A 144,179-nucleotide genomic window follows, 5' to 3' on the forward strand; every position below is an offset into this window, starting at 1 on the left:
GCCAAGGATGGCTATGAATGTTGCCCAACACAAAATCGTAAACTTACTTAAAACATTATGAGATTTTTTTGTTTTTGTTAGTGTTTGCATACTTAACGTGTGACCCAAAACAACTCTTCTTTCTGTGTGGCTCAGAGACGCCAAAAGGTTGGACACTCCTGAAAAGGATACAGAAAGTCCATTAATTAGTTTCCTGTTTCTGGAGGAAAAGGTTAATGACTTTGTAGGATTATGTTTATCCTAAGTGACCATCCAATTTTAAAATATATATATATTTGAAAATAAAATATAAAAAATGAATCCTTTTCAAGATTTAACCAATAAAATTTTTTTGTGTGATCAAGTCTAGCACAGTGTCTGGAATATAGTTTGTGTCTATTAAATGATGTTTAAGTGAATTAATAAAATAGCAATACAGAATAAAGTAGTGAGATTTTAATGTGAACAGCTCCACTTTGCCTCCAATGTAGATCAATGACAAACATTTACTTTTGGTTTACATATTGTTATTTGGGTAAAACAGAAACCTTTACCTTAGACAAATATAACCCAGTGAGATGTAAAGTTGCAATGTAAAGAAAAGCCTTGAAGTTCCTTCTTATTTTTGTCATCTAAACCCTTTTGAGAAAAGGAGAGACTAATTTACTTCAACAGACCCATTAATTTTCATACTTGGACAAGATTAATCTCTTCTAATATCCCAAGTTAAGTTTCTTTCTCCTGAACTCATCAGCTTCCCAGAAAGTTACTGGATATCTAGAATTATTAAGAGTTGTAGGTGTGTGAATAAAAAATCGGAATGATCTCAGCCTCTATTCATGTTAGCTATCTCACTTGTACGGCCTGCTGAAGCTGCTTCGCATTTCACTGATGTCCCTCCGCTGCTGTGGCCTGAGGGGCAGTCACCGAAGCCACTCCATTAGTCTCCATTTGCTCCCTCCAGTTTGAATTTCCTGCGCTGGAAATAACTGAGTGGTCTCACTGTCGGCGCAAGGGAATGGTCTCTGTCCCTTTCTAACCATTCTCAGCTAGGATCTTCGTTTATCAATGAATCTCTTAAACTTCAACTACTCTCTCTATGGGCTCCTTTCTCTCAAAAGGTATGTTGAAGGCTGTTTTATATTAGAAAAAAATACGAAACAAAATTCTCCCAGACTTTTTCTTCCAATTACCCTTCTTTATTCCCTTTCAACAAGCTTCTAAAAAGAATAAGTTTTATTTATATCTATTTGCTCCCCTACATTTCAGTTTTGAACAGACTGGTTTTCGCTACCATTTTATTTACATTTCCCCCTCTATGATCACTAGTCCTTCCCCAAACAAAAACTAAAGGAGGCTTTCAGACCTACACTTACTTGATTTCCCTGATGCAATTGGAATTGTTGATCGCTCTCTTCAGAGGTACCCCTTACCTAGTTGTTTTTCGTGTGTTTGTTTTTAAATCTCTCTCCTCAGTCATCATTCAAGCAGTTATATTTCCTGCTCCAAACTTAGATGTTGATGTTCCTCAGGGATCCCATTTTTGACCCTATGTTCTATTTGTTGACATTAACTTTTGCTTCAATCAACATGTTTTTGTTCATAAAGAACTATCTTTCAACAGGTTTTCCTTCATAAAGACCTCTTCCTGCTCTGGTTAGTTTATTTAATTTTGTTTAGACTATTCTTGTAGAATTTTTACTTTTTAAACAGAGGATTTCTAAGTTCAGAGTTGGTTTATTCCATGGTTACTATTGTTGTTTGCCCACTCTTGATATATGCAATGGCTTGAATATTATCCCAATATGCCTTGACCAGCTCACTAACCATTACTGTTCCCTGCATTTTGGGGAAATTCTTTCTACTGTTCTTGCATATAGAGGTTCAGTATAAGTTCATTAATTTTACAGACATTTTGATAATTATAATTTCTAAGAACTCAGACAGGTATGTATGATGTGATTCATTTACTGCTTCCTGGATCTTTTCTCACATATGTATGACTGTAAACTAACTTAGAAAAGATTCAAGAGTTTTCCAGAGTCCTAATAGAGCTAGTCCATTCATCATCTTGTGATATATTCAAACTCCTCATTATAGGTGATAGAGTCATTCCTTCAGTCCAGTCCTGCTGAGTGCACCCTTTTATCCATTATAAAAGACTACCCTTTCTTATGCTGATACAGCAAAGAGCTAGGGCACATAGTTCGGAGAGGAGGGCATGAGCTGGATGCCAGCCTCCATTGTTCCCTCACCAAAACACCTTTGTGAGGGTTCATAAGGGCCCTACCAGCAATAAAACTACCTAAAGCCACCGTTCCGGCCCTCCAGGGTTCCTATGATCTAGCTAAGTTGAACTAACACTGATTTCCTATTCTTTTTTTTTTTTTTTCGACTCTATACCTGTGTTCATTGTGTTTCCTCAGCTTGGCGTGACCTTCCTTCCATCTTCATCCTAATGTGACACAACAATTTAACCTATTTTTTTTTTCTTAGAGTCTCTACTGATTTCTTATATAAAGCTTGCTGTTCTTCTTCCCCAAAATAATATTTTTTATATTTATTATCATAAATCAAACCCTTTTTGAGTTTGTCAAGTATCTTATGTCAACTACAAAACTTGAAGCACCTCAAGAGTAGAGATGATGTCATACTCCTTTTTTGTACCTTCAGTGGAGAAGTAAACACAATAAAATTTTGTTGAATGAGTATCTTAGACTTACAGGAAATGAGTGAATATTTGTAAGATGCTTAGGATAATGACTTCCACAGAGTGCTATGCAAGTGTTTGTTAAATAAAATGATAGGTTGATAGAACATGAGTTTGGGTTAGAGGGGACTACTGTTATTATAATGAATGATAATTGAGTTCATAATTTATTAATACACTCAGAAATACTTTCCTCTTTTATCACTAGACTTTTAGTAATGTGGAACCATGGATAGAAACATTGCCTTCTTTTTATATTCTATTCGTTTTTCTAATTATATAACATTTCTCTCACAGTGATAGTTAAATCTCATTATATTTAATGATTTATCCATTTTCTGCTATAACAGTTCTATCAGTGACTCCTTGTGCTATAATCTCATTATTTCACAAAATTATATCCTATTTGTTAAGAATAGTAACTATTACCATGATTTCATCTTCTTCAATGCTCTTTTTAGTCTGTGTCATAGCCTTTTTTGTGAAAAGATTAAATATTTCTTCTCATCACTTAGTTTAATTCTATTTAATGTTGCTTATGTTATATAGTATCTTCTCCTGTAAGTTGCTATTTTATATAAAAATTTAATTCTGTGTCTGAACTGTTGGTTTTGTTTCTACAACTCTTTCTTTGAATAAGATAGAAAACATGCACTGAAGAAATCTAAATCACCAATTTTTTTCTTCCAATGTACAATATACCTGTAATAAAATATTGAGTCTTCATTCCTTAATTTATATTGAATATATTTCTACATGGGATTGATTTTTTTCCTTCTTGATTGAAATATAGTTTATATAAAAAATGTATAAAGTGTTCAATTAAGTCTCCTAAGTGCATGTTGAAAATATATATAGCACTATACAGATTCTCACTATATATGACCTAGCAAATGAATTTTAACTAAAACAAATAAACAACAACAAAAAAATGGAGTAAGCAAATGGTAGGAGGCAAGTATAATCTGCTGCTTGTTATGCTGCTGTATGCACAACAATGTCAGTGGAGACAATTTTACCCTATTGAGTTAATGCCAAAAATACTAAAAAGCCAAGGGATAAACTGTGTTTCTGAATAACTCCTTCCTTATATAAGACCTAATAGCTTTTTTCTTTCAATTTTTAATATAGAAATTTCCAAATACTTGTGTGCATTACAGAAAAATAATATTATGATCCCAATGTACCTACCACCAGTGTCAACAATGACTGATCTTATGTCATTTTTTAACCTCACTCTGCCACCCATTATGATATTTTTTTTTAATGTTTACAAATTTCCAATTGAGTAATGACAAAAACTAATTAATAAAAAATTCTGAGTCTAAAGTGCCACTTCTCTGCTTGGCATAATACTGATCTCTGGTGAAAAATGACCACATAGCTTTTCTTTGATTGAAAAGCATTTAAATTCATTATTTGGGGGGAAGAAAATTTGTCAGTGTAGTGCAGTGGTTAAGCATCCAGGCACAAGCTAGACTTCTGACATTAAACCTTGGCTCCATCAAGATTTGGCTGTGATGCTTGAAAAAACTACTTGTCTTTTTGCATCCCAATGTCCTCCTCTGATGATACTAGTACTCATCTCATGGGAATGCTGGAAAGATTAAATGAATATGTATGACAAAGTAAGAAAAGTTTCTGGAACATGGTTAGGCACACCTGTATTTCCCATTATCATCCTCTTTCTTGAATTAAAAACCTCTTCTAAGTTTGAAAGAGTTGTGCATCCTTAAGACAGGTGTTGGTCTTTAAGGATGATGATGTAAAATTAAAACACCCCTTTTAAAATAATAGATAGGATATAATGTATTAATTATAAAGAATAATACATTGTCTCTTTTGCTCCTAAAAATGGTCTTACATGACTGCTTTTCCATATTAAATTAAAAGTTTTAATGTGATGTTTTAATTTTTAGAATCTCAGAGAAAAATTGTAGTTGGGACAGATAATGTTTAGAATACAAAAATTAAAGCATATGTTAGAGCAATTTGTTACTTTAACTTTTGTGGGATTCTTCTAAAATCCAAGGAAATAGCACGAGAACCCAAATAAACAAACAAACAAAAAACATTAAAATATGGTCAGAAGAAGTGTCCCCAGCCATGGCTAGGTAGCTCAGTTGGTTAGAGCATCATCTCAACATGCCAAGGTTGTGGGTTCAATACTCCCAATCAGGGCACATATAAGAATCAACCAGTGAATGCACAGATAAGTGGAACAACAAATTGATCTCTCTCTCTCCCCTCCCCACCCTCCCCCACCCTGACCCTTTCTCTCTATTTTTTTTTAAAGAAGAAATGTCCCCGTGCATTACATTCTATTCTTAGCAGATGCCCAACATACTCACTATGTGAAAGGTGTTTTTATTTTTTTTTTAAATAGAAGGTGCTTCCTTGGCTGCTCTTAAAAATCTTAAAAAGGAAAAACAGAAGGAAAGAAAGGAAGAGAAAAACAAAGGAAGAAAAAAAGAAGAGAAAAAAAGAAAAGCTATTAAAATAATTTTGGAAGAAGAGGGTCACAAAGCAGGCTGGCATGTAGTGCATTTAAGCTGTAGAAACCTTAACATCCTGGCCCAGGAGTCAGCCAATCAGGATCCTGAGAACCACATTTCCATAATGATGATTGGCTGGTGGGCTGGAGCCTCAGCTGAGCTGAGAGGATGGGGAGAAAATGCTAGGCTGAGAAAATAGCAAAACAACTTTCTGGCTTTCTGATGTTTATTGCATATTTTCCAAATGATTGTGATGATTCATCCTTTAGGGAAGTTTGTTTTGAAAACAAAAGAAGCACAGTTTTTCACAACAAAAGTGATATTCAGCGGCCAAAGGAGCTGAATATACTGGTACTCCTTTATTATTCTTTAAAATAAACTTTAGTCTCCTGATTTTTTCCAACCCAATATGTTAAGACTTCCTAGGAGATTTATAAGGGTTTGATTTAAGTTACAAATTAGACAGGGATTACTGTTTCTGATAAGCCACTTTACTTTATTAATCTGTTGGCTTTGTGAAATATGCATAAATAGAATGCAGTTTGTAGAGTGTAGGGAAATCCTTATATTCTAGCACCAGACGTATATCAGGTACTTCCACAATTGAGGGGGTCTGGCTGCTCTTCCACTTTTCCAAAAGAAGCTATATTAGGAATTTTTTTTCTTACAGCCATATATATATATGTGAAATCTAGAGATACATTTATCCATGCATTTGGTATTACTCTCGTAATTTAAACATATATAAATCCATTGTCATTAAGTCAGAGAGATTTCAAAAAATGACAAAAGAGGGAGCAGAGAAAGCGAGGCCAGGAAGGAAGAGTAAAGCAGGACGTTTGTGTCCTGCTGCCTTTTGGCTCACTCCTGCTTGGTGGTTGTATTGTGTTGTAGTTGTTTTAAAGCCACCCAGAGCAGTGACAACATTTCACCTACAAGTTTTAAAATTTATTTTACAATCATTCTTTCCACAGACCATTTTTCTGGAAATGAGAATAATTCTGTAATGCAGATTATGCAGAAGTATTTTTCAGTCTCTCCCAGTGACCATTCCTTGGCTAGCTAACAGACCAGCCATTCAGAAGCAATTTTCTTCAGGCTGAAATTATGTGCTGACCGTAGCAGATCACTTCCCATAATAACCCTTCCCCCACCCAATGCTAAATACAATCTGTCTCCTACTCACTGTAATAACGTGCAAATGACTGTAATTTTGCAGACAAGAAACAGCCCAAAGTGAAACATGTCTAAACAGAGGTCGATTTGAAAAATCAGGGCTATTACCTAAATCTGTAAAATACATATTGTAATAAAACCAGCAATAGCAATCTCCAATAAGTAGTTTCAAAAAAAAAAAAATGTAGTGTGTGTTTTGATCTTCTTTATGCACCCAGTCTCCACTGACATAAAAGAAAAATCCTTTTCCTGAAATGCTTTCATTAGAGGCGATGTAAATTGCCTTATTTTGCTAACCAATTTGCAGACCTTGCTTGGGCACCCGTTCAGATATAGTAGCCCACACCACACCACAAGGGCCTGGGCCAAGTGGAGGTAAGATTTCAGACACTTAACACTGACCTACATTGCAGTTCTCTCAATGTGAGCAGTATACAAATGTTTTCCTATAAAAGAATGTGCTGGTTTGCAATATTTTGCTAGGTTTTCTAGAACTGCAGGGCATAAAAGGGACAAGATATACTGCTTTTCCTTCTTGGTTATTTTAATGTTGAGTATTGGGACAGGAGAAGTACCTCCTTTCTTTTGCAATTCTTTACTATTAAAATTCATTGTAGTCTTAAATCAGAACATAGGAAAGTTGCTTTATGTCATTTCAATTTGTTTAGGTAAAACCATGTTATAACGATTTGGGAAGACATTCATTATTTTCCTTCTCTTGGCTGTATGGTCCCTTTGTTATACTCTATGGAATTTAAATTGAAGGTGAGCTAATAGGACATAGAAATGACTTGAAAAGTTAACACAACTGTGTTATTCAGTGAATGTAAATGTTAATATTCACAAAATGTATATCCAAGGGCCTGTGAGTCTTTCATGGCGGGGTGAACGCTCGGGGTGTCTTTCTCCTCTAACTTCCCCAACCTGAAATGTTTCCATGTGCAGGGTCCTCTCTCTTCACTGGACACCTTCTTCTTGGCACTTTATTTTGGCCCAGTGATATTTCAGGATACTGCAAAAATATTGAATGTTTGACCAAGAACACTTTGGTGACACTTGTCTAGAGATGGATATTGTTACAAATACTTCACAGAAACTTGGATTTAGTAAGCAATTGCGGGAAGGCAGAGAGTTTTCTCTGAAGGACTTTTCTGAGGCAGGAAGTTAGGATGGTACCTTTAGCTAAAAGGAATGAAGATCTTCTAGTGTTTGTGTGAGTGTTTAATAAATCACCAACTCTGTATTCCTGAGACACTAGGGCAGGTCACTTGCCCCCTGCTGTGAGGCAGGTCTGTTCATAAGCAACCCTAGATAGATAAGAAGTTTTTCTCCACAATCTTTCTTGCGCGGTCAGAAAGTTTCTCATGTCTAAATTAAGTTCCTCTCCCCATAAATTAGGCCCATATCCAGGTAGGTTTTATTTATTTATTTTTTAACTTTGCTTTTCACTTTCCCCCCTTGACCTTGAGTTAATCTCATGTCGATGTTGGTGTAGATTTAGAAAAGCTAGGCCCAGGTATAGACAAAGACAAAAATCCGAGAAATTATTTCTTATCCTTAATATTATACCAAGAATCAGAGGAAATAGACACACACCAAAAAAAAAAAAAAAAAAAAAAGGAAAGAAAAAAGCAACAGAGTTTCCCTGTGTTATTACTTGAAGCAAAGCTTTCTCAGCATTGTGCAATTCTGCCCTTGAAAAGGAGGTAAAAATCTTGTGCTGGGACTTTCTGATCACCTGGTAATCAAGGTAGTTAAGTGCAGGGGCGAAGTGGTGGTTATTGGAGGTGAAATAACACTCTGTACCTGCTTACACTCCTCCTGACCCCTCCTAATTTCCAGATAGGTCCTCCCCTTGACCACATCTCTGAATTGACACACAAAAATGTAAAATTACAAAGATTACGAAGTGCACATGTTATATAACAGTGCAGTAGGTATTATCAAATATATGCCTCTGGATATTAATAGGGAGATGGGTGTGTTCTGTTATCTTGATAAGAAATAAACATAAAATTGTCTTTTTAAAAATGTAGTCAAGCTTCCCAAATTTGTGAAGGGGGTAGCTTTGATTTTCTAAACTGGTAATTATCTTAGTGTCAGTCATCAATTAGCTGATAGCCCTCTGATGCCTCTTGATTGGCCCTTTTGTCAGACAACACAAAACAAACACATGCAAAGCTAGTGTAACAACCGTGGTTTATTCAAATCTCTTGGAAGCACTTGGAGGGCAGGAGATGGGGGTGGGCGCAAATGGAGTTTGGAGATGTACTGGAAGCAAAATGCTTTAAGTTATTGAAATGGTTTGGTTAAATATATGATTGAGCTCCATGCAAGCATTAATCTTTGACGAGTGGGGTTTATCTAAAAGGGTTAGATCAAGATTATTTGAGTATTAGGAAGCCTACACTTTGTTTTTCCCAAGGGAACGTTGTAGGAGTGCTTCTACCCTTTCCCAACTTTACCAGGTCTTATTTTCTATGCCTTTTGAAGCTCAGTTGTTTTAACAGCTAACTATCGATTTTTCCAAACTGATATAACATATAGGGTAGCCATGGACTTCCAAAGGCTGAAATGTAGATGATACTCCAGGGACGCAGAAAGTGCCGAAGAGTGATTTGGTCTTTTGAGGAACCACTCTTCCAAAAGGAAGAAGAGTTAGAAACCACCATATGGGTCTGTGTTACTGATAACAGGACCTACACAAATTGTAAAAGTTGTGCATTAAAAAATATAAAACAAACATCAAAGCTAAAATGGAGGGTAAGTGGATATCAGATATCTAATTTGCCCAATTTTATTTGTTAATGTACAGCTTTGATTTGAATGTAAATCTATTTAGGGAGATCTAGGGACTGTTACAGATTGCATTCCTCTAGTTAATATACCATAGAAAATGGTGGAAACTGCTCTTTATTATTGTTTGCAGCATCAAATATAGTTCATGTTGGGTTATGAAACAACTAATTGGCATTTGTGTGTGTATATGAACTACATATAATGAAAGCTAAAACAGGAGTCAATAGGCATTACTTAAAACGTGACAAATATTTTTATTGATCCACAAAGTTATCACTGAATATTTACCTCATAAGCGATCTTCTTCTAGCAGTAATTCACTCTATGGGTCCATTTGACTCAGTTAAGACAACTCTCTTAAATTGCAATTGTCATGTGGAAATTTACAATCCCCACAGCTAGATATTCAAGGCTTGAGATCATGATGCTTTCAATTAAATCCAGAGCACCCTTTGACTTTAGAATTTCCATATTATAGTGCCTTAAGTACTGGGAAATAACAATAAAAATTAAAAATAAAAGTGTTCTAAAGGCTTAACACATATAAATACACTAGCTTAAGTATATTAGTTGTTACAATACAATACTGAACTTATTTCTTATTAATCTCTCTTATCCTGTGACCTCAGAGTCCTATTAACTTGGTTTCTGGCATTTGTCCCACAATACATTCTAAAATACTTCCCTCTTCTAGGTGGATCGCCCTCTGCAGCAGTCAGAGGATTCTGACATCCCCCATCTTCCCAAGGTATAGGGTTAGAGATTTGGGGGAAAGGAAACGCTGACAATCCGTGGGTTTAAAAATGCCGACTGGGACTGTTTAATGGGTTAAATTTTCCTAGCAAATTTTATCTCCCACAAATCGATTAAAAAAAAAAAAAAAAAAGGCTGGCGCGAGGTGCGAATATGGTTGGCTGGGACCTTATTTTATTTTGTGTTTTTTTGGAGCCGCCTAGGGCCAGGTGGGAAAGATTTGTTACTAATTCCAGGGAAGAACCATTCACTTAGTGGTGGTTAAATGGTTGCCAGCTTTCGCACTTCAGTGCGGATAGAGCAGAAGACTGGAAACAAAAGGGTTACTTGTTTCCCCACCACCGCCTTTACCCCCAGATCGATTTTTCTTATTTAATCAGCGAGTAAAAAGAGACAGAGGGAAAGAAAAAAAAAAAAAAAAAAAAAAAAGGAAGAAGGGCGAAGTGGTGGGGGAGGGTTAAAAGCCAGAAGCTGCTATACAGAAAAATAAGTCTTGGGAGTTCACGCTGCCGAGTCCTTGCAACAAGGAAGAGAAGCCAACAAAACGCTCGCAGTCATTTCCACACTCAGCCAGCCCCCCTTTTCTTCTCGCTACGCGCTAGTGGCTCATTTGGCTTCCCTCTGCCACCGAGAGATCACATACATTATTTCCCCCAAGATAACACAATCAAACTCGTATTTACCGACATCCTCTCCTCTCAGCCTGTTTGAGATTTGTTTTAATAAATAAGTGTTTTACGTGAATGATGTAGTAATTGAAACGGCCGCACCATTTTCCCCCCTTCTTACTGCAGGAGGCTCCTCTACCCCAATCTGGATGGAAAATAAAACGCTTTGTCTCCACAACCACCCCCCACCGCACCCCCACCCGCTCTCAGTGTGTGTTTTATACGTGTGTATTTCTCAACCCCCTACAGTAGCCAAGAGAAAGCAGCTAGCCAATGAGAGAGCCCAGTTTCATAAAAGCTGCTCTCTGATTGGCCCGATGCGAAAGGGCAATGGGAACAAAGAAAAGTCCCTTTCAGGTATAGAGGCTGAGAGCTCCTTTTGCTCCACTCCCCCTGTGTGTGTTGTGTTTCAGTCCTGATTTCAGTGTTGCAGAACAAGCTTATGTGTGTGTGCACCAGGGGGATTTTTGTTTTCTTTTTATTTTAATTTTTGCTTTTATAAAAAATACACAGGACAGTCTGTGACATTTGATGGTCCATCTTCTTTAATAATAAATTTGTTGAAGAGATTATAATTTCCAAAATAAAGCGGCTGCAACCAAACACATTCAATGCAGTTAGAAGGAAAAGGTCAACTCGATCCAATACAGACCGTAAGTACGGTTGCGTGGTGTGTCTCTATATAGCACTTAGCGGGGACTTCATGCAGGGGAATGTGCGAGTTTTATGCATTGAAATGAGGAACTAGTTACAGGGTTTGGCTTTTGCATTGAGAACAACAACCCAAGAAGGGTGAATTTTAGCCAGTGGAGGGTGAAGCATTTGTAACTTCACACAAATTAAGCTTGACTGGGCACTCGGGGTAACTTAGAGTAAATTACCTTTTGGGCTCTAACCCAAGGAGAATAAAAGTGACACAGTTACATATCCTGATCTGCAGTGTCCATTCTGGGGCTCACCTCACCTCCTCCCTCTCCTGTTCTAGCTGGGCAAGGAAGACCTTCTAAACCGAGCCAGGAAAATGGGGGCAAGGGCAAAACAAGACGATTTCAGTCTCCTGTCACATCCTAGTGTCCAATAATTTAATATTAAACAAGGGAATAGTCACCCATTACAAGTAATGGTTATAATTACCATTTTCCACCTCCTTTAAAAAAAAAAAGCAGCAAAAACACCATTAAGGAAAAAAGCCCCACCCAACCCAAACAAACCCACAAATAGTAACAATGGTGTGTTTATTACAGGACCTGGCTTGGGAGCTTGCAAAATATTTTTCTTTGTTTAAGACAGGAGGGGGTCCCCTAAAACCAAAGTAGCTTAGAGGTGCCCTCCTCCCTTGCCTAGACGTCCCTATCCCTGGCCCCTTGAGAAAGCCTACAAATTGGAGATAAGTTGAGGAAAGGTTTATAAGGTGTTTCTTTAAAACATCTGCTTTGCTCTTGTGCTCATTACATTTCAGTCCTTCCGAACTTCCGAGAGCCTAGATCTGCGAGAAATGTTTCACATTCATAACTTGTAGTTGCGCCCACTGCAGGGGGGTGGGTGGGTCGGCGGCGGTGGGGAGAGTGTGTGCAGGGGGAGGGGAGAGACCTTCAGCTTTTTTTTTTTTAAAGACCAGATCAGTATTTTCTTGATACGCTTGTCACCATTTTTGTTCTCACGACAACCAATTGAGCCCTTGATCCTCACGTGATGTGAAAGGCTAGCACTGTAACAAAATCGCTCCTTTTAGATGGTTGGTTGTTGCTAACTCGCCCATCCCCCTCTCCCAGCCCCGACATTTCCAGCAAAGCGACTCTCCACTTCCAATCCATCAACAATTCATTACTGCTTTTAGCTTCCAAAACGCCAGCTAATTAAAAATACTAAGCCAAGCTCTGGGGCCATCTGACTAAACACAGGAGGGGGTGGGTGAAAGAGGAGGAGAGAAAAATAAATAAAAGGGAGACGCACCGTTTGCTGCGACTGTAAACGCAGAAAACTGTCCTGGAAAAGGTCGCCTTAAAAAAAATCTTTTTTTGACTCTAATTATCGAATTACCGCCTGACTGATTGGCTTGAGCGACAGCGGATTTTTCCCCCTCGGGGACTATACTAGGAACTCAGTTCCTTTTTCTTAAAACAACATAACACAGGAAAACATCACATCCTTTAGGTTTCGAAGGCTGAACCAATTTTCAACGCCGTTATTTTCCCTTCCCCACCCCCCGCCCCCCGCCCGGAGCGAAAGCTGTTATAACTGGTTTATCAGCTCACTGAATCATCTGCGCCCCTCCCCCTCCACACCTTTCTTTTTCTCCTCTGGCTCCGCTTCTCATCCCATCCTTTCTTCCTCCTCCTCTTTCTCTCCTCTTCTTCCCCCCTCCTTTCCTCTTAAGTTAGTTCAAGAAATCAAATCTGTCAGGACGGGCGGAAAAATGCCACTTCCCGACTAACAGGCAGAATCCAGCCCAGATTTTCAGTCCTTTCTTCTTATTCTTTCTTCCCTTTCACTAATTTATCCCGATGTTAGCACATTCTGTCTTGTTACTAGCGGACGCCTGTAGGTTTGCTACATGGGATCATTACTTACTGATCACGGTGACTCTGAAGTCTGGAACTGAAGGCGGAATGAGAAGTTGGGAAAACTTTTTTCTCTAAACTCGCTCTTTTAAAAAAAAAAACTATTATTCTCGATGCTTGTTAAGAGGAAAAAAAAACCTTTGGTGCTTCTGTTGTGAATGTGAAACATTATCTTCCAGCTGTACAGTGACACATTTTTTTTTTTTTTTTTTAAGGAGAAAAGGACTCCTGATCCGTTTGCCAAAAGGGGGGTGGGGAGGTGGAATAATGTTATCGAGTGATTATTCTGGCTGAGATGTGTTGTTTGGTTTCTTCCTTCTTGATCATTTGGTGTTTAAGTAAAATGAGGCACAGGCTTGTTTGCCGAGTGGAGTGGGAAAGGCATTTTGATTTGCTGGCCTAATTAAAAAATGATAAAGGATTAAAGGTAAGCAATGTCTGTGTGTGTATGTATATTTATTTATTTTTCTTGACAATCAACTGTTAAAAAGGGGCTGATCCCTTTAAAAACCGTTTTAACTGATCTTTGTCAAACACACACTCATTTGCGGTCATTGAGGCCACCTTGGCGCAGATCACTTAAAGTGTATGTCTTAATCAGTTTCCCTGTACAGTCAGTAGCACCATATTTAACAGATTGAGCAAGTCTGTGACCTAGGACTATGGTAGAATTGTTTAGGTGTATTTTTTTTTTAATCGAAAGGCAGATACTTCACTTTTATTTAACACTGTCTTTTCTATAGAGGAATGCTCTTAAAGATGTGTGTGTATTTCAAAAATAAAATTGTCTAAACTGTTGGGGAAGAAAGGGTAGGAGGGGAGGGAATGTGTATGGGGAGGGGGAATTATTGGTTGTTTTTTCTGTTCCTTACTGGGAACAAAAACCAGATTGCCCAGACAAATTTGTAAAAAGAAGTAATAAAATTAGAAATAAGAAAAATTTAGCAACATTGTTTTTAAACTAACCTCAGAGAACTTCTAGGGTCTGGTTTTTTAAATTGTAAGATCTAGGACATGTTTAGGGATGTTGAAAGCCGTGTTCCTCCCTCTTGTCTGAGTGTTCAAGCTGTGTATCTGGGGTTGAGATATCACTTGTATGTGTTAGGAAAAAAAAATCTTAAGCTCTTTTCTTGCATCTTTTTTAAAAACCTTTCTGGAACTGACTCAGATCCTTAAGATATTTTAATGCCTTAAAAAAGTGATTATCTCTGTGTTGTCGCTAAAGGGACTTTCTTTTTTAGCTACTCTAAGATGCTTACTGTCATGGGTATGTTTTGGGGGTTTGGTTATTTTCCTTTTTACCTGATATTGGACTGTGGAGACAATACATGAGCCACCTTACTCTCCATCCTTCCCTGTAACCCTTACTGACTCCCCAATATTAATCGTTTTTTATTCTGGTAACACCCAGACAAGAAATATTCGACTTTTCCCCCTTCACAGGAAAAGGTGGACCTGGACTGAAGGGTGTAAAATCCCTGGACACATTCCTGGGGCAGGAAAAAGAAGAGGAAGATTAGAAGATTTTTTTTTTTTTCCTTAAAAGAAAGCCCAGCGGAGCTAAACGAATGTCCCCTCATCTCCAAAGGAAAGTTCATCGGATTTTTATTCTAGAGAGCTCATCTTCAGGATGTCAGTGAACATTTCTACTGCAGGAAAAGGTGTGGATCCAAATACAGTTGATACTTATGACAGTGGCGATGATTGGGAAATCGGGGTTGGAAATTTAATAATTGATTTGGACGCTGATTTGGAGAAGGACAGACAGAAATTTGAGATGAATAATTCCACCAGTACCACTAGCAGCAGCAACTCTAAGGATTGTGGAGGTCTGGCCTCCAGTGGGGCCGGTGCTACCACAGCCTTAGCTGATGGCCTAAAATTTGCTTCTGTTCAGCCTTCTGCTCCCCAGGGGAATTCACACAAAGAGACCAGCAAATCAAAAGTGAAAAGGAGTAAAACTTCTAAGGATGCTAATAAATCTCTGCCTTCTGCTGCCTTGTATGGGATTCCCGAGATCAGCAGCACTGGCAAGAGGCAGGAAGTCCAAGGGCGCCCTGGAGAGGCAACTGGCATGAATTCAGCGCTGGGTCAAAGTGTGAGCAGCGGCGGCGTCGGCGGCAACCCAAACAGCAATAGCACCAGCACCGGCACCTCTGCTGTCACCGCAGGGGCGGCCTCCTGTGGGAAAAGCAAAGAGGAGAAGCCAGGTAAAAGCCAGAGCAGCCGAGGCGCCAAGCGGGATAAGGATGCAGGGAAATCCAGGAAGGACAAGCACGACCTGCTTCCGGGCCACCCGAATGGCAGTGGCGGCCAGGCCCCTTCTGGGGGGCACCTCTATGGCTTTGGGGCCAAGAGCAATGGAGGTGGCGCGAGCCCCTTCCACTGCGGGGGCACTGGGAGTGGCAGCGGCGCGGCTGCAGGGGAAGTTAGCAAAAGTGCCCCGGATTCAGGGCTCATGGGAAACTGTATGTTGGTAAAGAAGGAAGAGGAGGAGGAGGAGAGCCACAGGCGAATCAAGAAACTGAAAACGGAGAAGGTAGGATAAAGTCGCCTTCCTAGATCTCCCACTTTTCTCTTTGTGTGCATTTGTGTTGGGTGTGTGTGAGGGGTTGTGCCTTTGTGTGCCTTACACTTAGTTGTGCCTTCTGGTTCCTTGAGAGATTTCTATTACATGCATCCTTCCCCTGAAAATTTGGTGAAGGGGAGCTTACTTGGGTGCAGGGTTGAGCTCTTGCTTCTCCTGCTGCTGGTACTGCTGCTGGTGCTGCTGCCTGTGGTGCTAGTGTTTGGGTTCCCAGGTGGGAGGGCCTGGGTGTTCTAAGTACCTTTTGCCCTGCAGAAGGGCTCCTGGCCAGGCAGCCAGTGGTGATGTACTTTTAATAGAAAACCTGAGCATGTACCCGCTTGACTCTTGTCCTGGTTTCTCCCCTAAGGAGAACTGTCTTCTGTTTTAATTTACATGTCCTAGTATTTCTGGTAATGTGTCCTTAGGTGCAGAGTTCATCGTTCCTCCCTGGTGAGGTATGTCAGGGATGCTAATGTACAATCCACCCTCAATCATTTATTTATTTATTTATTTATTTATTTATTTATTTGGTTATTTTTCCCAAAAAGTCAAAGGATCTCTTCCTTGGATGGGTTGCTTTTATTGGTCCTGAATTAAACACCAACCTTGGTGTCCTTAGGTCATTGGTTTCATAGCTGTAGAAAGACTGGAATGGTTTTTGGTGGCTGCTAGGTAGGACTTTTACTCTTGTTCTTCTCTTGCCCAGTTCTTAGCTGGAGATTTAAGAGTGCTGTCTTTTGGATTTTTAGCTTGACTAGAGAGCTGAAGGGCTGGTTTAAAAAAAAGTGAAAAAGACTTAGCAGATTGGTGTTCCCAAAATGTGCAAGCATAGCCAGGGAGTACTAGAATTATATGTTGTATTTAAGGAGTGGGGATTGTGGATTTAGGCGATTTGGACCCTTCCTCTCATCTTTGTCATTGTATTCAAGTCTAGTTAGACACCGCCTTTGAAAAATTACCCCCAGCGTTCTGCTGCTTGGTGCTGGAGGTCTGTGACTTACTGGTCTCGTGACTGTTGTATGTTAAGTAATGTCCTAGGACTGAAAAGTGTTCTGTCCATTGGGTAGGTTGGGAGTGAGCTGGGGGTGTGAGTGATGTTTCTATAAAATTAATCTTTCTATTAATTCTACAGGTTGTGTCTTGTAGAAGCAAAATTCATTATCATGTGGTTGTGGCATGGTTGTTTGGAAATACACTTATTAAGTAATTTGATTTTTGCTATTTCTAACTTAATCAGAATTGTAAGATGTCTTCTGATAAATTTTTCGTGTACAATTATCCACTCCCTTCTACTTAAACCTGTATGCTTCCGTGTTCGTGTGTATTTAAGATTTAAGTTGGAGCACAGGAATAAAGTTTTGATGATTTTAAAAGTTGATGCATGTACATTGAGGTATAGATAATGCCAAAATTGCAAAAACCCTCTGAACACCTCTTTTTATGCTTGTCCCCTTGGTCAGACAACATTTTCACATTGATGAATTTCAATGGAATTTTTAAAATTCCAGGTTTTAATTCTTATGTTTAAATGTGTAGTTTTGCTTAGTTTTTGCTAAAAGGCGTTCTGAAATCTTCTTATTACCTAGTACAGTAGGGCATTTACTTTTGTTGCCAATAGTCTTCAAATTGCAGTTCTAATCTGCTCTAACTATCTAGATGAATTGCCCTAATCCAGTGCTCACAATGGCTGTGGTTAAGGAGTCAGAGCCATTTGATTGGATTCACTGCTGCGTGGAATGTGGGAGGTACTGCCCTTTTGCATTCCCCTTAGCCTTTTAATCTTCCAGCCAAATGTTCACATTCAACAATTTTGTTTAGCTGGCAATCGGAACATTTCAGTATCTCAAAGCCTGCTGTCATGGCAACTGAGATTAGAGAGCGGTGTCGGTTCTCCAGTTTTTTTGTGTTCTTTTCACTTTCCAGTCACAGAGGAAACTGGATGAAGAATGGAAGAATTAAATTATTCATATCCATGTAACTCATCTTCAGTCAGAGCAGTATAAATGTGATAATATGAATTACATAAATGAAGAGCAAACAAGTCATGATGGGCCTGGGATGGAGGAGGGGAGAGAGCTCAGTGCATTTAGTTTCACTCCACCGCAACTGAAGGCACTGGTGTTGGCGCACAGGGGCACCTCAGGGATGGCTCCGAGGGGCTTGAGAGCTGCACTATTGGCCATTCTCTGTCAGGCTGGGGTGTTGCCTCAGGAACACCGGCCCATCAGGCTTTCCTCCCCGCCCCCACCCCACCCCACCCCACCCCACCCCACCCCAGAAAGGCTTCTCTTAAGAATGCTCTTATCCTTGGCACACAGAAGCGGCACTCCCCTGAGCAGATGCCACCCAGGGAACTAACTCTTAATTCCACTAACTGGTGGTTGTGCAAATTAGACTTCAATTTAGGAAAAAAGATACTAATGATAAGAGGATACCTATTTAGGAGGTTAGGATTTAGTAGGACAAGTGTCACCTGACAAAGATATTTCAACACTGAGGCATCTTTGAGACAGGTTTTTTGACATTTGGTACAATGTTTTAATTTCATTCTTGCTTAATTATCTGAGTTTGTGAAGGGTAAGCGCCTCTCAAAAGTGAACATGATTAATTTTCAACAATCAGATGTGGCTCATGATGGGCCAAATATGAAAACCAAAGGGTGTGTGTGTGCATGTGCACTCTTTTTTTCTTCCTGGTTCACAGGAGATTCATAAGACTGGCTGTCACCGGTTAATTTTCACAGCATGCTTAAATGTCTATTTTTGGTGTGTTTATTCTGTTTCTTCACTACACAAAGTCATGTAAAACATGATAAATTGGACCTCATGAAACCTAATTAAATCAATGAGTGTTCTACTCCTTTATGTGGAAACCACAAGTATGTTGTAAAAGTCGCCACTCCCTTAATACGTGAACAAAATCAAAACATGCCATAATTCTAAGATGTTTGAGCTCTATTTCTATAGCCCATTTTGTGGTTAAGCCACCAGTGACATGTCTGAATAAGTAGATTTGACGGGTTGGCTTTTGGTTGTTAAAACCTGCTTCTCCACCTTCCCCCTCCTTTCTTTTGAAGCATAATAGCCTGTGCTGAGGCTCTTCTGCATGTATCTTCCTTAACTGTCTTACCAGTTTTGACTTAGCAGACACAGGCACTCAGCTGGGCTAAATGGTTAGCGTTATATGGGTTTACTTGATTGTGGGGAAATGCAAAAATACGTAGGCGACTTCTTAAAAACAACAGATACTCAGACATGAAAGGCAAAAGCTATCTTATAGTTGTGTCTGAGGGTTCTGACTACTCAGTACATACTCAGAAAGGAGAATTGTTTCTCCAATATCATACTGCTTTCACTAAGCTGGTCCCTAACAGCCTAAAGGTGGTGTCTACAAATGGATCTGTCTATAAAGGATATCACTCATTGTATTTTATTCTCTTGTAGAGGCCTTTTAACACTTCACTAGGGAATTCTGGCACATTTTCTAAGTGAGTGTGAGCAGTTAAAGAACGTATTTTGATTAATGAGTTTTGTGGACGATATGCCGTTTCCCTCGAATGTAGGGCCTCCAACAAATTCTGCTTAAAGAGTGCAGTTTATCTACTGTGAAATAAAAGGGCAGAAAGGTCACTTGCTATAATTAAAGAACAAAGTCCATTGTTGTTGGACAACAAACTGTTTTGAAAGCTTCACAAGGGATTTGGCTGTTAAAAACCGCTGCTAACTAAGGGTGGCTCCCCATCAGCATTGATCCAGCTCCTTACTTTTCTATGGGCTTCCTCCGAGGTTGATGTGGCTTTTGAGGTGGGTGCAGAGGGGCTGCCCTTTCCCCAAGGAAGTTTTCTGTGAGAACCCATGCAGTTTGGAGAATTTTTATGATTAACTATATCACTGAATTCTGAGCATAGTACTTGAAACCTGCAGCGTTTGCTGGAGAGATTTAAAAAATCTTTCACAACTGATCAGGATTGAGCTAAAGGAAGATAAATAACATTTAGCAACTTTTAATAACTTTGCAAATAGTCTGTAAAAAAGGGGTGGGGAGGAATTGATTGTCCAGATGTCATGAGGTTAAGAATGCTCTTCAAGTGAAATTGCTTGGCTGCAAGATGGTTTTAATTAGAGTGTTATAAAGACTTATTTTTCCTAAGCAGCATTTTATAGTTAGTAAATGAAATGTATGCCGAAAGTGCTAAGCAGAAATCTCCCTAACCACAGAGGTGTTCAATAACCAGATTCAAACAACATGGAAAGTACCATCTGTTCTTCGTTTTCAGCATGAAAAACAAGGATTGAATGGCTGAGATTTGCTCCAATTTTGACTGTGTCTGTGTATGTTTTTTTTTTAATTTAAAAAAGTTCACCTGGTACTTCATAGAAACTTGAAATTGCTGTAATATGAGCAACACTGTGAAAACACATGTTTCTACATTTATTTTAACCAGTTCCACTTTTATTTAAAAAGATTTCCAGAAGCCCAGCCATTGAACACTTTCTAATGGTTCTTCAGTTCCTGCAGGCAATCACAATGAGGGGCCAGTTCTTCAAAGATCTCACCGTTTAGTCAGTACCTGAATTATTCTGTCAATTTCCCCCCTGGAGGCGGGGAGGGCAAAGGCTCTCGCGGGCGAACTCTGGTCAGCGTTTATCGGGTCATCTAATTGTCGGTGATAGGGCTGTGGACTGGTGTTTACTATACAGAGACGTTACTGTCCTTAAGAGCTGTAGTCTAGGACTGTTGATAAGGAGGAATATATTCTTTTAATGATGATAACTTTTTGAGTCCTTGACTTTTAGACGCTAAGCCTTTTGGTTCTGGTTTTAGTAAGAGCCCTGGGTAAAACATTATCCGGCCTTTGTTTGAGGTCCTTTATAGAGGCTAATGACTGGGCTTGTGCCTCCCTGAGATAAATGACATTATCTCTGAGAGGGCTGACAGGAAACAGACATGTTAATGGTGAAGCTGCGGGGAGGATCTGCTTGGGTTCTGACAAAAGAGTGGAGAAGGGACCCCTGGTTGTGGTCATTAACACGTAATGCTTTCTTGCTCTTCCTAAGAGGCCCTTGATAATTGGAAAGCTATTTTAGCCACAAGCACTTAAATCATAAATCTACTACTCCTAGTTCCTCTGCGTTCTGAAAAGTAGCAAAGTAATGTATTTTTTTGTTAACAAGGATGTGATCTATTTTTTATTTTTTAAATGGTGGCACTTCTGGGCTGGGCAGTAGTGCCGTTTGGGAAAGCTGTGCTTCTGTCTTTATCAGATGGGATCTCTCTTTAGTCCATCATTGCTCAGTCATCCCTCTGCTTTAATAAAGCAAAAAAAGTGGGCCCAAAAGCTTAAAAAAATCATTTTCATTCTTGACAATGTCTCATGGGAGAAGGATAAAATCTATTTTTTGTAAGTGGGGGAAAAAATTTTGCTCTGTGATTTGACTGTGATGAAACCTGCCTTTTGAAGTGTATGTTTAAAAAGTCATGGGTATAATTGAGTTTCTATGCAGTTTAAACTCTGCTTCTTGAATGGAGATAATTGCCATGTTGAACACACTCTAGAGGTGTAGAAGAGGTGGAAGGATCATATTCTATTCTTTAATATTGAACACTAGAAGTTTTTCATAGTAATTACTGTAGCACAGCGTAGTTTTGATTGCCAGCACTCTGAACTTGCCAGGGATCTGAACATTAAGGATTCTGCTTGAATACTAAACACTTTATTCCTAAATTACATATTTTTAGTGTACCATTTTTGTAGAACATGGAAGCCAAAACTAAGGAATACCTAGCTGTCCTTAGCAGCATTATGGCGGAAATAACCTTTCTTCGCTAGGATTGTTGTCAATAAATAATAATTTCCTCTTAATCTGTACATTTAAGGTTGTAGAAAAAGAGAACAGGAATGACTAAGTCATTATTATAGACTAACATAGGGATCATCCTGGTGCCGTTGTAACCCTGGTATTTCATAAGTGTGTGTATATAAATGTTATAATTGTGTATATAGATTGTTGGGTTGGGAGTGGATTGGCAGAATTGCATTATATGGGCTTTATTTTTTTAACATCCCTGTTGATGTTATGTTCCATTCTGCTGCATGGTAAATGAGACCATTGGTGTCAAATCCTCTCTCCCACCTGAAATTCCACTAGTGACTATGTGTTCTCTGTTGCAAGTTCTTTTTAATTTAAGATAAAGGTTTTTGGTGACTGTAACAAAGTTTTTGCAATTGAATGAGAGATTGTTAAGTTATGGAATCAATTGACCAGCAGTCGGGCAGTTGCAACATTATTTTGAGAGGTCTGTGAATGTTTGAGATGGTGAGATTGACACATCGCTCCTAAAGCTGAGATAGATGTATTTTCTAAATTTTGGTGCGAACTGCCTTTGGGTTTTACTTGAAAAACTGAAGTGACTAGAAAGCAAATGCTTCGTATATTTGGATAGGTCAATGGGCCTTCAACTACATGGGACTCATCTGGTGATCAGAATGCTTCTCTGCCAGCCTTCCCCACCTGCCTCAGTGAAGCTAAATGAAAATTTAAAAACATATATTATAGTTGTAAAAGAGAAAAGGGAAGGGTGTTTTGGTTAGAACAAATGGGTTTGAAGGGCTGAATAAATACTGCTGATTTTTCAAAGCTCCTCTCTTCTTTCTCATCCCCACCCCCACCCCCACTTGATTATTATTCACTGTGACATTCTAGCTCCACCACTGAGCAGTTTTTTTTTTTTTTTTTTTTTTTTTGCCTCCTGGGAATCCTCATTGTCAGCTAGCACCTTTAAAAAATGTGCCTACAGGGACATTTAGGCATATTCCAATAATGCCATATGAATGTAGCTTTTACAGTTAAAAATATATTGATTATATTGTGTGTTGTACATAATGATTTTAGAAAGCAGATATTTAGGTTGTGGAATTGGCTTATTATGTTAACTGGAGAGCAGATGGCATGGTGCCACAGACGTATAATTTTACTTAAAGGGACTTTTAAGGTTTTGATGTGTTTTCTTTTCCTCTTATTTCCCTGATGGCTTCTTTTTATTGAAGGGTAACTTAAGGAGACCTGGTAGCAATTTTACTGCCTTCCCCTGACAGTTTGAAATAATAGCTTGGTCTTTGGTTGCACTGATCTTCTACCAGTCAACTTGATTCTGGTTTTTGTCATGTGGCAGTGAATTAAAAAAAAAAAAGTGTTTGTAGTATGTTTTAAGAAATGGACTCTTTTATATGCTTCAATTAGCAACAGACGACAAAGTCACAATTGGTCACACTTTCATAAACTCCTAGAAGTCACTGTTTGTGCGTCCTTTTGATTAAAGAAAACTCCTGGTTTGTTTCTTGGGAAAGCACATCTGGCCCTCTGACTGCTTTAGGTACACCTTTTTGTCTTTCACATTAGTCACTGAAGGTGCAAAGGTCATGTCTAAGTTGTTCCTAGTTAGGTTAGCAAGCCTTCCCCATTCTGAATGGCTCTACTCTTTTTGGTTGCTACACCCACCATGTGTTTGAATTCACCTGGTGTAAAAGTATCACTTGTTTCTATGCTTCGATTTTACAGTTTTACCCATTCCTCCCTTAGAACATCATCAGGATGAGTTGGAAAGCATCTCCTAATTTTTTTTTGCAAAGTGTGCATAAGCCAGACCAGATTACTTTTGGATTTCCTGTCACCTCCTTGGCTGATTTTATGGATGGCTCATGTTAAAAGCAACAATAATGTTTGAATTGGAAGGGCTGAAGCCTCGGGTTTTCATTCTCATGGAGAACTGTTTATTTGTGTGTGGTTCACCACAGTACACGGATAATGCTATCAAATCTGTGCTTTATTATAGGCTTATGACTAGCACAGCAGCACTTGAGTTATGTGTTTCTGCGTTTTAGGGTTTTTTTTTTTGCCAATTCTTTTGTGATGGAAATGAAATTAGAAATGAGTCTTTGCAGCCAAGGGGAAAATAGGCACAACAAATAGAAATTGTCCCTCGAGCCAGTTCAGAAGTAAGCAGTGGTGATTTAAAGAAACATTTTTTTTTTCAAAGTAAGTGAAACATACAGAAAAGTGCTTCATTTGACTTTTCTGTGAAGATCGCTGGAAGATGAGCCCACTCCAACAACTAGGCTTTATCCCTTTATATTGTTTCACATCTTAAGTAACTGATTGAAAAAAAGCAATTCACATTCCCAAACCCAGCAACTGCTTTGAAGGTGGAATCTGAGTAAGTAATATTGTTTGCTTCTGCGCCCCAAAGGGAACAACATGATTTTAAAACAGAGCAATGGAGCTTTTCCGCATCAAACTCCATTTGGCCAATTGTCTGCATTTACATTCCTTGCCCAAATCCTTCACCAGCCTTTCCAGTGATGCCGCAGCAGATGCCAGACACTGAAGTAGAAAGCGAGCAGCTGTTTCCATTACTCCATTGCTGTATTATCCTCCACAATCTGCTTTCTCTTGCCCTCCCCTCCTCCACTGTTGAAATAAAGAAAGCTCTCCTTCTGACTTTTGTGTACTCCAGTTTATCAGTCTGGAAGTTTATCTTATCAGGACCCCTGGTTTCTTCTGAGGGCCCAGTTTATTGTTTCCCAGCGGGAGCCTAAGGAGACCCCAGCCCCCGGGGCGCGGCCCCCCTCCTGCGCGCTCCTGGTGGGGGGCTGTGGGGGGTTGGGGAGGGGCGCAGCCCTCAGCTGGGGACGCGCCCTCCTTCCCTCCCTGGACCCGTTTATAGCCGTGAGCGCTGTAAATCTGTCAGCTTTTCGCGAAGCCCTCACCTCTTTCTTCATTTGCTCCAGCTTCTAGTTTGACAACGTTCCCCTGAGGCGGAATTCTAATCTGCTTCCAATTAGTTGCAAAATGTGACTGAAATTTCCACATTATGACTGCTGTTTTACTTGCACGCACACATCGAGAAACAAATTAATGCTCTTGAATATTTATTTTTTGAGCCCTTGGATTTACTTTAAGAGGAAGAGTTTCCAACTGTGTGGAATGACTTCCAGGACTTGTATTTCCCCCCTCAAACCCCTATATACTGGAAATACAAATGAGGTCTGTCCAGAAAGTATCCAGCCATGTACTATGAAAAAGACACTTATTCAAGAAGACGTAAGGTACAAGAAACATAGTACATAGGACAGGACAGTGATGCCTCAGTCCCCTTCAAAGTAGGCACCATGGGACCTCATGCAATTCTCCCAATTGCCGTCAGCTGCCTCATTCTATTTTCCTGAATCTCATTGATGGTCTGAAATCTCTTCTTTTTCAAAGGTGATTTCAGTTTTGGGAAAAGCCAGAAGTCAAAGGGTGCCAAATCTGGGCTGTAGGGGGGCTGAGTTGAAATTTTGCCAAAAAACTCTGCAGGAGACATGATGCATGAGCGGGCACATTGCTGTGATGAAGCTGCCAATCACCAGCTGCCCATAGCTGCAGCCTTCTGAATCATCCGAATAGTTTTCACAGAGGGATGTTCAAGCTTAACAAAAAATTTGATGCAAATTCGTTGCTGTACTCTCTCGGTCATTTTGAATGCCGTGGCCCCACAGTACACATGGTCTCTCAGCAGTGTCTACTGCCTCCACTGACTAGTACAGTGAAGTTGTCATTGTTCACACACCCACATTCCAGTCTACTCTCCTTGGCTGTTGCACAAACTGTTCTTGTTATATTAACAATGGCTGGACTTTTCCCAATTTTATTTATTTATATATAACATTTATATAATACATAATATATAAATTTTTTATATATATATATCTCTCTCTCTCTCACAACAACTAGGGTGGAGTTCCCCCATCTCTCAGTACTCTTCCATCTTTTCAGGATTTCTCAAAATGTATCACATGCATTTTAGTTAAATAAATTTTGTAGTTTTTCTCAAATAAAACAAGGATATTTGCCTTGAACAGAGGGGTCCTGGTGCAGTGTTTTAATAGAACTCAAATGCACACAAATGAACTTCTAAATGTAGCTTAAGTATATTTGTCCAAAACAAAAAAAGTACTTGTTACCCACTTTTAAATTCTGTCATTGGTTATTCAAAAACTGTAAACCCAAACAAACAAATTAGGTGATTAACTGGCTTAACACACAATATTAAAGAATTAAAGATGTCCTGATGGGCTTTAGGTGTGCCTAGGCTAGACCACACCCTCTGAAGCACACCCTTGGAAGCTGTAGGAACATTTGGGCTGTAGTAGTTGATGATGGCTGGCTTCCTGTCACTTTACATAATCCACTGTTAGGAGAATGTGCTGGGCCCTGGGTTTTGGGGATGGTTCAACTTTGAGGGAAATCATTACCCAATTCTGTTTCCTCCTTTTCAGTGATTTTTTTTTTTTTTAAAGAAAAACAAAGATATTGAGCCTGGCTGGTGTGGTTCAGTGAACTGAGTGCCCACCTGCAAACCAAAAGGTCACTGGTTTGATTCTCAGTCAGGGCACAGGCCTGGGTTGCGGGCCAGGTCCCCATTTGGGGGTGTGCGAGAGGCAACTGATCTCTCTCACATTGATGTTTATCTCCCTCTCTTTCTCCCTTCTCTCTAAAAATAAATAAATAAAATCTTAAAAAAAATAAAACAAAGATATTGATCCTCCTGATTATATATAAATATTATTAGAGTTCTTTAAATCTTGGTTGCTGAGAAGGTCAAGTTTAGGTGAATTTATTACTTGCCTTAAAAACTATTTTCTCATGTACTGGCAAATTTTAGTACCAAGGCACTGGGTCTCTGACTCAGTATTTGCAGAAAGAAGGTACCCTTAAGTTAAAGAATGTAAACATCCAAATTTACTGGTGCACTTTATAGTAACATTCAGTCCTCAGCATCTTGGCAGATTGATATCAAGAGTAATAATGGGCTTTCAAGAGGTGTGAAGAATTTTATTGATGGTCAAGTGGTTATGTTGAATCACATTACTTTGTATTAGTTTCTTTTTTTTTTTTTATGCTAACATAAAATTGCAAGTTTTTTCCCCCAAGCATTTACTTACTTATTTATTTATTTATTTAAATACATTTGTCTCTGCCTCCCCCCCACCACTTTCCCTTGCCCCGTCCCTCCTTCCCTCCCTCAGCTCTTCCCCTTTGGTTTTGTCCATGAGTCCTTGCTGTATTAGTTTCTAAATAACACCTTCACATGTAAATAGATCAATTTTTTTCCAACATCATTGTCACATATAATCATTAAAGCTCTGTAATGATTTATATATATTTTTTAATGTGCTGTTTTCAATCTCTGTAACTCAGAAGTGGAGTATTTATTTCCTTTCATTTAAAACAAAACATTTTAAATTATTTATTATATATAGGATATAGGTTACTTAAATTATTTTATTTGAAAACTTTTAGCTATGCCAAATTCCACAAAAGATGTAGGAGTGCTCTTTGTACTGCTGCTTTTCTTACTCTATGGCTGGTGGTAGAAAAAATAGCCAGATTGAAATCCTTAAAAAATTAAAAATGTGGGCCTTTAAGATTGTCGAGACCTCCTAGGTTTAAAAAAAAAGAAAGAAAGAAATTGTTGCCCTGTAGTGAAAGGCTCACAATAGGCACAATTGTGCTAGCCCCTCAAGTCCAGGGGTTCACTAATTATCCTTTAATGAGGTCAGTCTGCCTCAGCTTTTTCCCTACCTTGGGAGGAAAATCGTACAAGACAGTTGGAGTTCAAGTGGATCTTGCTGCATTTGCAACTTAGCATAACTGCTTTGAAGGCCCCCGGGGTGCTTAATTGGGGCTGGGCATTTTTGTTTTGGGGGAGACTACACACAGCTACCCATTGTGCAAGTAGAAGCCACTGTGCATCTTGGAAGCATTACGTGCTTTTGTTGATGGTGCATAGCTTTATAAACTCCAAATGAGCTTATTGCCTTTTAACCATTGGGAGCACTAAATAATAGAAGAACCTAGAAGTCTCTGAGTTGGGTAGCTGCCAAGCAGTTAAAAAAGAAGGGGGGCAGAATGAATGGTTTGGTTGTAAGACGAACCATTTGTTTACAGATTAAGATTTATTCAGTCACCAAGTCCTATGGACCCGGAGGTGAAAGAATGAAACTGTAAGGTGTAGGAATTGAATGCGCAGTGTTAGGTTTTGTGATCATGCTCAGCTGTTTTACCCGTTTTTCACAAAAGAAGAAGGATGAATGGTTTAATGGTGAGAACTGCCTGACCGAGTGTACTTCTTAAGCTGTAATAAAAAAGGGGGGGGACGGTGGGGAGGTGGAGGCAGGTTGTCATTTCTTTGCTGCCTGGTCATGAAGCTAAAAATGGAAGGTTCTTCCAACTGAAAGAGGGACAAGAGCTGCTGTTGAATTTTCCTATTTGTTCAAATGACTGGGAGTGCTGGTGGTGGTGGTGGTGGTGGTGGTGATTGTGGTGGAGGTAGAGAGTAAAAAATAGAAAGAAGATGTGTGGCAAAGGGGGTGGTTGGTGGAGAGCCTTTGTTAACATGGCTCTAGACAGTGCACTTCTCTTGAATAATTGGCGCCCTTTACGGAAATTCCCCGCCATTTGTTAGCTAGGGGTCCTAAACAGAGAGGAACTCTCCAGCGGGGCCAGTGAAGTGGTGTAACAGTCGGGGAGCGGGGAGCACAGTTGCCTGGCAGCAAAATTTCAGGATGTCTTTTTTTTCCTTTTTTTAAGGACTGGATTGTATCTAACAGTAGAAGACCAAAAGTCATAGCATTTTTTCCCATTGTCATTGTAGTCTGCCCTGCCAAACCTTTTATAAATAACAGGTTTACAGAAATCACTAGTGTTTTCTGGAAGTACCATTTTTCAACACTCCCCAGTTTAGTTTTTATTTTTACATTAATGTTGGGAATGAAACCCTTTATCTCAAAGCGCTCTTTTGTGTATAAACTGTCACCCCACTGATAACTCAGGGTACTTACGAGTATTGTTTCTACATGTCTTTGTATTCTGTTTGGCCATACAAAAGCAAAGATTGTCCTTCTTTGTAAGTAACATTAAAATTACTTATTTGTTACTTGATGTATATTAGATAAATAGAATGTTTTAATATGTTAAATTGTCTTAACATGATCTCATTTTGTTTTTGTCCTTACTAAATTCTGGTCCTGTTATTTGGTATCATGGTCCTTTTGAAATGGCTTGATTTTTTTTTTAGTCTAAATCATGGCTGATATCTCCATTTTATAGATGTATTTCCTTTTTGGGGTGTGATGATGAGCAACACACACGGGTAAAGGGAATGGGGGAGCAAAGAGGGTGTAAAGATTTAGGTTTAAGTGGATTCAGCCTTTTAAAATTAGTGACTTTTTAATGTGCTGTTGTTCACTCCAATGTTCCTTTATTAATATTTTCTTTATTAGTGAAGAAAGAAACTGGATCTTATTTCTGTGAGCATCCAACCTAATTTTTATAATTTTAAAATTTTAAATCTCATAAAATTTAGCACTTCTATAGTTATTAAGTAGACTAAACTTGTGTAAATGCATTTTTATAAAATCATGCAAAAAAAAATAATTGTGTTTTACCAAAGAGGAAAATCCCTGCCAATGTTCACCAAAATTTGATTTCTTTGGGTGTTTTTCGACTGTTAATATGTACTCAACCTAGGTTTACTTAGCAAACCAAAAGAAAAATGCCTGGATAAAAAACATAGCTCATGTTAATATTTGTGACAGCCTTAGAGGCTTTGCAAGCTTGAAGGCTTTTTACAGTTTTAATCCCTCTGGGAAAGAAAGTTTTTATTTTGTTTTTATCAAATTGTCAGTGTTTCCACAATGTGAATGTTTCTGAGGGTTCAAAGAACCACCTAAACATAACCATGTTTGAGTGAGTTTAGTCCTTCCGTGTTCACATGTACATGAAGCCCAGGGGAATCGGTGCTGAGCTTCCTGCATATTAACAAGGGTTCCACTTGTGTCTGGTTCTTCCTCTCTAACCTCTCTATGGGTACTATTTAAGTGGATGCTTTTCATTGCTCACATAAAATGTGAAAGGAAAAATGCTCACCTTTTTAAGATGCTCTGAAAATCATTTTTATACACCTGCTTACACACAAGTCTAGTACTTTCTATCTTAGCTCATATTAAGGCTTAAAGTCTCCTTTGAAAGGCTAGCATATGAATCTATAAGCCTGCTATAAATTCATGTACATTATTTCCTTCTAAGAACCAGTGTTTCTCACTTACCTGGAGTTAGTACAGCTTTGGAGTTAACTTCCAGCAGATAATCCCATCCAGTTTTAGATTGATGGCGGTTCTGTAACATCTACTGCTCTTTACTGGTGATTAGATTAGGTGACAACATGAAATCACTTGCCCTTGTTGGATTTCAGTTCTTGAAGTATATTGAATCTTAAACACGTTGAATTTTCCTTTTCTGACACTTATGGTGAAATCTGAAGATGTTCAAAGACTTCTGTACTTAAAAAAACCTAGAAAATACCCAGTACATTCAAAAGACATTTTTACTGGTGTTCAACACATACATACAGATCTCTTCAAGTCACCTCTGGATTTGGTGAGCACACACTGGAAGTTAAATGGTGGTAGGAAAATAGGTTCTGTTTTATCTTTTGTCTGTAAAATAAAATCTGAAAGTTTTTAAAAGAATTTCATTTTTGATCTGTTGCAACTTTACCTTGGGATCTAAAGAGTGATATTAATTGTACAAATATTCTGTGCTATGAGGTATGGTTGCCTCCATGTTATTTGAGCCTGAATGTGCATGCATAATTGGAGAGATTATTGGAGAGAGTGTTTTGCTGTGGTAGATGTGGTTTAAATTCTAGCACTGAGCATAGCATTTACTTTCTCAGCTTACCCACAAAATCTGTGACTAATTTGGTGAATGTGAAGATTTTAGTCCAGATGGTTAGGTTTAATTGTAAAAACTGGAAAAATTTCAAAGAACCCTTTGGGGGAGTATGGGAAATAACAAGTAAACAACAAAAAAAGAATAGAAAGGAACTACAAGTTACTAAGTATAGCATATTTGTATGTTGTGTGTTTATAAACACACATAGACACTTAAATGTGTGTATATATACCAACGATTTTCAACCTTTTTCATCTCATAGCACACATAAACTAATTACTAAAATTCTGCAGCACACCAAAAAATATATTATCTTTTTTGCCAGTGTGACCAAAAAAATAGGTATAATTTTGATTCATTCACACTGGATGGTTATTGTGTTGGCTGTTGTCATTTTTTTATTTTTTAAATTTGACAGTCTAAGGGAAGAGAGGTCAGGGCCCTGACTAAAGTCAGGTATTGGGCCTTTTAAACATTTTCGGGACAGGCACAGCGCTGTGCCTCCTGCAGAACATGGGTGGGAGAGAGTGCCCATGTATACGGTAGTCAAGGGGAAGCTGGAAGAATCTGTTCCACCGGTTTGCATGAACAGAGAGGCTCAAGAAGAAAGTGATCTTTAATGTTTAATGATTTAATGTTTAAAATGGTACAAGGTACAAGTATGCCTGTTTAAAGTGATTTGGCCTTTCCTGGGCTCAAAATAGGTTTCCTCTCAAGTGTGTTAAGAACTTGCCACTTTGCTGTCACGTACTCTCTTCTTGGCTTGAGTGTTGGCAGTTGCCTCATCAGACCTTAGGGAATACCGCCCTTGCCCAGGCCTTGGCTGGTGTCCCCTACCTGTGATACTCTCTGAGGCCTGGGCCAGCCTGTTCTTGTGACACTGTAGTGGTGAAGCTCAAAGAGTGAGTAAGTTTACAGGAGGGGGCGGTTAGATGGTGATTAGTGCTTTTGAAAGACCAGCCTACTTTTTGGCACCCATTTATTCTTCACAATTCTTGCATTTGATGGCCATACTGGAATGAGTACAATGATCTGAGCTGATGCTTTTAAAGCTACCCCAGACCTTTGGCTGGTTGCTGATAGAAATAGGGCCCTCGCCCTGGCTGGGGTGGCTCATTGAACTCAGCGCCAGCCTATGAACTAGAAGATAGTGGATTTGATTCCCAGTTAGGGCACATGCCTGGGTTGTGGGTCAGGTCCCCAGTTCAGGGTGTGTGAGAGGCAACTGATCAACGCTCCTCTCGCACACATTCCTCTCCCCTTCTTCCTTCTTCCTTTCCCCCCTCTCTAAAAATAAATAAATAAAATCTTTTAAGAAAAGAGAGAAAGAAAAAGAAATTGGCCCCTCTTCTCTTTTACATGGGGGCATCAATGACCTGAATCTTGGGCCAATAAATTGGCTTTGAAGTTGGTGGGCTAATAGTGCTCTGTAGTGAACTTTATTTGTATTATCTAAAATTATAAGCTGAAAAGAGGAAAGAAGAATAATGTATCATGGACAGGAGAAGGGTAGACCATGGGGCTGTCAATAAGATCTGCTTTATTTGAGTAGAATGGCTGGGGTTTCTGGTGTAGTGATCTAAAAGGCAAGCAAATGTTTACATTTCTTTCAAAGGAATGGGATGAATATGCCCAAATATTTATACATAAACACACTTTGTAATGTTCAGAAAATGTAGAGAAATGGGTCAAATTTATATGTATTGTATTTATCTTATATCTATTGCTTTAATATTTGATTATTGAGTCCTCAGCATTTTAAAATGGTACAAGGAACGAGCTTGAATCTGTCTTTCACGGTAAGGAAGATAAGCAGCAGGCCGGCTCTACCATGCTCATGATTTTCAGGTGATGGAAAAGGGTGTAATCTCGGCCACGAGAAGGTGCTTCCTGAGGAGCTGTAAGTGTAGCTCTTTGAGGACACTATTGCCAGTAGCATGGGAGAGTGAGATAAACAAAAGATCAGCTGCCCCAAGGCAGAGGTGATCTTTGCTTCTATCCCCTTGGCTAAGTTCCTTTTTAAAAATATCTTTCTTTTACCTTCTGATATGTCCCTGTCTGCTTAGGGCCTAATTTTTCTCCATTTATCAAGATCTTTGCCCTCCATTAGCAACTTTCTGAATGATCCTCATGGTGATTTTAAGAAGGTGCCACTACCTTACTGGGAGTGGACTTTTGAAAGCTAAAGGAATGGAGCTCAAATGTGGGGACTATGTGGTGGGGAGAGGCAGGAGAGTTTTTATGGTGTCTTAAGTCACACCTTTTATGCACCAAAGTCTTGATTCTTTGTAAACCTGGTTTTGGAGAGAACCTTTTCTGTAGATGTTTCTTAAGATGTTTGAAAGTGGCAACGAGGTATAAGTGATAAGGTGGAATCAGGGTCTGACATGGCTTTTTTTTTTTCTTTCTGATTTTACAGTGGATATTTTAAGGGACTTTTTTAACTAATATAAAGAATGAGGTTCAAGTAGGGACCAAATAGGCAAATGAGATCCTGAGGATTGATTCTACCATTAAGTTATGGGGTAAGTTAGACTTGAGAGTGGTATTATTGCCATACATTGCTATTCTCCTTCTTTATTAATAAATGTTATATAATATATACATACACAATATATACATATACATTTATATGAGTTGTGTTTTCTTTCACCGCACATTTCTAATATACCTAAATAATTTGAGGAATAGAAATAATAGCAATAATATGCCTAACTGAGAAAGATTCTGTGAGTGCACCTGTACAAGGTCAAGGTGGAAGTTCAAGGACAAAAGTCAGAAAGATAATGGGCGTGATAAACTCACCAGTGTACCTCTTACCTCCTCTCAGTTCACAGCAGGCCAGAGATCCTCACAGCAAAGGAGAGGGTTGTAGTGCTGAGAGAGCGCATGGTTGTATATTCTTTCTTTTGGAAATCGTGGCACATCTTAGATAACAATGGAGGAGAGGCTCTTCGGAAAAACAGAGTGGAAGATTTTACCTTCTTGTGAATTTCTGTTGACTTTTATTTAAAAAGACCTTTGGCACTAGGACTGGGTGTAAGAGATAGGATTGAAGCAGGGTCTGATGTAGCTATGGTTTTGACGCCCAATTATATAGAGTGCTGAGTCTAGCATAAGCTTGAGATGAGAGAGGAAAAAAACAAATTGAGCAACTGATGCTGACTTGAGGGGAATCAATGGCCTGGGCTCCTGATTGATTGGATGTTTGCACTTGTTTCTGGACATGCTTCTTAGGCTACCTCTCGGCTGACTGCACCTGCTGTTAAATCCACCCAGGTAACACACATGGAATGTGTTCTGGACGGACAATGTGCACATGGGTTTGGGAGTTGGGCGTGGACCAGATCATGCTGGGTCTTTGTAGGCCATGGTAGAGTTTGTAGTTTGAATATGATGAAAAACCTTTACAGGATTTTGAGCAAGGGAGTGACATGCTTTGGTTTGTTTCTGAGCACTTGCTCTTGATTGCTTTGTGGAGAATTGATTATAGAGAGGCAAGAAGAGAAATGGAGAAGTCAGCTATAAGACTTTCTCAGCAGTTCCAGGGAGAGGTCGTCAGGAAGTTGGTGAGAAGTGCTTAGATTGTGGAAGGGCATGAGGATAGGACTTGGGTATGCAGTTGTGAGAGAATGAGAATTAAGGATAGCATCTCCAGTTTGGGGGTAGGGTGGGTCAAGAGTTGGAACACACTTCTCATGTACTCCATGGCTGCCAGGTGAGGGTGCCCAGTTGGATGGCTGGTGCTGGGGGCATAGACGGGGGGAAGTGGGCTTTACAGTGGAGGGGCTGGCAGAAGTTACCTGGAGAGTATTGTTGGAAAAGATGAGGACCCAGGGCTGAGCTGTGGGGCACTGGCGGAAGCCAGCATCGAGTCCTCTGTGGAGGAAGAAACCCAGCTCGTCTGGTGTCTCTGGTGAGCACGCAAAGAAATTCTAGCGAGAAGGGTGTGATCAGATGTGTCAGATGCTTCCAAAAATCGGGTTAAGACCAGACTCAGAAGACTGTTGACTTTGGAAGAATGACTATTGTTGTTGATCTTAACATAAGTGGTCTGGGGTGAGAGGTGGGGATGGAGGCAATAAAAGTCTGATTGGAGTACTTGGATTTTACATGAGAGGTGAGGAAAACGGAAAATGATGTATCACACTCATTTTCTATAAGAGACAACATGAGGTCAGGGAGTATCTATATCATTTTTTAAAGTAGGATACTCTAACAGTGGCCTGTTTGTATGCTGATATGAGCGGTACTGGAGAGGCAGAAAAGCTGCTCGTACCAGAAAGAGGGGCTCAGGCACCCTGAAGTAAGCATGAAGCGGGGTGGCTCCGTGGGCCTCTGCAGCTGGGACAGGTCCTCCACTGCAACTGGAGGAAAGTTAGAAAATATGTGCAGATGCAGGGCCTTTGGTAGGTTTTGTTGTGGAAAAATCAAGGAGTTTTCATTTTTATCATTTGTTTAGGATATTGTTGCTATGTTGATGGATGCTTTGTAATACAGATATTGTGGACAACAATGAAATATCCCTTTCTTTGTTTATTCCCTGCCTCCTCCTACAGTTTAGAGTGCTTTGACTATTTTGTGTTCTCACAATAGACATCATAAAGGGGTAGGTGTGTGTCGGTGCAGGTCTCAATTTCTTCTTTCATTCATCCCTTTATTCATTTGTTCACTCAGCAAATATTTTTTGAATGCTGATTATATGCCAGGCACAGTGTGGGTCCTGGAGATACAATAGTAAACAATGACTCTACTCCCATGGCACTTATATTCTGGTTTATTCTGGAGAAATAAATATATTTAGACTGCATTTAAGTGCTGAAAGGGAGAATTGAGCAAGTAGAGGAGGTAGAGAGAGATGGTGGGAAGGGAGAGTTTACATCTGTTTATGTTTGATTAAAACCTGATAATCAGTCACGTGCCCCTTAACAGCGGGGATGCTTTCTGAGAAATGCCTTTGTCAGGCAATTTCATTGTTGTGCCAGCATCATAGGGTGCACGTAAGCGAACCTAGATGGTATAGCCTACTATTGTAATTGTATGTGCCATACTTTCACAGGACGGGCAGCGCAGTAGATTTGTTGACACCAGCACCACCACAAACACATGAGTGATGCATTGTGCTATGATGTTAGGACAGCTACAATGATGTCAGTAGGCGACAGGAATTTTTCAGCTCCATTATAACCTTATGGGACCACTGTTGTCTATGTGGTCCGTCGTTGACGGGATTGTTGTTATGGTGTGCGTGACTGTACAGAAAGGAGGAAGCATTTCTAGACCCAAGGAACACCCTGTGTACAAGCCTGGAGGAGGGAATGTGTCTGGTGTGTTTGAGAAGACATCAGGGTGGCGGAACTGAAAGAGGGTGACAGAACAGGTCTCGGAGATGAAGTCCAAGAAGGAGCATGAGGCCAGGCTTCAGGGAACCCTGAAGAACCATGTAACACTGCGATGGGAGGGATTGGGGGTGTGGAACAGGGGGAGCACCAGGCTATGGCAGATGTTACAGAAGGGTCTCAGTGTGTGGGAACCTACCATAGGCTTTACTGCTGGCTCTGTTCCTCAGGTCTTTTGATTTCATTCTAGTTTCTAAGTGGTTAAGAGAGATGGAGGTGTTATCTTGTGTGAATTTTATTAACTGACTTCAGGTGCAAGATCATAAATAATTGCTTTTTTCAGGTACCTTCCTCAGAAGACATAAAAAAAAAAGGCTATTACTTTTCCAGAATGAATGTTTTCCAGGTGTCTCTAATTGTGTGTACAACACACGCACGCGCGCGCGCACATGTGTGAGGGAGCTATTGTATTAATATAGTTGATTAGCACTAAAGTTATGAACAGCAGAAATTTTAAATGGTGGGTTAGTAATATAAATAGAAACTCCCCCTTTTCTCTCACCTCACTGGAGCTCTTGCATAATCCCTAGGAATTTAACATGTCTCCTACTTTGGAAACCAGTCCAGAGTCCTGAGAAACCAGTTGTATTGATTAGAGTACTTTTTATTTGACTTAAAAGAAATTTTAAAAGCAGTACATACATCGATAAAAGTTTAAGTTGCACTAAAATATTATATAATGGAAAGTAGGTTTTACTTCCCCCTTGGAATTGCTCCCCAGAGCCAACTACTTTTAACAGGTTTGTAGATCTTTTTTGAAATAATCTCCATATGTTTAAGCATATATATTTATATTGTATTGTTACACAGATCAGAGCATGTTAAAGAAACATCTATACCTTGTTCTTTTCCTATTACTGCATGTCTTGGATATCATATGTTACCTTTCTACATTTGATTCCATAATTTACTTAACTGATCCTCTACTAATAACATTTAAGTGTTTTCCAGTCTTTTTCAGTAACTATTTTGGTGAATATCATTTTGAATGCATTTCAGAATTTAATTGTCCCTCAACTTGATTTCATCAGTTGCATTCTTACCAGACAATGGAACATGAATTGCCTGTATGTCTGCAGTCTAATACTGTGAATTAGAGTTTTTTGGCTTTAATTTAGGCTAATCTGAGAGTTGGCCATCATTTTAATTTGCCCTTTTCGTTTTAACAAGCCTGTATATTTCATTTTCCTACATGTTGACAGTTTCTAACCTCTAATTTTCTAGTGAGTTTTTGGCCATTTCTTACTGATTTTAAAGTATTTCGTGTATATAATACACTTTTTTCATGTTTTTCAAGTTTTTTTTTTCATGTGCTTGTAGATTTTTTCCTCTCTCCTTTTTACTTTGATTCAGTTTATGGTAGTTTTCCCCTATGTAAATATCTTAAATTGTGTACTCAGGCTTACAATTTATTTTTATGGCTTCTGGGTTTTGTATTGGTGTAGAAAGACTTTTCTCCAAGATTATTAAACATTTTTTTCTTGTATTATTGTTGTGGTAGTTGACTGTCTGTATAATTTTCAACTTGAAGGTGAGTATGATTTTTATCTTACTTGCTTTTGGGGTTATATTTCAATATAAATAATTTTTGACCCAATATCCAAAATCCTTGAACCCTTAATTAAAAGCATTGTTTCTTAATCAGAGCTGTGCATCTGCATCACTTGAAGAGTTCTTAATGTTTTTCCTTTCCCCAAATACCTAGTCCCAGGTTCCCTGCCCCATTATAATTCTCCACTCCACAGGGGAGCTTCTTTGTGGGCATTTAGAAAAGCTTCAGAGAGCTCATTTGAAGATGTCTTTTTTCTCTCTCCCTCAAAGGCAGATGTTAGAAATGGTTACTAGAATTTCCTGTTTTGTTTTTTTTAAGGTTCTTTATAGAACAGTCACCATCACATTGCTTTAAATATGACTTCATTAAGTGTTTTACGGGTGGTTAATTAGTGTACTCGGTCAAACGGGAGGTGGGGCAGGAAGGTCTAATGATTTGCAGCTCCAGCCCTAGGAATATTTACAGCCAGATAAATACCCTTACTAGTGTTTCCTAGAATCCTAGAGCAGAGCCATTCTGCACAGTGAACTGCTTAAGTATTAAAGATGAGCAATGGCTTTGCTTAGTTAGCCATTTGGTTTAGTAGCATGTAGATAATTGTCCTAGAGGCAGGCGGAAATGTTTGGGAGTGCACAAAGCATGAAGTTTTAAGTATTACTGCTGTGGGTCTGAACTGTGGAGGTCATCTCTTCTGGTCACCTGAACCTCAGAAAAATCGCCAGTCTGCAATGGTGCCCTCTCAGTCAGCAGACCAGAGCCAGTACGTCCTGCTGAGGTTGCTCACACGCGGCCTTCAGGTAGATTGATTGTTCCTGTAGTAGACCCCTGACTTGGATTCCTGCGTCGGTTGTGGTTCAGAGGAAGAAGCTTTGGAACTGGGAATTGGGGGGGATGTTTTGGCTTTAACTTCTTTTATGACCCTGGGCAGAAGCCACTGTCTCTGAATCTTACTTTCTTCTTGGACTATATTTTCTGAGAGTCCTTTCAGTTTCAAAAAGAGTTGTACTTTCCCCCACTCCTACTTATTGCATGGGAGACAAGTAGATTGTGTCTACATCTCTCTGGTTTTGTTGCTATTGTCTGTGAATGCACATTTCCTCTTCCAGACTGAGACCTTACAGGGCATAGATGCTGGCTTATTTATTTTTATCTCTCTAGCACTTCGCACTCTGCCTGATTGTAGGTAATGCTTGGTAATTAGGTGCTGTGTTGCAGGGAAGGGAGGGCCTCAAGGCTGGCTGCTCTGGGTCCATATCTTTTGTCTTTCTTCCCTGTAGAGATTATAGGCAAAAGCATTGCTGGGAATTATCTGGATTTCCACATATCTTACATTTATGTGGCATTTTAAATTCTTTAAAGCATCTGTATAATTGGTTATGTTGCACCTGCTTTCCTGGGTCTGGTAGAGCATGTCTGTTGAATTTTAAAGAATTAAGATAAAGATGCTTTACCCAGAAGGGTTCTGTTCTGTCAGAATAACAGATTGTAATGGCATCCTGTTTGCTGGCCCGATTTTTGTCTGATCATTTCTTTGTCACCCACAGAACCCTCAGGGCTAACGTGGAAGGCTACTCTTGAAAAGAAGTCATTATCCAAGTAAGAGAGAAGTGCCTATTATAACTTACAGCTTAGATGTGACCTTGGGAAAATTGTCTAACCCAAGTTAACAATCTAATTTGTAAAAAAAAAAAAAAAAAAAAAAAAAATACAGCTCAGGTGCTTGGAGTGCAATGCGATCTTAGGAACTCAGGGATGGAATTTGGCCCCTTCATCTTTGGTGAAATTTGTATAAGCATTTGGAGCGCGGCCCATTCTGACAGCTTTGGTCTATAATCATTGATTACAATCATATGTCATTAATAGTCATAACTGTTGTTAAACACAACAGTGGTTTGATTTTTACCTTGAAGTGGCCTATTAAACTCAACATGTTATTAAAATACGTTTTAAAAGAATACACTTGCCAATATACATTTAATAGATTGAAACTATACGTGTTTATTGTGAAAGTCTTTTTCACCTGAACTGGTGGTTGCTATGTTTGATAGTTGGGGCGTGATGGTGGTTCTTCTAGAGTCTCTAGTGAGTCGTGTGCTTTTCTGACATTAAGATAGTATTTGCTGGAAAAGAGATAGGGAGAAGAAGTCAAAAATCTGATGTATTATAAAAGATGATGATGATGATGGTCCCCATTAAGAGAACTTGAACATCTTTTTGGAGGGGGCTGCTAGGATACATCAACAAGGCCTGGGAATCATTTCCTTTTGAGGTGCCCCCTCCAAGTAACTTTCCTAGGTTATTTACTCTGAAGGCTATTTCCTTTCTAATATCAAACATGCAGTCAGTAATTACTAATCTAGCATTTCGCTGCCCAAGGAATGTTTGTGGAATTCATTAACACTGTAAATTATGTGCAAGTATTTCTAAAGCCATATCCTGTTGATTTTCACTTCAGCCTTGGAAGGTTGTCAGAGAACATGTTATTGTTATTGCTGTGGTTTTACAGTTGAAGAAACTGAGGTGTAGAACTAATGCAGTGCCTTTACTTAGCAAACATGTTTAGAGTATGCTATACAATGAAAGAGAAGCACCGCTCTGCCCTTGACTTTGCCACCAGGTCCATGCTTCCTAACTCTTTTTAGGTTAGCATTTTATGGTGCATCTATGCACTCTTTCTCTCAGAGGAAAAAAAAAAAAAAAAGAGTGTGCCTGTTACAAACACATAAACCTTTGCTTCTATAATTACATGGTTTCTCAGACTCCACAAAGACTTTGAACTCCTGGTAAAGAATCTTTGATTTAACAATTGCTTGTCAGCAAGCCCTTGAATTAAGTGACTTACTTAGGGGCCAAACAGCTTGACTACTGAGAAACAACAGGAACCCCATGCTTCTTTTTTCTCCCCTAATGTTTTTCTCACTACCCCATGCTGATTTTGAAATGATGAACAACAAATGAGATATTAGGAAAACACTCTGTATATAGTGTTCTACAAATAAAAATTCAAAGAGATCTCTAAGTGTTAGCAGGGGAAACCCAGGCCGTGCATTGTGTAGCATGGCTTATGTTCATATGCTAGGGAACCTGCTGGAACCCTGCTAAACCGATAGTGCCAGCTGTTTGGTTTAATCGGATCATTTACCAAAATATAGCAGCCCTCACTGGTATGTATGAAATAAATGCTGTGCCTGTGGCACACATTTTTGCAAATGCTTGCTATATGTGGGTTGTGAGAGCTGGTTTAATTCTCATTGCAGAGCTATCAGTGGGATTTGTATCTGTCTTCCTGAGACGGTTGGAAAGAAAGAATTTAAGTGCCTAAAGTTAGGGATCACACATTTTGATTTTTGTTCTACATTGGCAAGAGCCATATTGATTTGAAGAGACTCATTAATGTTGCAGGTTAGTACTCAGTTACTTTTAGCTAATCACAATTTTCTGGGTGGTGGAAATATAAGACCTATGTGAGATTTTACAGAATTTCTGATTTTGAGGGTAGAAAACAAGCCAATATATAGTAATTAAAAAAAATAATTCTATATATGACTCTACTTGTTTCATTCCAGCATTAAAAAGGGGGTATGAGGAAGGCTGGACTGCCTTTCTTCACCAAATAGCAGTTTTGCAGACCCTTACAAGTTCCCATATGTTAGTGAAAAACATTTTCCAAGAAATTGGCAGCATTGCACTTTGTAGCTGATGCCAGCGTCTTCCTTGGGCCAATTCAACAGAAAGGAGAGGAAAAAAATGCCTTGTTTTAGTGGCTGAATTACTCTGACAAGCTTCCACATCGCCCCTCCTCTTATTAATATTCTTTTTGATGTGAGCTTGTAAAACAGAGGATTGGCTGTTAATCTCCACGATCTCAAGGGCTTTTGGCAGTGGCCCATAATTGATGTGTTCACATGGCTGTTGTCTGACTACTAATGATTAGACAGCAGTGTTATCTACCAGCTACATCAGTGTTGCTTATAAATCACCCTTGATAAAGTGCAGCTTCATTTCTTCAAAGAGTCCGTACATGTCTACATACTTTGATAGAACTGCCAGAGGCATTTCATGATTCTGTGACAGCCTAGATTAGGTTTATTTTTCATTTCTGTTTGACAAAATATTAGACTTTCTAACGCTTGTGAAAGAAAATGTTTTTTTTGGTCCTCTAACAAGGCACTTGGAGAATGATAGAGAAAGATTACCTGCTCTCCACAGGCAGGTGTACAGCTTGAGGTGGAAGGCCATATTTTGGCCTTTCTATCTGTGCTGAGGTGAATGGAATAAGGCCAGGCCTTTGGGGGGCCATGACATTCTGGGAGAGGAGAGGAGCCCACCAGGGAGGAAGAAGTTCTCAGAATGTGTGTCAGTACTCACATTGTGACATGGCCGGGACAAGCCGTCTAGAACTGTGAAACTATACCAAATGTTCAGTTGCAGTACGTGCTGAACCCATGCATCAAGGTGTAGGACTCCACTTTATAGAAGGGCAAGGGAAAGCAAGAAGGTTTTACTAGAGGAGGAGGTAACAGCCTCAGAAATTGTATCGGTTGTTCTACTTCAGTGCCCATATGGGGACACATTGCTGGCTACAGACACATCCATCTGCCCAGAATTCTGGGCACTGCAGAGATGAAACCAGGTTGCACATTGCATTAACATGGTGGGCTTTGATTGGGAACTGCTGAGTCTTGGGCCTTTATTCTACTCTAAACTCCTGTGCCCTTGAGCTAATTTTCCTCATCTATAAAACAAACAAAGAGAAAATAATTTCTAAAGTCGTTCTGCTGGTCTTGTGTACTTTTGCATATCCTGGGGCTTTGTTATCCCAGAGACCCTTTGTCTTCTTGCTGACATTAATTAATCTTCAGTTATTTTTTTTCTAGGCCAAATAGTAGATGTCAAAGAAGTGGTTATATCATATTATTTGATTTTAAGAAACAGAATTTTTTGCCCTGGCCAAGTGTAGCTCAGTTGGTTGGAGTGTCATCCCATTAACTGAAAGGTTGTGGGTTTGATCCCTAGTCAGGGTGTTTGCAAGAGGCAGCCAATTGATGGTTCTCTCTCATATGGATGTTTTCCTCCCTCTTTCTCTCTAAAGTCAATAATAATAATAATAATAACAACAACAACAACAACAACAACAACAACCAATTCTCAGGTGAGGATAAAAAAAAGTGGGATTTCTTTTACTGGATTTAGAAAAATTACATTGCTTTTGTAAGACGTTCATATCGTTTTAAGGTGTGTCAGGTTAAATATTTTACCAAAATATACAACTTTTATTTAGAATAAAATTACATGGCAAAGATTGAGCATTGGGATTTTGTTAATAATTTGTTACAGTGATGAAGTTCCTAGAGTTCTAGAATATAAGAATGCGGGATAATGCACTTAATACCAGGGTCACCTAAACATATCTCCCCTGCCCCGCTCTGCCCCACCCAAACAAAACAGAAGTTACATGAGATCTCAGAGTGCTTCTCAGTTTTTATTGAAGACTTAAAATTGTTACTTTAAAAAAATGCTTGACTGATGTACCTTTTATATAATATTTGGTATTTTACATACATAAAACTTTTTTCCAGTTTAGCTTCTTGTATCTTCACTTCTTGCCACACTTAGTCCTTAACTGCCTAATAGTGGCTTTAACATGAGCATTCTTTTTCCCCTAGTAAATTTTAGGACTGTAATTAAAATAAGCACCCTAATCAAGTAATAAATATTTATTGATAAGTATTAGCATTGAAGACCAAAGGTACTTAACTAAGCTGCTTATCTTAAAATGATTTGTGGTTGAAGGAAATACTCCCCCCTTTTTTAATTAAACAAAACTATTTAAATATAAGTTATTTCGGTTACGGTTATTGGATTTTAATGCAGTGTGGAAAAATTGTCATGATTAACTTAGAGAAGGTAGTCTTTAAGTGATGTAAATGGAGTCTTCATTTAGTTTTGATACACAAAGCAACTATATTAGAGTTTATAATGTAGCTGAAATATATGAAAAAACCTATTAAAAGATTGAGTATGGTTCTGATTTTATAAAATATGTGTGCATATTTGAAGTCTTGATTGTACTATTAGAAATTAAAAAAATTGGAATACTTTAAAAGATGTTTTTGCCATCTTTAAATACTGTTTTCTTTTAAAAAAGCAGTATATGTATATATGAGTTTTATGAAGTGTATTACCATCATGGTAAAAATAAGTATGCATTCTTCAATTTTAAAAAGATACCAGTTCTTGCCTGATGACTTAAATCATGATACAAATTAAGTTAATTTAAATTTAGCTTAGTCTAATGCTAACACTGTTTGCAGTTGTTTATCGACTAACTAGAAATTACTGTAATATTAAGGGAGGCAGAGTAGAAATACACACATTGATATAAACGTATAAACTTTCACCCATAGGGTGTGTTTAGTTTGATGTTATTATATAGAATATTTCCTCCATCATCTGCTTTCTTTTTGTTTGACTACATCATACAAAATTCCTTATTTATTGGTTAAGAAATCTTGAACAGGTTATAGTGTCCACTTTAAAAGTTGTGGCCACCCATTTATTTTGGATCTGATCTCTTATGTTCTATGTGACCAAGCTTTAGAACAGGATTTATTTGATAAGTATGGGATTGGGTGAATTGCCCCTAATATCAGTCTTGATAATTTGTGATAGCTGTCTTAAAGTCTGTTCTGGAACAAGACAGTTAAATTAAGTATTCTGGAAATAGTGGTGCTGTGAAAGTGTGGCCTGTGTCTCTCCCCCCACTAAGCCATCATTCCTTTTCAACTCTAAAGAGTGAATAAATAAAATAGATTAATGACTGTATAGTAAAAATAGGGAATCATATTCATTTTTACTTACTTTTGTGCATTCTTTTGAGACCATTTTCACAGAATTTATCTGAAACTCTTGAAGTAACCCTTATGACATAGCTAAGGCTAGCGTTCCTTTTTTTTAAAAAATGAAACAATGCATTTTTTAAGGATATTTTATTGTTATTCTATTACAGTTGTCCTAATTTTTGCCCCTTTGCCCTCCTCTGCCCAGCCCACCCTCCACTCCCACAGTCCATCCCCACACTGTTGTCCATGTCTGTGGGTCATTCATACATGTTCTTTGATCTCTTCCCCTTCTTTCTACCATTATCCACTCCCCCATTCCCTCTGGCAGCTGTCAGTCTGTTCCATGTTTCCATGTCTCTGGTTCTATTTTGCTCATTAGTTTATTTTGTTCATTAGATTCCTCTTGTGAGATCATATGGTATTTGTCTTTCACTGATTGGCTTTTTTCAATTAACATAATATTCTCCAATTCCATCCATGCTGTTGCAGAAGGTGGGAGTTCCTAATTTCTTTCTGCTGTGTACTATTCCATTGTGTAAATGTACCACTGTTTTCTTTATCCATTTGTCTACTGATGGGCACTTTGGCTGTTTCCAGCACTTGGCTATTGTAAATAGCACTGCTATGAACATAGATGTGCATAAGTTCTTTTGAATTGGTGTTTTGGGATTCTTAGGGCATATTCCCAGCAGTGGAATTGCTGGGTCAAAAGGCAGTTCCATTTTTAATTTTTTGAAGAGATTACATACTGTATTCCACAGTGGCTGCACCAGTCTGCATTCCCACCAACAGTGCACTAGGGATCCCTTTTCTCCACATCCTCACCAGCACTTGTTTGTTGATTTATTAATGATAATCATTCTGACAGGGTGAGGTGATATCTCATTGTGGTTTTATTTGCACTTCTCTGATAGCTAGTCAATTTGAGCATATTTTTATATGTCTGTGGGCCATATGTATGTCGTCCTTAGAGAAGTGTCTATTCAAGTCCTTTGTCCATTTTTTAATTGGATTGTTTGATTTCCTGGTGTTGAGCCATATGAGTTCTTTATATATTCTAGAGATTAGACCTTTGTCCGGTGTATCATTGTCAAATATGCTCTCCCATACAGTTGGTTTTCTTTTCATTTTGATGATGGTTTCTTTAAGGCTAGCATTCTTAATACCATTTTACAGATACTGACACTAGAAGATCTTGATCTCATGCTTAGGGTAGGGTTCCTCCCAGAACACTGGCTTCTGGAGGAAGAAAAATCATTGTTTCCCCCAAATAAAATCTTGCTATATACCTGATTCTAAATAACTGTAAATGTTCAATTCTAGATCCAGATATTTTGAAGTGTTCCATTTCACTTGAAAACCATTCTTTGCTTTTCAGAGATCATAGTAGCATGTTTTAAATGTTTGTTTGTTTAGCCATGTGGCAAGTTAAACAAGGAAAATGTGCTGTTCAGGTTGGTGGACACAGTGCATGCTGGTGATAACAGTCATAGCTGACATTTGTTGAGCACCTATTATATGGTTGGGATAATAAGGGCTTTAGATGGATTATCTCGTTTGATGTGTCTATTACATTAAATCAGTAATCCCCAGTTTAGGTAAGGAAACTGAGGCTTAGAAAAGTAAAAATTTAAGATTATATAGCTAGTAAGCTCATGATCTGAGAGTCAAATACAGAGACTGTATTCTTATTTTTTACAATCTGTTACTCAATTCAAAAGCATTACTGGTACACTTGGTATGAGACCTTAACCTATGTGTCACTATTCTCTGTGAGAATGAGCTTTGGGACTGATGATCTTAGTTGTCCCACTCATGACTTAGACTTCTGAGTGAAAGAACTCCAGGTGTCAGGGATTGCTTTATTTATTTCTAGTCTCCAAAAATATGTATTTGAGAACATTAATTATTTCATCTAATGCATTCAAGATTAAAATGTTATCAAAAACACCTTGAAGTTACACAGGATGCTTAAGTTTCATCTATTCTTACAGGAGCAGAGAGAGGTGTAATTTGTTGAAAAAATTAAAAAAAATTGGGTTAGGTCTGGGAAGGAAGGGATCTTGTCTGCCTTGGTTATCACTATATTAGTGCCAAGCACAATGGCTGGCATTACAAAAATATATTCAATAAATATTTATTGAATGTTTTAAGTTAGAATTGAAATTTGCCTCCTTATGTTTCTTTTCCAAGTTATCACTCCTGGGTTTTATAGGGAAAGCTAAAAAGTCGTGTGGGTAATTAATGTTTTTCTCTTTCTTTCATTCAGAAATACGTGTGTATGCTTACTTCTTATTCCCTATACTTCTCCCCACTCGCTGCTTCCTTTTTCCACTTTCTTTCTGCTTTTATCCAATACCCCTCCCCCATCCTTTCTTCGCATCTCCAACCAACTTCCGCTAGAGCCGATGGGTGGACCTAAGTGAGCTACTGAAAATAGAGTTGACCCTTGAACAACATGGGGTTAGGGTTGCCAGCCCCCTCTGTGAAGTCAAAAATCTGCATATTACTTTTGACTGCCCTCAGACTTAACTACTAATAGCCTACTGTTGACCAGAAGCCTTACTGATAAAATGAGCAGTTAATATACATTTGGTATATGTATTATGTACTATATTCTTAAAAAGGTAAGCTAGAGAAAAGAAAAAGGAGAAAATCCTAAGAGAAAATACATTTACAGTAGTCATTTAAAAAGCAAACCAAAAACACCTTAAGTGGACCTACACAGTTCAAACTGATATTGTTCAAAGGTCAACTGTACAGGTACTTGCCATTAATTAGATCAGGGGTCAGCAAGCTTTTTCTGTGAAGATCCCATAATAAATATTTCAAGCTTTGTGGGCCCAGATACAACAAGGATAGTATGTAGGTACTTACATAATGAGGGAGAGAAAACAATTTCTACAGATTTAATTGATAAAAATTAAAACCTAATGATAGAAATTGAGTACAATTTGTAATATGTGTCTTCTAATGAGAAGAATGGAATTCTCTTTATGTGGGGTGGTGATATCATTTGACTTAATATGGGTTTGAAGTTAATGGTTGCTATTATTAAATTGATTGTAAAAATTCGTTTGTAAAAAAACATTCTTTGCTTCTGGGCTGTATAAAAAATTGGCAGTGGGCTGGATTTGGCCCAAGGGCCTCTGTTTGCCAACCCTTGGACTAAAGATATCCGAAGCAGGTTAAACTGCCCTTGATGTTCTTCCTCAGTGAAGGCTCATTTCTCCAAGTCTGGAAAGGGAAGGTGCTCACATGTGGAGGAAATGGAATATGTAGCCTGGGAACAGGAACATGGGGAACGAGGGAACATTTTTAAAGGCACAAGAGTAGCAAGAGTAAAAGGGAAGGAAAGAGAGTATCCGCGCCTGCCCGGCCCGGCCCCCGCCCCGCCCCGCCCCGCCCCGCCCTCCGGCCCTCGCGCAGGCAGTGATTCTCCAGGGGAGGTGTTTTGGACAGGACCGGCTGGGGTCATTTTGGAAAAGCACACTCGGGATACCCGTTGGTTTTGCAATACAGCCTCCTGAAGCGAAGGCCTCATTTTCTTCTTGGTTGCCTATGACATCAAAAGGTGGATGGAGCTGGCATGTGGGGGTGGAGTCCGGGTTCTCGAAGATCAAGTCAGCTAATGAAGAAGAGGTGGCTGTAGCCATCGCGGTGAATCATTATTTCCTCACCTAAATGGAGGCAGAAGATTCCACAAAGGTGTAGGGGCCATACTACAGGGTTGCCATTGGCTGTTAGGGGGAAATTAAGGGTTGCATTAGGAATTATTAGCCTTTAAAGAAACCTCCTTTTCTAGAGAGTAGATGGTAGGCTGGAGCTCTTCACGGCACTGTTTTCTCTTGACTTCTCTGTGGCGTCAGACACCAGACCCCTCAGACCACCCTGGTCTTAGAGCCTCTGTCCTCTGGTGTCGGTAACTCAGCTCTCCCCTGGTTTGCTGTGACCTCAGCAGCCACTCCAGAGCCACGAGTGCTGGGCCTGCAGGGTTCTGCGCCTTCTCTTCGTACTCTTTACAGTTCCCTGAGCCATCTCACCCAGCCGTTCGGCCTCACCACTTCTCTATGCCACGGATGCCTCTCTAGTCTAGATAATTTGAGTTCCACACAGTTCTTCCCACCTGCCCGGTGCACCTGCCCACAGGTGATCGCTCGCCCTCGCCCCCACCCCCCAGGAATTGGGGCTGCCCCCTCACCAACTGAAAGGAACCTGGGCCTCGGCTTTGAGTTCACCTCCTTCCCCTACCTAGCGGAGAGCCCCTCTGCCCCCACCCTGCTGCCCTGCCGCCCTGCCCTCGCTCCCATCTCTTCCTGGGACCACTGCAGGGCTTCCCCACTGCCCGCCGTCCTCCTCCGCTTTGAGCCCTCTCATCGCTCTGCCCGCAGCGGCCTGGGCTCCCAACCGCAGGAACCTGCCGATCGCCCCGCGCCCCCGCGTTCACACCCTCAGGGCTCTCTCCTAACTCCATAGTAGCCCCCCAGGAACCCAGGCTCTTTTGAGGGCCCCATTCACTAGCCTCGGCTGTCCCTCTCGTCCCTGGCCCCTCCGCCTTCAGCTCCGATCCCCCATGACTCCGCTCTGCCTGAACCCGCGTCCCTTCCCCGGCTGTGGCGTCTGCACATCCCGACTCCCGCCGGCCCGCTCCCGGCCCAGCCCACCGGGGCTCCCACAATGCCCTGGGCCCAACTGCCGGCCGCAGCCCTGAGCTCAGCTGCTCCGGGGCCACTGCTAGTCCCCTCGGTCTCCGCGGGGCCCCTCCGCTGCTCCGGAGGCAATGCTTGGCACCTCTTGGCATCTGGCAAAAATCTGTTGGATGATGAACCAACTTCCCGCGGTGAGGCGTCGTTAAGCTGCAGCCCTAAGAAAAAGGAGAGCAGGGGGTCAATACACTGTCCTCGCCGGCCCCGCCCCGCCCCACCCCAAAGAGGTCCTTACAGCTCCCTCGGCTTGTTCATTTCAGGGCCTCTGCAGTGGAGTTGGGATATCATAGTCTTAATCACGGGTCTTCTTTGTGCATTAGCATTTGTTGACTTTTATTCTAAAGTGGACTGGCTTAGCATCTTTTAATTAAATCAGTTTTTTTTTTTTAAATGATGAAAGTAGTACATGTGTTAAAACTCATGCGGCACAGAAGGCTGTAAAATGAAGCGATCCCCCTTGAGTGTTTTTTATGGATAAACTTTCTGGAAGGATGAGTAAGAAACTGTGAGAAGAGAGGTTCTCCCTGGAGAATGACCTATATCGGCTTTTACAGCCTGCTCTGTTTTCAGGAGGGAGAACAGAATTCTGGATCTGTGAACAGCTTTTTGGGGGTTGGGGAGGTCGGGGGACAGTCGGTGGGTTGGTAGGAAAAGAAACTTTCAGAAGTTCGAGTTATGGTATAGAGCTTGGTAGAGGTCATGATAGTCCCTGCTAGGATATCCTATGACCCTGGGAAGTGATTGATCTCTCAAGACCTTATTTTCTTCAGTTTACAAAACCAGATGAGAAAGCTCACTGTTGCCTTTCATAGAGCTGTGATAAAAATGAATGTGTCTCCAAGGTATCCTTGAAGATAGGTATGTAGATGGCTGTAGGTGCAGGACCTCTGTGATTTTAGCGCTCTCTGTAACCTTTTATCTTTGTGATAAACTATGGAGATCTTTACTGAGTTGATGTCATATGAAATTAAAATTTCAAAGCTTTCTGTAATTTATTGAGATTGACCAGCATTTAGAATCAGCATTTGGAAAGGTCTGCAGGGAAGAGGGACAAGACATTAATTAGCTAGGAGCCTCTTAGACATGCATTTATGTGAGTGATATTGAGATTTCACAGGGAAAATGAATGGTAGCAAGATAGTGTGCTGGGCAAGGGGTCAAAATTGCCACCTTCAGTGGCTGACCCACCGTGCTTTGGAAAGGCAGGTTTTTGCCCCTTTCCAACACCACCTTAGTTCCCACACAGTGCGACTCAGGTACTTCCTTGTTATTTGTTGTTGCTAATTCAAATGTCTAAAATACTCCTTTTAGTGGGCACTGCCTTTGGAGCCAGCTTTCTCTTTCCCCACTTCTCCCTTCCTCCAGGTGCCTTACCTTTGCCTTTCTCTCGCCTAAGCTCCAAGGGCCCTCCTTCTGCCTCTGTAACATGTTTCCTGAGCCTAAGCAGCCCAGCTGGCTCACTTCTACTACCTTTGTAACTTTCTAAATAAACATTCTCTTAGACTTTGAAAGTGAATGAATGAAATTCTCCTTTTAGGTAGTCACAAGATTTCCTAGTCTAAGGTAAAGAAGTGCTATTAGTAGAGAAGATCAGGAATAAGGTGATTCTATTGCCTCCACCCCCAGCCATCAAACAGGATTTTCTTTCCTTCCCTGCCTTCCTTTCTCCCTTCTTAAAATCATGCCTGTGTCCACAGGAGTGAGCATGAGAGCTTCCAGTCTTACCCTAATTTCAGGAGAAATTTAGGGTCGTGCAAAGACTGGCAATGTGTTGATGGCCAGAATCTGCAAAGATACTCAGTATTCAGAGGTTATGAAATTGATTTGTTAGTATCAGTGCACCCATATTAATAAGCAAAATCCAGAGTTAAAAATCCAGAGTTTTACCACTGAGCTTCTTTTCCAAAAGGTACATTCTTAGGGTTTGGGGACCAGATCTAATTGATAGAAATGGGATTTGTGTAAAACTTTTGAGGAATTCCCCTTTGTGCAAAGTAAAAGGACTCGTGAAAAGGATTCCTTCAAGAAGACAGGTGTTTTTTAGTACATTTATGATGGTCTCCTTTATTTGGGGCCTTTTTTTTTTTTTTTTTAAAGTTTCTGGAAGTAGGCAGGATGAGAGGAAATCAGACAACCCTTATGAACAAGATATGAAAACACCGATCATTTACTGCTACTATTTTAAGCACACGCAGCTCTCTGAGCCCTGGAGGGTGTCAGTGGCACTTTTGAAACAGATGAAGAGTCTGTGGTTCAGCAATAGGACAGGTTTTTTTTGAAGAACACAAATGAGGCTAAGTACGTGATAACTGATGTGGTGTGGTGGAAATGTCCCCTCCGCCTCCATTGGTGTCACTTTCCTGTGGAACTTTCTACACAGTTGAGGGCCTTCTGGGGAGACTTCGGTTTGGCTTCAAAACAAACAAATGAAAAATTAAGACATTGAATTGAGTAGATTCATCAAACTCTTATCTTTACGTACTCGGTACCTTTTCTTTTTCTTTGAAAATCTGTCGCTGTTAGAGGATGAAATTAAAAATAGTCACTGCTGTTTAAAGTATATTTTACATGTGTGGCTGGCCTGTCTGTGTTTCTGCTCGTGACCTGTATGTGGGTCATTTTTGGAGTGATGCACTCGCCGTCAGTGACTCCCCGTGGCTTCCTCCCCAAGCAGCACCACAGAGCCCCTGGATCGGCCCTTCTGCGATTTCGGGGTGGTAGGAGTCCCGGTTAGAAATGGAGGCATCAGCCCTGGGCCAGAGCCCTGGTCCATCCCCCAGCCAGGATCTAACAGGTCACAGGCTAAGCCTTTAAAAGCACTTGAGCAGCTACTTTTATTTAGGGCAGCCTCTGGTCTTCACACCTGGGAATCAGAAAACCAAAGTAATGGTATAATTCCCAGCCATTGTATATAGTTGTAACTTTTGGAATTGAATGATTTAAAACAATAGCAACAAAACAAATCTTAGCTTTGGTTTCAGTGAGGTTTTTAAGTGAGGCTTCTAAAGGGATTGCAGTATTTGCTTGGACACTTGTGATGCACGGTTCTGAGCTATGTGCATGAAAAGGTGTGTGTGGCTTCTAACATACAGAAAAGAGTCAAAATATTACCTTGGGAGGAAGGTTTCTTCCCAACCTGTGTTCTGTTTTACATTTAGAAGAGTTTGCTTTTGCTGTACATCAGTGTAAGGTCAAATTCTGGCGTGGTCACCTTTTAAAATTACTTTTGACCTTTTAAAGTTCCTTTTCCCAAGTTTCTTATTTCTTATCTGTAAAGTACTTTCCTCACAATCTTGTTGTGAAGATTGAATGAAAGAATGCAGAGTATAACTTAACTCCTCCCTGCTGTGTTACATGTGTTGAACAGTAGTTACTGATGTTGTTACTCTTCTTATAAGAAAGCTCATGCACTTTTAACTTAAAGGGGTTTGGCCTTGGATTTCAGCTCCTTAGATAAGTTGACCATTCTCTGAGGTCTTACAGCTTCTGCCTCTAGAAAATGGGGATGTTGTGAGAGTTAAAGGACATAGAAAATGTGTGGTACCTGGTACATAACCCTTACTAAGGATATGCCTATGTCATTTTTCAAAGCAAGCTTTAAAGCACAAATCACTTTGATTATGGTTCTAAAGGGAAAAGTCTCCCTTTAGGAAAGGCAGAATTAGGAACGACCGAATACAGTTTTTCCAGGTTTGTCTTTCAGGGATGGAGAAAAGATCAGTGCTTAAGAAAAGAGTTTTTAAAGCTTCCCTTGCTTTGCTAATGAGGCAGGGACCTTAGGCAGAAAGGGTGGTTACATGCAAAGTGAGAGACTGCGGCAGTGGTCACCTTTAAGAGCTGTGATTTCCCCTACATGAAGTGCAGCCTCTGTCTAATGCTTTTTAAATTAAAGAGGTGACTGTGGGCAATCCCATAAAATGTGATATAGATACCAGGATATAGAGAAAACGTGAGCATTAAGTAATCATGCCCCAGCGTGCTCACAGAATATAAACATATTGACTAGCAAAATAAAATTCCATTCCCATTCTGGTTCTTGGCGATCTGGAACCCCAGGATTGAGGGGTTAAAAGCAAGAAGAATGTGGAGATTTGTGGCCACAGATGGAAGAAACCTGGGGCAAGCCCCCATCAGGGTTCAGACCTGCCCTGGGGTGTGGGCGAGAAGCTTTCATTAGGCTTGCCTGTCTCCCTGGCCCGGAGCTCCCCTACGCCCTTGCCTGGCAGCACTAGCCGTCCTGAGCCACCTGACTGTCCCTTTGTTGGACCTGTGCAGAGCAGGAGGGCCCGCTGGCGCACCCCTGGCCTGGCCTTGGTGACTCTTCTTCCTTTGCCGTCCATGTCTGGGTACTGGAAACGATCACTGGCTGACACAGTCCCTGCTCAAGTGATGCAAAGCTGCCGCCACCAACTCTCCAGCTTTGGAGCCTCCCTGGCTCACCAGCACTTGGAAAGTCCTTGAAATAAGGTGAACAGAGAAAATATTGCCAGAATCTCTCTGCAGATTCCCCTCCTCAGCCCTCTGATTACACACACTAAGTGCTGCTATCTGTGTAAATAACCTTTTCTTCCCCGCCTGTCTCTACCCTCCCTGCTCCCCCACTCCCATGCTCTTGGGCTCTCTCTAGTGATAAATAGCCAGGCTACTGCTCAGCATGCACCAACACCTGGGAATAATCATGCAAAAATAACAGTGAGAGACTGCCTTGCGTCTGTTCTTGACATTAACTTTCCTCAGTTTGACAGGCTGCCACCACCAGCTGTTAGACTTATGGATCGGGTTTGGTTTTTTTTCCCCCCCTCCCCATTGGAGGTGGCTGCTTTCCTGCTTTCCTCTTTTGGGCTGTAATAGTTACATCAGTGTCCCATCAAGATGACAGAAAAGAGCTTTGACAAAGGAACCATTGCTAAAACTGGCCAGTTCTCTGTTCTGATCTTTTACTCCAGTCATTAGTGTTGATCGACTACTAATTCCCCACGGATTTTTTAATGGATTATCTGATTATTACTATTTTAGTGTACCCTCCCCTGAAAGCATTTATAGCTGCCTCTCTTTTTTTTCTTTTTTTAATTACCGTTATTCTGTTACAGTTGGCCCAGTTTTTCCCCCTTTGCCCTGCTCTGCCCAGCAGCCCCCACGCCTGCTCCCACAGTCAGTCCCCGCACTGCTGTCGTCCATGTCCATGGGTCATTGTCATTCATATATAACTGTCTCTCTTGAATTGCCTTTCAATGTAGCAAAGCTCAGCATTTGGCCTTGGAGAACCAAAACACTTATTGATTACCTTTTCGTTCAGGTCTCAAGTGTATGTATAATAATGGTAATATTGACAATGACAATAGCTTTATTTATTGAGTGGTATGAGTGCTACTCTGTGCCAGGCCCTGAGCTAATGTCTGTATGATCTCACGTAGCAGTCACGTTAGCCTGGCGTTACTGCCATTTTACAGATGAAGCCACGGAGTCCCACAGAGGTCAAGTGACTCCCCTAAGGTTATGAAACTAAAGGCAGAGCTGGATGCCAGCTCCAGAGACTGACCCTGCACCACTCCGCCTCCCACTGTGTGTTCCTATTTGTCCTCAGGCCGCCCTGGGCAGCACCTTGGATGCCTTTCTGCAGTAACCGTTGTAATTTTGCTGTATTTGTATGATTTTATTTGATTAGTGCCATAGTTTTGCCCATTCTTGGTTTGCTAGCAGGGTGCACAGTGCCTGGCACACAGCAGGTGTGTGGAAATTATTTACTGGGTGGACATGCGATCGCGTTCAGGTGAGTAAAAGGAGACTCTGGAGGGAGCAGTGCATGAAAGAGATGCAAGGAGAGATTAGTGGACAGGGATTTCGTAGAAGGGTAGGGCTCATCGGACCAGCTGCCAGATGCCAGTGTGTGAAAGGGGTGTTTCCCTAAGTTGAGCTTCTCAGGGTTAAGGCCTCTTTCTTTTACTTTTAACACACTTTAACTGCACTTAACTGTGCTTTCGGAGGGGATTACGGATTTATGTTAAACATACAAGGATATAAAAAGGAGCTTTGTAAGTCTGTGTGAAGGGTTAGGGAATTGTAATATCAGACCAGGGACATTTTTCTGGCCACTAAGCCATTGTTTACTGAGCTGAGCACTACCCTGAGCCTTTGCTTTGCGTGCATTCTCTCATGGAGTCTTCACCGTGACCCTGCATGGGTGACGTTACTCTTACTCCCACTTCTTAGACCTAGAGTAGCCAGGTACGTTGCTCAGGGTCCCACAAGTGCTGACAGGGTCAAGAGTTGAACTCAACACAAGCCAAGGTCCACCACTAACAAGTGCAAGTGTACACTGCCTCCTCACCCGAGGGAGTCCTTGTGAGAGCTCTTGCTACCCTCTGTCTTCACTTCTTTAGTTAGATAATGGTTCAGTGTAGGGGTATCAGTGACCTGAGAAGTCAGGGTACAGTGGAGCTGATCTTCTGTATAAGGCAAAAAGTCCTGCTTTACATATGGTACATGTGGTTTTGTGTTAGACACCATGAGATACACAGGAGAACTGAAACCTTTTGCGGGGAATATCTCCCACTGGGGGCATTCACAGGAGAAAGAGGTGGCTTGGCCACACTCTGAGTTCTTTCCCATCTCCCCCACCCCCCTTTTGTTTTTCTGTCTCTGAGTGTCTGTTGAAACCGTGCTGTCAGGTTTCTGCTTGTAGGAGGCTGCTCTTTCATTCTCGCCTGGGCTGCTGTAGCTTATTGCCCTCACACAAATAGGGGCCACAATTTTCCTCTAGATTCAGTAAATTGGGCTAAATGACCTGCTACCTAAAACATTCCGCAGCTGTCCCTGGGGGAGCCGGGAGCACAGGTTCAGTGGCCTGCGCCTGGCTGGGTCTCTCAGGCTGAAGGGAGGCCTGGTTGATGCCCCAAGGAATGTGGGCCCAGCATAGTGCATTATTCAAGTATTATATTAAGAAGTGGTAGAAGAAGTTCAGATATTTTCCTAATTTTTTGTGATGGCAAAAAAAAAAAAAAAAAAAAAAAAGGAAAAGGAATGTTTTCCAAAGTAGCGTACTAGCCCAGTGAAACACCTGCAGGCTGGCTGTGATTACTTAGCCCTTCCCACCAGTGGTGTCTGGGAAAGAGGAACCCCCAGGAGACTGCACGGTGGTTTTATTCTGTACCCCTAACTCCGGAAATCCCAGTGGAGAAAAGCTCCTTTTGTTCCTCTCACGGGTCGTGGTGATCCTCTGCCTATGAGAATGGGAATTTTGAGCTACTGCGAGGAAGCCAGTGCAGTGGAAAAACTAAGAAAAATTCCCTTGTGTAACAAAGAGTAGTCTTTAAAACTCTATTACATAGAGTTTTCCTATCAGGCTTAAAGGTTTGAGACTGTTATCACATTGGAGGACTGTTTGTGATTAAGCTCATATATGTAGTCAAACTCTCTGAACTGTAGCTTTCTCATTTTGAAACGTGTGCAGACGAGGCTCCAGTGTCCCTTCTATAAATGTCATCAACTAAACTTTTTTCATTGCATTTGGATTGTGTTAATGGAAATAAACACAATTAACTTGCTGGTAGACCCAGGATACCATAGCCTCTCTTCTCAAGCCATCTAGATTCTTTAGGGATTTAATCTTTGGAGTTAAACATACATATGTCCCAAATACTGGGTGAGTGTGCATGGGTATCTGTATGCAAATATGGTCATAAGCAGAGTTACATGGAAGTAAGGATTTAGTCTAGAAATTCCTTTTTGATAGGATTTGTCATCAATATTAGAAGGCTAAAGAATACATTTTTCAGTTGAGGAAAATGGGCTTCAGTGAAGTTAAATGATTCTCCAAAGCCATAAGCTTAATTAGTGTGTCAGAGTTGGGGGCCAAAATCCTAGTGTCACATGCCCTGTCCCTATAACTTCTGTCGCACAGATTGTCCTGTTGTGTCCCAATCAGAGAATTGATGTTAAGACTCCTCACCTCTCCTGTTTTATTTCATTTTCTTGTTTATCCAAATGAAGCTATACTTACTTCTTTTGGAGTTAATGTAGGCTGTTGATCCAGTAATATAAAGGACAGTTTGAGAATATTGTTGCACTTTGTCTTTTCAGCTTATATGTGTAGCATCAAGTTACAGTCAACTTACAACTACCTATACAAATTAAGGGGTTGTTGGGAAACATGCAAAAAAAAGTACTGTGGCTGGTTTATAACTTTCCTTAAAAAAAAAAGAAAATCTAGAAAGCAATTCCAATCACACACTGTCTTTTAGTTAATAATAAAGACTACAAAGTAGCATTGGTTCCCCTCACCCTTAAATTTTCTCCCTCAGAACCTCTTTCTTCATTTGTCAGCTCAGTTTTAAAAATAGGAACTATCAGTGTGAACTTTGATCCACATTAAGCTGCATTTACACGAAAGCATAAATCACCAGATCTGGGGTTTGGGGTTGTAAAATGCTTTACTTTCTTGGGCTCTGTGATCAAGAATGAAGAACAATAAAAAGCATGGAGCAAAAGAAGTTTTATGGCAGCTTTGAGAGCAGGAAATTAAGTTTCTTTAACATGCAGTTGGATGAAGGCTGTTCTATTGCATCTTGAATCACTCAGGCAAGTGAATGTCAGTTTATCATTTTAGTGAAATGCAAACTGTAGAAATAGTTCCTACAGTTATGCGAACAAGGAGCCCACACAGATGACTGCTTCAGCTGTTTAACCAGGGAGCACACTTCCTCATGTGACTTATCTTGAAACACACTCTTGCATTTTTTAAAAAACAACAAAGACTATTTAATATTACATCTGTAGCCAAGTGTTGATTTCTTACAAAGGTTAACTGAGGATATGTGTACAACAGACTGCTGGCATTTTACCAGAACAACCTTCTATTTGTCTTTTTATACATACAGTTTGCTAGCCCAGCTGATAAAACATGCAAGGTGTTATTCCTTACATGTAGATGTTGTCTGTGTGCAACATGAGGACATGGGGGATCTGGAGTCCTGATGCAGACGTGCTTTTGCATTTTACTCTTTCATATTTGATAACCTGTCAGCAGGGCTAGAGCTAGTGTGTAGCAGTCATAATAGTTGTTAAAATGGGTCCAGTGAGTGAATGAGTTGGCTGATGATCTTCCTATTTAGTATGTGCATAGCCTTTCGTTTCATTATGGCCAGACTCCTAAACTTTTCTGGGTGAAGGACTCCTTGGCTGCTCTTCTCAGTTACAAAGGAGTTATAGTACCACAAAAATCTTGTGTTGGCTGTCAATTTCATTTCCTGGATTTAGAGAGAGCTGCTGAGTCTTGGATGAACTCATGAGGCATCTTTACAAGTTCAACCACTAAAGTACTTGTGCAGTGCAGAAACTCAAATTCTGTTGATGTTGGGTACATTAATTTATTTCTCCATTTATATGAATTCGGTTAAACCTTGCTGTAGAACACTTAATTAGAAGTTGATAGTTAATAAATGCATGCTAATAATTTCTAGTTTATGTGTTTCAGTGTGTGTAATCAAGTTTATGTATTTTATGTGTTCAGCAAAGTTAATATATTTTAATAGTGATTTTAATTCACTATGGTTTATAAAGTACTTTGAAAACAACTTTAGTCCATCTCCTGTGCTTAGATGTCCAGTGATGCATATATGGTGTTTATTAGAGTTTCTCCTTTGGAAAATAATATAACCTTGAAAATAAGATTTTATTACAAGTGGTAAATAGTTTTAATTTTGCAAAGCATACTTTATTCACATCTTACTGAGGCTGAAGTTTGTCTGTTGGTGAATTTAGAAGGACATTAAAGCCCTGGTTATAATTTAAGAAGCTACTAGCGCTCCAATATTTGCTTTTTTTGGCATGAAAAAAATAAAATGCTTATTTCTATTCTGCTTTATATTTTGGCACCATTAAAACACTCCAAGCATATTTTAATTGCAAATGGATTTTGGGATGGTGATGTATTCTAGAAGTGATGTAAACAAATGCATTAAAAAGAACTCGCAGAATGCAGCACCACTGCAGTAAGCCTGTCTGTCTTTCAGGTTGACCCCCTGTTTACAGTGCCAGCACCGCCACCGCCGATTTCCAGCAGTCTCACGCCTCAGATTCTGCCCTCCTACTTTTCCCCATCTTCATCCAATATTGCAGCGCCGGTCGAACAGCTTTTGGTTCGGACTCGTTCTGTGGGTGTCAATACCTGTGAAGTTGGAGTAGTGACAGAGCCTGAGTGTCTTGGGCCCTGTGAACCTGGGACCAGTGTGAATTTGGAAGGGATCGTGTGGCATGAAACAGAAGAAGGTAAATACAATTTATTTTTTATATATTTCCTTGTGCCCCCTTTCCCCATGATATATTTATGTCCACCTGTAAGGGGAATTCGCTTTGCGGTACTCAGAGAGGAAAGAAAAGTGGTTTTTGTGCTCTTTGGATTTTTGTTGAAATACTGTTTGTCTTTTTGTTCATGGCTGTTTTTACTTTCAGAATGAATCGGGTGTCCCTAAAGGTGGTTTTCCACTTTAAGTGCTAACACGGAGGGCTGTGAGAAGCAGGGTGAGGCTTACCCTTTCTCCTCAGAGCTATCATGGAAATAAGAAAGGGGCATACATCTGAAGGTCATTTTCTCCTTGGTGTGCCAACAGATCTGTCTGTCTCAATGGGGTGATTTTTGTGTTGTTGAGACTTATATTTACCTTCTGAATTGAGCCAGGGCTTTTGTGTTTAGTGAGGGCCATTACCATGACGTGGCTCTGGCTGTTCGGTGTTGAGAGGTAATGAGGCCAAGGTCAAAGGCTTCAGCCCAAGGTCAGTTCTGTTTTGTGGCTGAGTGGAGACCCCTTAAGTCAGCAGGCCATCTGGCAAGTACAGTCCATTGTTCATAAGAGAAGCAAGGTACAAGAGAAATGGATCAAGGTTAATCTGTGATTGCTGTTGGAGATATAGATCAGGCTCTATGGCATACCGATAGTGTATCCAGACCATGACTGGCCACGTGTATAGAACATGACCATAAAGTACTGCATATTTCAGATGGCCAGTGTCTTTGAGGAAGACCAACAGATAATTGAAAACTAAATACAAAGGAGAGAGCTGCATTGCTCCTTTGGGAATGGTAGAATAGAAAAGATCAGGAAGAAACATGCCCCAAGTATAACAGGAGAGCAAAAGGAAATGAAGAACACCGGGGGAAACTTTTTTTCCTCTAAGCTAGACTGGTTAAGGATAAAGGAGATGACAGTTGTCAACATCATGGTCTTTTGGAAGAGGAGAAAGGACAAAGATGAGGGTAATAAGAAGGGTCTGAGACTCAAAGTCATTGTTTAGGTTCCTCTGTAACAAAGTGAAACTTAAAGGGAAAAAATAAAATATATACAAAGGAGGCTGAGTGGATGGGAAAGGGGACTCTATTGGGAGGAATTATTGGGAAAGAAGTCATTGAGAGCAAACAGTTAAGAGTAATGACAAACTCAAGAATGGAAGGAGAGAATAAAAATAAAGAATGAAAATCAGGTGACATAATTATCTCTAAATATAATTATCTAAAGGTGTAAACATAATTATCTGAAGGCAGAAAATAGCTTAAGCTGTGTTAAGATAGAAAAAAAATTCTTAGAAAATGTTTTGAGTTTTACGTATTATATTAAGTATACTTTTATAGGATATATTTCAGAATTAGATAAAAAAAGTTGTAGATAGTGTCAGTAAGGAAAAATAAAGATTTAATTCTAAGAGAAGGGACCAGAGAGAGGGAATGAAAGCAGTAGATGTGGGGAGTGCTCTAGTTTGCTCAAACGGAAGTGATAGTTAAAATTTACTTCTGGCTTCAGAAATTTTGGCAGTTTGGGGGACCTTCCCTCTTTGTGCTTTTAACTAAGAAGCCATTTAAACCAGTCGTATGAAACCATATTGGGAGGGATGGATATAAGAAGAACCAGAATTAAAATTCTCCCAACTCTCTTGCTTGGTCAGACCCACCCAGGGTGAGGGCTCCAGGTGGGGCACAGGCTCCTCTCTCCCTGCCTCTCTGTGGACTGGGCACAATTCGCCGTCCCTTAGGTCTTCCCTGGAGCAGAAGTGATGTCTAAGGGCTTCCAGCTGGTATCTTGGTGTGAAATGTATAGAGAAGGATTTAAGACATAATGAGGTCACAATTAATTAGTTTAGGTGTTGATTTTGCAGAAACAGAAAAAGATTTGGAAAGAGAAAGGATTAATTTTGTAAACTTGAAAGTAAGATTTCCTTGTACTTGGGTAATTTACTCATTAGGATGAAGCATTATCTTCCATTTCTTAGCCGTGACTTAGTGTTGGTCAGTTTATTGCTTGTCATTATTTTATTCATTCCAGTGTGGGCTAGGATGTCAGTTCCTGCAGTGTGACTTCCCTGGGTGGTAGATGTTGTATAATTAGACACAAACTTTCTGAAACAGCTATAAGGCTTGGGTTATTTTCTGCTTTGCTTAGAAGTCTACTGGGTTTTGACTGTTAACCCTATCCTCTAACACAAGACGAGATTATTTAGAAAAAATTCGGTGTTTAAAAACTTGATAAAGTTGACGTGGAATTCTGATACTCTGCACATATGCTTGAAGAGCGTTCCAGTATTGCTGTTGTTGTTGTCATTAGGTAGTGATATCTATAAAGCCTCTCTAAATTCACCCTCTTCTTGAAAATCAATCTCCTGAGTCCCAGGTACCTGCTTTTTTATGCTGTGCCCCAGCCCTCCCTGTGGATGTCTCTCATACCTTCACGCAGCACACCGAGAGCTGCAGAAAGCAGCTTTTCATGCTCAGTAATGGAGCTTTGGGCAGCTGCCACCTTATTTTAACTGCCTCCCATTTTCCAGGATTTGGAATGTGTGGATGTTTACTGTGGTGACAAGAGGTGCTGGAGCTGTTAAGAGTCATTCTTGCTGAATAAACTAAACTCCTGACCTCCATAGAAGAACTTGTCTCAGTAAAGGCCCAAGTCCTAAGATGTGTTTAATGTGCAACCATTTTCAAGAGCGTTCCGTTTGCATTTTTTTCCTCAGTACAGTGTGTTTTAAGGCTCTTGTACCAATTTAAAAAGTAAACCCACTTGATTGTTAATTTTTCCCTTTGGGAAAAGACAGAGAAAGAACCAGAACACATTTGGAGAGCTAAAAGAGTGGGATTTGGGGAACAGGGGAGGAGAAAGCAAGCCACAGTAGTTTTCTAGTATGAGCTTTCATGAACAAAGAGCAAGTCAAGCAGTTATAAAACTGTCAGTAGCCTTTGACTAATGTCCTGTAGATTGAGTTGAATAAAAATCTCTTTCCTGCTATTTTCATTTTGAGGGTATTCTATAACTGGTAGTGTTTTTCACAAACCTAATTTATGTGCATTCACGCGTGTGGAGGCTGTGTATGTCTGTATTTCAAGGTCCTAGAAATTTTAAGAGCTCATATCTTCCGTCTTTGGGGAATATTGAGTGTTCTTGTGAATTCTTTGGGTGGTGGTGGGGAACCGAAAAACTGGAATATGAAATCTCCACTGAATGCCTAATTGTGCTGAGACTTCCTCATTGGAGGAGGATGCTTTTAGTCACAGCCTTTCCCCGTAGTGGTGCTGCCCGTCCATAAAGTCGGGTTGCCTGAGAGGCACATTGTGCTCAGGAATAAAGTGTTCCAGAGAAGTTTCCTCTGGAAATAATTAGTGGGTTTCAGATCATACTTAATAGGAGAGAAAAACTATTACTGCATTTGGATGTTTAGTTATTCTACTCTGATCTTTCTACTTTAAGGTGCATGCATAGGAGCAATGATGTATTGTATAAAATTACTCACAGATGTTGGAAAGAATTTCCTTAGCATTTCATTCCTGACATTTGGGACACACATGCCTATGTATAGTTATTTGTTTGAAAATTTGCTCTCTTGGGGGGGGTGGGGATAAAACAAAACAGACAAAACATGGTGTGTACAGCAATGTGTGTAAATACACATGCATTGAACTTGGCTTTTTAGCTCTTGTGAACGTATTTTCCTTTTGGTTTTTATGACTCATGTTTCTCATTGGGCTTTTTTGTTTTTTGCCTACCAAGAACATACTTGGTTTGGCGGTATCCATGGTTCATTGTTAAGGCTGTCATTTACCACTGCTCTGCCACTCTGTCATCCCTGTCCCCTCCAGTCTCCTATTGTTTCAGCAAAGCCACTGAAGAAAACAAAGAGAAAGAAACTAGTATTTGCCAATGACAACTTTTAAAACATGTCATGGTGACAGGGCAGCGGGTCTCAGCTCTGCGCCTTTGAATCACCCAGAGAGCTTTTAAAACGTGCTGATGCCCAGCACCACTTCTGGGCATTTGCTGGGTCTGGGTGGGCAGTGTGGTCTGGTTTGGAGACCTGATGCTGGTCTAGTTTTTCAAAGCTCCCTGGGGGATTCTGATGTGCACACAAAGTTGAGCACCTCTGTCTCAGGGGAAGGAGGGGATGTCCTGGTCCTTTGCAAGCTGCTTGACCTCTTCCCTTTAAGGAAGTTACTGCCTGTGTTATTGCCTCATTTTCTTGGATATGCAGTGGACAGGGACACCTGTCCTCCTTACCTCACAGTGTAGATAGAGCCTGTCAAGATGTAGCGTGGCAAGAGAGCATAGTTGTTTGATCACGGTGCTAATGAGAAAGAGGGTCCTGCTTTGATCCTGAACATGAACTCCACCGAGGTTTGGGGGGAACTTAGGGAACAAAGTGGTTCCATACCTCCTAATTTATCACTGTGGTCAGACGGACCTTACTGTTTGCCTCTCCAACGAGCCAAACACGGTAGCTTTGTTTCTGTGTGGTCTCTGCTGAATTATTTTTGAAATAGTTCAAAAACCCAGAGTATTAAAGAAGTTAATGAGGTAGCAAATAAAGGATTATATTTAGAGAATCACTGGGGTTTTTCAGAGGAGACAATGGGAATACAAATGGCAACTTGTGATACAGTAGTAAGGATGGTTTTCTTGAGAAGACTTAACACCTGTGTCAGAGGAGGAATGATTGTTTCTGAGGCCCTTCACCTGAAATTCCATGTGTTTTCCAAGGAAAGAAAAGCACTCTTGGGAATTAATGTGTTAAAAGTAATTAATTGGAGAAGTAAGCAATGCTCTTTAAACCACCAGAGATGTTCTTACGATCTTTTGCTTCTCCTGTATCTCCAAAGTCATATAGAGGATAAGTGTTTAAATGTGCAGTATAGGGGGTTTCAGACTAATTCATTAACTGACAAACGCTTTTATGTAATTAATGATGGAACTAACATAAGGTATTGTTATTACTATTTTGCAGCATTTACGTACCAATCTTATTACTGAGAATAGAACTTTTCCTTCTTAAATTTTGATTGGAGGAGAGATTAAATATCAATCCAGGCTCACTTGGTATTTTTAGTAACTGAGCATAGACTTGGCACAAGACTTCCTAAGTGAATTACTATTCATTGAAGTATTTCCCAGTGATTTTATAAATTCAGCTTTGACTCACAAAAGGGGAGTAAGATGCCCACTTTTGCTTCTGCATTTCATTACCTGTCACACCAGTGATGACTATATCTGGGCAGTAATGGTGAACATTAAGATGGTAATGGAAACGTACTCCCTATAAGTACTTTGCTAAATGGAGATCTAGCAGCCCCAGTGTGGCAGGTGAGCATGTTGTTTAATCACCGTGCTAATGAGAAGAAAGGGTCCCGCCTTGATCCTCAACGTGAACTCCATGGAGGTTTTGAGGGGCTGAAAGAACCAGTAGCTAGTGCCATTCCATGTATTGGCCATGAACTTTGTGCTAAGCTTTCTGGGCCATCTTGCAGCGGTGGTTGCCAATGAAAGTGTGGATGGCTTTTTAAGATTCATCACCATTGGTGGTTCCTTGAGGTTTATCACCATCGGTGGCAGAGCAGCTTAAAGGATGCACCTTCCAAGCTGCACAAGTGCTGCCCATTTTCACATGCAAAAGGCAGCGCACACAGAAAACCAAATCCGTGTATTTGCTGACCACATACAACCTTTGTTACTTCTGATTATTCTGTGTACAATGGCCAAAATTTCTTTAATAAAGATAAACTTGGTTTAGGGTATATTATAAATAACTATAAAGTTACTGAGACTAATGTTACTAGCTTCACAAAAAAATCAGAAAGTAAAACTGGAGGATGGGTATTCACATAGTTGACACTCAAAAAAGATTTGTTGGACGAAGGAGAGTGAGGAAGGGAGAAGAAGAAGGCTTGTCTGTGTTATTGTCCAGGGTTTTACTTTACTTTTAGACCTACCAGTTTAATTCTTTCCTGCTGAGGTAATAATAGCCAATATTTGGATATGATGAGTGACTGTGTGTTTTGCTGAAAAACAAGAACATGGACAGTCACTTCACCTCATGTCAGTTTGAAAAATAAGCTGCTATTAGGTAGAATTCAGCTTGTTTTTAGACCAAACATTTGTTCTTTTATGCATTTGTGTGTATATTTTGGTGGTGGCATTAAGTGTTAAGTAATGAAGCAGTAAGTTTTAAACTGTTTTGTTACCCTGTTTGATTGATTGATATTGTAGCTAACTTATTCTTATATGTGAATACAGAATATGACACATTTAGCCCTGACCCGTGTGGTTCAGTTGGTTGGGCGTCGTCCTGCAAAGCGAAAGGTTAGCAGTTCGAATCTTTGTCCAGGCACATGCCTGGGTTGTGGGTTCAGCCTGGACAGGGCGCGTATGAGAGGCAACCAATCAATGTTTCTCACCCTCTTTTTCTCTCCCTCCCTTCCCACCCTCTGAAAATAAATAAGTAAAATCTTAAAAAAAAAAAAAAAAAAAAAGAATGTAACACATTTAAAACCAAACTTTTCCTCAGACTTAGATATACTAAAACATTTAAGAAGTTTTCTTACAAGATTTGTATGTGTGGTATTGTCATATCTCCTTGTTTTTCTTTTCCCTGGAAAGGAATTGGTAAGAAAATCTTGGAAGAGTTTTAATATATTTTGTACTAAGAATATATTTTCTAATTATGAAATGTTGATGGTCTTAAGGTTGCAAAGAATAGCTCTTGGTTCACTTGGGCATATTGATTAAAGTATTTCATTGACTTTTTTTAAATACAATTTTTATAGCAATTGTATTAAGATATAATTCACATAACATACAGCCCAGCCATTTAAAGTATACAATTCATTGGTTTCTTAATGTATCCAGAGCTAAGCAGCCATCACCACAATTAATTTTAAAACATTTCATTACCCCAAAAGAAACCCTATACCCATTTAGCAGTCACTAGCAAAAACCCCACCCCACATTTCATGGATTTTACATCTTTATTCTTATTCGATTCTTCAGTGTTTTTATGTGTAAACATGTATATTTCAAGAGAAAGGAATGATTTGTTGAGCACTTGCTCTGTTCCTGGCACTGTGCTGGGCTCGCTTGCCAACCAATGATTTCTGTAATCCTCAGAACAAAATCCAACATAAGCTATTATCATCTATATTTTAATAAGGAAGACTCAGAAAAGGATTCACCTGCGGGAGGCAGGGAGCACACCTGGTGAGTGAATTGAAACCGGTATTCTGGATTTCTGTCTACCACCTCTCCAAAGTTCTTGTATATTTCACAAAATGCTCTTTGGAAAGAGGGAGTAAGATGTGCATAATAACTGGAGTTTTTATTTTTAAGTACAGAATGATAGGAAATTCTTTCCAGTTCTAGGATCTGATTTTGGCAGGAGTAATTGAATCAGCTTCAGCTGGGTTGATGTATACATACAAACCCTCCCTTTCAGCCCACTCTGCTATAAGCTTCCTAAGTGCACAAATCCCATCTGCTTTATTCACTTTGGGATCCCTAGCGCCTGGCACACAGAGTTAAGGGTGCCATACATATTTGCTGAATGTTGAAGAAATTCACGGAACAAAGTGATATGGTTTTATACCTGTTCAAGTTTGAGTAGCATAGCTTTCTAGTCAGGAATATGTTACTTTTAAATTAAGTTTGGCTGAGACAATCTGGAAATTATAGTTCAAGAAATCTACTTTTTCATTGACTTTAAAAACCATTATAAAATCTAATTTATTATATTTCAGCTTCCAACCTTGCTATTATTAGCCTCAAAACCACAAAAAGAGAAACAAAGTATTTGGTATGCTTTTTTTCTTGTCATTCATATCTTCAGTATGGTTTTTATTTGCTGATCATAAAGAATGTATGAGCATTTTAGGACATTTTACATTAGGGGGGCAAGTAGAAGGAAAAAAAAGATCATCTATAGTTTCACTGAATAGGCAGCCACTTTAATTTGTTAGTTTACTTCCTTCTCTGCTTTTTCAATATGTATCATTTGGTAGGTATACTTTTGAATATTGTTTTCTCATTTAATCTTAACATTAAAACATAAACATTCCTGATGTTCAGGGCACACGCCTGGGTTGCGGCTTTGGTCCCCGCTTGGGGCATTTACAAGAGGTAACCAATTGATGTTTCTCTCTGACATCGATGTTCCTTTCCCCTCTTTCTCTCTCCCTTCCCCCCTTAAAAAAATTAAATTCCTTTAATGATGAATATATACATTGCCTTCAACTTAGATACACATAAGCACTACACAGTGTATCTTTTTGCATGAAGTTTGCGTAGTGTTTTGTGAATTTGCTATTATTATCCTAGGATCAGTTTTCAAGAAATAGAATTGCTGACTCAAAGGACACATACATTTTTATGCACCAGAGCACATACCACTTAACTGCTTTCCCAAATGGTTGTGCCAGTTTCTACTGCCCTGGGTGAGAAGGCCCTTCTCACTTACCCTCCCTGACATGGGACTCTCTGACATATTAATGACAAAAGGGATGAGATACTAAGTCAAATGCATGGCTTGAAGTGCCCATAGCCAGGGTGCTACCTTAGATAAAGAGGGAATGAGACTTCCCCTGGGTAGTAAAAATCACAGTGGTTCAGCCAGAGGAAGCAAGTGTGCACGCGATGCTCCCGAGAGAGCGTGTGGCTGGGGCTCTGCCCTGCTGGGGGACTTTGCTCTGGATGAGAGCAAGGTTTAGATTTCACTTCTGCTTGTGTCTAGAATGACATTTTATAGCTTTCCTCCAAGTATAAGAAGTTAAAAGAGACTTTTAGATATGAGGAATTCAAACACTCACGGGAGGAAATTTGTCTGTCAAGCATCCATTCTGAACTGGGAGGAATCAAAGCCACTCATGTTTCTGTCTCTGCAAACATCTTTCTTTTGGGCTCTGCTCCTTCAGAATAAGGACGGACAAAGACAGGATCTTTCCAGAAAACCTTTGCGCCTCATGATGTGTTGATACGTATAATTTGTCACTTGATATACTCAGGCAGTTTGCAGCCTCTTCCCTGGCATCTCCCACCTCCCAGCCCTGCATTGACCCCACCCCAACATTCATTTCATCCCCTGGCCTCTTCTCTGGGCTGCTTCTGTGTGTAGCTGCAGCAAGAGGAACTATTCAGGTAGTTTTTAAAAGTAATATCTACCAAAGCATTCCCATATGTACCCTTCCCAGCCCTTATGTTCTCAAATAAGATCGGCTAAGATTTCCCTGGCAAAAGGAAAATAAGCTATAAAGTGGGAGAAAGCATATCATAGGTTGCAAAAAACCATTTTCAGCAAAGAAAGTTGGGGGAATTAGGCTCATGGGCACAATTGCAGAGTATCTAGCAAAGTCTGATATAACGCTGTCAGGAGACCTGGAGAGGTTGGAGAAAAAGCGATAGGTGAGGTAGGCAAGACCCTTATTGCTCATTTGATCATTAATTGCTTATAACTGAATAGCAAATTGAGCAATTACACACACACACACACACACACACCCCCACACCCATATATATTAATTTCATAATTAAGTCTTCTGGCCCATATATGTATTTCAGACACCTTCTCAGTACTTCAGTCCTTGGGCATTAGAAATGTGGCTGTTTCCTTTACATGACACATGACATAATTTGGTGTGTCTGCACAATTAAACGTTTTGCCTGGGAAACCTTACATTGTTCTGCCAGCACCATCTAATTAGCTTTTGCTCACTTATGTGGGAGATTCCTATAACTAGCTCTGTTGCACTGATGGAGAAACTGAGGTACAGTCTAAATAAAATCACTGTGAGTACTTTCTGGATTTCTGGTTTCTACCTAAAATGATCAACCTTTCCTATTTTTAAGTCTGTGTTTCTTTGTGTGTGTGTGTGTGTGTGTGTGTGTATGAATATAACCAGTTATTTAGAAACATGATAAAAGGCAAACATTGGCTGGTCAATTTGAAGTTCTGACTGAAATGTGGGAACTTAATTCAGCTTACAGAGTAAAATGTTTATTAAATTTAATATTCATCAAATATTTTTGCAAAAATGCCCAAAATATTGTTCTCGACTACGTATTTCGTAACAAGAAACCATGTGGCCAGCTGCTCACTTCCCATGCGCCCCAGGCAGTGCCCCATGTCCTTCTGGCTCAGTGGGCAGCCTGCGTCCCGCCAGCTCTTCAGGGACTCCTGTGTACATCTGCACAGTTTGTATGTTGTCATGTAGACGTCTTCTTGATATCCACATTGACAGACAACTTTTGAAGTAAGTCAAGTTGAAAGAGCTGACTGAGAACATTTAATGTGTCTTATTTTGCCTGAGTATAGCGCAGGCAAACTTGTTTATAGAGAACCAACAAAGACGGCTTTCCATTGCCTCGCTCAGCTTCGTGAGAAGACCTGGTAGCTTTTCAGAATATGAGAAACCAGCCAGTTCCAGACAGCACTCACAGTGAGCTGCTTCTTTCCAGCACCTTGAGCATACACACATAAAATTATTTCTTGTCTAAACAAACATAGAGGGTGGATACTGGAAACACAGAAAAACTGTAATTGGGCTTGGGGCATTGGCTTGGCACTCTCTGAACCTGGAGCTGTGCTGGCCATGGAAAGCAAGCATGTGAGAGGCTCTTTGAGTTTAGTAAGCTTTTGAATAGTCACTTCAGGGCAGACAAATTAGGAGGCCATAGACTGGAACTGTGACAGTCTTCTTTGCAAAGCATTAGCACCATATTGAACTTGTCTCTTCCATAACACCTCTCTCTCTGCTTGGTAAGATGACTGAAAGGCATTTTCATATTCACAGGGAGTTCTAAAAAAAAAATGTTAAGTTCTAACTTGATAGTGGGACAAATGACCCAGTGGGATTAGGGGAACAGCAGGTCACTTTTCAAAGAACCAGAATATAGTGAGCTACTTAAAATCATATTGACTGTACATTAATCTTCAGTGATTCAGGAGGAGATCATTAACCACAAAATCCTCAGTCAGTTACTAGAGAATCTCTGAAGTGTACACCCTCTAGGACATCTCACTTTATATCTGGCTTTTGAATTAAGTATCTTCTTAAAATAAACATCATCATTCATACCGGTCCTCCTGAGCTTACAATTTCTTGAAGTAGCACATTTCCAAGGATGGAATTTCAACAAAGCATGACATATGTTGAGTGTGACTGTTAAGTATTGGAGACTGTGGTTTACATCACCCTCCTTATTTTCTCAAAGCAAGGAAAATGAACTATGGGGAATTTATGACTTGGGTAGAATTCAAGGCAGAATCTAAAGGAAAATCAAATGCCACAAAATTTGTGCAGCTTTAGGAAGGGATCCAGTTGTCTTGTCCATATTTGTTCACCTCAGGGTTTCAGAAGAGGGTGGGCTGGCCCATACTGGGCTCCTCCTCTGAGCAGTCACTCAGGCGAGGCAGCGAACCCAAATCCCCTGAGGTCTGGGTTCTGGCGTGTTGATAAGTGCCCCCACCCCCTCGCCCAGACTGAACTCCCACCCTGTCATTCTGATACGTAGAGTCAGAGTTTACACTGCACTCTACCGAAGGGAGGCAGGTATACTTAGCCAAGGGGTATGCACCCTTGTGTGCATTTACTTACTGTAAATTGTTTGCCTATATTGGACATTTTAGAAATAGCAGTCTGGTGTTTACAGAGGGCTGTTAGAGAACTGTCAGGGAGCCTAAATTTGTGGTGTTCTTTCATTCCACAAATTCTGGCAGCTTCAACTTTTATGGTTCAGTGTTTGGTGTCATTGGCCCATTTATTTCACTCTGGTCATTAATGAAAAGTGAAAATGGATAGCAGGAGTGCCAGGCCAGTTGGTAAGCATGATATGATTGATTAGAACCCAAAATGAAAACATTAAAATCGTTTGAAGGCAGCCAGAAGCTCTCTCCAACTGCACATGAACTTTTTCGATTACTCGAGGAGTAAAAAGTATCTTGAATGACAGTACCTGACAAAAAAGCTTGTGAGAAGCTATGCACCTTTGTAATCCCCTATGATAACTAAGCAAAGGAAACATTTTATATTTCATACAAAATACTATGTTTGTTAAGTTCTTGAAGGGCATGTTTGCATAAATCAAGAAGCACCTGTAATGTTTTTATTAAAAATTATCCTTCATCCTTTTGATTGCAGTGTTCTGATATCTATTCATTAAGCAGACTTTTAAAAAAATGTATTGTTACAGAATCCTCAGGAGTTCTTGGTGTTCTAGTTGTGACTGCTACTTGACAAACGTTTTGAGAAAAGACGTGTGGCTATACCATGAGAAAAACCAAATTAAAACAAAATTATGTAATTACTATAATTTTGTGGTTATTGTTTTGTATTGATTGTAACAGAAAAGGGAGACTGGTTGAAAGAAAAGGGAAAAGTATGTGACTATAAAACTTCTGTTGGGAATTCCCTCTTCCAGCCATTCCCATTTGTTTTTAAAATATATGTGTATATAATGACCTAATGATGTTCTTTACGGTCTCCTGCTTCCTCTGTTTTTGCTGACATCATCCCTTGTTCCCTGTGAAAGCTAATGTATTTTGCATACGCTAAATGATATGGTGTTGTTGAGAAATGCCTTTGGACTATGGGTAAGTTTGATAAGGTACAAGGGAAAACCAGAACCCTAGGGAAAAGCACTAGACTACACAGAGAGAGGACGAGGCTCTTGTCTTGCTGTTCTCACCATCTAGCCGTGTCTTCTTGGCTCTGGGCCTCACTTTCCTCATGTGTAAAATGGGGGTGGGGGGTTTGGAACACATAACCTCTTAAGGCACCCAAAGTTTGGGGGAACAAAGAAGTATGAAGATCATAGGGTGTTCTTGCCAGAATAATTTCAGACTTAAAGGATTTTGCATGAATTCTTAGCAAACAGTCAGCCGTGATGGTGTTACCCTTTATATCACCCTCTGGGTTAGTGCCAAGTCCTGTTGAAAAGCAGGTAGGTGTGACTTGAATATCTAAAAAATGGATCAATTTCTGGAACTCTTTGTTTACTCAAATCACTTATTGACCTAGAAGCAGTTGTGCAGGTGAGGTGGAGACTGGTCTGAGTAGGCTGACATTTTATGCCCTGATACACTTCAAGGAAAAAGGAGCACATTGAAGACATTATCTGATAAGATTCCTAACATGTAGAATCCTAAGTTTCACTAGCAGATTTTCAAACCCTTGCACAAGCTCTAATGACTTCTAATGCTACTGTCTCTGCCTTGTGTTAAGACTCATTATTCATACGATGTTATTAACCAATGTCACCCCAATAAAGTTAATTTAAAAAGACTCATTAAGATTTCTTAAAATGCCCAAAGACAACTGAAATGGAGAATTAATTGACTGCACGAGAGTTAACATAGAACTGTAGTTTAATTTTCTTTTTAACTTTTATTCAGGTTATACATGTGTATAGTTTAAGAAGCCACAGAGTTCTACAAGTTCTAACAAAAAATAGTAGTTTCCTACTCCACCTTTCCCTTCTCTCAGTTCCTCCTCCCTGGAAGCAACCAACTTCTTTAAACTCTCTGAGCTGCTATTTTTTGAAAACATGTGTTTATATGGCTATTTTTCCTATAAGTTTCTATAACAAACTTATTTTCTGTAAGTTTATATAATATGCGTTTCTATATTTTGAAAACATGTGTGTATATGGCTATTTCTTAATGTACCTTTTCAGTTTTAGGTATTTTATGTTAACTTCTTCTTATGGAACATGACGATTGAGCTCTCTCACTCCCCTCTCCAACACGTGTGTATTTCGCTGCCTCTCGTTCTCTCAGTGCTATGAGGAGTTGTCTATTGCTGTGTAACAAATCACTCCAAAATGTTCCTTAAAACAAGTATTATCTCAGCATTTCTGTGGGTCAAGATTCTGAGAGCAGTTGAACTTGATGCTTCTTGCTCAAATTGTCCAATGAGCTTGCAGTCAACCTACGGGCCTGGTACTGCAGTTAGCTGAGGATTTGACTGGAGCTGAAGGATTCACGTTTAAGTTCACCTAACATGGTTGTTGGCAGGCTTTAATTTCTCATGGGTCTTAAGTCCTTGCTGTGTCACATGAGTGTTCATACGTCTGCTCATGGCCTGGCAGGTTGCTTTCCCAGAAAGACCCAAGAGAGAGCAAGTCCAAGGTATTCCAGAGTCTTTATAATGTGAGAAACAACAATCTATTATTTTGCATTTATTCTGTTCATTAGACATAAGTCTAGTCCATCAAGGTCAGGAGGCCATCACGCCAGTGTGTGAATACAAGAAGCAGAGGTCATTAGGGGCCAGCTTAGAGGTTGCCTACTGTAATTTTTATTTATTTTAAAATTTTTATTTACTTATTTACTTTTAGGGAGAGGGGGAGGGAGGGAGGGAGGGAGGGAGAAAGAAAGGGAGAGAAACATTGTTGGGGAGAGAAACATTGATTGGTTGCCTCTCATAGGTACCGCAGCCGGGACGAAACCTGCGACCCAGGCACATGCCTTGTCCTAGAATTGTACTGGTGATCTTTTGCTTTGCAGGACAATGTCCAGCCAACTGAGCCACACCAGTCAGGGCCCTAAGTAATTTTTAGTTTGATCAGTATTCAGTGTTTACATTATGACTATGTTGTTTGTATGGGAAATAATACTGTAATTAATAAAACAAAATTAAGTAAACTCTGTGTTTCACATACTCACAACTGTAAACATACTTTTGCCCCACCCTGTATTATTCATTGCACAGCCATACACCTTTCCTTTCTCATTCAACTTTCTCCCTGGAGCAAATAATGGCCTTTATTTTTTGCTTGCTTAATGTTCTATGTACCTACTACTAGCTGAGCATAAACTACCATACCAGAAATACAAATTGCTTCTCAACTTGTTGAAATGCATCAAGCAATCTATAGATTGTATCTTTTGAAGTAGCCTCTGTGGAGTCTTCTGATCTGTTCCAATCTGGACTGATAGCTCAGGCCGTACGCTGAGCTGTAAAAATCCGAGCTTTCACTTGTACACCATCCTGAAGATTCCTTTTGCCTCTTATGTTACATACCCCATTTCCTGGATCTATCTGTTGTTTCTATCTGTCCCTTCATTTTGGTGAAGCACATCTTCCAGTAGCTTCCTAAAAAAGGGTACATGGGAAGAAAAATTTTGAAATCTTGGATGTTTGAACATGTTTTTCTTCTACCCTCACACTTGATGATTGATAGAGTGGCTAGATGCAAGAATTGGTTAACATCATATTCTTTCAGGCATTTGAAGATGTTGTCCGTTGCTTTGTCAAGTCCATCGCCATCCTGATGTGAGATCTTGTGTTCAATACTAATTTGCTTCCCCCATCTCCCAAGCCATCATCTTTTCTTTGTCCCCAGCATTCCAACATTTCTCAGTGACACCCTTTGGCATGAGACTTTTTGTAGTCATTTGTACTGAGCTTGGTCCTCTCCCTGCAAACTGGGGCCCTGTAGTGTTGGAAATTTTGTGGGTGTATTTCTTTGGAAGGATATAATTTCTGTTTCCATATTCTCTCTCTCTAGAGTTCCTTTTATTTTTAGAAGTTGAATCTTATACATCAATCTTCTACTTTTCTTAACCCTTCCCCCATTTTTTAAATCTCTGGCTTTTAGGTTTTTGTACATTTTCTGATGGGGAGAGTTTCTCAACTTTAACACTCGTTTTTTTCATTGAAAAATATCTGTTCTCGTATAGTTTTCATTTCTGAAAGCTCTTTTTGTTTTTGGAATTGTTTCCTTAAAACAAGCTAAGCAAACAAGCAGAACAGAGAGAGAATCATATGTATGGAGAACACTGGGATGGTGGCCAGTGAGGAGGGAGGTCTGGGGGATGGGGGGGAAGGTGATGGGATTAAGAAGTACAAATTGGTAGTTAAAGAATAGGCAGGGGCATGTTAAGAGTAAGTATAGAAAAGGGAGCTGCCAAAGACCTAATAGCATGACCCGTGGACATGAACAGAGGGGTGGGGGACCACCAGAGGGAGTAGGGGCTGCTGGGTGGAGGGGACAAAGGGGAAAACATTGGGACAACCACAACTATAATTGTATGATCAGTAAAAAAGTAAATAAAACCGAAAACCCTAAAAAATAAAAAAAAATTAAAAAAAAACTATTTTAGTTTCTTGAGTGCAGTGTCTCCTCTTTTCTGAAACAGTATTAATTTCCTCTTGCCTCCTCTCTGCCTCCCTGTTTACATCCCTCTCTTTTTCTCTCAGCATTGCTTCTAAGCCCTCTGAGTTACATTTTTGTTTTGATTGTGTGTTTGTTTTGGCCTCCGTTTTTCATATTAGAGACTATCCTCAAATGCCTGATGATCCTTGGCTGTCTGCATCAGAGTGATAATATGCTAGTTTGAAGTTCCACATGCTTGGGTGGACCATTTTAATGGTATAGGGCCATCTGGGTGGATTATTTCTCCAGGGGGTCCCCCAGCTGGGCATTTCCATATGCCTTTTCTCTTGCTTTAATTAGTTTCCCCGGAAAAGCATTCTCTGATTTTCTGGCCACCAACATTTTTTTGTTTTAATTCTGGGAAAAAATGGGTGATGGTTTTACTGTCTATGCTTAAAAAAACTTAATCTTTTTTTATTATTAACCATAATGTCTCCAATATGAGAAAACCCCTAGAGAGTCTTAATTTCCATTGTTGAGTTTTTGTGGTAGCTACTACCATTTATTTCATGACCTGAATTTGAGATAATTTTAGTTGATTTTTGAATGGGCCGTCATAATTATCACTTCTACAAGAGATCAAGTCATTCAATTTATTATTGTCATAGCTTATTTGGCCTATGTTTTTCCAAACATGGCTTTAATTATGCTTGGTTTTCAGACATACTATAATTTGGGGAATTTAAAACAGCGGCATATAAATGAAACAACAGACTGCCTTTTTTGTTTGGATATTGCTTATCTAAACAGAAGAAATGCAGTAGCTTTTGGAATGGAGAGGCTCCCCTAACTCCAACCCTACCTGCCTCCCTTATGGGGCCAGGCCTGCTCGTATTTTGGGTTTGAACTCTGTTTCTTTTTATTTTTACTTAGCAACATGAGTTGTTCACGTGAGCTGGTTTTTCACAAATTCTTTTCAATGTTTGTAGCAAAATGCTCATCCACTTGATTGTTGACCCCTCTGTTAACACCTGCGTCTCTAAGAAGGAAGTTGCGACAAGTCTCATCAACATTTTCTTCTACAGTACAAAGGACAGACAGAAGTATTGACAACACCTCGTTAAAGCCAAGGTCCCTTCACCTTGTTCTGTGGTAGAATCAGGCCCTAGGGCAGGGTGTATCTGGAAGTACTCTGCTCACTTAACCAAAGTACATGCAATTACAGTTGACCCTTGACCAATGCCAGGGTTAGGGAAGCTGACCTCCGACGCATAACTTATGAAGGCCCTAAGCATGCTTCACACAGGAATTAACAACTGCGGATCTGTTTTTGATCCTCAGTTGGTTGAACCCATGGATGCAAAACCCAGGGCATACAGAGGGCCTATTATATTTTTATTGAAAACAATCTGTGCATAAGTGGACCCATGCAGTTCAAACCTGTGTTGTTCAAGGGTCAACTGTACTTTTATTTTCAAGTTTTTCTTCTCAGTCTAGAAGGATACTTTCTTCTTTAGTCCACTTACTTTAGTATAATAGAGGACACTTATCTTCCTTATTGAATATAAAAATTGTAAAAGATGATTGTAAATAATAACATTGATATCTTTTCCTGAAGCATTCCCGTCCGTCTGGTTCATGCATGTATCCCCATGCCAAGCACTTGGGCAGCTACCAGTGAAGAGCTGTTTCCTGAATGGGTGGGTGGATGACTGGATGGATGGATGGATGGATGGATGGATGGATGGATGCCTGCCTTGATGGACGGTGAAGAAAAAGGAGATCAAGTTAGTTAGCCCATGACTTTAAAAACGACTGTCCCTCCTGTCTGCCTCCCCACGTTGCTCAAGCCCATGTTGGCGCCCAGGGGGAGCTTGTTGTGTGGGTTTCATGCAAGTTTGTCAATAAAATCAATAAGGTGACAGGCAGTAAGCTGAAGGAGACTTTTTATATCCTTAAAAGTGTTACCTGTGAGGAGCAGTTTGTAATATTGGAGTGAAAAGAAGCCTCCTCTCAGATGGCCAACTTGATGCAGGAAAAGCTGCTAATTTGTCTTCAGCTTCAAGGAGATTTAGAGCCTTGGCCTCCCTGGCAGTAGCTCACAGTGGAATTGTTTTCCCGCTCCTTCATCTAAGCCTTCTGTCCGGCAATAGGAAAGGCTGGCTGTTTACAGAACTGGCAGCATCAGGTTCTTCTTTTGCAGACAGACATGGGGATTCGTTGCCAGGGACTTTTTCTGACTTAGTGGTGTGCTCTTGGGAAAACACACCGATTCTTTTTTATATCCGAGGGCAGCCACAGAACCTCCCTTGGGAAGGCAAACCAGAGTCTAGTCACTTACCTGCTGGGAAGGGAAGCGTCAGAGCGAAAGTCCTTGCCTTGCTTGCCTGGGCAGAGCTGTCGCTAACCCTTCCTGAAGCAATCAGCATAAAGGAAAACACACACGGCAGCGAAAGTGCAACCTCAGAAAGTGCCAGTCAGATTCAAACCTTTGGCAGGCCGCACTCCTGCTCTCCTGCCAGTCTGAGATAAGAGCATGAGAACTGAAACGGCAGCCCGCTGCGGTGGGGACGACGGTGCCAAAATGTCCTCTCTGCTCTCTGGGTGAGCCCCCAGCCTGTTTATAGACTACATTTACAGGAACCTACCAGTGGCGTGTGTAAGGGGAACGCAGAAAAAGAAACTGGTAGGTGTTATGTTTGTGCATTCTTGGTCAGAACTTTCATTATTATGTAGATTTCCATAGTTCATTAGATTGATTTTAGTCTTTCACAGTTCAATGAGTTTTGTCCAACAGTGGAGGCGTTTAGGTATTGAGAGTTGAAGTTTTCACATTTCCTAGTAATGCCTGGATCTACATTCTAGGAATTGCTTCACTGCCAGCTTTTCTCCTTTTGGCAGTGGAAACTGCATGAATAATGCCTTCTTTGAAGCTCTAAGGCACACAATAAGCTAAGAACTCTAATTGAACTTTACAAGCTGAAGGGACTGACTTATGGGCAGCATTTGAACAAACTTCTAGTCACCATAATTTACTAAGGGTTAGCTGCCAAAAGCCAGGGAGGGCTTTATTTGATCCATTTATGAATTAAGAGCCTGCAGTAAATTAATTACCATATATTGGGGCTAATAAAATCGAGCAGGAGGAGAATGCCTTTGGGTCCCTCTGTAGAGGGGAATCAGGACAGAGCCGCTTCCTGGTATCTGAGTGGTTCCTGGCCCCAGGCCGTCTGCAGTGCTGGAGAAGGATGGTGTTCACGCTCTGTGCCCATCGAAGAGGCGTTTGGGCCAGTCTTTGGCTCAGCAACTGCTGGAAGGCTTTGCTTTATTGATCATAATAAGCTGTTTAGTCTTATTAAAGTTGCATCATGGAGTCTGGTTTTTAGGAGCCCTATTGAGAATTAGGTGCAGAAGAAGTGATTTGCTTGTATTTTCCGGCAGTTAGCAGGCCAAGCAGATGGGAGAGCAGACCTGAAATACTTGGGTTGGCTGCCTGCCACTGTTATGTGAATTTTGATTTGCACAGATATGTAATGGTTTTATTTTTCCCTTTTTGGGAAGTTCTTGCCTAGGAACCTTGGGAAAATGGATCCTTGCTTTTCTGTAAAATGCACCCTTGTAGCTGCAGCGTGCCTCGGAGACGCTACACGGTGTCAGTTAGAGCGGGCCCCACCGACGCCACAGTCTGTCAAAGAGCAGAGGACCCGCTCCAGGTTCCCATGGCCTCGCAGGGAAACTGGTTTTCATTCAAAACGTGCCTTGTGTTTTCAGTTGTTTCCTTCTCTTCAGGCTGTGTTCACCAACATATTGGATAAATGGAAGAAAGGGTGTTAAATTTATGCTTTTAATAAAGCATTTAGATACAAATGTGACATAAGACCGAGCAGCATTTGGGTGAAAAAGACCTACATTCTCCCTAAATCAGTTTTAAAGGCTTGTTTTATTAAGTATTAGGTATATGCAAAATGCATTTTAAACATATGTATAAGGTGTAAAGAACAACACGAAAGTGGACATATATTTCCTACCACCCAGGTGAAGAAATAGACAAGTACAGGGACAAAACCTCGGAAGAGCCCTGGGGACCCTTTCCTCATCCCACTCTGCCTCTTACTCTCCTCTGCGAAACCAGTATTCTGTAGTCCGTGGGTTTTGGTCCCATACTCTACTATATCTCTCTGAATTCCTAAATAAGTCATTGTTTGTTTTGCCTGTTTTTGAACATCTTATAAATAGAACCATATACAGTATATCTTCTCAGCTTACTATTTTCACTCAACATTAGGCTCTAGTTCATTTTCACCGCTGTATCAGGTTGTTTGAATCATCATTATTATTTATCCATTTTTGTGCCTATGGTCTTTTGGATTGTGGCCAGTTCCTTGCTATTTTAAGTGTTGTTCCTGTGAACATTCTTGTCCATGTCTCTTGGCCTGTTCTCAAACAAACCAATCTACTTTAAACAGTAGGCTGCTGTGTTTTTTGGTTTTGTTTTTTTTTTAACATGTTTTGCTAAAGGTATGCCACAAAACATGTCAGGAATTATAGATTATAAAATGGCCACTTATTACATACTTCAAAGAAAGGTCCATATTTACACAGCAATATAAAGGAACAGTAGCTTAGTTTCTCTGCTCTTAATAGTGGTCCAGATAAAAGTCATTGCTGCTGCAAAATGCACTTCATCAATGTTTGTTAAAACTACAGCTTGAAGAGTCACATGGGATTTTAAGATCAGAAAGATAAATATTAGGAAAAGGAAACCTCCAATCTGAAATGCCTGCCTCCTTTATATGCACTTATTCATTTCTCCTTTCTGAGTCATAGAGCATTCACTGTTTATTGTTTGCACTCACCACTACATGTTCTGGATGTTTCTCCAGTGGCATTCACTAAAGGCTTTTGATGGCATCTCTTTTACTTCATGTAAGTCGAGAACACACTAGACTCGCCATAAATATGTACTGCTCTTGAGCTCTGTCTTCTAAGAGAGTGCGTTTTGAAGAAGTAGACCTCTGTCTCCTGTAGCCTCACCTTGCTGCCCGCAGTCCTGCGCCTTCCTTTCTCCCCTCTGCCCCGTGCCCCGCCGACCTTCTGCATGGCCAGCTGTATCACGGCCTTCCGGTCTTGGCTCAAATATTACCTCCCCAGAATTCCTTGCTTCCCCCAAACTAGTTTCTCTCCTATCACTTCCTAGACCTTATGCTCCTTTATTTTTTTGTAGGGACTTGGTATATAAAATTATAGTTTTTTGCTTGGTCAATATCTGTCTCATCCCATGTGGTATGTGGTCATGGAGTCTGTCTTGTTCACTACCGTGTGCCAATTACCTAGCAGTGCCTAGCACGTGGGACGGGGATGCATAAAAAATATATTGAGTAAATGAATTTTCCTTAAATAACAGATAGATTAAGGATATATCTATGTAAAGGATGGCTGTAGTCTTATGGTATATATACTCTTAGAGACAAGAGACTTAAATTAAGCAAGTCATCAAACACCATAGACCTTATTTTTTTCTTTTCTGTGAAATGCCGTTATGGATGTAGTAAATATAAAAACATTAATAGATATAAAATTGCTTTTTTTAAAATGGAAAAGATACGTTATTATGATAAGTGTTGTTGACATTATATAAACTGCCCTTAAGGTTGTTGAAAGGAACTTGGATTGCAAGTGTTTTAGAATTTCCCTGTGTTCAAACATAAACATACCAGCCAGGTTAAAAGGCTCCAGAAGACTTCATTTCCCTCAAACCCATGACTCCAAGTCAGCCTCAGTAATTTTCATGGAGAATCTGTACACATTTGAAGGATATGTGCCCCTCGCTGGCATGAACTGGAAACTTGCTAAGAACATTTTTATATTCAGCTCATCACTTAAGCATTCAGAATCTATACATTTACTCTTGCTGATACTTTGTAATAATGTTCTCTTGTTCTTCTGTTATTTATCTGATCAGCGGAGATGCAGTCCTCAAAGGAGAGGCTTTTATTTTTTAATTTGTTATTCTATTGGACAAGGATAGTCATGTGCTTGGCAGAGAAAGATGGATGAATAAAACCTTATTGTTTAAATATTTTTGTTAACCTTAGAATCTTCTGGACCTGTTTTTCTCAACCCAGACTGCATATTAAAATAATTGTAGGAGCTGTGGGGAAATGCCATGGCATTTCCAAGTATTCTGATGCAGTTGATTTAAGATGGAATTTAGACATTTTGTTAGTGTTTATAACTTTGTACAGGTTATTCTGATCAGCAGTCAGGGTTGAGAAACCAGTGTGCCAGAAGAGGTCATTAGTTTACAAACATCCAGTGGAATCATCTGGTGGAACTAGGAGATACTGATGCTTAGGCGCCACTCTCTGGGGTTCTAATTTAAACTGGGCATCGGAGTTTGTAAAAGACCATTCAGAGGATTCTAATATGCAGCAGTTTTGAACAACTGTGGGACCCTTGGAAATAATACAGGACACAGAGAAATGTCTGCACAATGTTGCCTGATACTACCCAGAGCTCTGCAGGTCATTTTCATGACCAGGCAAGTTTGGGGGACATGGCCCTAGCCCAGTACATACTCCACTTCTTACTGTATTATGGTTGTGTGTGAATTTTCTCATAATTTACCTGGTCTGCCTCTGGGCAGAGAAACCTGCTTTGTAGGCACTCACTGTCTTATGAATAATTTAAACAAGTCTTTCAGATTTAGGGAAATGTACATGAGCAGCAAAAAGTCTCAATTATGTCCTTTCAGGCAACCATTACAATTGCTCTGTTTCTGTAGTTAAATCATCCTAAACTACATGCTGCATAAATCTTGACATAAAAAAACCTATTTGGAAATAAACGTTCATTAAAAGGAATATGGCATATTCTCAACTGTTTTTTATGACGAGCAGGGATATCACCTGTAATTAAAAGCTAAAACCGATGAAAAAGTCTCATTCTATTTGAAGGTGTCTTTCTCTCCCCCCTGCCCCACCCCCTTGTAGTTTTAAAAATAAGCAATGGTGGGGGAGTGGCTATTTCTGGTTTATGTTTTATCTAGTTCATTTTCATGATTTTGGTCTCGTGGAGACAATCAAATATAGTATTATATTAAAAACAAAGAAACGAATAAGCGAAGGTGAAAAGCTGAAACAGTAGATAGAATTGACCACTTTCTGTTATGTGCCTAGCATTGTGTGAGCCACTAGAAATGAAAAGTATGAGACATCTTGTGGTTGGAGGATAAATGGGAATGTCTTGCAGTGTCTGAGTAATGTAGAACTTGTTGTTTAATCTACTAATTGGTTAATCAATTGCACAATAATTAAGCATGGGATATATATGTAGCACTACATCGCCTGGTGTTTCTAATCATTTGTAAGAGGTTCCCAGTCATTTGTAGGAGAAAGATCTTCCCCACCCCCACCTCAGTTAAGAAACTGTTCAATAATGACAAGCACCCGCAACTTTGTGCTGAATCCATTTGAAGGGATGCACTGTGCCCTCAATCTTGGTAGAGGATGGGGTGTGTCAGGTCATCTAAGATATTACACGTGGTCAGGTTGCCTTAACTGGATGTTAGGGGCTCCGTGAAAGTCGTTAATTGCATGCACCCAGGCTCTTATGTTGTATTTTTTTCCTGCCATTTGTGAAGCCAGTCCATTGCATTCCTCCTTTCTTCCTAGTTTAGTATTATTTTAGTAGGACCTTTCTGTTGTCACCATGTACTGACTACAAGCCTATGATAAGCGTCTTGGGTTCCTGCTTCTTTCTGATGAAAGAACTTTTAGGAGACATATTTGTTTTCTCCGGGTTTCCTCTGAACAATGTCAACATCTGAGATATTTGCCTTTTAGCATTTGAGATGCTAACATCAAAAGGCTGCTCCTTCAAAGAACTTCATGTTGCCATTTAAATGGTAATTACTTTTCTCCCGTTTAGCTCTGGGCTTGGTAACTTTAACAGGCTCAGTATTATTCTGTTATACTTGTTGGTACCATGCGATGAGTCTGAATCAAAAACATAAAATTCTGGTTAGGAAGACTGTTGAACATCTAGATGGAAGATCCGTTCCAGTGTTACTTAAGATCTTAATTAACCTCAGTGAAAACAGTGAATACAATGTATCTGTTTCTTAGCCACAATTTCTATTTTTCCATTTTGCACATATTTTTCCTTTAGTCCTTGGAGATAATTGAAGATAGTTTTGGTTTACCCAGTCAGTATAGACTACTGATGTCATCGAGGGTATGGTTTCATTTGTTTTTTTGTAGATTCATTATTCTCATGAAGAGTGTTAGAATCGTGTTTTTAAGAGTGGTAGGCCTGGAACCCAGACTGACCAAATCACAATATGTGCCGGTCAGAGCACGGTACGGTGACTAAAATAACCGTCCCCCTTAATTCTAACGTGTAATAGTACTGGCAACCACTGATACAGACAAACCAATTCCGAGAAAGAATTAAGTTTATTTAACTAGGTGCCTAGTAATATGTTGCATTTCTCAGTAGAATTTCTACAGAAAGAAAGTCTTTTTTGGCTTTTTAATAATTTTGCCTGGGGATTTCTTGATCCATTATTTGGTTCTTTCTCTGTAAAATTGGACTTCTAATGTATGAGGACTGTTACCGTTCTGTGCACTCTGTGATACAAGAGCCAAAGGACAATACAGTGTGTCTGTTAGCCACAATTTCTATATTTTAATAAAATACTTTGGGTTAAGGGCAAAGAGATAACTTTGACTATTTAGGTACTGCTTGAGTGGAGGCATTCGGGAGAGAAGATTGGAAATTGGATGTGTGGGACTCACCTGTTCTGTAGTCGTCATTAGAAGCTTAATGTGGAATGGGATTTGTTTTTGTGGTTTTGAATGACCTTTCGGTTACTGCAAGTTATTTAAAACCCCAGGTGGCAAGGTGTGTCTTGGCATATCACCCATCTAATAATTGAACGGGAGACACACAGGCTGAAAAAGACTTTCCTGGGCTTCTCTTCATATTGGGTATCTCTATTTCCTGATCATTTAGTTAGAGCCTCCTTTGAATATTTTATTATCTACTTGGTTTATAACCAAGACCACCCACCTGATTTTAGCCTGCTGACTTTTTTTCCTGCCTTTTCATTCCCTCAGGCCCACAGTGCATGTGTATTCATGTTTTTGCTTTCCATTCACGGAGATCTCCAGCTGGGAAAATACAGTGTGTACAATACTCTCTGCCTTCAACTGACATTGCTCATAAATTGCAACAGAAACACTGCTATCAGCAGCTTAATAGCAGGTAGAATACAGCTCTGCATATCAAGTCTCAGCAGGATACAGAAACTATGGTTACCAAATTTCCAAAGGAGAAGGGGAGGGGATAGAAAGTTTTCTATCTAAGAATAACTGAAACAACATTGAAAATTGATTCACTGAAAGCAGCTTTTTGAAAACGACTTACAAGGGCTGACTCAGTGGTTGCTCTGCTGTCTCTTTTTGCTGAATTGTTGTTTTTGAAGACCTCACCAGAGGTTTTGTGGTGGAGCAGTGTCGAAAGGCAAGCTTATTTGCTTTTCTCTCTTCCTTTCTTCATTATTTTCTTCTTTCCCCTTCTCCCCCTTCCTCCCTGTCCCCACTCACTCCTCTCTCTCCATCCCCTACTTTTCCTTTTCAAGAAGAAAGAAAGAAAAGCTCTTTGATAAACTAATGAAAAGGATATTGGTTAACCCTACATCAGTGATTCGGTGCAGTGAGAGGTCACCCTTAGGCACACCCGCCCTGACTTACTAGAGTCCCCAGCAGAGGAATCCAGCCTATAGTGTGGCAGAAGCTAGCCTTGCTATTAATTTGTCTTGTCTCTGGGCTACAATTTATTTTGTCTTGCACAGTGACCTATTTAGTTATTTGACTTCTGGTAAAAGTACACACCATTATGTAGTATATCGAGATGTTAGTATTTTAGACGATGATGTAAAAATGGACGCTTTTATTTTTAGAGCCTTTCTCTTAAAAAAAAAAAAAAAGTAAAAGAGAATAGATAGCTGCTCCAGTGTGAGAATCTCCAGTGCTTTAGCACATCATTTTATCTTGATAAGTGAGCTTATATTAATATTGGGAGAAGCCCCCAATTCCCCTTTACTTTTGTGAGTAGCCATAGCAGAATTCTTCCTCTTGCCAGAAGAGATTAGTGCAGATGGTTAAATAATTCTCTCTTTAAACCAAGTTAAGCTGTTGCATTAATACTCCTGTCAAAGAGCTCAGGTAGATGAAAAGTTCTCAGCCTCATTCTAGGCTCCTTGGTGATTTTTCCTAAAGGAATCACATAATACCTCTTACCCACTCCTCCAATTCCATCCCCCAGAATGTTGGACAGTAATGAATCAAAATCTTTATTCTCTACCTCTTTCCTGGAAAAAAATCTACATGGTTTATGTATGTCTTATTTTGTAAGATGTATGTTTTTCTTTGAAGTCTGTTAGCCTTGTTGCTCTAAGAATCATCTTAGGTGCTTGGAGTAGAGGTAAAAATCAGTATTTTTAGTAAGCAACCGAGGGGAATTTTATCCCCCAGCAAATTTTCGAAAACATTGAGTCTGATAGGCCTGGGTTTGAAACCCACATATATCATCCTCTAGGGATATGTGTGTATTTGAGAGAAGAGGTTCAGGTTTCTTCGTAGTTCATCCAGGAACCAAGGTTCAGAAACCTGCCCTGTATTTCCTTCAAAATTGGAACCCCAGTTCTTAACATTTAGCATGAGCCGGAGCCTCATGGCCTGTGGGCTTGCTGCCAGGATCACTGCATTTGGTTTGGGTAGTGTGCATTGTCACCCCTTCCTGCCAGGCCCCTTGGCCGCATGCCATCTCCGTCCGGCCAGGAGGATGTGAAGACTGCTTCTTCCAAGGCAAACACAGCGAACGCTCGGGGATGCGGGCCCGGCCTTTCAACCATCAGTGGCTACTTTTCGAGCCTCATGATAAAATGAAGCCATCAGACCAAGAGGCTCACAGTGCCAGATTAGATAAACTCTCTTTCGTAATGTGATTTCTTACAGTGCAGAGATGCTGGTGGTGTGTTCTGGGGGAGGGAAGAAGGGGGAGTCACCAAGGTCATTCTCTGTCACTTGCACCTCTCTTACCAAGGTGCTATCCTAGGAAGTCTATAGTCATATACACTGAAGGCAATCAGAGGTACTGATTCATTCCACTTTTTTTTGTTATTATTTTGTTTTTGTTCTTCTGAGTGCACTGAGAAAGGGGAGGCCCTGGTTCCTGTGTTATCTGCCACAGGACTTTGGTTATTGCTCAGTGCTCTGGTGTTTGTTTTTTTTTCTACCCAGACTTCAAAGAAGCCTTTTCTTGATCCTCCACTTCTCCATAGCAACTTTGATCACTTGGACATGTGTCAGTCTCACTGGGGCAAAATACCGCAATGGCTCCTCGCTGTTGGTCAGGCCTCCCGACTGTGTGGTGGGCTTTAAGGAACTCCTTGCTCACTGGAGAAGCACTGAGAAACTGTCGCCTGCTGTCCCGGTCGCCACCCATCCTGGATGTGGCTGTGTGGATAAGGGGTAATTGGAAGTCCTGGAGCCTGGGATGAGTCATTTCCTCTCTCTGGGCCTCAGTTTCCTTCTCAATAAAGACAGCAAGTTTAGAATAACTGATTCCCAAGATTCTTTTGTGCCTGAAAATTACATGAAATTTTTGGTGCATTTTTTGTGGGACTTCTGAATATGATGAAGTTTATTGTGTAAATCATGGACCTTGTTGTCCGGATTTAGTGCCCTAACATATAGCGGCACAGGGCAAACCCCCTTGAATTGATGGCCAGGTGTGTATGTTCACCCTCTTTGGCTGGTATTCATGGGAATCCGGGTGACTGTCACAAACTGGCACCAGATGCCCAGGCTCCAGTTCCCAGTTCTGTTGCTTACGGCCTGTGTGACCTTCTGCAGTAACTCACTACCTGCTTTTATGCCTCAGCCCATCATTCGTAAAATGGAGATAATACAGTACCCTCCCTGCCCCCCTCCATCAGGTTGTTAGGAGGATTAAATTAGTTAATGTTTGTAAGACATTTTGAATAGTGCCTGATACATAGTCAGCACTAAATGCACTTGTTAAATTAACAGGCAACTAAAGTACCATTCCCAGTGTTGTAGTATTTGTTCTAGGCAAAGACAGGAGTGCTTTTCATTAGCCTGCCAGCCTATTCTCTACAGTGTGGGAGTCCAGCCTAGAAGATAGGAAGATGCTCATACTTGTAGATGCTCTTACAGTTATGAGTGGTGTTTATGTGTGTCCTTTCGGGAAGCCACATTTAGCTGCCTTGACTGCAAGTGCTTCCAACCAAGGTGACCGTGAGGGGAGGGGAAGTGAATGCATCTGCGGTGAATGAACAGGCTGTCCTAGGAGCCCAGTGTCAGTGCTTGTCAGAAGCAGCTTTCCTCTGAGGTCACAAGGAATGTAAATGGGAGGAAGAGGTGTAGCTGTGAACAGTGCTTCATGTGTAAATGCTTTATAAAAAGTATTTATTGTTCCCGCTACAATACCCAAACCCATACTGGTAAGTTTCTTTTATTGTGTTGGCCAAAAAGTTCATATACTTTCTTCTGTAAAATGAAAGACACATTTTTCATTTTTAACCAGTAACTTTATTGATTTGGATATTTTGAGTAGGCTGGCTATCTCCCACATGGTATAATGTTGATTGTTCTCAATTCATATCTCATTTTGATCACTATCAACTTCAACTGGTCTCTACCTGAGCGTGGAGCATCATCCAGTGAGAAATCTCCAGCATGAAACTTCACAAACCACTTTTAACATGTTCCATCAATCACAGCACCTTCTCCATTCACTGCATAAACTTCTTTTTTCATTTCAGTAGTGTTTTTAGCTTTCTTGAAATAATAAAGCAAAATATGCCAAAAAATATCACTTATTTTCTTCTGTCTTCAATATTAAAATGGCTATGCAAAAATTCACCAATCTTGATAAGTTTTTAAAAAAATGCACACTGTATTACAGCTGTCACAATGCAGCCTAACACAATTGTTTCGAATGAAGTTAAAGACAACTAAGCACTACTAGAGCCATCTTAGGAAAAAAACAAACTAACTTTTGGGCCAACCCAATATTTCTTTTATGTAATGACTGGGATTGTGAATGCATTCTAAGTAAAAGTAATTTTGAATGATTGATCCTAAATTCCTCATGCACTCAGACAATTCATTTCTACTTTCAGCTGAATTGCTAATTTATATTAAGTAAATGAATGTTTATATCTCTGTAATCTCCTGCATCTAGATTGCTAACATATTACTAACATGTTGATTACTGGCATTTACATTGTTGCTGTTATGGCCACGTTTTTAGAATAGGAATTTTTATAAAATCTTTTTAGTATTTCTTCCTTAATCATCATAGGATATGTGCCTGCACAGTGTGATTTGTGCGTATTTACCATGTTTCTATTTAAAAATATGCTATAACATAAAATCAGGCAAACTTAATCAGAATTAAACATTAAATGCCACAATTTGTTAAGCAGATTAAAACACTCATGCACTGCAACCCCAGTTTATATTTTGATCAGTTGAGCTGTGAGGAGGCTAGACAAAATAAGTTACCGATCTTGCGGGGAAAACAGTGCCCTTTCTATATTATGAAGGCAAGGATGTTGAAATGGTGTCCTTTCTATCTCCTTCCCTTGAATTAGGACCCAGGTACATGATCCATAATAACCTAAAGACCTGACTTTTTAAAGAAACTAATCTATTTGTATTATTGGGAGAGCATGAGCTGTTCTAAAGAGCACTAGGAAGGAAAACCTTTCTACATTTCAGCTGGCACCAAGAAAGTCCTATTAGAAGACACAGGCAACTTGTTGAGGACAATCAATGAATATTCTTACTTCCAGTAAAGCTAACTTCCAGTTAATTACCGCTAACCAGTACCAGTTCCAGTCTGAGCACATACCTAGTGGCATATTAACTAAAAGGCAGGTAAAATAATCTGTGCCAACAAAGGTCAAGAAAACATCACTCAAAACTTCACCCAAGTTTTTCACTGTTAATAATCACGAATGTGTCACCTAGGATTTGCATTGCTGAGCACTAAGTTAAATAATTTTATATCTCTCTGAAATCAGTTTCTCATTATCACACATGCAGCTTGAAAAACATGGCTTTAAAATGGACATTGAGCAAATAAAATTTATGTTTCCTGAAAGGCAAAGAAGGCTGTCATTTCATGCTTCCTAACCTTCATCGTCTATTTCCCTTTGGTACACACAGGCAGCCTAGGATGCACAAAGGGATGTGGCCATTATGGAGAGATAGCTTTCTGGTCTGTCAGCTTTGTTTTATAAAAGCTCTGTTTTCTTTATTGCTTTTATCTATTACATCTGTAAAATTTATTTAAGCAATGACAAATCTCTCTTTGGGGCCCAGAGTCTGGGAGAATAACCACGGGCAGGCAGTCAGGAGGAGATTTGTTGGATATGACTGTTCATTAAATTGCAAAGAGTGGTGGGAGAGGCCAACAGTCCGGGTCTGCTGTGGCTGGGCAGGTTATGGTCTGTGTTTAGAGCTTCTGCATCAGGTGAGCGACAAATGTACCTCGCCCACTGCTTCTGTAATAATTCCATAAAGGTGATAATTCCACAATGTAATAATTCCATAAAAGGATGGCTTTTGAAATCCCAGAGGAAGGTTCCTGGTTTTTGTAACTTGTGAGAGTACTTATTTTGTAAAAAGTTCAAATAAAAAAATAGAAGATACAGAAAACCAAATTGTTTACATCTGTATTATTATCAAGTTATTTTTAAAGTGGAGAGAATCAACTGAGGTGGGCACCTTAGGTGGTATCAGAATCAGGTGACAATCCTCAGCTCCACAGTTTTCACTTTTACAGTTTGATTTGTATACATAATTATAATACTGATGTTCTTTTAGAGTGTTATTCATTTTAGTATTTTCTTTGCCTCTAAGAAACCATTTATTGAGCACCTACTCTTCAGCATGGACTTGGAAAGATACGGTGCTTAGCCTACTGTGAGAGTTTGGCGGGTAGAATCAGAAGTCCTGACTGTTGTGGTAAGTCCTGTGGTTAAATTATCCGCAGGCACAGGCAGGCACTCTCGGGGCGCCCTGGAGGCCAGCACTCCTGAACTTGGACATTGAAAGGCACTTGGAGGTCTGAAGCAGGTGAAAGTTAAGCCCTGACAGTGGAAGTGTAACCAAGGCCTGACCTTGGACAGTGGTACGGATGGAGACGAGGGGATGGAATTGGGAATTAGTAAGGAGTCAAAAGAGGCATGGTTTTGTGACTGGCTAGATGTGAATGCTTAAACAAGAAGTCTGGAATCATGAATTGTGTCTTCTTTGAAACAACAACTCAAGTCAAAAGCAGTTGGAACTGTAGTCTAATGAATTTTAGAATCATCCCTCAGTTTTATACTGGGGATACCTTCTAAGCAGTTAAACATAAATATTGAAGGTTTTCAGGTTTCATGCTTTTCCCAAACCACTGTTTTCTCCTACAAGGCACATTATGGGAGAGAGGACTAGTAGTTCAACAAATTACGGTGTATAGCCATTGATGTGCTGGTAAATAGTTAACAGCCAGCTCTGGGGTGGGAGTGGTGGGGCCCGGGAGGAGGGGCACCCTGATTCCTGGTGTTGGCAGTTGTCTGGGGTGTACTTGGCATTCTCGCTGTGGCCCAGTGTGGCGTCCTTGGCCGGGAAGTTGGGGAGGGATGTGCACATGTCCAGCACGTGCCTCCAGGCCCGCCCCGGGTCATCGCTGAGGTGGTATTGCCTACTCTTGTGGATCCCCGTCTCTGCGTGTGTAGCTCCTTCATGAAATTATGTTATTTATAAACATAGGTATATATAAACTTACATAATGCATTTAGGAGCATGGTGTCAGAAATCAAGCTGCTGGTGTTCAAATCTCTGACTTTGTAACCTGGGGCAAGTCAGTCAGTCGGTTAATCTTTCTTAGAGTTAACTTACTCATCAGTAAAATAGGAATAATAAAAGAACCTGGCATGTAGGTGCTGAGAAATGAAATAATCTTTGTAAAAACACTTTTTCTTCTGACCTGCACATAGTAAAGCACTCAGCCAATGTTCCTTATATTTATTTTCTGTCTTTACCCCCTGGGGACAGTAACACAAATGTTAGCTGCCTGTTGTGTAAAGTAATGCTTATTTTATTAGTTTTGAATTGCCTTCTTTGAAGCTTCAGAGGAGACCCCAAATTTAACAATTATACCAAGATTTAGTGAGCAAATCTTGAGTTCATTTTTTCCACAGGCTTAAATATTTTAGTGATACTATTTTGGCCCCTTACAGCTTCCATCTTTATTGACTCAAGTCTTGTAATTTATAGTCTCTTTTTGTATACAGCAGCTACTTGAATATTTTAGTTGATTTTCTTTGAATCTTTTTCTAACTTATTTCTGTGCTATAAGAAATAGGGCTACCCAAGGAAGTCCTTTTATATAAGAAAAGGCTACACATTGTTTTTTAAAAAAATAATAATTTACCAAAAAAATGTTGGTCCTTGGAAGCCCATGCTATTTATGAGTTTAATGTGCTTCAAGCATGCATTCTTGGTTAAATTAGAACATTCTAATATTCTTTCATAGTAAAGGTGAGTTGTATTGAATGGCACCAGAAAACGTAACGTGCTATACCAGAGGTTTTATCTGTTAGAACTGATAGCACAGTTTGTTCTCAGAACCGCCACCCTTATGGAGAGCCTATCAATCTAGGATTATATTCCCATATCTTGGGGTCAGTATTCTCTCTCTCTCTCTCTCTCTCTCTCTCTCTCTCTCTCACACACACACACACACACACACACACGCACACACGGAACAGAATTTAATTAAAAAATGGCTTTGTAGTTACTCGTTTGGAAAAGTGTATACTAATTCATATGTACTAATTCATATACTTGGATGTGCTAAATAGAACAGCATAATCTCTTGGCTAAATGTTGGAGGATTTTGTGGCTCAAAATTTCCAAATCAAAAGCTAAGTTTAAAAAAAAAAAAGCCATATTTTTTGAGCCAATCCCCTACCCTCCTACCCCCACAAGTAATTCAACTTCTGAAATGTCAGCATGTGATCTCTCTTTAGAATCATTCAGATTCTAGCCTGTTGCTCAGCACTTTCAACAAGTATGTTTGGGGGCAGGGGCTTGCTGTGTGGCTGGCTGGTCTGGACACCCCTTGGTGCTCTGGCGCTGACTCTCCACCAGGCCACCTCCTTGCCCCTCCTCTTTTTTTTGAGAGGCCTCTTTGGGAAGAGATAATAGTTTGCCTGGTTTTTCTTTCAAAGAAACCGGGAAGTTTTTGGACCAGTAATTCTGGAACATCTTTAGCGTGCAGAATTCTTCAAACAGCCTGCGTGGAACTTTGTACTCTTCACCTCGGGGCCATGTAGTTGGTTGTTGGCTGCTCACAAGTATAGCTGCCAGTTTTAGCTGAGAAAATCTTCAGTTATTTTAAGCAGAGGACAACAGAAGGAAATAATAGGTTTATACATCATTTCTCCATCAAACGTATTTCCTGCCCCGGGTACTAATCCCCACAGGTATCTGCCAACTCCCAAGTGTTAGCATTGTCCGGCCAAACATTCTGTGTTTGCATTAGTATTAGATTTAGCAATTCAGAGACTGATTGGTACAAATCAGATTTCTGTCCACAGTGTGTGTGTGTGTGTGTGTGTGAGAGAGAGAGAGAGAGAGAGAGAGAGAGAGAGAGAGAGAGAGAGGGAGAGAGAGGGAGAGAGAGGGAGAACTCTTGAGAGTGTTACAAAGCAACCTGGAAAGATGTTGAAATGTTGAGTTAGCTCTTCTTTCAATGAAAAGCGGTGTATAAAACACACCCTGATGACGAGCTGCAATTAACAGTGCATTACTTTCTGGAAAAGACTTCAAGCTGGCTGCCCTGCAGGTCAGAGTCAATAAAGACTGAGTTACTAACAATAGCCTTTCTCTCTGGCTGAAGCCTTGGACTTAACCCTAACTTCATCAGACTAGAGAAGAAGAGAATAAAGCGAACAATAGGAGTCTTGGAGGTTGACTTAGGCCTAATGCTCAGAGGCGGTAAAAGCTGTCAGAGAGCTTGATTGATTGGCTCTCACGCCTTAGTCCCCAGTGCAAAGCACTAATGTTCCAGCCTCTTCTGAGAGGGTTGATGTGCCACCTGAGGTCAGAACGTATCAGCCTGCGGGGCTAATGTTTCAGATGAGGCCAAAGTGCAGTCAATAATTTATACAGAAATTTGTGTTTAGAGTCACAAGGAAAGCAAGTTTTGACTTGAATTCTGATCTGTCCAAAAAAGAAGTCTGGGTCAACCTCAGATCTTCCTGCTTACATTGTGGTGAGTGTTAATAGCACTTAAGACAAACTTTAAAGTCATCATGGAATATTTATTCGGCAGTTATGAGGAAACAAATTTCAGGAGTTTCAGAATTGCTAGGCGAAATGGGGAAAGGAAACATCAGCGATTTTGAATTTATTTAAAAACAAAAGTAAATCGCCTCTGGAATGTAACAGCCAGATCAGGTTAAATCATAGTGACTTTGGAAACTATTAAATGTCCATGGGGAGCAGCGTCAGTTTACAGGCTCTGAAATTGAGGTTCACTCTACTGACGACATGGAGACAAATGTTAGGTAATATCAAGGACTAGAAGAGATACAGGTATCAGAGAGGAATTAGGTTTCACTTAGATGCTTTGAACATTTCATCATCACATTTGCAGAGAAGTGTAACCAAAGGTCAGCTTAGGTGGCTGTGTGCCACTGTATGCAGGAGTGTGTGTGTGGAACATCTCTGTGTCTACATAAATACATGCATTTACACACACCGTATGTACAGAAATAGACAGCAGAGCCGTTGCACCCAGCAAGGCTGGTCAATCAATAACCAGCTAAGTTTTGTTCTGCTCCAGCAAAACCATGACTTGCTCCAGTAAGTGCTAACAAAGCCCCTTTTCCCTCTGCCCTGCTCTGGAGAGCACTATTAGTCATGCTTCATTAGGCTTGTTTACAGAAAAGAGCTGGTTTCTAGGCAGTTATTGAAATACTTGTAACTCTGTTGGGCTTTTTTCTTCCCTGAAAGATAAGAACTTTGGAATGTGGGGTGGGGGAGGGTGGGAAGGCAGCTTCTGACCATTGTCAGGAAAACTGGTCTGTTCAGATGGGGATTGCAAAGATGAGTTTGCATTCAACCTCATCTGCGTCCCCAGAGTCTTGCTGCAGGGTGTCATTTCCGTTGCCCAGGTACTGGGGACCTTTCATATTGCCCTTTGTAATTTAGACAGATGTCAGGTGTTCAGTTCAGTTCACTGTTCTGAAAGCTTGACTCGAGGTTTCCTTATGCCAGGTCTCCAGGGAGGAGGCTTCAGTGATGGCGAATTGCATTTTTTAGTTGGCTTTATTACTGAGTGGTGACATGAGGGAATGTTTGCTTTGAACAATGGGTATGTGGGGAAGGACAGCTTTATATTGGTTGAAATTGGTGTTGGGTATAGAAATAGTAGAAATCCTTAATGTTGGAATTTGTGGCCCTTCAGCTTCCAAAAGATAGATAGGCCAAATGCCCGGTTAGCCTGGGGACCAGGAATACAGGACAGTGAGCATAGGTGCCCATATCTGTGGGTGCTCTACCTAGAAGGAATGCCGGGGGCTGTATTTCAGAGTGGGAACTCTTGGTATTTTGGCATCTCCCTCCATCCTCAGCTCTTGACCTCTTTGATGGGGGAGTTTCAAAGATGAGGAAGCCCAGGGTCTTTTCCTGAGCGACTCTTTTGTGCCAGTGCCCGTGTTAAATGTTCATAAATCACACCTTATTTGATATTGATACTCTCCATATTTTATCGATGAGGAAACTGCGGCTCTGAGAGGTTTAGTTCAAGGTGAAGCAGCTGTGAAGCAGGCTTTGAGTCAGGTGAGAATGTCTCTGGAGCCATCTTTTCAAAGGCGTTTCGGGGGGGCTCCTTTTAATCACCAACCACTCTTTTATTCTTTCTTCCTCCCTAGTCCTCAAAGTAAAATTGACTGCAGACTGAGCTTGATTAGAGTTAATTCCTTCAGCTTTCCTTATTACATTCTGAACTAGAGCTGCGATTATGTGGCTTCACTACTAGAGTGTGTGAACTACCTCCCACACTGCTGCAGGGCTAGGCGGCCTCCAGGTGAGAACAGAGAGCTTCACCAAGAACATGAACCTGACTCACTCCATTGCTTTTTATTGCAAGGGTCCTGACTCCGGTTTCTCTGACATCTACATTCCTTGTTTCCTCTTTAGATTTGCGAAGATGGTGACTTTTAGGTGGCGCACAAAATACACCCTTTTGTGTACCATATGCATGCAGAGCCTTCCCTTTATAGACACACACGCACGCGCGTGCGCGCACACATGCAGAGTGGAGAGAGGCTCTTCGGTGTTTTTCAGCGGCTGTTGTAAACTGCTATTTTAAATTTCAGCAAGTGGAATAATAGCAGAGTGATCATCTCTAGTAAATGCTGTTGGCCTTTGTAAAGAATGGCTTGTTCAGAGGTTTTATGATTTACGGGGACACAGCTGGTGGCCAGCAGAGCTGTAGGAATGAATGTGTGTTCTCCTGGGCCCGGTAGAGCTAGAGATGAAAAGGGCCCAGAGCTGGCACAAAAGCAAATAAGCGCTCTGACTTTAAATAAATCATCATAATTTATATGAAGCCTCGTTCTTCGGTCCCAGTGAGATACATGCATCAGTAGCAGCTTTTTGATGTGAGCATAATTGTCAATTCATTCCCACTGTCCCCTTGTATCTCAAGGACTGGGGATGATGAGAAATTACTTTAAAACACAGTTCTGTAATCTAGAGTTACATTACACATGTTTTGACAAGTGATTTGCTAGCATTGAAACCTGAAACTCTGCTAGTCTCCCACCTAGATTGATCTACACTAGGTTTGTGAGGAATACTAGGTGATAGAGGTGTAGGGAAGGCTGATACCTCCTTGATCTTTTCTTTGCTTTTAGAGAGGTAGGAAGAAAGAGAAAGATGGAGAAAGATGCAGGACAGAAACATCTGTTGGTTGCCATCTTTTTTTTTTTTTTTTTAAGATTTTATTTATTTTTAGAGAGAAGAGAAGGGCAGAGAAAGAGAGGGAGAGAAACATCAATGTGTGGTTGCCTCTGGAATGCCCCCTCCTGGGGATCTGACCCACAACCCAGGCATGTGCCCTGACTGGGAATCATATAGGCAACCCTATAGTTTGGAGGCTGGCACTCAATCCACTGAGCCACACCAGCCAGGGCAGATTGGTTGCCTTATTGTATGACTGGGGATTGAACCTGCAACCTGGATTTATGCCCTGACTGGGAATCAAACCCGTCGTGCTCTTTTGGTCTAGGGATGATGCTCCTACCAACAGAGTCACATGGGCCAGGCCTCCTTTGGATCTTTTATTTTCATTCATCTCAATAATTACTTTGCCTTCCTGCCTGCTCCTCCCGCCTTGATCCTGCCATGGGGCGAGCATTGGGCAAGAAGTAGATTGCTGCCTGACCCAGGAAGTAGGGAGGTGGCAAGTAGTGGTTAAATGACTTTGCAAATGTACAGTATCTTATACCCTGCCTCCTCCTTTTAGCCCTAGAGTACTCTTATTTAGGAGGAGTGGTATAGAGGGGGACATTTTGCCCTAAGGATAATTCCCCCCACCCCTAGTTTTGCTGTTCTCTTCACCCATTTTTCAAGTTGAAAGTGACAGCATTGTGGAGATACTGACTATAGAAGTTGTTAGATCTCATAATTAATATCAAGTGCAGGAAATGACAGGGTCTGATGATGTGAAGGCCTACATTCTCTCAGCTGCTTATCTTCGGTGGCATGCAAGTCTGAAGGTGCACAGAGGCTGTTTCCCTGTCTTCTGGGGGATCCTGGTTGTGTGCTTCATGCCTGGGCCTCATGTACTTAGATATCTCCTAAAATAACACTCTTAAAGGAATGACTTGTTAGGAGATAATAACTATGTCATTATCATAGCTTCACGGTAGTCCTAGGTGAGTGAATACTTACCCAATGTCTTTCCCAAACTTTGGAATGCTTTTACTTAAAGGAAGAAGAAATAATCTCCTAGTGAGCTAATAATTAAAGCTTGTGCGACTGGATGGGGGGAGGTAAGTCGATTCTGTTATAGTTGGCATTGAACTCTGGTCTTCCCATGAAGAGAGGGAAAGGGGAATGAGAAATCATTCTGCTATGCTAATGAGGAAATTGTGCCTTACAAAGGAGAGGGCTTGAGGAACCTGTTGGCACTAGAAATCAATCATCTAAGTCATCATATTTCAGATAAACTAATATGCGCCTGCAAAGGAGCAGAGAAAATTTAGGTTTACAACTGTGCAGCAGAAAGCAGAGTGGTGCTGTTGCTTGTCTTTGTGCCACCAAGCCTCAAGGAACGTTTAATCAAAGACAAGGAATGAAACCTCTTTATACAAATGTATACATATATACATATACTCCATACATATATATATTTAGTTCATGCATTTAATTCACTCCAGATGTCTGTCTCGGAAGACATATTTTTTTCCTGTTCTGTCTCCCCTTGTCCCTCGATTTCCCTTCTGCCTCTTCCCTTCCTTCACCTTCAAGCATACTGCCTCATCATGCTGTGCGTTGGCTGAGAATTGATGGACCACAGCCTGAAATGCATCCCCTTGGAGGTGCTGGAGGTGACTTTGGTGTAGCCTGGCTAAGTGTCTATGACTTGCTGCCTTTGTTGAATCCAGCTTAGGGGGCTTGTCTTCTTCCCTCCTCTCACCTTCCCAGTACTGTCACCTTAACCCTGTCCTCCTGCTAATCCCCGAGGGGGCAGGCACCCTGGGCACCTTAGCAGAAACTATTAGAGGAACTGCCAAAACACTAAGGGCTACAAGACTGTGGTATATATTTTTTTCAAAACTAGTCTCAAGCTGTCAAGGACAATATTGTTTTAGCATATATATCTGCTTAACTTAAAAAGCATATATTTTAAATTACTGATTATGTTTAAAATTCCTTTCTAAAGGTCTATGTGATATTTTTTCATTATGCTCTTTGTTTCCCAAAATGACTGACATGTATGTCATCTTATAACTATGAAACTTGCTAAAACATGTGTACTGATTATCTAAAAGAAGTAAAGCATCTCTTTCTGCGGTAAACATTGAGCTCTAATGATTTGTTCTGAATTGATTTGATTTTTTAAAAAGTTATATCTTAGTCTATCACCATTCTTGTTCATGTTTAAATTTGTATAAGAGTTGGTCAGTGAAAATATTGTCACCATGCACCTATGTGGCATGGGCTCCCATGCTAATGTATGGGACAGCGTCTTAGTGCTCCCACAGGTGCCTTACAAAAGCCTGGTTTCTGCTCCCTCTTCTTACCCACAAGACTTAACAGGCCATTGTATTTTCTAGAAGTGGGAAAGGATAATGTTACTAGGGAAGCAAGAAAAGAAAAGCCAGCAAGAGCTTCTTTTAGCTGACCAGTCAACTGGATATTGACCACCTGTCTTCATGGGAAAGAAATAGATGGCAGTGAATAAGCGAGAGTCTAGTTTTCCAAGAAGCTCAATGATTTTCCCAAATCAATACAGCTCATCAGGCCTCAGAACAAAGGCTGCAGGGGAGGTGACAGTGATGGAAGTGGCTCTGTGTTCTTTTGTGTATTAAACCGTAAGACCCATGGGGAAACAAGGTTTCTTTAGCCATGGGTGTTTTTTTTTTCTCTCTTTTTTTCTTTAGGGCTTATTTGGTATATTTAGAGGGGGAAATCCTTTCAGACTTTCAAAAAAAACAACAAACATTTCCAGACATTGTATCTGATGATCAGACGTACTTTTGAAAGAGATAGGCACAGTCAAGTAAGAAAGAATACCATCTTTTAATGTGTAGATTAGAACAGCATTTTTACCATTTTTTGCTTTCTGGTGTTGGTTTAGTGTATTTATTTAGATTAAGGTTTTATTTTTTTTTCCTTGTTATTTATGGATAGGAATTAGATGAACCAAAAAGAAATGCCTCGGTGTCCAGATTAACTCCTGGCAAATAAAGAATCATAACTACCCTCCCATAAATGAACCTTGTTCCTAATGTCCTGGAAAATAACCCCAAACCCTAACGGGAATGCTGAACTGTCATCTGAAAGGTTATAATTAACGTAGATAGAGTGGTGCCAACATATTCTAGCCGCCGACAGAGAACATCTATCCAAACCAGCAATTTTTAGCCCTTCAGTCCTTTAATCTTTAAGCTCACTGTGCTTTCATAAAGTAGTACATTAACACCAGAGCAGTGTGTCTCTGGGGTTAATGGCTGGGGTGGCGGCACACTAGGGCATAAAGGGTTTCATTACACTTCCCTTTGTTAGTACTGCCCTATCTCCCAAGCTCCATTGCCATACACTGTTTGTTCAGATAAAGCCCAATGTTCAGGGTGACTAATCGCAGCACTGTGTTCCAGATGGTTTGATTACAGGATGTGGTTAAAGTGACTCTTCAAACATTCGGCCCGGCAGTAGGGCTCTTGAAAAAAAAGTACTGCATGTTCTGGTCATGTGACAATACTTTTCTTGTCCTGGTGCTCCATATATACTTGGCATAGATACTAGGAAAGTCCCTCTGCTTTTTGACTGTCTGTTATTTCATTGGCAACCTTAGTTGTAAATTTAGAACTTCCCCAAATAATTATAAACTCAGCCTTGTCCTTTGAAGAAAGACCGATCTGAAGGTCGGAAACTCTGAAGCCAGAAAAATGAACAAACAAGTGTACTATACAAGACTCTGCTTTTTAAAAAGTACTGGTATTGGATACAACAGGAACACAGAACAAACTATTGGAGGGAGTTCAGTACAAAGGAGGGGTGATAAATCATATGTTGTACAATAGTCACATTGTATAAAAATATAAGGTAATATGATATCTGAAATATATGAATTTTATCTTGTACTCATGAAACCAGCATATTGTGGCATTTTTATTGTTACTAATGTTTCTACTAGAAAATACATAAAAGGAAAGAAATGTGTAAACTTAAAAAAAAGGGTTGTGGCATAAGTGGGTTATATTTCGTTGTTATTAGAATGGGGTTTCTGTTTTCTGCATGAGTGCACACCAAGTCCATCCAGATGTGGTAGTCTGAATAAGAGTTCAAAAAAAACTATGTCTGATTCCAAATTCGGCATTTGCAATGCTTGGCAAAGAATTTCTGTCCCAGGGATGAGGCACTTGAAAGACTCTGAAACGGTCTTTAAACTGTAATACAAACAGAATGCTGATCCACTGGGAAATCAGCCATTTGCCCAGTTCTTGAAGAAACATCGTCACAAATACCAGAAACAGTAATTCATAAACCATATTTATAACATCTTTGGAGCCAAATCTCCCCGCAGAGAATTTCTATCATCTATAAGCTAGTGGAAGATTATGCTTATTGAAAAAGTATGGGAACAGTAAAAAGACGGGACTGAGTAGGATTCAAATCTAGATTCTCTTCAGTCACCACCTGGTAGTTCCTAAGTGTTGAATGAACTCTCCCTGGGTGCTGGGCTCTGGCCTCGCAGGTGCAGTAGGTGCAGACACTGCTCCTCTTTTCAGGGTGTGCAGTTTAGTTGGGAGAGATGTACTGTGTGTGTAAGTGGCATAAAATGTTAAAGGGACCTTGTATTAGGTAAGACAGGTCGTCTCAATATTGTTTAAACAGAGTAACGGTTTATTTGCTGCTCACCTAATAGACTCTCTCAGCGTTCCTGTCCGGTGAGGGTCCTCCTTGTCATTTCGATCCTTTGAGACTCTGCCATCTTTGGCCTTCAGGGTTGCTGTAGTGTCTGCCCCAGTCATCCAGAAAGGGGAAGAGATTAGAAGAACACACACGGGAAATTCTTAAGGGCCAGGCCAGGCCTGGAAGTGGCACATACTAGTTGACTCACTTTCCTCTCGTAGAACTGAGGCACAGGGCACATCTACCTGGTAGGGAGGCTGAGAAGTAGCTACATGAGGGAAAACATGGAGTCTCGTGGGCATTCATTGGTGAGAGGACTGTAGGGAGTGCACTGAGGACCCAGGAAGGCTGTTTACTGGGGGCGTGCATGGTCTTGTGTGTGACTGGGGATGATTTTATCTTCCTTTGGTCCTCACTCTATAAGAACCTTAACTTTTCTTGGGAATTTGGACTGGGTAGCTTTAAAGTTGTCTTCATGGGAATTCAAAGTGACATGAAGAATAGCTGAGGAAACTTGTTTAAGCTGGATGGAAAAAAAAGTGTGTATTGGAGATAAGAAAATGTCAACATGGGCATTGTCCTTGCCTGGGTGAAAGGCTGTCAGGTGGATGATGGGTGGGCTGTCTCTCCAGAGTATCAGGAGGCACAGCAAGGACCACAGTATTTGGACAGATTTTAGTTTGGGACCAGGAACAACTTTTAAACAAGATGGCTGGAAGCAGAAGAGGGCAGTCCTTGGTGCCATTAGTGATGGAGAAAGGGGACATGCCCGCACAAGTGTTGGTTTTCTCATCTCGTAGCGAGTGCATCCTTCGGGCGTTGGCCCACCACAGTCCTCTCAGCCTTCAGTGCTTTGTGACCTTTAGGTTTCTACTCTTATTACTAACTTTGCCTTCCATGTTACTATTTCAGATTCCCAAAGTAAGTCCCTGTTTGGTTGCCTCTGCCTCTGCTACCCATCACGGGAATAGTCAGGTGAGGCCAGGGTTAGGATTACTGGTCTAGGAGCCTAGTCCCCTAAGATTCCTGTCTGAGCGTGGACTGTGGGCAGGGTAGGCACTACAAAAATCACAACCAGGATCTTGTTTGCTATGGTGGATGAAGGAGCCTACTCCCTAAGTATGGGTAATATGCAAACTATAGTTCCACTCTGGATTACAGGGTATGCTTGTGTTGGTTCAGTTACAAGTTTGCAGACTCTCGAAGTATAGAATTTGGATGGAGTTTCAGCCAAAACATGATTTGATTCCACAGCACCAAATAAGTAGGTAGTGTATACACTGTAGGTGCACAATAAATGCTTAATGGATCATCTCTCTGGGACCGCTTAACTGCTAAGTATTGACAAGAGGAATAGAACACCGTGACTATGGAATCCTTATGAGAGCTCAGGGCTTTTTTAACTTGTAGAGGGAAGGGGCTCAGGTTATAGAATACAGACCACATTCTTGTTAAGTGTCCTATAGGTAATAAATGCTTCAGGGGGCAGCAGCTTAGATTCTGTATCAGTATCAAAGACGAAGCCGTAATCAAAGAAGACAGTCCTGTGTGTTGAGTGCACTCACAAACCATCCATTGTTCTCTTCAGCTGTATTCATACTTTATTGGTAATAATTGTCAGATATTTTTTAAATATAAAATGTTACCGGGCAGGCATTGTTAGAATCCTGAGAAAGACCACACCCAGTCCATCAGTGGAAAGGGAGGATAGTAAATCTCGTGGGATACTTGAAAATATAGAGATGAAAAGGACTTGTATAGGTTGTCCCTGGCAGCTAGCTAGCTCACTCATAGGATGGATTTTTGAAAGAAGTGTGCATTAAAAGAAATATTAAATCTTTTTTGGAATAAATGTATATTTATTTCCAATGTACATAAAAATTAAAGCAGAAATATAACTGTCCAGGTTTATAAAATTCACATTTGTACTTTTAAAGGACTAATTTTCACTTGAAACATTTATGTCTTTAAAAAAAATTAGAGTTTGCTTTCTATTACCATGGGTTACAAAGTATTCAAGATGTTGACACTTCAGCAAAATGATAAACCATGTACATCTTTTAGAGCTGAAACATCACTTTTATGTTTGGTCTTTCACAATAAGATGTTGTCTAAACAACTTGTAGGTTTCCTTACAAAGAAACAATACACCGTGTAATTTATGGGAAGCATTCAGGAAGCCTCCATTCCAACCTAGAGCAGCAGATTTGGCTGTGTAAACATGTGCTTGTGCATGGTTTCATGTGAATTCTAGGTGGATGTAAATACTCTGTGGCATTGTGATGTGACTTGTACATATAAAGAAAAATAGACACAAGCACACATATTTAACTAGCACAGCCCAATGGAGACAGTTCAAAATCTCCCCGGGAGTAGAGCATTTATTTTGAGCATTTTAAATACAGAGAACTCCTAGAAAAATAAAGCTGACCTATTGAAGCCCTTTGAAATTGAAAAAGGACTTTAAGGATTTTTTTTCCATCGAGTGCTAATAATAATAATACTTGTACTTAGGTAAAAGGTCTGTTTGTGTGGCTTCTAGAAATAGTGTCAGGCAATGTGAATAATTTTACAGTGTGGAAGTTGCAACTGGGGTTTAGTCTTTGTGACAGCTTTAAATAGTAGCCCCTGATAACCAAGGATTTGCTTGTTTGGGGTCCCTGCCTTCTCCCTGGCCCCCAGTTTCCCTTTGTCCTTTTTGGAGACCAGGAATTAGATTCTGTGGGTTCGCTGTGGGCTGATGGGCTGCGTGGAGCTGCGCAGAGTGGGTCGTAGTGGTAAATCAGCACGGTCATGCAGACGTAGCTTTCATCACACCACACCGACCAGGCCGAGGTGATCGACGGAGCGGGGCCGTGCGGGCAGCCCACTCTGGAAAGCCCAGTTTGTCACGCACTTCCCTTCCTGGCCTGCCAGCCCGCCACCGCAGGCTGCAACGTCCTCCCTCCGCCAATCTCCTTTATCCTCTGCCGCTGCCTTGCTGCTCCCTGAAGCAGCCCTCAGCCCAGCCAATCAGACGCGAACGTTCCCAGCAGGCGCTGGCCAATCAGTGGCCAGCGTTTGCTGGAACCGCGAAACCCTTAGGGGAAAAGCAATAACAAAAGCCTTTCACTGCAGACAAATGTTAAGTGTCTGTGCAGACTTTTCCTGTTTTTAATTTTATTACTGCAAGAATGGAAGGTTTGTTGTTTCTTTCATGTTTCCTTTCAAGCAATTTTAATTATACATTTGTGCTACATCAGGGACTCTGGAATGCAGTGATTTCAGCCTATTGCATGGAAAGCTGAAATGCAGTAACCTTCTGGCAATACCGATATATTCCTGCACTGTAAATATAGCTGACATGCTAAAGAATTTTAAGCAGCTGCAAAGGTCTTTGACACCACACACAGTGCCCCAGAGAGCAGATGATGAGAAAACCAGCTTTGTCTTCCCCTTCATCTCCTCTCAGCCCCCTCCCTTTTCCTGATGGGACGTGCTCCTAAAGAATCCTTTCCTCCAATTGTTGTCTTGTGCAAATTTTGACAAAATGCCTAATTACCATTGATTCTCATCCCAATGTGAATTTTTGTTCTCAGTGGTTTTTTTAAATAATTTTTTTCCTGAGGGAATTAGAATGAAATCACCCTCGATCTGAGGAAATGCTTGCGTTACCCATGCTTGCTTTTCCCCCTCCTGCTACACTATTGCTAGTGAGTAAATTCAGCTGTCACCTAAGTAATAGCAACATAGACCATATGGGAAACAATTTTTAAAACTCTTTTTGAAACTTCTGAAAGAAATTCTTCCCCACTGCTTGAGTCCCAACCATTCAAACATTTTACCTGCTGTTAAAATGCTCTCAAGGAAATGACTCTTACCTTGTGAGGTATCCCTTACCATAAAGGAGTCCAATATGGGTTTTCTGTAAAATTCAAAATGGCAGTGAGCAAGTGAGGAAACCAGCTAGGAACTGACTTTGAGTAGTGTCCCTTGGTGTTTCCAAGAAACAGTAGGGGGAGATGGGATAAGTACAGAAAAGAAAACAAAGGCTCACTTAAATACTTCATTTTTTTAATATGTCTCAAAATCTAGGTCCTTGCAAAAATATGCTGTAAAGGAGTGATTTAAAAAACAATATGGCTCTTGTCCTCCAGTGAAATAAAGAAGATGTTATATTTTGTTTCCCTGCGACATTTGGTATACTAAGTGCACTTAAGTTTCCTAATTCACAGATGCAGTGCTAAATTAAATTGTCTCTCTGCAAAGCAGTAGGGAAAAGCAGAATGGCTTTCAGGAAACAAGTGTGCTGGTTTGAGATTTTTTTTTTTCTCATCTTCTATAGCAAGTTGATTCTACTAAAGTTGATTCTAAAGATAACCCCAAGAGCAAACCTATTGTGCACATTTATTTTCTTAAGAGGGCTATTTTAGGAGTTTTAAAATGAAGCAAGACCAAACAGTAAACCAGATACTGTACCAAGGCTGATTCGTGTCTCACAAAACCAGAGAGTGAAGGATTAGGAACTAGAAATCGTAGCTGATTGTCTACTATCTGGACTCCAAGCCCTTGCTTTCCTTCGCTATACCTGTATTTGTGTACCCACATGATTTCTTCTAAGTAAAAATCACAATTATTTTATATTGTTGAATTAGAAACAAAACCAATTCCTTTCAGTCACCTCCTGGTTTAAGCACTGGTAACTGGCATTTAGTTTTTGTTGGCTGCTTGCCAAACGAAAGCAATTATGTGTAATAATAGAAAAATTAAGAGGTGAGTGTTGCTATTTTACAGCAGGACATGGCAAAACCCATTTCCTCCTGTCAGCAGTATCTTGATTACACTCTCACACACAGCCTTACCCTTTTGTACTGTGTGCACATGAGTACACACACACACACACACACACACACACACACACATTTCCTGTGGGTTTTCATTTGAGGTCACTGAAACCAGAAAGAGGAAGAATGCAAACCACAGCTTTTGAAAGCAAATGAGAATAAAACTTTGCTGGTAAAAAAATAATAATAGTAATGGTAATAATAATAGTAATAACAATAGTAACAGTAATAATAAATGTACTGGAAAAAAGAGTATTGGGTGCTAACCATGGCCCCCCTTCATTCCCCACACCTGCAGGTGTCCTAGTGGTCAATGTCACGTGGAGGAACAAAACTTACGTAGGGACTCTACTGGACTGCACCAAGCACGACTGGGCCCCTCCCAGGTATGCACGGGGCCTTTTATTTCAGGCTCTGTTTTCTCTCCTCCTTCCTCTCCTCCCCTTCTCCTTCCCCATCCTCTCTTTGCAAGGAAACTATAGAGAGAGATGAATAATACATAAAAGTCTGCCTGTAATTGAAACCAAGCATAAGGGAAATGAACAATTCAGGATTGAACACAGTAAAATGCAGATGCTAGATTTCTTTTCTGTCAGGAGATCACTGTTCCCTGCCCCCTTCTCTCCCTTCTTTGTTTTCTTCTTTTCTCAAAACTGGAATTTGAACTGGATTTGAAGCTGGCTACCTGAGCTGTTTTTCTGTGGTTTCTCTGAGGAAGACTATAAGCCTTTGGTAGCCTGTTCTTTTGCAGGTGTTGAAATTGTCAGTGGAAGAATAGGGTGTCTTTTCCCTTATCTGGGCCCAGCCGTCAAGCTGTTGGGGTGTTGACTGCTCTTTGCTGCATTGTGTGCCTTGTGTTTTCACATGGCTTTTTGGGGGCTGCTCATCTTGATGTCTGTTACTTGCTTCCCTAGGTTCTGTGAGTCACCGACAAGCGACCTGGAGATGAGAGGGGGCCGGGGCCGAGGGAAGAGAGCCAGGTCTGCTGCAGCTGCCCCAGGCTCGGAGGCCAGCTTCACAGAGTCCAGAGGGCTGCAGAACAAGAACAGAGGGGGGGCCAATGGGAAAGGGAGACGGGGCAGCCTCAATGCCAGCGGGCGAAGGACACCCCCAAATTGTGCCACCGAAGACATCAAAGCCAGCCCCTCCTCCACCAACAAAAGGAAAAACAAGCCTCCAATGGAGCTAGACCTGAACTCCAGCTCCGAGGACAATAAGCCTGGGAAGCGTGTCCGCACAAATTCTAGAAGTACTCCCACCACCCCTCAAGGGAAACCAGATACTACTTTTTTGGACCAAGGCTGCTCCTCTCCAGTATTAATCGATTGTCCCCACCCAAACTGCAACAAAAAGTACAAGCACATTAATGGCCTGAGATACCACCAGGCTCATGCACACTTAGACCCAGAAAACAAGCTGGAGTTTGAACCTGACAGTGAGGACAAGATCTCGGACTGCGAGGAGGCCCTGAGTAATGTGGCCCTGGAGTGTGGTGAGCCAAGCACAAGCGTATCAGCTTATGACCAAGTGAAGGCGCCCGCATCCCCTGGCTCAGGGAACCCCCCTGGGACTCCCAAGGGGAAGAGGGAGCTGATGAGCAACGGCCCAGGTTCTGTTATCGGATCTAAAGCTGGGAAGAATTCTGGCAAAAAGAAGGGCCTTAACAGTGAATTGAACAACCTCCCGGTCATCTCCAACATGACGGCCGCACTAGACAGTTGTTCGGCAGCAGACGGCAGTTTGGCTGCCGAAATGCCCAAACTGGAAGCAGAAGGATTAATTGACAAGAAGAATATGGGAGATAAAGAAAAGGGCAAAAAAGCCAACAATTGCAAAATGGACAAAAACCTCTCCAAATTGAAGACTGCCCGGCCCATTGCCCCAGCCCCGGCCCCCACTCCCCCGCAACTAATCGCTATTCCCACTGCGGCCTTTACAAGCACCACCACGGGGACAATACCTGGGCTGCCCTCCCTCACCACCACTGTTGTCCAGGCCACACCAAAGAGCCCTCCGTTAAAACCCATTCAACCAAAGCCCACCGTTATGGGGGAGCCCGTCACCGTGAACCCAGCTCTTGTGTCGCTCAAAGACAAAAAGAAAAAAGAAAAGCGAAAGCTCAAAGACAAAGAAGGGAAAGAGACAGGAAGCCCGAAAATAGATGCAAAGCTGGGTAAACTAGAGGACGCCAAGGGAGCTGGGAAAGATTTGTCTGGGCATTTTTTAAAGGACCATCTCAACAAGAATGAAGGGCTGGCTAATGGACTGTCAGAGTCTCAAGAGAGCCGAATGGCCAGTATCAAAGCCGAGGCTGATAAGGTTTACACGTTCACAGACAACGCTCCCAGCCCTTCCATAGGGAGCGCCTCGAGAATGGAGTGCAGCACTTTGGTGAACGGGCAGGCGCCGATGGCCCCGCTGCATGTGCTGACACAAAATGGGTCCGAGAGTTCCGCAGCCAAGACGAGCAGCCCCGCCTATTCGGACATATCCGATGCCGCCGATGATGGTGGCTCTGACAGCAGGTCGGAAGGCATGAGGTCAAAAGCCAGTTCCCCATCTGATATCATTTCTAGTAAGGACGGTGTTGTGAAGGGGCATTCTTCAGCTACAGCACAATCATCTCAAATGAAAGAGTCCCATTCTCCTTATTACCATGGCTACGATCCTTACTATTCTCCAAGTTACATGCACCCTGGGCAGGTCGGCGCCCCTGCAGCTGGGAATGGTGGGAACACACAGGGCATGAAGATCAAGAAGGAGTCTGAAGAAGATGCAGAAAGGAAAGACAAGGCAGAGCAGCTGGATGCCAAGAGAGTGGACCACACTTCAGCGTCCCTACAGCCTCAGCACCAGTCGGTGATCACACAGAGACACCCTGCCCTGGCTCAGTCACTTTATTATGGCCAGTATGCCTATGGACTCTATATGGACCAGAAGTCTCTGATGGCCACCAGCCCTGCCTACAGACAGCAGTATGAGAAATACTATGAGGACCAGAGGCTGGCAGAGCAGAAAATGGCCCAGACTGGGAGAGGAGACTGTGAAAGGAAAAATGAGCTCCCCTTGAAAGAGCTGGGCAAGGAGGACAGTAAACAGAAAAATATGCCATCGGCCACAATCTCAAAAGCTCCCTCTACTCCAGAGCCTAGCAAAAACCATTCTAAACTAGGGCCATCAGTGCCTAGTAAAACTGAGGAGACAGGTAAATCGCAGCTTCTCTCCAATCACCAGCAGCAGCTTCAGGCCGACAGCTTCAAAGCTAAGCAGATGGAAAACCACCAGCTTATTAAGGAGGCTGTAGAAATGAAATCTGTCATGGACTCTATGAAGCAGACAGGTGTAGACCCAACCTCGAGATTTAAACAAGTAAGATTGTGGAGCATGGCCCCCACAGGGAGAGAGCAGTCTGAGACTTGTACATGTCTGGGCTTGGTGGTTAGAGCTTCTTCACAGGAAATAAACCAAGGGTTCATTAGGGTCGATTCTCTTCTCTTGAAAAATACTTTAAAAAAACTGTCTCAGGAGTTATTGTGTACCTCTTAAGTGTACATTACTCACAGTTTCCTAAAAAGAACCGTAGACGTGTGCTTTTTGTGTTCCTTGATGCTGTTAACTAACTGAATCTGACACGGTCCCTAAATTTGTTACTGAGTCCAAAGTGAGGGAATTCTGCAACATGGCCACAGAGTTTCCTTCTGATTTAACACTGAGATTCTGAGTCTGAGCTCTAAAATATTTGTTGTTCTACATTTATAAATATCTACTGGCCTTTTTTAGGAATGTTAAAACTGGGTTGCTAAATTCACATTTCCCACTCAACTTTGTAGTAAAATTTGGGTTCCAGATGTCTTTCACATGGTGTCTGAGATGTCTGGATTTTGGTTTTACACCTTTGTTAAGTGCCCCAAAGCCGAGCTCAGTGCTGGGTAGATGTGCCTCAGGCAGCCATCCCAGAGCCCCGCCAACCTGAGGTTACATGTGCAAACACCTGGAACTTGGTCCCCGTGAAATCACACATGTGCTAGCACTTTCTGTCATGGTTCAGACATCCTGACTCACTGTAGTCCCGCGAGTATTAATTCTGGAATTTCCCGGCACCCCTACCCCACTCCCATGCTTAGATGCCCTTGGTGAATCAGAGCAACAAAATCCTTTTTTCATGTTCATTTCTGTCCAAAAATCAGACCTCAGGCCCAATTTTGAATGTTCACTCAGGACCTAAATACCCAGGGGGTTCAGATCATGAATGGGATGGGGGTCACAAAGGCCCTTCTTGAGGCCCAACTTTGGCTGTGGCTTCACAGGGCTGTATTAGAACTGCACAATTTGGAGAAGGGGGTTTATAGATGGCTTTGTTTTCTAATAGAAAAAGCATAAGGTGTGCTATTAATTTGAAATTTTGTTTTGATTAAGATATTAGCATGCAATGAGGCGTGAGCTGATCCACTAAGCCTCAGCTGCGGATGAAGAAAATGTGTTAGGAAACCAGTACTTTTTCCCCTCTAAACGATGTTAATTGCTCTAGTAATGACTTAAATTTACTATTACTAGCTTGAGCTGTTGTTTTAAAAACTCTTTTCATCTGTGTAAGATATTAAAAGGAAAATGAGAATTGCTTTAAATATGTCTGAGGATGTTATACTAAGTAGAGAAATGACATCAAGGGCCCGCCGCTGAATTCCAGCAGACCCGGCTTTGAAGCCCATCTGCACACGCGGGCAGCAGCATGACCTGGGGTTACTTGGAACTTGAAAAGCTTTCATTTTGTCTCCTGTAAAAGTGATCAGTAATAACGCCCATCTATTACCATATTTTGCTGTGTATAATGCACACTTTTTTGCCCAAATTTTTGAGGGAAAACAAAGGATGTGCATTATATACCTGATACGCCTTGTATCCTCGTTTTGTAAATATTTGTTACATAAAACTTCTTGTACCATAATATGTTCAAAAATAAATGCTAAAATTCCTTTATAGTAAAAAGCTATGTAAATATAAATAAATAAAAAATTGAATTGAAAAATTAAAAGCTTTTTTTCCTGAAATTTTGGGCCAAAAATAGTCAGTGCACATTATACACAGCAAAATACAGTATTCTGTGTAGGAGGTAAAGCTCTGTTCAGTGCTAGCACGTGAATAATTGTTAAGGTAGTATTAGAAGTAATAGTAGTAGTGCTGTCAGAATGATTAATGAGTTTTTCTTAAAAATCAAAATTTTAAAACAAATCTCTTTCTGAAAAATCAGGATCCAGATTCAAGGACGTGGCATCATTACGTTTATCAGCCCAAATACCTGGATCAGCAAAAGTCAGAAGACCTTGATAGAGAAAAGAAATTAAAAGAGGATAGTCCCAGGAAAACTCCCAATAAAGAGAGTGGTGTGCCCGGCCTTCCCGTATCACTAACCAGCATTAAAGAGGAGCCCAAAGAGGCCAAGCGCCCTGACTCTCAATCCATGGAGGAGAGCAAGCTGAAAAATGATGATCGAAAGACTCCTGTGAACTGGAAGGACTCTCGGGGAACAAGAGTGGCTGTGTCGTCGCCCATGAGTCAGCATCAGTCCTACATTCAGTACTTGCATGCTTATCCTTACCCACAGATGTATGACCCCAGCCACCCTGCCTACCGGGCTGTTTCTCCCGTCCTAATGCACAGTTACCCTGGTACGTGTTGTGGGTTCTCACTATCTTGGAGGGAAGAGGCTGTGTTTGAATCTTAGCTATTAAGAACTCAGGATACATGATTAGATGCTTCAAGAGTGACATTTGTTTTGCTTGTTTTTATGCTGCTTTAACGTCCCAAAAATGAAACTGATTTCATGTAAGAGTTCTTTAAGATGAACTGTCAAGAGTCCTCAGCTATTGTTTCCATAGTCTCTGATAGGCCGCTATAGCTGTTAGACTGACAGATACTTTATTGCCTGTGAAAATATTCTAAGTACTTACTGTCATAATCATTATAGTTACTATTCCTTTCACTTAAGCAGGCACATAAATGTATGAAATGGCTGTAAGCTCAATTCTGTTTATAACCTCCCTTCATCAGGATGAATTAACTGGGAGAAGAAAATTGGAGAACCTTGATACAGTTTAACGATGATGTAGCCCATTCTTAATGTAATCCCCTATGTTAAGATCTATGATTCTTATCCCAAATTCATGTCATACAAATGATTTTTTTTTAAGACATAGCTCATAACTTGATGTGGCATTTGTTGTTTATCTGCAGGGGCCTATCTCTCTCCAGGATTTCATTATCCTGTTTATGGGAAGATGTCAGGGAGAGAAGAGGCAGAGAAAGTCAATACCAGCCCTAGCATCAACACGAAACCTACCACTGAATCTAAAGCACTGGACCTGCTCCAGCAGCACGCCAGCCAATATCGCAGCAAGTCTCCTGCTGTAAGCCTCCTTTTGTTGTCATTTAAAAGTACTGTGTTTGGGGGGATAAGGAGGGGCATGCAGTGGAATGTTCAAAAGTAAGGTGGTTGTACACGTGAGGAAACAAAATTGTTAAAGGGTGTACCATAGTCACAGGTTTCTTCTGTCGCAAAATCTATACCTTGCCTTCCCAGGAGGATGCTTGTTACATGGACACTTAAATTCATAGGAACCAACTTCGGGTGCAAAATATTTGTGATGCAAGATACTTGGATGCACTGGCGTATGCCAGAGTGGGCCACTTGCCTAAGGAATGGTGGCTGCACCTGCTGTCTTTTGGCCTTGACTCATCGTCCTGTTCCTGTAACTCCGCTGAAGTAATGCAAATGCGTGTCTTTGTGAAACATGGCTCTGCTGACACCACTGTCCCCCTCCCATCCCCAGCCCCCAAAAGGACTGTTGTGAAGAGAGACAAAAGAAAGGATGTGGTTCTTGGAGAGAAAGAGAAGTTTGGAATAAAGTAAAACATAGGGTCTCTGATGAGAGTGAGGCCACCAGAGATGCTCTAAAGAAACTAGAAAAGATGATTTATGAATCTTTTTCAGAGTACTCCTTCTAGTGCAAAGATTTTTTTTTTCCAAGTGATAAAAAGAATTTTAGTGAAAGGGTGGTTAAGCTCTGGTGGGTAGAAATGTATCAAAAAATACATGATCCTTAACCAAACTATGTCCTTGGGAGAACAGAGCTCCTCTGAGCATTCAGAAATGAAGAGATTCTGGAAAGCTATTGGAGGCATAGGGCAGTGATTTTCTGTACTCAACACTAGCATGTAATATGAGGGTATGTGTTCATTGGAACAAACAAAAATAGTTAAAATTATGAGATAGATTCTCTGCACAAAATGTGCATGAAATAGAAGAGTAATCAGAAGACTTGGTCTTGAAGAAATTTCTACAACTACTTCTTTTCCTTGGTCCATATTTTAAAGTTGTTTCTGGGAAGCAAATGTGTGGATTCTAAACCTACAATTATGAATGAATAGAGAGAGGAATCCTCTTCAGTCATTTGAGGAAAACATTGATGCTGCTTTTGGTGGACCAGTTCTTTAGTTTTGACCTAATTCCAGCAGAAACCAAAGCATTTTTTTTGAGTTGATGTTCAACAAATAAGTAATTTCCAGTATCTGTGTTTAATTTTTAATCATTAACACATATTGCTGAAGGGACAAAGGTGATACTCCTACTACTTTTTCTCAGAGAATTAATGGGGAAATCGCCCACCCTTTTCTATTCCAGCCGGTGGAGAAGGCTACAGCTGAGCGGGAACGGGAAGCAGAAAGGGAGAGGGACCGCCACTCCCCCTTCGGCCAGCGGCACCTGCATACGCATCACCACACCCACGTTGGCATGGGTTACCCACTAATCCCTGGTCAATACGACCCTTTCCAAGGTCAGCAGCTCTATGGAACCTTTCTTCATTCTGCTTTGGAAGACAGTCGCCCAAACTGCCTTTCATGTCTTAAAAGATAGTGAGCTTTGAGTTAACAGCTCTGGGCAGGATTTTTAACTCGTGCTTGCTAGTATTTCCTAGTGGCAAAACTAAGGCTATCCCACATCTTTGTATTCTACCGAGACACAAAATTGCTACCACTTAATAATTGTCACTTGTTGATGTTATCAGCGGCTTGCTGTTATCTCACACACTGAGGGTGGCGGCCAGTGTCTGGGGCACTGACTATAACAATCAGAAGATCAGATAGCTCCTTGAGGGCAACCGTGGGGAAGAGGGAGGCTTGGTGGGAGGCGTTGGTGAGACTACACTTGTCCCGAATTTCTGTAGGCCTTTTAAGTTGCTCTTTTCCCATGAAAGTAACAGAAGTAATGTGATCAGGCTCAACACTTTTTAATAACCTAATTCTGGGACTCTTCACAGCCCTTCGCTGCTTTGACTCTTCCACTAAAGATGGAGAAACATCTTTTAAAACTCGATACAAATGACATGAGGGGGCCTTCAGTTCCTGGTGTTTCAGTTGAGCATGTGCCACTTGTCCTGACACCGACACCACGCAGCGGGCAGGCTGTAACACCAGCGCCTCCAGCAGATCACCTGCTAGGGTCTTGCTGTTGTAGCCTGGGCTGCCATGACAAAACTCCAGGGCCTCCACACTTAAAACAACAGGATTTATCTTCTCAGCGTTCTGGAGGCTGGGAATCTCAGTCAGGGTGCCAGCATGGGCGGGTTTTGGTAGAAGCTCTTCCTGGCTTGCAGGCAGCAGCCACCTCGCTGTGTGCTCATCTGACCTCTTTCTCTACATCTGGGCTGGGGGCAGGGATGGGAATGGGGAGCTACTCTCTGATGTCCCCTATTATAAGGACACACATCCTGTTGGATGAGGGACCCACCTTTATGGCCTCATTTAATCTTAATTACTTCTTTATAGGTTCCATCTCCAAATACAGTCACACTGGGAGTTAGGACTTCCAACCAGGAATACTGGAAGGACACAGTTCTGTCCATAGTGCTTGCCAAGTTGCCTCTTACTCTGCTTTTATGCATACAAAATGTTATGTTTGAAGGTGCTTGCAAAAGTGGGAAGTGCTATACAGATGTGAAAGGGTCATTTTTATTTACTCAACTCATGTTACTTGGTGTCAACTAGGGTGTTGAAAAGAGAACATAAAGGACATAGAGGAAGAGAGAGACCTCCTCTACTTTTGTTTCCTTTGTTTTTCCAGAATTGTTTTCTATAGAATTACAAAGAATGTCCTATTGGCAACTTCATGACATTGGGAGCTATCACATTCTCTGACGGTTACCTTTCTCTTGCATGGTGAAAATGAGGACTATTTCTGAGTGTGGTTCACTGATTCCATGTACCTTATGGGATGCATTGTGTTCCATCACTGGGGAAAGTGTTAAAGTGATAAAAGTTATTACCGAAGTATTATATTCTAAGCAAATAGCGTGTTGCTTCTATAATGCACTGTGACTTTTGATTCCTGTTGTTACCTGGTACCTATTATTTCTCCTGAGCTTCCAATTCAGGAATGCGTGGAAACCACTTAGCACCATGCAGAGCCAGACAGATGGAATGCTGTATTCTCTCTGAATGGCTGTTAAGAAGACCCAGAGGATCTGATACAGGGATAGATAATGGTTAGGCCAAGGGGTTTGTACTCTGTCCTTGCTGCATGAACTGTTTTGTGTGTGCTCAGGAACAGACGTGTCACTGCTCTCGGGTCCGCAGCCCTTCACCGCTGGGACTGTCTCCGCTCTTATCTTTCCGAATGTCACAGAAACCCTGCATTTTTTCCCCATTAGGCTTGACCTCTGCTGCCCTCGTTGCCTCTCAGCAGGTGGCTGCCCAGGCATCTGCATCAGGAATGTTTCCTGCACAAAGAAGGTAAACATCCTTGAATCATTTTGAAACAGTTTTTTGGATAGAGATATCTCAGTGGGTGGGAGGAAGCAAGTATAGGCGTTTTAGACTAAAAACGTAGGGCCTGAGGTTTTTATATGATTGTAATGAATGTGCTTTTATGCCACACTATGGTTCACATGCAGTTTGTATTCCCTAAACCTCATTTCTATAGCTGTAATGTGGATTAGCATTTAACTGATCAGTTTTTTAAACAGTTAAAAGTTTCTTAGGTTATCCTCATAGCTCTGTTAAAATAATTCACTATGACTCCCTTTGTGTTATTATGTTTAAAAATAAACTCTCCAATGGAGAAGCTTATTTTCATAATGCTAAAGGTGATATTTGTTCTTTATTTTAATTATCCCTCAAGTGTTTTGAAAAGGAAAATAATATATTTTCACAATGTATGTCATTACCTTGTGTTCATTCACTTACGGAATTGAATTCCATGAATTGAACTAAAATAAGCCTATCAGTCTTATGGTTTTCATATTTGCAGTGTCAAATGTAGATAGAACCGCATGCTAAGGTTGTCTTTTCTTTTGCAGAGAATAACAAGATTGGAAATGTACGTTGTCATGTGACTGGATCACATGGGGAAGCGCTTTATACAGACATCAGTTCCATGGTGTTAATTTGAAATGCCTTAATGGCAGGCAAAAACCAGTCATTTCATTTTTGTAAATTACAGATTTTATCACAGAGTAACAAATGTTGCTGTAATTAAACTTCTGTTTTATATATATATATACGTATACATATATGTATATATACATATATATATATTCTTTACTTTTTGTATCAGTAACCAGGCTCGCACACACAGGGTCTGCTGCCAAGTTGCAAACCACTCAGTAAAGGAAATAAAAAAAATGTATTTGTCATGTTGAAAAGTGTTAGCCGCAAAAGGCTGCTTACTTTCTTTTCCTTTTCCTTTTAAATTGTAAATAAATAATGTTATGTATCAGTGTGCCTGAACCTTGCATATCCTTCATATATTTCCCGTAAGCCCCTCAGAAAGGCTAACTGTGATGATGACACTTGGTACAATTTAGATGTCTATTTGGTGGCTCCTGTTAAAGACGCATCAGTGTAAAAATGTTTCTGTAGTCACTGTTTGTACTTGTGTATTGTGGAAAAATACTTTTGGAAGGCATGGGGTTGCCAGTACCACAAAAAAAAAAACTGTGTTGTACATAATGTAAAGATTAAAATGGGGAAATAGTGAGCATCTGTGAATAATGAGGTGTCATTTTTTGATAATCTTGAATGGCAAATAACCCAATAGCCTGCATACCAGAGACATCTGTGATTGTTCTATTACTTGAATAGTCCTGCAGTCCTTATTTTTTTTTTTTTTTAATGTTTACAATTATCCAGTTTTAGAAGAGAGAGACTTTAATGCCATTGCCTGGTTACTTGTTTTATGCTGTAATCTAGTTTATTTTATGTAAAATGTATATTGAATGCTTTCCTTTTTTATACCTGCCTTAAATAATTTGGCAATCAGAATTAAAAAGTTTTTTTTTTTTATAATGGCTTCTTGTCTGTTTCATATTATTGCCAACTAGCTGATAGGGATTCTAATCTTCAAAGAAAGGTTTCCTAATATTACGAATGTTCAATGCAAAGATACAGTATACAGATAATAACTTTTCTTATCTGGTACACAGGTATAACAACCAACCAAATAGCATATTTAATTCAGCAGGTATATGCATATTCGCCGGGTGTTTACTCCCAGCATGGAGTATAATATTACCTGAAATAGGCAGATACAGGTTTCTTTGATAGGGATGATATTCCAAGGGGGTAAATCTTGTGACATAGAGAAAGTAGATAAAATGTGTAAAAACTCAGTCAGCCAGCCATTTATTTGACATGTCATTAAATTGTTTTACTAGACTGTTTCATGCAAAATGTACAGAATTAACTGATTCCCCATTTGCTTTCTCCCTTCCGCCTTTCCTTCTAATAAATACTTTTTGAACACCTACTTTATCTCAGGCCTTATAAGGTGTCAGGGTATAGCAGAGAGCAATACAGACAAAGTTTCCTGTCCTCATAAGAGTTTTCATTTTCTAAGAGGTGGGGTAGACATAAAATACTACTAATTACATAAAATTAGTAATATGCAGAGTACAGCAGGTCCCCAAATAACGTTTCATTGAACTTCTTTTTGTTATAATGTTGATTAGATAAACTCATATCAAGTAGCCTATGGTAAAATTGGTTTTCTATTCGTCATTTCACTTTAAATCACGGAACCTATTTTTAATGTTAAGTGAGAACTTAACTACGCATTAGATGGTTGGTAAATGCAATAGAGAATGATAAAGCATGGGAGTGGGCCCAGGTAACGCGGGAGTTTGTAACTGAATAGAGTGAGCTGGGAGGCCTCACTAAAGGAGATGAGGGAGCAGTCTGTGCACACATCGGTGGCAAAAAGCACTGCAGTGAGATGGAAGGCAAGAGCCAAAGCCTTAAAGAAGGAGGGTGCTTCCTGTGTTTGGACTGGTTGATTTCAGTGCTTCATTCCAGCTGTAAGTTTTTAGGGTTTTACCATAATTGCTAATGACAGTTTTACCGCTTGGTTTTCTAAAAAGTTTTTTAAGTTGACAAAATTTATCTTGATATAATTTGCTTAGCTCCCCTACTTAGAGGACTGTGCTTTACAAATGAATAGATTTTTGCAATCAAAAAGAAATGCTTCCTCTGGTTTTGGAAAACCACCATGAAGTGTTTGCTTTTGCCACATGCCTTATGGGTCTAGTCCATGTTCTTAGTAAATTTCAGTAGGAGGAACTTTCTCTCAATTTTCAGTTTGTTTCTCTTTTGAATTTCATCCATGTTGTCATTTGTAAAAAATATTGTTTATGGTGTTTATTGTTACGCATAAGAGTATTTCACATACTTTCATCATTTTTTTGTTAGCAAGTTTTTTCGGTCTTTACATCATATGCAGATATGTCCTTGAAGGCTTGATTTAATTGATCTTATACCAGTTAAACAAGTATGTTTCCTCCGTTCAGAATATGGTTTCAAGCGTGTGTTTTGGTTGTCTACGTGCTGACCAAACAATTCAACTGTTGAAACATAAAGAGAACTAAGGTCAATTTCCATTTCCACCAGCCGAATTACTGTGTTCCCGTTGGTGTCTCGGCAAAACCATGGATTCCTGATGCCTTTCCTGGCTAAACAGAGAGGGTATGCACAGGGGCATTAGATCATGCTTGACCCTGCCACTGTAATAAACAAGAGTGCCGATAAATACAGAGATGTATGATGAAAAGGACAGTGCAATTTGAATACTGGCTCCCCCAAGGCTTTCCTGGAACATTATTCACGACTGGTTTACATTAATCACTAAATGAAGTTTTTTTTCTTCCACTAACTGTTTCGGTGTTTTTGCTGATGACAACGTGAATTGCCAAAGGCCAGAGCTTGTTTATGTTCTGTGTGCCATTTCCCTAGCTGAGTACATAGTCAGTGCTGAATGGTAAATTAAAGATTCCCAAAAGACAAGCATCCTTGGCTTCATTATATTACTATGATGAATCTGTCATTAATACAGTTCTAATTGTTTTACTTTTATAGACATAAAATCAGTCCCCTTAGTGACTAATAATAGGGTTTATTGATTTTACTAAACATTATTCATTCCAGGCCTGCTCCTATCAGCGTGTCCTGAACATATGCAAAGAGCCTGCAGTGATGACACAGTGCAAATTAACTTTATGGAGACGCGAGACTGAAGAGTTGTTTACAGCTGTAGTCTCATCGAATACAGAATATTAAAACAAGGTAATAGGTGCCATATAGAACCATTTGTTCCTAGATTAGGATCTCTGATGGCTTCTTCATGGAAACTTGCCACTGATGTTCAGCCCAGGTCATTAACAGTTGCAGAGTGAAACGCAGGCCTCATAGATTCATTCACACTGGCCATGACCCTGATTTAGTGTGGTTTCAGCCCAAGAATCTGGGAGGAACCAGAATGAATAGCTCTGATTGATACAGGATAAAACAGCAATTTAAATGGTCACTGCTGGTCATTTCATTCCCTCCCTGACTGAAAAAAGAGAAGACAGGCCAAGCCATTTATTATTGTTTTGTCACTAACCACCGCCATCCATTCCCTGCTTCCTGCAGAAGCCTGCGTCATAAATGTTTGCTTTCAGTTAACTTGAGAGAAAATAGTGTGGCCCACTATGAGCTGTGCTGTTGTCATGGATTTTTTTTTTTAAATTTTTTTTAACAAAAGCACTCTCTAAAGCAGAGGTTCCCAACCTCTGCACTGTTGACATTTTAGACCATAAAATTCTTTGTTGGGCTGGAGGTGGGGTGCTGTCCTGTGCATTGTGGGATGTTTAGCCGCTCCCTACCCACCAGGTGCCAGGAGCAGCTCCTAACCACAACCCTGACTCCAAGTTGTGACCGCCAGCTGGTCATGAAATTCAGATCTCCTGCCTGGGCTCTGTTCCACAGACGAATGGCTGATTTCCCTTGTTCTTTGTGGCTTTAGAAGATATGTAGACCACCAATGGCTCCTGGTAATCCCATGAAAATAAAATATACTGGGGATGCTCATTTGACCAACATGGATAAAGTTGGACCAAGTCTAGCTTTTTAAAGAGAATTGGATGGGCCAGATTTTAACGTAATAACTAGTAGTTTTTGTAGATTGAAAAATGAATTCAACCTCAAAACTAGGTTGGAGGGCTGAATTTGGCTCACAGCGCATCAATTAGTAAAGTATGCTCTCTATGTTTTGTTAAAAATCCTCATACTAGTTCTCTAAAATGCATTTTATTTTTCCCTGGAATGAAAGCTTTCATGTTGGAAAACCTAGAAAAAGGTCACTCCTCAGTGAGCTGCTAGGATTGAACTCAGATTTTCTCACAAGGGAGTGCCATTCTATTTCGTGTACAGGAGTAAACTTGGGAGCTCCTCAGAAGCACTCTATATTTCAGTTAGACCGTTGAAAATAAAATGACAGGAAACGTGACAAACTTGGGGAGTCACAGCACATAGATCCCCAGGGCCGTCATGAACACAAGGCACCGGCAAAGCTCATGAGTATGTGCAGGGTCAGAGTCCAGGTTTATGGTCCGATCAGGCTGGCCAGGCCCTGGCCTGCCTGTTGTCGTCCTCCTCTACCTGGAATGGCGAGTAGCTGCAGGTGGGGCAAAACTTACCTGTGTCAACATAAGAAACGTCTGAACCTGTAGAGAATGTTTATAAGAGTTTATTTGAGCCAAACTGATAACATGTGCTGGGGAGCCAGATCTCATACTCTGGTGAATGAGTTGTGCAGCTGCTTTTATGCATTGGAAATTAAAAAGGGAACACGAGGAAGATTACATGGACGTGGGAGAAAGCAAGGTGGGGATTGGATTACAGGATAGTTAACAAGATTATGTGCTCTCTTGAGGGCTATTACTTCTGAAAAGAGGCATTTCAAAGGTGTGACCTAGATGCCCAGAAACCTTGGACAGGGCTTGCTTAAGACAAAGATAAACCTACTGAAGAAGCTATGTGCCTAAGACACGACTACCCACTAAGACCTGCCCAGTTAGGAATTTATGATCAGATCGCCCTGTGGAGTTACTTTCCGTAGAACTGTTTTTTTTTTATCCACACCTGAGTGTGTAATAAATGGCTAATCACTGCAGCTCTCTCTAGCTAAGCGTGGGCAAGACCTCACAACTTCCTCAGCCCAGCTCTCCGGGAGGCTACTAAAAATAGATCAAAGTTGATACGCAAAATGAAGCTTGTTTGGCATCCTTGAAAGAAACAGTTCTTGAGGAATGGAATCACAACTTTATATTTCTTCTTCAAAGGTATCAGAATCCCCTCATTTTCAAGCCAGGAGACTTACACATGGCACCATTCTTCCCACTATTAGAAAATTTAGAAGTTATTTTATGTATCTGCAGCATTTTACAAACAACTTATTCCTTTAGTCAGGAAAATTAGGGAACTAGAATCGTCATTTATGGACTCATCTTTCTATTGATTTCAGGAGATGATTTCTTTTGTCTTCTTTTTTTACTTCTTTAATTGCAGCCCCTTTAACATCTCTGCCTCCCCCTTACGGGGATCCCTGATTAAATTGGGCCCACCCAGATGATCCAGGATAATCACCTCATTTCAGGATCAGCTGATTAGCAATCAAGTCCATCTGCAACCTCCATTTCCCTTTGCCAGGTAGCCTAACACATTCACAAGTTCTAGGGATCAGGAAGGGGACATCTTTGCGGGGGTTACTATTCGCCTACCACACCACCAGTGTCAGTTTTCTTTCTGCCCAGACAGTAGCAATCACACAATAATAATAGCAGCTAGCATTTATACAGTATTGATTATGTGCTAGACACTTCCTAAACGCTTTGCATATAACTCATTTACTTCTCATAACAATGGGATTACTGTTCCCATTTTAGAGTTGAGAAAGCTGAAGCAGTAGTTAGGAAAACTACCTCTGTGTTCTTGAGCTCACACCGCCCCGTGATAGGGTCTGGCTTCATCACCCCTCTGCTATCCTCCTTCAGAAAGAGATTGTAAACTCCCTGGGTAATGAGCAAGACCTAGCCAGCTTTCCTTTGCTAAAGTATTTATTACGGTAGAGGGGCAAATGAGGAAGAATAGTTTACATCTCTAGTTTTTATGAGACAAAACCCTCGTGTAGACTTTCCTGAGTTGGGCATCAACCCAGACCAAAATGAGAGCTTGGAGGGTCCTCAGCACATTGCTGGCAGAAGTTCCTGGAAGATTTACTTTTAGGGGGTTGTCGTAGTAGTGCTTGCCACCTCTACAACATACATCTGACAACTAGAAACTCAAAGTACAAGAGTTGGGCTTAATGGGAATGGGTGCTTGGGTGTCAGGGAGTAAAAAGGAAATTGGATGCTTTCGTGATTCTGGAAGAGACTATCATAAAGTCCAACAAAGCATCGTTCATATGTTCTACAAACAGTCTCAAATTTGGACTCAATTATTTCTGAATGATGTCATACTTACAGTGCCAGAGGAGGATGTTCAAACCACAACTTTAAACTCAATTTTTATGACCAGATTCTTTTCTAGTTCATTTTGTGTGCACTGAAGGGAGGGGGCAGATATATGAAACAAATTTATTTATAAAGTGTAAACATTTAAACGATTATTTAATTTCTTTGCCCTTCCATTAGAATTGCTTCTTTATTTTAATAAAAAGGAAGCTTCAAAAACATGAATAGCCTAGAGGCTTCCAGCCAAGATGGAGGCCTAGGTAGATAAATTTTACTTCCTCACACAACCAAAAGAAGGATAACAACCAAATCAAAAACAAAAACCAGAACTGCCAGAAAATTGAACTGTATGGAAGTTTGACAACAAAGGAGTTAAAGAAGAAACATTTTTCCAGGCTGGTAGGAGGGGTGGAGTCAGGCAGCCTGGGCAGAGAGGATGTGTAACAAGGTAGTGGCTGGCGGACCAGTTGGTCCCATATTCGTGTGCAGATAAACCAGGAGAAACAAGTGGGGAGTGAGACAGACTACACAATCCAGGGTTCAAGTGCCAGGAAGGAAAGCACTGAAACCTCTGACTGTAAAAATCTGTGGGGGTTGTGGTGGCAAGAGAAACTGCTCACCTCACAGGAGAGTCTGTTGGAGGGGCCACGGGGTCCTTGGACATACACAAACCCACCCATCTGGGAATCAGCACCAGAAGGGCCCAATTCACTTGTGGGTAGTAAGGGAAGTGACTGAAAGCTGGCACAGAGCTGACCAAGTGGCATTGTTCCCTCTCTGCCCCCTCCCCCACATACAATACCAGGACGCAGCAAGATGGGTTGCCCCGCCCTGGCAAACACCTAAGGCTTCACCCCTTACAATGTAACAGGTGCACCAAGACAAGGGAATATGGCCCTAATGAAAGAACAGATCAAAACTCACAAAAAAGAACTAAGTGATGAGGAAATAGCCAACTTATCAGATAGAGAGTTCAAAACACTGGGGATCAGGGTTCTTATAGAAATGAGTGAGGGCGGCCACAAAATAAAGGAGGAAATGAAGACTATGCAAAGTGAAATAAAGCAAAATATACGGGGAACCAGCAGTGAAAGGATGGAAACCAGGACTCAAATCAATGATTTGGAACAAAAGGAATAAATAAACATTCATTTGGAACAGAATGAAGAAACAAGAATTCCAAAATATGAGGGGAGGGTTAGGAACCTCTGGGACAACTTTAAATGCTCCAACATCCGAATCACGGGGGTGGCAGAAGGAGAAGAGGAAGAGCAAGAAATTGAAAACTCATTTGAAAAAATAATGAAAAAAACCCCCAATCTGGTGAAGGAAATATCCTTCCAGGAAGCTCAGGGAGTCCCAAAGGAGTTGGACCCAAGAAGGAACGCACCAAGGCACATCATAATTAAATTATCCAAGATTAAAGATAAGGGGAGAACCTTAAAAGCAGCAAGAGAAAAGGAGATAGTTACTTACAATGGAGTTCCCACAAGACTATCAGCTGATTTCTCAAAGGAAACTTTGCAGGCAAGAAGGGGCTGGAAAGAAGTATTCAAAGTCATGAAAGGTAAGGACCTACATCCAAGATTACTCCATCCAGCAAAGCTATCATTTAGAATGGAAGGGCAGATAAAGTGCTTCTTAGATAAGGTCAAGTTAAAGGAGTTCATTATCACCAAGCCCTTATTATATGAAATGTTAAAGGGACTTATCTAAGAAAAAGAAGATCAAAACTATGAACAGTAAAATGACAACAAACCCACAACTATCAACAACTGAACCTAAAATGAAAACAAACTGAACGACTAGAACAGGAACAGAATCACAGAAATGGAGATCTCATGGAGTGTTATCAGCGGGGAGGGGGAGGGGGGAGAATGGGGGAAAAGGTACAGGGAATAAGAAGCATTAACGGTAGGTACAAAATAGAGAGGGGGAAGTTAAGAATGGTTTAGGAAATGGAGAAACCAAAGAACTTGTATGTACAACCCATGGACATGAACTAAGGGGACGGGGGATTGTTGGAAGGAAGCGGGTACAGGGAGGAGGGGGACAAGGGAGAAAAAAATGGGACAACTGTAATAGTATGATCAATAAAATATACTTAGGAAAATGAATACCCTAGATTTATTTATTTATTATTTTGCCTCTGAGAGGACTTTGTTCCAGATAATATGTGCTGGCAACAAGATATGCTATTTGATCAAAAAAAATTCTACCTAATATTGGTGTCAGGGGTTAGTGGCTCAAGGCACCCTGAGCCTCATGCAATCATTAAAGAACTATAGGTTGAAAACAGAAGGTGGTCCCATCTCCCCATCACTCTCCAGAGAAGGTGGTTTGGCTGCCCACCCTATCCTCCTAGACCAGAATCTCATTTTCCAGGGTCTGTTTCTCAGATGGTGATTGGCAGGTGGAGGGAAGAGGGGTACAATCCCCAGCATTGCAGGGATGGCCTCTCGGCGTGATGATCGTGGAGAGCGAGGGCCTCTGTAGCAGGGTTGTCGCAAAGTTAGATGTTTTCAGCTGCATGGAACAGAAACTATGACTTGAATTGCCTGTAACTACAAGCAAATGTATTCCATGACACGAAGCCGAGAGCAGGGTGACTTCCAGACACTGTCCCTCCATGCTGCTGGCTCTGCTTCTTTGCGATACTCTTCACTTTGTCCTCCTCCTGTCCCCTCATGTTATGGCCACAGGAGTTCCAGTAGCCTCATCCAGAGACACGAAGGTCTAGGGGACAGGGCTGAGTCTTTTTGAGTCTTTCTGTGTGTCTCTCTCAGGAGGGAAGAAACCTTTTTAGGACACTTCTGGCAGACACCCCCTCCTGTCTCCTGGGCCAGAAGCAAGCCTCCTGAACCATCATGGACAGGAGGATGAGGTGGCCACGACTGCCATGGCTTATGGAGGTGAGGCTGTCCCTGGACCATGTATGGGAGGAGTGGATCATGGCTTAGAAACAGGGTTCTGTTAGGGAGAAAGAGGGGCGGGGTGATGTTTTGCTGTCTGAAAATAAACCTTGAGGCCAATGAGACAGGAAATTCTCCTGGTGTGCTCTCAGCTTCTCCAGAGGTGTAAGTCTGCATGTGGGCTGGGGTGTGGGAGGCAAGGCAGTTTGTTCTTAGAACTCGGAGAGCTCCTCAACAGTAACTGATTCTCCCCCAGAGAATCTAGTGATTGGCAGAATTAGGGTGGTAAGGCGCTCTCCTTGAGGAGAAAGAGAAACCAGGCTTTAGCCCAGGGTCATTGACTTGGAGTATTAGAATGCTTTAAGTTGACTCTGGACTGCTGTGGGTCGGTAGATTGAGTGCCAGCCTCTGAACCAAGGGGTTACATGGTTCAATTCCTGTTCAGGGCACATGCCTGGGTTGCCCAGGTGGGCCAGGTCCCTGGTTGGGGGCTTGTAAGAGGCAACCAAATAGTGTTTCTCTCTCACATTGATGTTTTTCTCTCACATCAGTATTTCCCTGTCTTTCTACCTCCCGTCCCCTCTCTCTAAAAATAAATAAATAAAATTTTTTAAAAGAAAAGAAAAGAAAGCTTTAAGTTAAGGAAGAGCATTGACCAAGCAGTCTTGCCATCCCTGCAAAGGGCAGAGAAGGGAGTGACTCCTAGTGAGTTCAGGGGAGTGGAGGCATATAAGCCTCTTTGCTTTTGCCCTCCTCTCTCCTCTCAGAGCAGAGCAGTGGGTAGGGAAGAGAATAAACGAATGGTCCAGTGTCCTGCTTCCCCATCAACCTTTCCTGGTTTCCAGGGTGCGCAGGACTAACGTGCTTCCAGGGGAGGATGGAAAATTCAGTGGCCTTGTGTACTGGTCCCCGACTTGGAGAGGGGTGGGCTAGTACACCACCTACCCAGTCTAAGAGAAACACTTCCAATGGGATTAAATTCCTTCCAAAAAAGGAATTCTGAATTTGTTCAGGAAACATTTCCTAAGTGCCTACTAAAGGCCAGGTGTTTCCTAGGGACAGAGTTCCCAGATGGTGCACGTGTAGCCCTTCTAGACAGAGTTGGCCAGCCCTCCCCTCTGCGGTGCAGAGCTGAGCAAAGCAGAGCCCTGTAGACCTGTGCTGATGGGGAAGATGTGGTGTACAAGACGAGCACTTACTTTGGGGACTCTATGACCACAGCTCATAAACCTTCAGGCCTGACGTGCTCAGTCTCCGAAATCCCCAGGTGCCTGTGTGTTGGCCGCCTCTAAACCGCCACCCTTCCCTTCAGTAACAAGATATGCAGAGAGAGACAATAATAGACTTTATGACAACAGGTTGTGACTAGACTGTCTCCCATCAGGGCTGCCTCCAAGGAGGGGCTGAAGAGGGATGAGTCATAGAGAGGCCCTCTGACCACAGCATGGTGAGCTCGGCCATAATGGGCCACTGGGGAGTGGCAGATGTGCCCAGAGATAGAAAGCTTTGGTGACTCATTTCAGCCCCCTACTTGGATTCTGTCAAGTGTCTTAGTGAGCAGCAGAGTCAGAGGCAAAAATTGCCACGTAGCAGAGAGAAGAAGCCCCAGGGCCTCTTAGTGGCCAGCCTGTAAGTGGTTTCTATCTTTAGAGTCCTGACGCTGAGCTGTGCAGCTTCTGGAAACCCCATGAGGCAGTCTAGGGGGCCCAGATATATTCCTGTGACTGACTCTGGTGGGTGAAGCATGCTGAGGGCACATAGGTGACCAAGCAGCGTCCCCAAGATCAGATAAAAAGACTTCCTTTTCACATCCGGTGCTGGAAACTGAAGAATTGGTACTTAAATATCTATGTGATAACTTCCCAGAAGGTCAAGTATCTCTAACTTTGTCCCATTGCATGTAAGCGACTCCACGGACCTCTGAGGCTTCCTCTGGATGCTTAGTAAGCTCAGCTGTGTGCTTCCTGCTTGCAAATGCTACCATGTCTTAGTCAAGGAGTTCTAAGTTGTAAATAACAGAAATCTGTTCAAATTAACCCAAGCAAAATTAGCATATTTAATGCACAGCAGAGAGAATTTAAGGGAGGAAGGGTGGGAAGTGTGTACGAGCTTCAAGAAGGCTGGCATTGGGGCCTGTGAGGGCTCCCTCTCACTCCCTCTCTCCCATCACAGCCTCTTCTCTGCTCTCTCCCCTCTTCTGCCTCGGCCTTTCTCCTCTCTGCCCACTGGCTCTGATTCTAGAAGCGCATGGACAGCCTTGACTGTCAGTACTGCCTGGCATTTCTAATTCCAAATTCTCAAGAGAGAAGATCAAAGTGGCCCAGCTTGGGTCCAGTGGGCCAGCAGCGTACTGCAGTTTAGAATGGACTTTGGGCTCAGGGATGGGAACAGACTGCTAAATTACCTCTTAGGTTTGGCTTTTTTTGGCGGGTCCTACATTATTGCCATCTAAGCTTTGTGTCTAGAAACAGAAGTGCATTCAAGTCAACTTAGTTACAAAGAGGATTTATTGAAAGCTCATGAGTCAGTTTCATAATATCCAAGGATGGGAAGAGCATTGGCAGGTCATGGTGATGGTATCTGGAAAACCTCTAATTTCTCTTGAGTGTCATACAATCTCTTAACCCTGTTTCTTTGGGTGCAACTGCCCCATTCTCCTGCCTCTGTTAACAGACTGTTTCTACATCAGATGGTTCCCCTGCTCCTTTTATTAAAGGTGGCTTTGAGTTGCTATGGATCCCATTTTTCGCCATCATTTAATTGACATTTTGATTCCCATTCCAAATGTCGATGCTGGGGTCATGGATTTCAGTCTCTATAATCAAATGTGGCTGGCCAGACTTGGGGGCGCATAGAATCAGATAGTTAGAACCCAGGACTGTCACCTCCAGAGGCAGATTCTCAAAGACAGGAGGTGAGTCAATGGCATCTCTACTGTGTCCTGATGTGACATTCACTTACTCACTTGACAAATACTGAGTGCCTGTTTTAGGCTAAAATCTGTTCTGGATGCTGTGGATAGAACAGTAGAGAAAAGAGATCAAACCCTGTTCTCATGGAGTTTATAATCTACTGGGAGGAGATGACCAGAAACAGATTCACCTACACATGTATATAACATATCAAGTTCTGGAGACAAATTAAAGTACAACAGAGAGGATATGGAATAGCTAAGGAGGAGGGGAAATTCCATTTTTGTGGTAAAATAAATAAATAAATAAATAAATAAATAAATAAAAATTAAAAAAATATATATATTTGGTCTTTGACTAGATTCCTGCCACAGAGCCCCTAAAACCTTGGAATTGCCTAAGTGATAGAAGTGTTGTTTGTTATTCTTAATGAGCCCCTTTTGCCCAAACCTGCATTATGCTAATGAAGTGACTCCTGGAAGGCTTCTAGGTAACTTCAGGATGAGACCACTCTCCATAGAAACCAACCACAGGACTAGAGGGTTGGAACTTGTAGAGGGGGAAAGACTGGAGATTGAGTTCAACTGCCAGCAGTCAATGATTTAACAAATCATGACTATGAAATGAAATTTTGATAACTCTTCAACAACAAGGGTCAGGGAGCTTCTGGGCGGGTGAACATACCCATGTGCTGGGAAGGTAGCGTGCCTGGAAAAGGCATGGATGCTCTGGACCAGGCCTCCCTCATGGAATGTCCTGTGCATCTCTTCCATTTTGTTGTTCCTGAATTGTATCCGTAGGATAAAAATATAATCATAAATATAATACTTTCCTAATTTCTATGAATCATTCTAGCAAATTATCAAACCTGAGGGGGGGTTGTGGGACCCTCCAAATCTGTAGTTGGCTGAAAGAAGTGCAGGTAGCCAGAGGACCTTGTATGTGGCTCACATCTGAATTTGGGGCAGTCTCGTGGGATTGAACCCTTAACCCGTGGGGTCTGTGCTAACTCCAGGTAGTGTCAGAAATGAATTGAATTGTACAATACCCAGTGGGTATTGGAGAATTGTTGTTGGAAAATCACATAATTTTATATAGGACGTTCAGGGAAGAGACACCCAAATGAAATGAAGGAGCAAATCATGTAGATGTCCAGAGGAATAATGGTTCAGGCAGAGGGAAGAACCGTGCAGAGGTCCTGCGGGGGAGCCAGCGGGGAACAGTGTGGCTGGAGCAGAGCGAGGAGCAGAATGGTAGATAAGGTGTGTGGACCCAGCCTGGCAATGCTAGCCTCCAACTTCACAGCCAGGCGAGCTCTCCCGTAGTCAGGACAGAAAGCTCACAGATTTCAGATGCACAGATCACATGGTTTATTGAAAAACTTTCAATGAAAGCATAGAGTTAGAGGCCAGTGGAAAGAAATGGAGTGGATTGACACACTTAGGCTGGGGTACACGCAAAGGGAAAGGCCACACCACTTGAACTGTTACACATGTTCATTTGCCTTGTTTGTCTCCATGGTGCATCAGCCTTCCCTACTGATGGTGAGGTGATGAGGGCCAGAGAGGAGAGTGAGGAAGACGGAAGGTGCCTGGTGTCAACTCATGCTCATTCTACTAGAGAGCCTGGCTGAAAGCTGTAGCATTAGCCTGATGAGCAGCTTTGGGCTTTATTTGCATGGCCGGGACAGACGGCAGCTGGGACTTTGCATGAGTGTTACTAGTGAGTGGCTGAAGTAAGACCTCATGGATATTGAATGCTTCATGTCCTAATGCATATTTAGTAGATCCTGAATATTCAGTGCTTCATGTATCTCATGTATACTTAGTGATCATGAATATTTAGTATTTAGTTGGTTCTCCCATTTCTTTCTATCTAGGTTCACACTCCATGCACTGCTTGCTTTATCTGTCTACCATATCTCCCAGGTAAATAATTTAATTATTTATGTTTAACACATCTAATGATTTGCATCAATCTTGTTTTCTTCTGTTCTAGAGCAAAATATTCTCAAGGTGTCAAATGCACATTGCATGAAGTCCAAGTGATGGATGTGTGTTTTGGGATAAAGACATGGTTTATTATTAGGGTCTTATAAGCTGTTGTTAGGACTTTATTTTAACTCTGAAGGGGAAGAGAAAGCTGTCTGTTTAGATGAACCTAAAATTCCATCACATGTATGGAAGATTTTAGGAAAGGCAGGAGGTAAGAAAAATTATAAAAGCAGGTGCCAGCAGATTCTTTTGTAGAGGGATGTAGTTTAAAAGGTGCTGAGAATATGGAATATGGGTTATTGAAGGGAATAATAGATATTAATTTCACTTGCTGGCCTACTAGCTATTTTGATCTTATCATGGTGGCAAGGGGACAAGAACAGGCCGGAGGAGGCAGCTAGCCCAGGGTGAGAGGGGACGCTGAGCACAGAGTGCACGCCTGGAGGATAGACACAGCCCGTGTGGGAGAGGGGTTTACTAGGAGAAGCTTGCAGGGTAGGGGATAAAGTGGTATCTTTAAGATTGAGAGGCACCACTGCTTTTAACTAATCATTCAGTCTTTGCAATCAACGTGGCTTGCCTCTCAAAAATATCCTATGCCAGTCATTCCTTACATACTCCCTTTTGCCCATTAGAATGGATTTTGAGTGATACAGTATTATATATTTTAATTACCCCATATCTGTAATTTGGGTTAGATGGGGCAGAATACTAACATACTTGCTACTTTGATGAAAGTTTTGTAGTATTTGTTTATAAAGAAAAAGGGTATAGCAATTTCAATTGTATATAACCCTAAAAAGTTAACTTAAGCTCTACTGAAAATATCATTTAAAAACAATCTTGTGGAATATAACTGGTTTCACTTTTTGAGGAGTCTCTCTTGTTCAAAGGAGTCCGCGGGTTCTTTCTTTCTCATGTTCCTATAACATAGAACTCACAATTGCTTGTTTATTTTTACACTGCAGAATATGTTCTTAAAAGACATATAAAACAAAGGAAATTTACTTCACTATTATTATTTCTGAAAAGTAAAATTAATACATGAAAACATAAAAGCAAGTTCATTTTTATTTGTAATGAAACATTGCTTAACCAGCCAAAGTAGTATTTTAGTGTCTTAAACATATCTTGACACATTGGTTGGCCGCACAGAAAAAAAATAACCTGGAATCCAACATAAATCCCTAAAAACAAAATAATTTCTAGAAGAATCAAACATTTAGTGCAAGTGTCATAGTACTACAAGAAAACATTGATAATTTATTTATATTGTTGGAGCGGGACTGCTGCAGTGGTCCATAGTATCAAATTCAGAAGCCATAAGGAAAAAGATAAATAATTTGATTACATTAAAATTTTTAAAGTTGCACTTGAGGAGAAACATCATAAATAAAGTCAGACAACAAGGAAACTGGGGTAAATATTTGTAAAATACACCTCGGGCAAAAGGCCAATTTTTATACTTAAAGGATTTTGAAAAAGCATTAAGCCAGCACCCTCATAGAAAAGATAAAGAATATAAAGAACTAGTTAACAGGAAAAACCCCCCACAATGACTGATAGAAATATGAAAATATAGTCATATAGTGAGTTAAAAAGGACAATGGGTTATTTTTTACCTATTAGTGCTACGAAGGTTAAATGTTGATGAGGATTTGGGTTAAGATACTACACTGTTAGAAATGTCTTAGAGGCAAACTTGGTCACTGCTTGCCCAAAATATAAACACACAAAGTAAATTCCTTTTTAGGAATTTAGCCTGCAGCCAATCTCCAGGCTGTACAAGGACATGGTACAAAAATGTTCACTGCATCATTTCAAAAAACTGAAAGCTAAAACATCATTAGTGTGGTCTAGTAATGGCAGGGCCACAATAAACTGCTTTGAAAGGAATGAAATTAGTCTTTGCGTATTCACAGGCTACAGTGGTCACAGCATATTGTTAACAAATGAAGTTGCTGCATATTATATATAGAGTATAGGAGTACAATCTTATATCTAAATAAATGAGTGTGTATTTACATACAAATATGTGTATCTAAGTATGTTGTATGTTAACTGTGGTTAACTGTGAGGAATGGGAAATGAGAAGTGGCCTACAGGAGGATTTTATTTTTAATTAATATAATTGTGAAATGTTTGATTTGAAAAAAAAATGATGGGCATGAACCACTTTAAAATAAACTGTCATTTTTTTTTTACCAAAAATATGTGGCATGATATCTGTCTCTGTGTCTATCTTATCTCTATTTTTCCTGCTCTCTCTTCACTATCTCCACTTAATTAATTTCTATTTAATTAATTTTAAAAAGGCATATATTAGATTCAGGAAGAATGTTTATTGGCTAGTTATCAAATCTTTTACAGTGATGATAACTGCTTTGAATTTTATTATACAGAGTTTTTCTTTGGCTATTTGTGGGTAGTATTTTATTTTGACATCACATCATGTGCATATTGTACAAGCTTAATCAGGAAAGGGCTTGAAGGGAATAGCAAACAAATAATGTCTTCAGTAATAATAGGTTAAGTACTCTCCTACCATACTTAATATCTCAGAGTTAAAAACAGATTATACCGATTGTGAAGAAGTCTATACGAAGTTCCTTTAATAGAGATTTGACCTCATTTTGAAATAATAGGGAATTTTATCATTTTAAGAAACCCAGCTGGGACGGACGGGAGGAAGGAGGACTCATCTGCATTCCGGTTGCCATTTTGAAAAAGGTAGCACAGAAGCCTTGGAGACAGAGGACCTACTACGGCGTAGATATTCATCACGAAATGGATTTAGTGAGGTTAGTTAATGCCCAGAGTGACAGACAGGCTTCTATTTCTATTTTTTCCTGCTCAGCATCTAGGGACAGACAGTAACTAATGGGACCAAAAGCTATACGCATGCTTATGACAGCTCTGAAAGTAAAAAAAAAATTATATTTTTATTTCATATACTCCTATATATTTCTTTGTCAGTAAAGGCAAGCCTGCATGTTAAAAATATTGTATTTGCCTGTAATGTCTTCATCCGTTCTTTCATTTCAAGTTTTCTGTATTATCTGTTTTAGATGTATCCCTTTTATGGACAATAGATGTTAGTTTCTACATGAAATCCAATCTGATAATCTATTTCTTTTAATAGTTAAGCTTAGCTCATTTTTATTTATGGCTATGAATGTAAGTATATTTATTTTGTTCTGTCATATTATTTTATGTTACCTTTTCTTTTTGCTTATTTTAACATTGTAATTCTTGTGGTATTGGGGAAAGTTTGTATTTTTGTATAAATATTTTATATAACTTTTGTATTATATAATGGGATAACATTCATACAAAGGCTACTTCATAGTAAGGCTTCCATAGTATGCAAAGGCGACCATTATGTAATAGCTCCAATTACTATCTTAAGTGATAAAATGAGCTTATGTTCTCTTCTTTCTCCCTGTACTCTTCCTCCTTCAACTTCAGTGTCATCTTTGTTATTGTCACTTTTGTAGTGCTAATTATATTTTCACTTTACTGCTTGTTTTGTCAATATTAGCTTTCTTTTGTCTTCATCTTCACCTATTTTCTAGCACCTACCTTCTCCTCTCAATTTTTATTTTATTATTTTTAAAAGACATGTTATATAAAAATATCTTCCAGATTTAAAAAATTGTAAATAACTTAATTTTTTTGCCTAGCAATTCAGAGAGGTTTTTGTCTTTTTTTTTAATCTTAAAATCCTCATAGCTTTATTTGGGTATGTCTTAATGTTGGTTGTTCTATTTTAATTTTTCTTTTACATGATATACCTTTTGAATATGTAGAAAAAAAGCATTCATACTTTTTAGTACAGTTTTATTATTGATTATTTAAAATACTTGCTCTGTCTGATTTTCCCTTTTTGAGGATTCCAATTATGTCTACGTTGGATAAGCTTTGACTTCATTAGATAAATTTTGTCTTTTTTGAAATTATTATTGTCTTTCTAATTCTTTTAAAATTTTTTCCTTTATTTCTATCTCATCATATTAGCTTATTTCATTTCTATCTTTAATATTCCTTTTTGGTTTTTCTGCTGTTTCTATTTCCTCCTTTGTTCCTTCCATTAAAAAAAATTAAAATTTCTCTTTTTGTATTTCTTTCCAATGTTCTGCCAGCACACATTTTACCCTCCCTTCGGTGTTTAGTCTCCTCATCTCTGCATTCTTATATATTTTTATTTTGTAGTCTTCCTTTATGGAGATAACTGTTTTATTACTTTTTAAAAATATCAGTAAAATTTGTAATGAAAAATTTCATGTATTTTTGGGCAGTATTTTTCTGAGTGTCATCTTTGAATCTGTTAAATTTTGATGCTTTAATATCTTTTCACAACGTTGTGCTAATTATGTTTTGCAGGATTAATTGAGTTAGATTTTCCTGGACCACTCACTTATAGGATACTTTGTTAGTGGTGGGAAAGGGGGCAAAATGAAATTCTAGGCTTTGTAACTCAAGATTCTCCTTTGCAGCCTTAGAGACATTTTCTTTCAATATGTCTTCTCTGTGTTGTGTACTCTGCTTCCTTTTCCTCTCTGAACCTAGAAGCATGATCCTCGCTTTCTCAAATCTGTTATCTCAGAACATCACCTTCTTTAGTCTTTCACTTCTTAGTGAATTCCTTGCATTCCAGGTGTGTTTGGGCTTATGCTTGTTGAAATCTGCTACCAGCTTGGGCCGTTTCCGCTCTTCTTGGCTGCTCTCTGTTGCTTCCAGAACAGCTCTTTCTGAGTCTCTGCTTGGTCTCAGCTGTTTGAGGCAGCAATAGTAATAATGGTGTTTATAGTATTCTTGGTATCCAAGTTAAAAAATAAAACAATTTCTTTTTTCATAGTCCCGGTTGCTTAATATAGTTTCCAAAAAAAGAAGAGAAATTCAGAACCAAATTGTCACTTTGTTTATACCAGAAGCCCTTATTTTCATAATTTTGACATTTTTATTTTTATTATGTAGTTTTTCATTGCACAAGTCATATATAACTAAATGATTATTTTAAAGATTAGTTTAAGGAAAAAAAGAAGAAAAAAAGGAAATAAAAGTTTCCTTAATTCTCCTCCCAACTCTTAAAAAATAACCATGTTTCATTGGTTGGTATATATCCTTCTAAATACCTCTATATATATGTATATGAAATTAATATCATATATTTTCAAATTCATACCTTTAACTTTGTCCTTTGTTAATTAATACTCAATTTTTTCTGTTTCCAGTTTACTTATCCCATCCTACCATTAACTTTGTTTTTATTCTATAGCTGCAGAACTTGTTAATAAAGTGCTTTAAAAATGGTTGGACTTGAAATACAACAGTTCCTTGTATCTTTAAGGACAAAATATTCAAGAGAAGTTGAACACTACAATAGTGGTGATTTTCCATTTATTTTTTCTGGACTTTCATCCAAACTCTTTCTAAAATTCAAAAGTGAGGACTGAAGTTACGCTCCCTCCTTTATCCCTCTTTCTTTCTCTTTGTCCTTCATTTTTATTAGCAGTTTCTAAGATCCCATCATGTAAACAAAGGAAAAGACCTCTTTTCAGGAAGATTGTTCTGGAGAGTACCTTTTTTTGGGCTAAGAATATCTGTTTTTCCCCGAGGTACAGTTAACTTTTTAATTGTGAGAATGATTTTCAGTATTCAAATTCACCTTCCAAAGAAATCTTTATAAAATATTTTGTTTGGGGCAGTCACTTTAATGTTTAAACAACTTATCTTTCTGACCATAGCCATGAAAGAGGTTGCCTTATTATGTATAATTTTTCCTCCTTAGTAGTCATATATAGCCCTACATGAAGTCAGAAGATCAAAGAAACTCTTTATTTTTGGCAGTCTGTGTCTTCATGCTGAGTCCTTAAATTAGACTCACTACACATCCCTACCCCAGAACACTCATTTTCTTGTGCCAAATAAAGAAAGACAGACATCACTCTTGTGGCCAGTGTGTTAGTCATTCAACTGAAAGGTTGGTCCTGAACAATCTATCATTTGGACAAAATAGTCATTTGGCACAGTTGGGATTTTCAGAGTTCATTCATCCACAACAAGGATTACAAATAGCTGCCTAAGGGGAAATTCCTCACAAATGGAATTGCTTGGGGGGAAAAGGGAAAAAAAAGAATGAAAGGAAAATAATGCCTGAAATTGTTGCTCTTGGACATGAGATGCAGATTCTTTTAAAAGTGTCTTTTACTTCAGAAAAATTTTCTAGTTTCCACATTATCAGCTAGGCTCTTGGGATGCACCAACCCTCCTGAAATAGCAGGCAACATTTTGCATGACATGATCACATACACATTTTTCTGGAGAAAAAGATCTCTAGTTTTAATTTAATCTTAAAGATACAAATGAATGATGTGTAAGAGGTCTTACTAAGCATGTTAATTAACAGATTACTACAACTTTGTTCCTCGGTGTCGTGGCCTTTTGTTGTTCCTGTCTGGCATCCATTTCCCCTTCTTTGGTGAGTGACTGGACCTCAGTTTTCTTTTGGGGGATCCTGCCCCTCACTCACAGCCCAGATGGAGCACGGGGCTCCCCAGGGGTTGGTCACATATCTTGCCCTCTTGGCTCCTGTGATTGGTTCAGAGTGGGCGAGTAGCCGGTGCTGGGAATTTACTGCAACTACTGGGAAAGAAGCCCTTTCTCTTCAGTGGAGTTGCTGACCAGATAGACAATAAACCTGGGTCTGACTGGGGCCTTCATGCCCCGAGGGCTTCCTGAACGTGAAGCCAACAGAAAATAAAGTTGAGCCAAGGGATGGAGGGAAACAGCCATGATACAGTCTTGAACCCCTGAATCCAGTAGGGTCTGAAGCAGTCTCCTCCTGTACTTGTCAGTTATCTGAACCAATACGCTGTCTCCTACTCTTTCACTTGTTTGTTTACTTGATGAGTTTTAGTTAGGAGTTTGTCACTTGAAGTGAGGAAGACTTGTGGCTGACTGATATCTCTCCCCTGTGTATACATATGGTTTTCAAGTACATGTGTGTAGCAATATATGAGGAGTCATTCAGGAATGTAATGAGCCATTTTGCATATTTAAATCTGTTGACATAAAATGCTTTTTAATAAATTTAAGTATTGTTGGTATACAATATTATTTTAATTAGTTTCAGGTGTACAATATAGTGATTCAACATTTCTGTCTTTTGAACAATGTAATCAACCCACTAATTCTAGTAATCATTTGCCATGATAAGCTAAGAAGACAACTCTTTGTTATTCTTACATGTGATATAGTTTATATTTTGTTTTTGGCCTCCCAGCTTTTCTCCGTTAAAAAAATGCCTTCCTGCTAAAAATGACTCTTCTGTTCATTGAGCTTCATCTGCTATTTTTACTGGGCAGGGTGGGTGGCCCTATTTCACTCTGGGACCCAAAGAGTAGAGGAGAAGAAACAGGGCAAATTGGAGGCGCACCCACCTGTGGTCTCGTGATTTTTCTTATTTCATTTGGTGATAGGTAAGAAAGAGAGCTTAACTCATTGAAGTTAGGAGAGAGAGCCAAGAATCATTTTGAAAAATCTGCGCATAGTCCTAACAAAGTGGATTCTCTTATCTAAGGTTCAGTCACAACAAAGAGGGAAAAATTCTTACATATGCTCAAGTGCTTTTTGAGCTTTTGAGAAAAATCAATACCATATTCCCACTAATGTTTGCTTGTATAAAATATTGACTGTAGGTACATTCCTTTTGGTCCTTATGTAAAAATATCTTACTGGTCAGATGGGTTCTAATTGTTTCCCCTCCCCTCTCACAGAAAGAGTAATGAAAGGACAGCTGAAAGCAGAACTATATAGTTATTTTTTAACTGGCACTAACAAATTTCACCAATTACAGAGTCCATTCTGTAAGCAATGAATGTGTGGCTCCCGATTAATCTAGTGCACCTCCAGGCAAGGTCTAAATCAGCTGGATACAGCTAAAGCAATTTGCACACAGCTAAAAGCAAATTGGAAAATAAGTGTTCTACTCCGCTGCCTATCTTTCCAAGCCAAAGACACAATCAGTATTCTGGCAGCAGCCCTCTGTCATGTTATTTGCAGCTATCAATTTTAATTATAACAATTATTGATTAGTTAGGAAAGTGAATAATCTGAAGCTCGTATAAATGACTCTGCTGCTTCGGGTCTCCTTCCTGCCTCTTTGGAGGAGGTGTTGCTCTGAGTCCAACTTAAAGATCCTACTTGGATGTCTAGAAGGTTCCCTTCTTAGTCCCTCCCTCCCAGCCTCAGTCTTAGTTTTGCAACTTGGCTTAAAGACTGCTCTCACCTGAAATAAGGCTTAATTAACATCTTACTTCTAATCAGAAAATTTAGACACATTTAAAGAAAAGGTAACTCAATTTTGAAGATTTGGAATTCATTAAATTGTTTTTGTTTAGTTGGGTAAAAAAGGGAGAAAAATTCAATGAGGAGATAGGAAGATAGAAGTATAAGAAAGAAAAGAAAAGTGGTCACTATATTGTCAGACTGAGCAAGTGAGACAGTATGGTTTAGTGAAGAAAAGAGTGGAATTTTGAGTTAAAAGGCAGGGAAGAATCTTTGCTTTAAGATTATTGCCACACTTATTAACTTTGTGATTTTAGGGAAATCAAATGACATCACGGAAGCTTTGTTTTCTAATTTGTACAATGGGATGAGAATAATATTTTCTTCATTAGGTAGTTTTATTTTTTTGAGGTGGAAAAGATTGGGAGAGGCAAGGCAATTAAATGACATACTCCTAATAAAGTGTTCTGCAAGATGGTTATAAATGTTGAGCTCTCCCGAGTTCTATCATATTTGTTGAATTAACCATATTCTCCTCTGACTCAATTTTGGCCTGTCAGTTTCTGCATGAAAGAAACCCCAGAGAGGTAAGCAGATATGGAGATGACAGATATGAACATAAATAAATTCATCTCTCATTTTATGAAATAGATGCATGCTAGCAAATTTGGCTATAAAGTGAATTTCTGCAAAGCAAATCCCATTTCCCTATTGATGCCTATTATAAAATCAGGTATATATTCATGGAAAAGAATTTCCCAGGAGACTAAGTCAAAAATTGTTATAGGACAGCAGCAGTTACTTTAAAGCGTGTTCAGAATTTTGAAGTATTTGGCATGATTTTCCCAACTCTGGGATTCATCTGGAACCTATCTTTGTAGAAAAGGTTGGAAAATAACAAAAAACCATCTACAGCTATGGGAACTAAGCTCCCCTCCTTTTCTGGTCTAAATGTTTATAGAGTCCATGGATCTGAGTTATAATAATGGACGTTGCTAATAGGTAGTATAATCTGGCATGCAAAATAGTATAGTTCTTTAAATTTCAGAGGAGATAATGGAAAGTCAATGAATTCTGTGCTTTTTCACTGTCTTAATCTAACATTCAGCATATTGAGCTTATTAATTAAAGGCTACATAGAGCTGGGCACCCTCAGGGTGGCACATGCGTGGCTCAGACTAAGGGCCACAGGCACTGTGCAAAAAACTGATAGTCTGTGAGGTTCCAGAGCAAGACACAATCCAAGAACTAAAGCGAGGTCAGAAACTTGATATTCTTAGCAGTTCCTACAGAAGAGCAGTTAAAACTCCAAATAACTCATAATTAATCTCTGCTCAATTCTTCTCGCAGGAAGAATCATACATTTGGAGAAGCATGCTTCGTAGGATTCAAACCTCATGGGAAATATAACCAAATAGCTTCATGAAGATTAATTTTTCCTATAGATTTCTTAGAAATAATTTCAAATTATGTGGGGGTACAAATCTACTTTTATTTTTCTCTCTAAGGAAAGTCATGGCTTACTTAGTTTGTATCAGAGAATATGATTAAATATATATATAATTGCTAGCAAGTCTGACACCATATTTCAGGGGAGTCTATTTTTTATTCTGGTAACCATGTAAATTAAACATTAGAGTGAAAAATGAGACCTGTGTTGGTGACATGAACAGCAATTTGAACTATTCTAGAGTTATTTTCTTTAAGCATCCTGTTCAGTTGATTGTGCAGGATTAGTCATATTGAGCATTTTTTTTAGAGTATTAGGTTCTTTCCTAAAGGACCCCATTGCATTTTTGCTTTTGAATATTTGCTTTAACATATATTATAAAACACACAGTACTGCATTTTAATATTTGGCACTTAAAATGCTTTAGTGATTTATTACATTTTAATCAATTGAAATTCTTTCCATGAGTAGAATTGGCACAAAAATTTCTTTATTTGATAAAAGACTGATTATCTGTACTTGGATCAGAAATGTCCTTAGGTTATAGCTACATTTCAAACTCAAATGTCTTTCACCATTGAATGTGGAGTGATTTGAGGGAATCCATCAAACAGTGTCTATATAATAACTCAAAGTATGAGACAGGCCATAATACACAGTAAGAACGGCATGAGATTATCATTAGAAACACTCTGTTATGACCTTGAATCTATGCCCTTTGATTTTATGTCTCTGGACAAGTTATTTAACCTCAGCAGGTATCAATCCTCTTAACTATAACATGGGGATAACAAAACAGAATGGGTGCTAAAGAGAATAAGATAATGAATTACAAAGTACATAATTGTTCAATACACACTATTCTCTCTTTTCCATTTCCTTTCTTATTTCAAAATAATATCCAGAAGTGCATGAAGTAGCCAGGATCCCTCAACTGCTAAATGAAACACATCTACAAACTTGTGACTTTTCTTTATACAAAATCAGTTTAGAAATAAACAAAAAATTCAACTGGGATAATTTCAGTGTTTAGAAAGTCAAAAATCTTTATTACAAGAGCATCTTTATCTAACCAAACACCTTTGAAGTCCTAAACTTTGATCCACACACTTTCAGCAATATTTTACAGGATCACAGAATCTCGAAGTTAGAAGAGACTTTAAATTTCACTTGGTCTTACTGTCCACCTAGTGTTCTAATCTCCTTTATCTCACAGTTCAGTCCTATCTGAACAGAAGCAGAGGACAGACCCCCTGAAGAAGGGGTGGGGTGTCACTGGACTGGAATTTCACCTGTGGAGCAGAGTGATGTGCTACACCCAGGTGACCTTCTTAAATATGTTTCTTCTGGAATGGGCCTAGACCACTTGCTGCCCGAGTCTTTCTGTCCTTCATAGTCCAAGACAGGCTGACGATTTTGATATACCAATTACAAAATGTTAATGGTTATCTCCTCTCTTGCGGTTACTTCCATCCAAACGTTGATTTGTAAAACTACAGGGGCCTCATCAGCAGGAATGAGATGGGGTATCTGGGACTTGGCAACCTCATGGCATAGATATCTTGGGACAGTGAGTCATTGGGAGGTACCCCCTTCAAATTATACAATGTATTTACTTTCTGCCTGTTGGTAAGATCAGTGTAGCCAAGGGTTCACAAACGCCAGAAACAGAGAATGTCTTTTTCAACTTACATGATTACTCAGTGCAAGTGGAATGTTTTAGCATAAGATTGAAATAACCCAGTTAAGGCTGTTTCCTATCACATGAACTTCTCAATGCCTCAGCTGTTCAAAGGTTCTAACAAGAAAAAACCAGTTCAACTGCATCATGTTTAAATCTGGCACCCTTTTTAAGTGGCTGTGAACAGGTAGGGCAGGCCTGCCACGTGAATCTCTCTGACAGGGGGTACTGGGGGTTCCCTGCCAAAAACCAGAATGATTTCTGTTTAACATTTCAAAATTTAACACTAAGCCCAAAGCCAGCCCATCACCGTCTTGAGATCACATCTCCTTCCTATCAACACACAGCTTTGCTTTTTGGGAAGCAAATACCCAAGGAGCATAATGGGGCTTCATTAAGAAATGCCAACCATAGCTATAGAAAATATATGTGCAGAAGAGTTCAAGCTGATTCTGTGAGAATGAAAAGGACAAATTATTCAGAAAAGTGGATTCCCAGAGAGACTGACTGAGCTCTTCCATATGCCTATACTCCGCCACAGCACTTCAGGCACCTGCTCTGCCCAGCCATGACTGGGCTGCATGAAGAGAAATTCAGAAAGCCCTCATTCAATCTTTTCTTGGTTTTCCAAGATGTAATGATTAGCTAATGTTTACCCAGGTTGAAAAAATGGACACAAAATATTTTTGTTTTGTTTATGCGGCATTGAGTGCTTATTTCACTGAAGGCATTGTACTTACTGATCAGTTGTCTCATTTGGTAAGTCATGCATCAGTTCCAATCCCCAGCTGTATCCTTCATAATTGCACTTAACAGATGACTGGAGACACTCTTAGTCATTAGCCATTGATCTGGCTGCCATGTGGAAGACTTCAGTAAGAGAATGGAGGCTAGTGGAGGTGAACTCTTTCAGTTGTCATCATCTTTTTACCCTTTCTCTTTTCTCCCTTCTGCCTTTAAGAAAGGCCTTTTTCCTTCTTGCCACGTTGGCTCATCATTGTTCTCTGGCTGGCTCCTCAACCTCCTCGGGGGCCTTTATCCTCTTTTGGTTTATATTGCCAACTCTACATCCTTTCCTTCTTGCAGAGATACGGGCAGCTCAAGCCTTCATTATCCTAAAAACAAAACAAAACAAAACAAAACACAGCGAATTGCTCCACCATTTTACCCTATGAGGCATAATGCTGTCTTCTGTCTCTTTGCCATCAAGCTTCTGTGGCTTTCTATTGTTTTTGCCTCTTCTTCCTCACCAGAGGAAATTTTAGCATTTTGTAATTTGGTGTATTTCCTCATCTTTCTTCTAAGAATGCGTCCTTGACTGGAGCTTTGTGATCAATAGATTAAATGGCTCTGCCCTGAAGCATTTGTCCTTGAGCATCTGCAAAACCCCCAACTCTCTCCTCCCTTGGCGTTTGAGACTCGGTCTAATTGTAATTCTCATCTTTGTGTTTTGAATTCTTCTACCTACCTTGTGGCTCTTCTTGCGCATTTTGCCCTGAAATACAGATTTTTTTTTTTAAGGCCACTTCTCTCTTTTGGCTTTCCTTCAGGTTTCTTTCAGCCTTAAATCCTCAACTGCTGCTGTCTATGTTACCTCTTCCAAACCTGTATTTCTATTAATGACCCCCTCTCTTATATTTCTAATTATCTTCTGATGACATCCACGTATCAACCTAGATGCCTTTGTTAGTTTTAAACTTAATAAATTAGAAACCCAAATCCCCTTTCCTCCTACTAACTCTGTTTCTTTTCCTGGGCTCCTTGTGCCTTTCCAACGTGCTACGTACTGCACACACTCAAACCTTGGAGTCTTGTTAACACCTTCTCCTAACTGTTCAGGACTTTGTTACTTTTACTCTGCAATTTCCCTTATACACACACTCCTTACTTTCTTATCACCATAGTTCATGTTTTCATTTCTTGTTTTTATCAAAATTGCTTCCTGAATCATGTCTCTGGTTCCTTGTTCTCTTGCTCCAAAGCACTTCATATGCTACAGTGGAAATCTATATACTACAGCAGATATATACTGCAGTATATTTCTCTATATGCTCAGTAGAAATCCTACTAGAATTTATCAGGGATTGGTAGCTTGTGCGTTAATAAAAAGAATGTCTATTGAAACAGGGAATTATGAGTGATGATATACATATACCATAAAAATTTTTATAACTTAAAGTGTA

The 144,179-nt window shown here is 40.4% G+C and overlaps 1 protein-coding gene across 1 annotated transcript; it reads left to right on the plus strand.

Annotated features, from left to right (window-relative positions):
* The first annotated feature begins 11,189 nt into the window (after positions 1 to 11,189).
* On the plus strand, positions 11,190 to 115,777 carry ZNF608 (zinc finger protein 608). Its single transcript, XM_054589887.1, has 9 exons — positions 11,190 to 11,233; positions 14,585 to 15,680; positions 58,997 to 59,252; positions 106,240 to 106,327; positions 106,856 to 109,310; positions 111,190 to 111,607; positions 112,173 to 112,345; positions 113,620 to 113,773; positions 115,646 to 115,777. Exons 2-9 carry the CDS (start codon positions 14,772 to 14,774, stop codon positions 115,729 to 115,731), a joined length of 4,539 nt encoding a protein of 1,512 aa, XP_054445862.1. The 5' UTR covers positions 11,190 to 11,233; positions 14,585 to 14,771; the 3' UTR covers positions 115,732 to 115,777.
* The last annotated feature ends 28,402 nt before the right edge of the window (positions 115,778 to 144,179 follow it).

Source organism: Pteronotus mesoamericanus, unplaced genomic scaffold, assembly GCF_021234165.1.
Source record: "Pteronotus mesoamericanus isolate MK-2021 breed Mesoamerican mustached bat unplaced genomic scaffold, CSHL_Meso_final scaffold_167, whole genome shotgun sequence".
NCBI lineage: Eukaryota > Metazoa > Chordata > Mammalia > Chiroptera > Mormoopidae > Pteronotus > Pteronotus mesoamericanus.

Excerpts from the sequence above, each read along its gene's own strand:
- ZNF608 (XM_054589887.1), top strand. The coding sequence starts at position 14,772 with ATGTCAGTGAACATTTCTACTGCAGGAAAAGGTGTGGATCCAAATACA. Across the intron at positions 59,253-106,239 it reads GTGGCATGAAACAGAAGAAG|GTGTCCTAGTGGTCAATGTC; the intron begins GTAAATACAATT and ends CCACACCTGCAG. Across the intron at positions 106,328-106,855 it reads CACGACTGGGCCCCTCCCAG|GTTCTGTGAGTCACCGACAA; the intron begins GTATGCACGGGG and ends TTGCTTCCCTAG.